This window comes from Pseudochaenichthys georgianus, unplaced genomic scaffold, assembly GCF_902827115.2.
Source record: "Pseudochaenichthys georgianus unplaced genomic scaffold, fPseGeo1.2 scaffold_454_arrow_ctg1, whole genome shotgun sequence".
NCBI lineage: Eukaryota > Metazoa > Chordata > Actinopteri > Perciformes > Channichthyidae > Pseudochaenichthys > Pseudochaenichthys georgianus.
Window position 1 is genome coordinate 1 of NW_027263019.1, and position 135,660 is coordinate 135,660.

General features: G+C 41.6%; 3 protein-coding genes across 10 annotated transcripts; 1 reads left to right on the plus strand and 2 right to left on the minus strand.

The window, feature by feature from the left end:
* The first annotated feature begins 8,047 nt into the window (after positions 1 to 8,047).
* On the plus strand, positions 8,048 to 35,911 carry LOC117442689 (zinc finger protein 879-like). Of its 8 annotated transcripts, none has more exons than XR_011642907.1 (5): positions 8,048 to 8,222; positions 9,519 to 9,568; positions 15,565 to 15,639; positions 17,031 to 17,109; positions 17,644 to 18,580. XR_011642907.1 is itself a non-coding variant. In XM_071202464.1 (3 exons), the coding sequence occupies exons 2-3, from the start codon at positions 9,527 to 9,529 to the stop codon at positions 35,587 to 35,589; spliced, it is 993 nt and encodes a 330-aa protein (XP_071058565.1). In that variant the 5' UTR covers positions 8,048 to 8,222; positions 9,501 to 9,526; the 3' UTR covers positions 35,590 to 35,911. The 8 variants fall into 8 exon arrangements, 3 of the variants coding, with proteins under 3 accessions (XP_071058565.1, XP_071058564.1, XP_071058566.1); XR_011642909.1 differs by having other exon boundaries at positions 9,524 to 9,568; XR_011642908.1 differs by lacking the exon at positions 15,565 to 15,639 and having other exon boundaries at positions 9,501 to 9,568.
* A 28,052-nt stretch (positions 35,912 to 63,963) lies between these two features.
* On the minus strand, positions 63,964 to 101,607 carry LOC139433444 (uncharacterized). The gene is made up of 3 exons (XM_071202468.1): positions 101,261 to 101,607; positions 100,791 to 100,925; positions 63,964 to 64,433 (listed from the first exon to the last, which is right to left on the minus strand). The coding sequence occupies exons 1-3, from the start codon at positions 101,535 to 101,537 to the stop codon at positions 63,967 to 63,969; spliced, it is 879 nt and encodes a 292-aa protein (XP_071058569.1). The 5' UTR covers positions 101,538 to 101,607; the 3' UTR covers positions 63,964 to 63,966.
* Positions 101,608 to 111,984: 10,377 nt separating this feature from the next.
* LOC117442690 (neurofilament medium polypeptide-like) lies at positions 111,985 to 114,829 on the minus strand. Its single transcript, XM_034078643.2, has 5 exons — positions 114,694 to 114,829; positions 114,048 to 114,330; positions 113,526 to 113,660; positions 112,467 to 112,551; positions 111,985 to 112,241 (listed from the first exon to the last, which is right to left on the minus strand). The coding sequence occupies exons 2-5, from the start codon at positions 114,283 to 114,285 to the stop codon at positions 112,142 to 112,144; spliced, it is 558 nt and encodes a 185-aa protein (XP_033934534.1). The 5' UTR covers positions 114,286 to 114,330; positions 114,694 to 114,829; the 3' UTR covers positions 111,985 to 112,141.
* Positions 114,830 to 135,660: the final 20,831 nt, after the last annotated feature.

Genomic DNA, 135,660 nt, shown 5'->3' on the forward strand with positions numbered 1-135,660 from the left:
AATATAGCATGATAGGTCTCCTTTAAGGTAAGATGGCGCCTGCCCATTAGTAGGCGAGAAGAAGAATTTTAAATTCTATCCTGTGTTCTATAGGGAGCCAGTGTAAGGCAGCCAGAACAGGAGTAATGTGGTCCCTTTTCCTAACTCTGGTTAGTACACGAGCCGCAGCATTTTGAATCAGCTGAAGCGACTTGATTGACTTCTTAGTACTCCCTGATAATAGAGAGTTACAATAATCCAGCCTAGAAGTAACAAATGCATGGACTAGTTTCTCTGCATCGTTTTGAGGCAAGATATGCCTGATTTTTGCAATGTTACGTAGATGGAAGTAGGCGGTCCTTGAAATTGATTTTATGTGGGCGTTAAAGGATAAATCCTGATCAAATATAACACCAAGATTCCTTACAGTCTCACTGGAGGCCAAATTAATGCCATCCATAGTTAGTATGTCTTTAGATAATTTGTTTCGTAGATTCTTCGGGCCAAGTACAATAACTTCAGTTTTGGTCGTGTTTAACATCAAAAAGTTTAAGGTCATCCACGTTTTTAAGTCCTTAAGGCAGTCTTGAATTTTATTTAGATGATTAATTTCATCAGGCTTGATTGATAAATATAGTTGAGTATCATCCGCATAACAATGAAAGTTTACAGAATGATTCCTTATAATATTGCCTAACGGAAGCATATATAATGTGAACAAAATAGGTCCGAGCACTGAGCCCTGTGGCACTCCATGGCTAACTTTGGTTTGCGTGGAAGATTCATCGTTAACACGTACAAACTGAGAGCGTTCAGATAGATAGGACCTAAACCAGCCTAAAGCAGTTCCCTGTATGCCAACTAAGTGCTCTAGTCTTTGCAATAGGATATCATGGTCGATAGTATCAAATGCAGCACTAAGATCGAGCAAAACAAGAATAGAGACAAGTCCCTTGTCTGAGGCTATTAGAATATCATTTGTGACTTTAACCAGAGCTGTCTCTGTGCTATGATGTGTTCTAAAGCCAGACTGAAAATCTTCAAATAAATCATTGTTTTTTAAGTAATCACACAACTGTTTTGCGACCGCTTTCTCAAGAATTTTTGAGAGGAACGGAAGATTAGAAATAGGTCTATAGTTGGCTAAAACCTCTGGATCGAGGTTGTGCTTTTTAAGAAGCGGTTGTATCACTGCTACTTTGAATGATTGTGGAACATAGCCTGATAATAAAGACATATTCATAATATTTAATAAAGAAGTGCTAATTAATGGAAAAACTTCCTTCAACAGCTTAGTTGGAATTGGGTCTAACATGCACGTGGATGGTTTAGAAGAGAGAATCATTGAATGTAATTGTTCAAGGTTAATGGCTGAAAAGCATTCTAGTTTACTATCTAGTGTAATATTAGAACTTACGATTCCGGGAGCTGTTGATAACACTATACTGGTCAAAGGCAAGAGGTCATTAATTTTGTTTCTAAGAGTAACAATTTTATCGTTAAAAAAGCACATAAAATCATTACTACTGAGTGCTATGGGAATAGAAGGCTCAATCGAGCTGTGGCTCTCTGTCAGCCTGGCTACAGTGCTGAAAAGAAATCTTGCATTATTCTTATTCTCATCTATTAATGAAGAGTAGTAGGCTGCTCTCGCTTTACGCAGTGCTTTCTTATATTCATTGAGAGTAATATGCCAAATTAAACGAGATTCTTCAAGTTTAGTGGAACGCCATATCCTTTCAAGTTGTCTAGACTTTTGCTTTATTTTGCGGGTTTCGGCATTATGCCATGGAGCTAATCTATGTTGTTTTATTTTCTTCTTTTTCAAAGGAGCAACAGAGTCTAATTTTATTCGCAGCGCATCTATAGCACTATGAACAACATGATCAATTTGGGGTGGTGTACATTTTGTATAAGTTTCCTCCCCTACATGCAGACATGCTATCGAGTTAAGTATTGGTTGAATCTCTTCCTTAAATGTGGCTATAGCACTAACAGATAGGTTTCTGCTGCAAGAGCTTTTGACTAATGCTTTGTAGTCTAGTAACAGTACTTCAAAAGTTACTAAGAAATGGTCGGATAAAGCAGGATTATGCGGTTCGACTAATAGTTGCTCAATTTCAATACCATAAGTCAGAACAAGGTCGAGAGTGTGATTATAACAGATTATAACAGATTCAATGCACTGCCTCGTCTCGATTCTGACAGGTGACAGGTTGAAACAGTTTCAAACTTGAGTGCTTCAAGACTTTATGACCGCTCTAAACAAGGTGCATTGTGTGGGTTGTTGTCGTAGTATGCGTTGTTGCTGTTGGTATTGCATTTGAATTGTAGTATCATTATAGAGCAAGCCAGGAAGAAAGATAGGTCGTTCTGGCTCGGGAAACACTTCGAAATGTGGAGAAGACAATTATCAGTAATATAAAAACAGTTCAATATGTCAAGGAATAGATAGCCCAGTGGATAGAGCCAGCGGCCCGAATGCGGCGATGTCCTCCGCGCAGCTGGTTCAAAGCCCGGAATGGACGTATTTTAATCATTGCTTTTCAACTTTAATAACTGATAAAAGGCCCTCTCCTCCCAAACACATGTCTAGCACTCTCTAGTCTCTTCTTAATAACCCAATACACACAATTATCAATCTTTAATTGCAAATAGAACATGATATTCAGTCTTAGTGTGTGTGCATCGAATATTTTTCAAGGCAAAGATACGTTAAACCCACTGCAGCCTTGCACTTCGCCAGGAGAGGTCGCTGTAACTGAAGCTTCGAGAAATGAACCTATTTCCGACACAATTTTCCAAGTGGTTCGACGCTTCATTCAAAGCTTCATTTTGCCATCACTACCTGATAGCGACAAGTCACGGAATTTTTCTTTCTTGAGTGTCTGGAAAAGGACATTTCTCTGAGTACTATATTTCCTGCAAAGCAGTAAAACATGCTCAACAGTTTCTGGCTGGCTGAAGTGTATACACTTTCCGGTTGGATGCTTTCCTATTATACTTAATGTATGATTGAGACCTGTATGACCTATTCTCATCCGAGAAATTACATTTTCCTCCCTTCTTTTAAACCCTACCTTCCTTCCATCCCCCACATGTAGTATATAGTGCCGCGCACATATACCATCAGGACGTTAGTGATGGGGTGCGGCTGCGGAGTGATACGTGTGTATGCAAGCCCGCATCTAGGTGCGATCTATGTATTATGGCTGTAGACCTGTTAAGCAATAAAGATAAAGGTCTACGGATACCTTGTTACTCTCCATGACCTGCAGCCAACTATATAACATAAAGGACTATTACACCACATACCTTTGAATTTTATAAAGATGTCTTCCTGTATCACTAAGATCCCAATGATCTTGCCATGTTGTTTCTGCATATTTCTGTATGAATGTTTTAACCTCCGCTTTGCCGAGTGGAACTTTTATGTCTATGTTCATAATTCTGAGTGTTTGTTTGGCCAGAATATCCACCTGTTCATTACCCTCCACACCAACATGAGCAGGAACCCAGATGAAACGAGTTGCTATGCCTTTGTTTTGCATTTTATATAAAATTAGAAATATTTCATTTATTATGTCCATTCTAGATGAAGATCTGCCTGATCGTATACTCGATAATGCTGAAAAGCTGTCGGATGCAATTATACTATTATGTATTTCTTTCTCCTCTATCCATTTCAATGACAGTACCAATGCCAACAACTCTGTGGTGTATACTGACACATGGTCTGTTACCCTTTTCTCTATATGTGTATCACTCACTGGGATATACACTGCTGCCCCTGCACGCCCTGTCTCTGGATCTTTGGAACCATCTGTACATATGATTGTTGAGTCTGAGAGTGATATCTTGCAAAATAATTCTGGACTATGCTCCATACTGGTAGTTCTTTCCTTTCCTTTAACTCCTCTCGTATATATTGAGGTCTACACTTGGCAATGGGGACAACCAGGTTGGAATGGATGAGATTGGAGCTGTGGGGCAATACTGTATCTGATTCAAACCTATACTTGCTGCTTTAACATCGCCAATCCATCCTAAACTTGTTAAATGTGACTCGTTGTGCTCCCAGCAATCTTTCAAGATACTTTTCGCAGGATGACCATCACTATGCCCCTGAAGGTTTACCCAGTATGCCAACATTAACTTCACTCTTCTTATCCTTAAAGGCATTTCTCCCATTTCCACCTGCATTGCTGATACTGGAGATGTTTTAAAAGCTCCACTACAAATCCTTAGGGCCTGAGCTTGTAGGACATCCAGCTTTTTAAGGTTTGATTCTGCTGCTGCCATGAACGCTATACACCCATCATCGAATACAGGTCTCATGAGTGCCCAATATATATTCAGAAGTGATGACCTACTCGCTCCCCACTCCTGTCCCGCCAAATACCGAAGTACATTGTTGACCTTTTTACATTTATTTTGAACTTTTCCTATATGACTGCTCCATGTTAGCTTTCCGTCAAACCAAACACCAAGAAATCTTATTGTATTAACCTGTTCAAGAGGTTGCTCATACAATTTTAACGATATAGGACCAATGTTATGCCGTTTTTTAAAACAAATGACCTGCGTCTTAGCTACTGACAGTTTGAATCCCCATTTATTTGTCCATTTCTCCACTTCAACTATTGCAGCTTGTATTTTCTTTCCAACATGTGCTACATTGCGGCCTTTTGCCCACAAAGCCCCATCATCTGCAGACAAAGATTTTCCCATACTTGGATGAACTTGATTAAAGATGTCATGTATCATTATATTGAACAGCAATGGACTAAACACACTACCTTGCGGAGTACCATTTTCCACAGCATAAACACTTGAATATTCTGCACCTACGCTTACTTGTATTTTTCTGTCCAGTGAAAAATTCATAACCCAATTATATGCTTTACCACAAATTCCCAATGATTTGAACTTGATTGGTAGTCCTTCCTCCCAGAGCATGTCATAAGCCTTTTCAATATCAAAGAAGACTGCAATCACTACTTCCTTATTGGTCTGTGCTTTCCTGATGTCTGATTCTAAGCACAATATAGAATTCATTGTATTCCGACCCCTCTGGAACCCACTTTGATATGGGGACAATAGAGCTTTACTTTTTAAGATATATGTTAACCTTTCTGTAACCTTTCTCTCCATGATTTTTGCATAAATGAGATGTCAGGGCAATATGTCTGTAGCTAGATGGATCTGAAGGGTCTTTCCCTGGCTTTAGGATGGGCACTATTATCGCTTGTTTCCACACTGAAGGAAGTTGGCCAGAATCCCACACCCTATTAAACAACCTTAACACAAAGACTAGAGAGTTATCTGTCATGTGTTCCAACATTTTATAACAAACACCCTCTTTCCCAGCAGTGGTTTGGCGAGCTCTAATAATTGCTCTTCTCAACTCAAACATACTAAAATGCAGGTCCAACTGATCCCCTAACACTTCTACTCTATCCAATATTCTAGGGTTTTCCATTAGTGTATTATTTCTGCACTGCCTGGCTTCCTCTGTAAGGTTATCTGAACTATGAACTTTCCTAAATGTTTGAGCTAGAAGTTCCGCCTTTCCTACGTTTGTGACAACCATTTTGTCCCCTCTGCTCAAAACTGGCAACTCATAACTCCTTCGAATCCCCCCCATTCTCCTAATCATGCCCCAAACATCTGCAAGCTGTACTTCTCTTCCAATACTATTACAATATTGCCTCCATAAAGTGCGTTTTTGCATTCTTATTGTTCTCCTCACTAGAGCCTGGGCCCTTTTATCCTGATTCAAAGCTTCCTGAGAATGGAGTTTTTCGAGTTGCCTGAATGCTTTATTCCTGTCTGTAATGGATTTGCTACATTCACCATTCCACCAGGGTCCACTCTTGATGCGCCTAACTCCTGCAATTTCCGGAATTGTTTCTTTAGCTGAATGAATGACAACCTTAACCAGCTCATCATTGAATTTATTTATATCATCATAATTCACTATTGCTCTCATCCGAATGAGTATTTCCTCCCTTTTTATGTTTCTTTCACCTCACTATATCCCATTTTCACAACTCCCGCCTCCTACGTCCACGTCTCCTATCTCGCTTCCTGCCTAGTCGTTACGTCACTTCCCTCTGCCATCTCTCGTCCAGTCACAGTCCAGTGTTGCCACCGCCGCCAGAGAAGCTCCTAATCAAAAAAAAAAGAGCCTATCTCTTAACTCATGGACGTATCTATCTATGATCTAATCAAAAAATAAATAAATCAACAAAAAACATAAAATAAATAAAACAAAACAAAATAAAAATCTATGATCTTTCCTGACCTAATGTTAAATTATTTGTCCCCCAGTTTCACTCAGAAAGGTAAACACTGCCTTTCTGGTAGCTCTTACTCCCTCTCCTTTTGTTCCCACAATACCAACCACTCCATTCCCTCTCTGCCTCTATCACTTTAGCCTTTAGTTTTTCTCTTTCAGCTTTATAGATGTCACAATGTAACAAGATATGTTCTACATTTTCTTTAACTCCACAGTTCCTACACTTGTCACTGTCACTTTTCCCCATGATATACAGCGTACCATTCAATGTGATTTATTCTGAGTCTAGCTATCATGATTTCCTCCCTTCTGTTTCTTTCTTTATAAATATGAATTGTAATTGTCCTTTGCACTTGATGATACTCTTTGCCTTTCTGGTCTTTCTTCCACCTTTTCTGCCAGATCTCCATCCCTTTTTTCTTAATTACTGCTTCTCCTTCTCCTTTTCCAAGTTGAACTGGTAATGTGATTTCCTTTTGTAGTGTACTTTTTGCTAATTTATCAGCACACTCGTCCCCTTTTACCCCCTCATGTGCAGGCACCCAGCAGAACTGAAGATCTATACCGCCTCTGTGAAGTCTTAACAGGCTATGATTAAGTTCTATGAGAGGAAAGGCTTCTCAATTCTCTAATTTCCCCTCCTCGACTCCTATCCTCGTGACTTAGGAGATGCGAGCAGAGGAGGAGTCGAGGAGGGGAACCGAGGAGAGAGGAGGGAAAGCAGCAGGCAGTTAGAGAAATGAGAACTCCTCTCCTCTGAGCAGTCACTTTAAAGAAACGTCCATTAATGATGACAGGAGGCACAGCAGCACTCTGCCTGATGGACAGATGTGTGCATGACGACTTATTTACTTTTAATTCATTCACAGTGCGGTATAATGAGACAATAATAGGCCACAGATGCGGACATATACACACAATATATACAATTTCAGAATCAAACAAGTATGAGAGCACTCTCATAAGCTTCTACTTTTACTCAAGTACAAGACCTGAGTACTTCTACTTTTACTCAAGCACAAGATCTGAGTACTTCTACTTTTACTACAAGATCTAAATACTTCTACTTTTACTCTAGCACAAGATCTGAGTACTTCTACTTTTAATCAAGCACAAGATCTGAGTACTTCTACTTTTACTCAAGCACAAGATCTGAGTAGCCTAGCAGCAACACACGGAGTTAACACAATTATACAAACATGGGTTAATGATTAGAGGAAACTGAGTTACTCTTTATTTTGTTAAAGTTTCAGCTATTCTGTTTACAGTTCTGTCATCAGATTATTTAATACGATGTGTTAAAACATTGTTGTTTCTTTTGATGTGAAATATTATTTATTTAATTTAAATAAAAAGCAATTTTAATTTTGTTCACAATTTGTTTAGTTAATTTAATAATATATGTATTTTTGAATCAAGTATTCATCTTTATTGTCTTCATTGTTAGTTTCCACATGACTAAAACAACCTCAAGTTAAATCTAAAAGTCGATGGCTAAATAAGAGCGCTTGAGAAATTGTGCAAGGCATACAGTAATAGTCCGAATAGTCGATTAATCGTTTCATTAATCGAAAGATTAATCGATTATCAAATGAGTCGTTTGTTGCAGCCCTATTGTAGTTGTCCCATGTATAAATAAAACGTGTTATTCAGCAACCCTTGCAATTTGGGATTTTATTTTTGGTTGGTAGACCTCGGTGATCTGGTCATTTCAAATGTAGCTCACCAGCCACAAAAGTGTGGGCACCCCTGGTGTAGATGATTAGACAGGAAGCAGGGGGCGGGTTTCAGACACTGGACCTTCACACTCATGTGCAGTAGGTGGCGGTATGCACCTTTAAAGTTCTTTGCAATCCGCCAAAACGAGAGAAGAAGAAGATGCACCTTTAAAGTTCTTTGCAATCCGCCATAAACCGAGAGGAGAAGAAGGAGAAAAGAAGAGGTGAGTGGATTAAACACCTGCAAAGGTTTCATTAAGTGTATTTACACCTCTTAGCTTACAGTTAATCACGAATCAGAAGTTATCTTATTTAACACAACAGCTATAATCTTGGAAGAAAGAAACTCACAAAAAAACTTTAAAATGTGCGACAAAAATAGTCTCAATCTATCTTTAAATAAAGGCTAACAGCTACAGTCTAACAGCTACAGTCTAACAGCTAAAGTCTAACAGCTAAAGTCTAACAGCTAAAGTCTAAAAGCTAAAGTCTAACAGCTACATTCTGAAAGCTACAGTCTGAAAGCTAACGGCTATCGGCTAACAGCTACAGTTATTATTCCAGTTCGGCTCTGGGGAGTAACAGTTGATTTGTAATGCTCAGCTGACTTTATGTTAGTTATTTATTACACCAGTTGTCTTTAAGACGGTTTGAGTTGTTGTTTTGGTGCTCTTTACCATAGATATGGTTTTAAATGTATGCTAACTAGCTTATTAGCATCGCCATTCAACGCGACGTAGCATTTTTCCCATTGAAATGAATGGGGTTCTTCAGTTAGCAGCTAACGCTAAGCTAAGCGACGGTTTAGCTTAAATCATTTAAATAATGATTTATCTTAAACTGGGAAATGAATGTGTCACAGCAGAAGTGTTTTCAGGCATTACACGAGTTAAACATTTAAAAGATGCAATACGATATAATAAAAATGAAGCATTAAAGTATCTAAACTTAAGAATACACAATATACAGAAAATACTCTATACATGGAGTACATTAAACAGTCTCACTAGCTAATGTTTGCTTTCCGTTTTAACTTAGTGATAGTTACACACGGATAGTGTTATAACCGTGGTTCAAACAACCATTAATGTCAATTCCTATGTGAATAAAGTCATTTTAATGAAATAAAAGTGAACAAACTGCTGTAAGTTAGAATGTAAGTTGCTACACAGATTATGATGACTTATATCTAAATATTTGTATTATATTAATAATAATTTACACAGAAAACCAACTTTTTATCGTAATGGTTAAAGTCATGTGCATGTAACGTTAATAACTATCTGACCTTTCTATCATGTTCTTCTCTGCTTAGCATCACATCGACTAAATGGATCAATTTGGAACATGTTTACGTCACAGCAGCATAGATAAAACACTACATATAAGCATCTAGAAATAGAACATATCATTGAATAAACTCTTTGAATTCCTCCTCTTCACTCCTGACAGTTTATGATGAATTATATCTAAATATTTGTATTATATTAATAATGAAGCAGCTCTGTGGTCTTCATCAGGACAGCTGATGAGCAGCATGGAGGAGAAGAAAGAGACCCCTGGAGCTCAGGTCAGTGTGCACTTCATCACAATATATTCCTAATTCCAGCGTTTCCGCCAGGCGGGCGTCTTGCCTTCATTTGACGCCCTTATTCAGCTCGGAACGCCATCTACTAGGGGTGTAACGCAGGGCTCAACATTAAGGACTGCCCGATGGCCCGGGCCATCTAGTATTTAGCTCGGTCAAGGAAGCCTCACCTGCTGGTTGCCCGATCGGGCAATCTATTATGCCAGTATCATGCAGCTCGCGGATCTGGTAATGAGTGACCCGACAGGGAAACTAAACATATCTATAACTAGTTTAGGTAGTTTGAGAGGTAATTAAAATAGCTACGTGTGATATTCTAACCTGAAGTGTGTGTTTTGTCCGCTCACCGCTGCATGTGATTATGCAGAGCTGCGTGTCGAGTCTCGACTCGTCAGCAGCAGCTGATCTCTCTCTCCCGTCAGATTAGACTTCACTCGCGTTTATGTCCATATCGATCAGATCCAGCTAATGATAGGACTACCTGCTTATTAAAAGACACCTGAACAATAAGCGTCGCTATGCAACTGGGTGAGGCCACAAAGTATAGCGCAGCATTATGCTTTAGGGCTGCACGATTTTGGGAATAAATCTAATTGCGATTTTTCTGACAAATATTGCGATAAGAATTGCGATTTTTGTTTTTAAGCGACCCAACGGAAGTTTATTGTAAAATTAGGCCATTACTCCGGCTAGGAAGGTCGTATCAATGTACTCCCGTCTCTAGCACCCCGCAGCCCGAGCTACGAGTGAAAGAACTAAACTTACATGAAACTTCCGTTGGGTTGCTTTAAAGTCAAGCTTAAGTTTAAGATTCACCCTGTAATGGATGTAAAACATGTGATGGAGTATCACTAACCTGACTCAGATGGTTTGTTTCACCAAACCATCTAGGAAAGCTCCATAGGAAGCCATTTGGAAAGGGCAGGCACTTTCAAAAGCACTTGGCAGGTGATTGGATCAAGCTGTCTATCACCTTCTATTATGGGCCACTTCTGATTGGTTAACAATGGCTGGTACATGTGGAGCACAGCACTTCTGATTGGTGTGGATGACTGACACACAAGAAAAAAAAAAATTGTTAAAAAAAATCGCAGGCTTTGCGATTTGATAATTGCATCATTTCAAATTTCGATTTAAAATCGATTAATCATTCAGCCCTATTATGCATGTGTTTACATGCCCACCGGAACCCCGAGGCATTACCAACAGATCAACCCACACAGGACATCTCTTTCTCCACATTAAGTGTTAGACATTAGAGTTGACTATTCTTGTCTGTCACATACTCTTCTTGTCTGTCACATAAGTGGCGCAACTGAAGCGGTATTGCGCTAAAGGGAAACTATTTTGACCGAAGAGATTTAGATTTGCCGGCTAACGGGAACTATGAAGGTAGATATGGTGCAAAATGTGAGAGCGTGTAAAACCTGATTTGAGCACTTGCAGAAAAAAAATCTGAGTTTGTGTGCTTACATTTACACTTGTATAAAATATCCACGTAACTGTGAACCAAATGTACACTTGTATAAAATATCCACGTAACTGAATCAAATTTACACTTGTAAAAAATATCCACGTAACTGTGAACCAAATTTGAAGTCACAGAAGAAGAAAAAAAGTTTTGTAGCTTGTAGAAAAAAAAATGAACTTAGTGATGAAATGTTCACATGCAGAAAAATACATATTTTTTAAATATATTTTCCATTACAACTGCAACTTTATTTATTACAACCTCTCAAATCAGTCATTACAACTTGACGAATCTGCTCTGTGGCAGTATAAATCGACGAATCTGCGGTCTTGACTTTTGCTACACTTCTTGCGATAAATGTGTCGCAAAAGTAATTTTCACCTGTAGATGTGGGGGGAGGGAGGGGGGTTGGAGCGAAGGGGCGGAGCTATCAGAACAACGAGGCTTGGGTCAGTCACAGTCAGTCAGGTCGAACCGGATGACAGCGGGGCTAACTGTTCGCTAACGGTTCGTGTTGCTACCAGTCCGCTGACATGGCGCGTCAATCAACGGTAAGTTTTGCCCATTACTTGCCCAGTATTACTTTGAATATTATTATTGTGATTGAGGATTAAATCCGCTTTGAAGACCACCGTTTTATATCGTGCAGTTTAGCGGCGAAATAACGTCAGTCAGCCAGCTAATGCTAGCTTTGTTGAGTTTATGCTAGTGTTTAGAGTATAGGTGAGGTCCTGATAATTTATTCCGGTAAATTACTCTGACCTCACTAATTGACCGAAGTTACTGAGTCTATGTAAGTTTACTGCTTGGCTCAGATCCACCAAACGTCAGCAAGATCTCACCTCTAGTAACTCCCCGAAGAACCAGGTTCAATTAACTGCTGTTTCTATTCAGACAACTCTTTTTAATCTGTTTAAGCGATCCCGAAGGATTTTGGTATCAGTGAATGTGGTGTGTTCCTACCTAAACGTGTGTGTGTGGCAGGGTGCAGTCTTACCTTTGAAGCAGGAGAGGAGAGCACAGATTTTCCCTTTTTATTGTCCCAATCCAAAAGGTGAGATCAGTTTATTTGAAGAAAAAGTAGGTCCAAACCAATACAGAGTCTTTACCTTTTAACACATTATAATCATACAAAACATATCATGCTGGGGTTATATTTTTTATCTAAAACCTTAATTCATATTCATTCAAAAGCCCAAATCATGTATTCTGGTAGTTCTAGCAACGTCTTCCAGCAAAAGTCTAATCATGTATTCTGGTTCGTTCTAATAACATCTTCCAGCAGAAAACCCAAATCATGTATTCTGGTCGTTCTAGCAACGTCTTCCAGCAAACCTAAATCATGTATTCTGGTAGTTCTAATAACATCTTCCAGCAAAAGCCCAAATCATGTATTCTGGTAGTTCTAATAACATCTTCCAGCAAAAGTCTAATCATGTATTCTGGTTCGTTCTAATAACATCTTCCAGCAAAAAACCCAAATCATGTATTCTGGTTGTTCTAGCAACGTCTTCCAGCAGACCACTTACCGAGAGCCATCTAACCCAGCTCTGAGGGTCAGAGCTTACCGGGAGAGAGTATACCAGGGGTTTCCCCCTCTCTCTCCTTCAAATCATTCCACTCAGCAAACAAAGAAATTCACTCAGCATTTCATCCAAGAAATTCACTCAGCATTTCAACCAAGACATTCACTCAGCTTTCAATGAAGAAAATCAAGAGATATTTACCAAGTTTGAGAGAACCTTACCGAGAGCTATTAACCCAGCTCTGAGGGCCAGAGCTTACCAGGCGAGAGCATACCAGGGGTTTCCCCCTCTCTCCCCGACAAAATCCAAAAAAGCCAGTCTTTTTATGCTCAAAAAACCGGATAGAAAACCCACAAACACCTCCTCTATACCCAACCAACATATTCTATGGGCTCTGGCACAAAACACACCTTCCCAAGTTTGTGTAAAACAAAACATGACTAGACATATTCTATGACTATGACATAACCACCTTTTTGAGGCCTCAATGTGTTTCTCCTTAAGTCCGGAGCCCCTCTCCCTGCTGTGAGAGGAGAGGAAAGAAACTGCCTACTCCCTTATCAGTGACACCCATAAATCATTATAAGTCTTACACTCAATTTAACAAACCACTTTGTTTTGTTTATGCTGTAAATATAGAAAAACCCCAAATATGAAGCATTTTCATTGTGGGTTATACAAGAATATAATTGATTATATTTGATTATAACTAACTTTCGTTTTAAGTATTCAACATACTATGAAGCTGTCAACACCCTCTTTTTAAAACGCAAATTTATCAAACAGCAACAACTAAAATTGTAAGCATACATACATATTCAAAAACCATCAAGAAGCATTCTCATTATGGGTTCATACAAGAATATGATTGATCATATATGATTTATAATTAACTGTCGTTTTAAGTATTTACTTCATACTATGAAGCTCTCAACACTAGCTAAACAAGTAGTGGTTTTTTTTTTTCTAACTAATGGACAATTTTCGATTTAAACCTCTTTTTTTTTTTCATTTTTTTTCTAAACAAACCAGACCAAGGCAACATTTCAATACATATTTTCTTTAATAACACAATACAAATAAATGAGATTACCAAGTAGTCTAGGCCTATGTGAACAAATCAGTTGTTCAAGAATAAAAAAAATTAAATAAAAACAGCACCACGGCACTTGGCTGTCGTGCAAAGATTTTTTTTAAATCAAACTGAAAAAAAAGTCTCTTGTAGGCCATCCCTGAAAAAACTTGTAAAATGAAATACAACAAATAATAAATAATGATAATGAAATGAATAATAAAAAAATACCCTCAAACAAAATAACATCCCTTTAACTTTCTAGGAAGTTGTCTTTCTACAGACCTTACACAGAACAGTTGTTTGTTCTATGTATGACCGCTTGTACCCGAACCACTTCCATACAACTGAAGTAGCACCTTTTTTAGGAATGAGTTCTTCATCTGTGTTCGTGGACATCTTTATGGTACGTCTGTCGGTGAAGCGGTGAATGTGATTGTAGTAGGCTATGTGACTACCCGATCTGCAGCTCTGCTCATGCGCACAGTGTTATAAATTAAAATCAATGTTTTTGATGGCATAAAGTACCTTAAACATACCGTCAGTTTAAATGCTGTTTTATACTGAAAAACCAGAAGTTCTCGTGCGCAGTTGTTAAGCTTTTATTCTTAAAATCCTTCATCTCCGGTTAGCATTTAGCATGTGGCTAATATACCATTTACTATAGAGGTGAATTTAGTAGCGATATGACACGGAGTGTTGCACACCGAAACCTACTGATTTCAACACTACAACTACTGTATAGACGTCGAGATATTATTATTGCTGAATATTAAATGAAGGTACAGTTTATTTGAATACGTTTGTTTACAGACGTGGGTAGCATGAGACAACATCCGGAACTACCAGAAATGAAACCAGCCGTGAAGTTTTTCCTGTATTGAGTATTGATTAGTGTTCAAAACCATATTAAATGAAAAGTCATGAAAGAGATAAGGAGGAGAAAAGGCGTGTTTAGTTATATATGTAATGTACAATGTCTGAGTCCTCTGTTATGCTCAACAACGAACAACGAACACAGCATAACAACAGCAGATCGGGCAGAGCTGCAGATCGGGTAGTCACAGGCAATGTGGCTGAGTGTTGTGCGCGTTCTGGAAAGTGAGAGAGTAAGCTACTACGGAGTCCCTTAAAGCAAAACAAATCTGCGGAGTCTAGAAATGTTTTAAAATCGCAATTTTTCGGTTCAGCCATTTCACAAACCGTAGGAAAGTAAAAATGCAAATTAATTGTGAAAACCGAAAAAATCGCCCAGCCCTAGGTTGTAGTCTATACAGCAGTAATTCATATATTATAGCCTACTGCTTTGGCACTAACGGTTGATAACCGTTTATGAAAATAAAACCAATTGAACTGTACTGAAATAATGACAAGTTTTATAATTGTCTTGGGCTCCTGCTGTGTTTTTAAAGCCTTTGTAAATTATCCATGCTATTTTCTATTTAGAACGAAGACTTCAGAATCTTAAAATCCCTTAACGTTTGTATGCAATTGTGCTAAATTCAACTCTGGAATCAAGCAAATATTAATATGTTTGCATGACATTAGTTATTTATATTTTGCCATCACTGAACAATACGTTTAATACATTTAAGTCAAGCTAAGGTACATGTGTTACATGTGTACAGCTAGTTAGTGCTCTTACCTGTGATGCCTCCTCCAAACAGCATAATAACCAGACTGTATCATTAAAACTAAGTACCAGTTCTAGATCCTTGACTTTAGACAAACAATTCAAAAGACAACATGTATTTAAAGACCAATCTTTATTTGAAGGTGCCTCTTAACCTGAGATATTATACAGTAATAGTATTGACAATCTAAACAAATGGAGCAACTCAACAGTCAACTTTATATTTCTTATTGTCTAAAGCATTTATTATTTTCATTTTTCCCCTCTCATATTCAGTGTGGACGGATTGAGACAGCGTGGTGTCCAGAGGGCTGCAGAGACTTCAGGGAGAAACCTCCTTGTCGAAGTAGTGTATGTGAAATCAACCTCACAATTAGGGGTGCAACAACTAATCGACTTAATCGATTAAAATCGATTACCAAATTAGTTGGCAACTAATTCAGTCGTCGATTCGTTGGTGACGTCATCACATGTGTTCTACACCCCGTTAAACTCCAACGTTATCGCTCTTTGTTATCGGTACAGGAGACATTTAAAACATATGTCATATGTATTATTGCTACATAAACATTATATCGCAGTCTTAGTGTCGCCAACTCCGTTTCTAATATGCAATATGACTACAAAATGCGTCTATAATGTATTTTCGATCTTCCCAATTCAGACGAGAGATCTCTCCCCCGCCTGCTTGCGAGGGGGCGGGGCAGTTTACACACAAGCAGCTGCTAGTGCTACATGCATGCAACACACACACACGGAGGAGATGGCGGAGAGAACACGCTCCGAGGTGTGGTTAAACTTTAGCCGTCTCGATGTGGACAATGCTCGTTACCAAAAGTGCAATAACAGTTTATCATGTAAGGGCGGTAACACGAGCAATTTGTCTAAACATTTAGCAAAAGTGCTCCAGATCCAGGCGGAGAAATGCACCGGGTTCCTCTGTCTTTCAAGCAGCTCTGTAGCCCCGTCCACGAGTAACTTTTCCACGTCAGGTGTTATGTATGCTAGCAGCAACACACAGAGTTAACTCAGTTATAAAAACATAGGTTAATGATTAGAGGTAACTGAGTTATTTATTTTGTTAAAGTTTCAGCTATTCTGTTTACAGTTCTGTCATCACATTATTTAATATGATTTGTTAAAACATTGTTGTTTCTTTTGATGTGAAATATTATGCATTTAATTAAAATAAAAAGCAATGTTAGTTTTGTTCACAATTAGTTTAGTTAGTTTACCTTATTTCTTGTCAAAAGAACCGTTAATACTATCGTTAAAAGGACCGGATCGATGAGCAGTATCGATATAAGTAGTAGTACAGTTAAAACCTTAACAATCCGAATAATCGATTAATCGTTTCATTAATCGATAGATTAATCGATTATCAAATTAGTCGTTTGTTGCAGCCCTACTCACAATAAGATGTGTGTATATTACAATTATTAATGTCATATTTCAAGATGATTACTTAGATATTACAATATGGTTGGTTGAGCTGGAGTTCATTATTGAGCTTACAAGTTAACGTCACAGTCATCTGAAGAACGAACCCAAACCTTGTTGTTTTTATTAATTGTATTACAAATTGATATCAAATAAACGGTAAGCATTGGTAACACAATTTCTAAAGTTACAGTAAAATAAAAAAGACCCTGACTCGGACAATACACAATCCAACATGTTCAACATCAGTTATATTGTTTGTAGTCATGGTACTTTACATATATATATCTGTTTGTTTAAAGTGTCCAGGTGATGCAGACAGGCTGGTCCAGAGAGTGAGAGACAGAACTGGACTCCTCATAGCAGTCAACTTCAGCAAAGGTACTAAGACTCTTTTTTCATACTGTACACAGAATCAAGAAAGATATTGGTTTAAATGAAGTATTGACTTTAATACACTGATATACATTCCATTAAACAATACTAAATACTAGATCACCTACACATCAGTTAACTTGAGGGTTTTTTCCATGCAAAAAGTCACATTTAGATGTTAACAAGCAATATGACTTTGTAAGCTTTCTAATTTAATATATTGAAGGCAAAGATATTTAACACATAGTGAGAACTGCTACTATTTATCTCAATATTGTCTGTAAAAAAAACGTGGTAAGTTATTCTTTCAGTGAGACAACAGAGCAAGCTTCTACAGTTGCACTACGTTTTGATAAGTTAAATATTATTTTGATAATAACATATATTTCAATGTTGATGAATTTCATATTGTTCATTCATAATCTGATTACAATTCAAAAATAATTATATCAACAGCCCCATAACACACAAACACACCTCTTTCATAAATAACACACTTGTTCTGCAATAATGTTTTATGTTTCCTGTAATTTTTGTTAGGACATGCCCGAAAGACACGACATCTTCTCCTTCTCTGAGGGTCAAGAAGAACATCCAAGAGGAACATTAAAAGCTGATGTTATGAGATGTTAAGACCAGTACAGGACATTCACTAAGAAACTACTTTTATTGTGAAAACAAAGATCTGCACACCGAATATTTTTGTAGTCTATCAGGACCATCATTTGTTTGTGACGCTGCCTGCACCTCAGAGAAGGGGTGGTTATAGTCAGGCTTATAAAGTGTGGCGAAAAACATAGTCAGCTGATCGAATGCACCTATTTCCACATCTACACTCCATCAGCTGATTATTTCTATTTGCCTCGCTTTATGAGCTTCACATCACTTGTGCCTTGTACCGCAGAGTTTGCAACGTCACAAATAAATGGGGCCAATCTTCAGTCAGATGTGAATGTGTAATCTAACATTTTCAGTAAGAATAATGGACAAAAGGAGTGCAAATACAAATACAATTTCTTGAAATGTGAAGCAAAAGTTAATCAAATGTTTTAAATAAAAAGCACATATGGACAGAAGGTGTAAACCTATTAAATGTATAAGTAAACACATTTAGTCAAATAACGTGACAGACTAGGCCTGTGCAGTTGGTATCAGCTTTGCCCAGCATAGGCTCCTCTATCAGCCCTGGTCCTCCTCGCTGAGGAAAGACCCTCAGTCATCTCCAAACCAACAGACAGGACGTCCATCACACGGAGGTTTCTCCCTGAAGTCTCTGCAGCCCTCTGGACACCACGCTGTCTCAATCCGTCCACACTGAATATGAGAGGGGAAAAATGAAAATAATAAATGCTTTAGACAATAAGAAATATAAAGCTGACTCTTGAGTTGCTCCATTTTTTTTAGATTGTCAATACTATTACTGTATAATATCTCAGGTTAAGAGGCACCTTCAAATAAAGATTGGTCTTTAAATACATGTTGTCTTTTGAATTGTTTGTCTAAAGTCAAGGATCTAGAACTGGTACTTAGTTTTAATGATGCAGTCTGGTTATTATGCTGTTTGGAGGAGGCATCACAGGTAAGAGCACTAACTAGCTACCATCACATGTACCTTAGCTTGACTTAAATGTATTAAACGTATAGTTCAGTGATGGCAAAATATAAATAACTAATGTCATGCAAACATATTAATATTTGCTTGATTCCGGAGTTGAATTTAGCACAATTGCATACAAACGTTAAGGGATTTTAAGATTCTGAAGTCTTCTTTCTAAATAGAAAATAGCATGGATAATTTACAAAGGCTTTAAAAACACAACAGGAGCCCAAGAAAATTATAAAACTTGTCATTATTTCAGTACAGTTCAATTGGTTTTATTTTCATAAACGGTTATCAACCGTTAGTGCAAAAGCAGTAGGCTATAATATATGAATTACTGCTGTATAGACTACAACCACTACTTGTTTAGCTAGCATAAACTCAACAAAGCTATCGTTAGCTGGCTAACTGACGTTATTTTGCCGCTAAACTGCACGATTTAAAACGGTGGTCTTCAAAGCGGATTTAATCCTCAATCACAATAATAATATTCAAAGTAATACTGGGCCAGTAAGGGGCAAAATTTACCGTTGATTGATGCGCCATGTCAGCGGACTGGTAGCGACACGAACCGTTAGCCCCGCAGTCTCCAGTCACCCGAGCCTCGTCCTTCTGATGGCTCCGCCCCTTCGCTCCAACCTCCCTCCCTCCCCCCACATCTACAGGTGAAAATTGCTTTTGCGACACATTTATCGCAAGAAGTGTAGCAAAAGTCAAGACCGCAGATTCGTCGATTTATACTGCCACAGAGCAGATTCGTCAAGTTGTAATGACTGATTTGAGAGGTTGTAATACATAAAGTTGCAGTTGTAATGGAAAATATATTTAAAAAATATGTTTTTCTGCATGTGAACATTTCATCACTAAGTTCATTTTTTTTCTACAAGCTACAACACTTTTTTTCTTCTTCTGTGACTTCAAATTTGGTTCACATTTACGTGGATATTTTTTACAAGTGTAAATGTATGCACACAAGCTCCGATTTTTTTTCTGCAAGTGCTCACATCAGGTTTTCACGCTCTCGCATTTTGCACCATATCTACCTTCATAGGAACTCTGACATCGCCATTTTGTGTGCTTCGCGGATACGCTCGTCTCCTCTCTATGGGCTCAGAACAGTCTCATAATGCACACAGAAGGATCCACACTTGTGGTTTTTCAATGCACACAAATGTGTTCCGTTTCATATTCATGTAACTAAAATCCAAACACAGAAAAAAGTTTTACATATGTATTTTTGATCCTCACATATTAGTTTTCCGGTTAAAACCTCTGAACCTGCAAACAACCCGCTCTCTGTGCACGGATCACTGTGCATTCGTGTGTGGTGTTTTGAGACTCCCCTGATGGTCAGCCGATTCTTACTTGTAATTTTTCTATCTATAGCCAATCAGATGTCTCCTTCATTCTAAGCCAATCACATGAGCGCGCCCCACGAGGGTAGATTTATTGCGTTTATGACACTTCATGTACGCATTGTGCGCTGTCCGGTCAGCTCGCTAAACAGAGGGCGGAGCTTCAGGTGATCATGCAGAGCTGCGTGTCTCCGTCTCACTCAGCAGCTGATCTGATCTCTCTCGCGTCCGGTTACACTTCACTCGCGTTTATGTCCATATCGATCAGATCCACTCACCTGATCGGCCTTTATAGAGAGCACCGATCAAACTATTAAGAGTGAATATCGGCCGATAATGACCGGCGGTCCCCCCGTTGACAGGTCACTGTCTAGCACTGGCTTCGTAGTGCACTGATCGATTAGGCTAAGCTAACCTGTAGCTGCTCCCTCCACACTCACAACAACTTCATACAGACATAAATAAAGCAGCTGTATTCGCCACACAGGAAACACACATTTAAAACTGTTTTGCCTGCAGTTTTTGTGTACACAAGCATTCATCAAGGGTTCGGAAAGTGGCGCTGTACCATAATAATATAAAGGCTTGTATTTGCGTGCATTTCCTGTTCGGAAAGTGGCGCTGTACCTTAATAATATAAAGGCTTGTATTTGTGTGCATTTCCTGTTTGGAAAGTGGCGCTGTACTGAGAGTAGAGGTGTCCTGACATTAGCCTGCAGGCAGGCTCCATAGACCTGTCAGCTCCGGACTGCGCAAAATGCGTACATGAAGCGCTACGTCATGAACGCAAGAAATCTACCCTCGTGGGGGCGCTCATGTGATTGGCTTAGAATGAAGGAGACATCTGATTGGCTATAGATAGAAAAAATTACAAGTACGAATCGGCTGAGCGTCAGGGGAGTCTCAAAAACCCCACACACGAATGCACAGTGATCCGTGCACAGAAAGCGGTTTGTGTTTGCAGGTGCAGAGGTTTTAAACGGAAAACAAATGTGTGGATCAAAAATACATCTGTAAAACTTTTTTCTGTGTTTGGATTTTCGAATAATCGATTATTATTCGCCAGGGCTGCCGAATAATCGATTTTGATCATGGTTAGTTTCTGGCAACCCTATTTCTTATAGCTATGCAGGCATGAAGCGAGCAAACACAAGCAAGAACAAACAAGTGAAATGAAGAATAAAATTGAAATTGTACAATATAATATTGTGGTGGTTCATCTTAGGATAGAATTTGTTACAGCAGAAAGAGCCAAAGACAGCTTAATGTTACCTAGAAGCATGCATACAAACATGTTCAAGATGAAAAAACACGTCCTGTAAGCAGTTTCTGAGGATTTAGCAGCCAGGGTATATATTGCAACGTTATGAGGACATATATATATTGCACATATTCACGTATTTTGACAGCAAGGGGTGTTATATAGTCTGACCGTGCAGGAAGGAAGGACCTGCGCTATCGCTCCATGAGATAACGGTGAATATGTGGAACCCTAACCCTCATCATTCAAACCGACTATCCGAATTAGTCATTCAGGACAAAAACGCCCACTGCCAAAAACATAATATTAATAACAAATTCAATCTTTACAGCAACTTCAGTCCTAATCAAAATACCAAATATTTAACCTTTCTCAGGATTTTAACTCTTTAAATGCCATATTCAAAACATGAAATCATCTGTTGGTTTTCATGAGAAAAACAGAGAAAATTAGATATTTGATATATAATACATATCAGGGGACTGGCTTTTTACATGTTTTGAACACAGTCTTGGATAGGTCATGAAAAACAACAGTCACCACATCCCTCCACCACTCCATTCTGTTTCTCTCTGTTGTCCTTTTCAGTCTCATTTTAGTCACTTTGTGGACTATTTGAGTTTCTTACGGAGCGTTTTGTGTCTCTTTCTGGTCATTGTCAGTCCATTTCAAGTCATTTTGTGTCTCTTCGTAATCATTAAGAGTCTCATTAAAGACACTTTAAAGGTGGGGTAGGTACGAATGGAGAAACCAGCTCCAGTGCGCTAGAATTTGAAAGTAAAGTACACAACCGAAAACAATCTGCCCCTTCCTTCAGACTTCCTCACAGAGACCCTCCTCCAACACACACGAACGCGCACATGACCAATGAGGGCAGAGATCAGTTTGTGCACAGATGGAAGGCTGACAGGCAGGTAGGCCGTCCAGTTACTTTAGCCGGCTCAGATGATTGGTCAAGCTTTTTACAGCGCCACGGCTTCAAAGCACTTCATGTATTCATTGCTATCGGGATGTTCAGAGAAAATTAGATATTTGATATATAATACATATCTGAGGACTGGCTTTTTACATGTTTTGAATACGTGTGTACCGAACGAATATAACGTTAAACGTAAAAAATTGAGAATGTGAAACACTTTTTGGAAGTTATCTCAGGTGCTGCGTGGCAGTGTTCGAGTAGCATGTTCCTGCAACCCATGCTCCGGGCCGGGCTGCAGGAACGCAGCGTTCAGTGCAATTTCAACGCGCCATAGAGCGACTAAGTCATTTCATTGGACGAGAGACATACTATGAGAGCTGGTCACAGAGATGCGTTCAAATTTAACCAGTAATTTGAGGAACTGTCGAAATGGCAAACGCAGATAAAGTTGAGCTCGAAAATCCTCCAGCATCATTGAAGTCTCCGCAGGGCTCAACGCTAACTTTTAAAAGTGGTTGCCAGGCTGGCAACCAGGCATCAGCCTTTGGTTGCCAAAACTGAAAATACGGTTGCCATTTTTAGACACCTTATATTTTAAATAATGACGATACTATACATTACGCGGCTGGCAATACATCAAACTTTCACTCATGTGAAAAGGCATCACCAAACGTGAATATCACCGGTACCAAAAGAAAAAAGACTGAAGTGCAAACCCAACTCCCGCTAGCATGTAAGCCTCCACCACTCGCAGAGAGTTCAGACCAAGCCAAAGCTATTACAAACGCCAAGTATCCTTATGTTGCCATGCTAGCAAAGCGCTACCTGGCTGTGCTACCTCTGTCCCTAGAGAGGGTGCTCTCCACAGACATTGCTAGTGCCAGCAGATCTGCCCTTTCTGCAGCCATGTGGACAAGTTCATCTTTCTTTAGACAACAGGAAAACACAATGACAAGCAAGTCCTAATGTCAAGCTGGCTGCTTAGGAACAGTACAGTTCAGATACAGATTATTTCAGTTCATCGACATGCTGCACCTTAATGTTCATTTTATTATATTTTGTATTTATTTGAGTGAATATTCACAGTTTAATAATAATTAAAAAAGATATATATTTTATGTTTTGTGATAATTGTTTCTGCTACCGAAAACGTACCGGACTGAACCGTGACCTAAAAACCGAGGTACGTACCGAACCAAAATGTTTGTGAACCGTTACACCCCTACCATATACAGAGTAAAGCAGCGACTGTATTCGCCATGACACGGACAGTCTGTGGTTTGTACTTGTTTAACTTCCGCCATATTTGACAACTCCATACGAAAACTCTAATAGGACATTTGACGTCTAGGCGGCTGCCCGATTTGCATCGTGAGTCATAAACGTCTCAAATATCTTTATTAAAATATTTTGTTATTTGAAGTAAAATGAAGGACATTCACAGTTAATGCAATTGGATATAAATTATGAATTTCATACACATTGCATACATTCAGTCAATATTTCTTCAGTATGTATGATGGCTGTCTAACAGAAGTTACATCCATTTCTCACTTATTCTGACAATGTACTTAACCCAATAAAATGACCCAATAAAAGGAGTTGTTCAATAATAGTGAAGTCACGTTGTAATAACAATAACTCGTCTCTCTCGTTCAGATTAATATTGTCGGGTTTTTTGAGTGTTCTTTTTCTTCTTTGCGAAACGCCACTGTGTCAAATGTCCTATTAGAGTTGCCGTATGGAGTTGTCAAATATGGCGGACCATCTCGCACATGCGCACTGCAGATGGGGCAGGGCTGCAGATCGGGTAGTGACACACATTGAAGATGACGTCACGGCTCCGCCTACACTGCATTACTATAGTTACTGCCCCAGTTCCTAAACTGGAAACGCAGCATAAAGTGAGCCTGGCCTACCAAGGCCTAACTATACCGTACTAAGCCGTGCGAGGCCCTGCAGTGGAAATGCGCCATAAGTGGATGTCATTGAAGACCTTTCCAAGAGCAGTCTCAGTGCTGTGGTTTGGACGAAAGCCTGACTGGAACACATCCAAACAGTTATTTACATGCAAGAAATTACTCAACTGTTGAAAAACTACTTTTTCAATGATTTTACCTAGAAATGGGAGGTTTGATATGGGCCTGTAATTGTTCATTACTGAAGCGTCTAGATTATTCCTTTTTTAAGAGCGGTTTAATGGCTGCAGTTTTCAGGGCCTGTGGAAAAACACCTGAGTGAAGAGACTTGTTTACTATGTGAAGTAGATCTGAGGCCATGCAAGGCAAAACATCTTTGAAAAACCCTGTTGGAATAATATCAAGGCAGCAGGAGGAGGATTTCAGAAGTTGAATAATGTCCTCTAGGTTTTTATCATTAATCTGATGGAACTGTGTCATGGTGTTTGAATTGATGGTGGACACAGGGACAACACATCTGCTGTACCTGATGCAGAGGCACTGACTGCTGGTCTAATTTTCTGAATGGGGGGGATACTGACACTGTGGGGTTTGTTAGTCAGTCGACGGTAGCATTGTTTTTGTTTTTGGCAATGATGTCAGAGAAGAAAGACTGTCGTGCAATTTACAATTCCAAATGATAAAAGCCAAGTCTCTCTTTATAGATTTCAAAGTGAACCTGGAGATTTGTTTTTCTCCATCTACGTTCAGCTTTTCGACACTCTTTTTTCTGTTCTCACGGTCAGGGCCTTTCTCTATGGAGATCTTTTCTTCCCAGTCACTTCCTTTACCTTAGTTGGAGAAATGGCATCTATAACATTTAAATTATCTACTAGCTCATTTACTGAGATGTTAGCAGGGGCAAGTGTGGAAGAAACATCCTGAGTAAACATTTCCCGAGTGTTTTCAGTTAAATATCGCTTTGTGGTTACCTCTTTTTGAACATTTGTGTGAACAGAAATAGAGCTCTCAAAGGAATGGTCAGAGAGCGCAACATCAGTCACCACAACCTCAGAGATATTCAGACCCTTTGAGATCATTAAGTCCAGAGTGTGCCCCTTATTGTGCGTGGGCTCCGTCACATGCTGAGTCAGTCCATTGAGTTGATTGATTTAAAACAAGGGACGGTGTACATTAATCAACATATTAAAAACATGTAAAAGTACTCAATTAGCCAAAAGGCTAGTTTTCATCGATAGTCCCTTTGCCAGATGCTGATTGACATCCTAAAAGCAATAATAAAAATACCATGACATTGTTATACCATTGTACATATTTACAATAGATGACATCACTGAATACAGATAAGAGCAAGTCATGATAATAAATACAAACATGTACAATACGCACTCATACACACACCTACACATCAGTGCTGACACTGTTGATTATCAATGAGCCACTTTTTAACACTGTGCTTGAATGTGTAGTAGGATGAGGACTCTCTCATTGGTTGAGGTATTGAATTCCATTGATGGGATGCGTGGAATGAAAGACAGCCTGGCTGAATGCGCTCTTCCTAAATGGGATGGTGCGGCTAGTAGCCCTGGTTGAGGTGGACTTTAGGCTGATGCAGCCAGAGGAGGAGGAGGAGCCAACCCACGAGTGATCTTATAAACTAAGCAGATGTTTTTGTAAATTATGAGATTTTCCCAGCTGAACAGATTATACTTTTTAACAATGTGACAATGATGATACCGGAATGGCTTTTTGTCTCGTGTTCTGAGTGCTTGTTTATCACTAGAACCGCCAACGGGTAAATTTTACCCGCAGCTGTTTTTTTATTGTATGTAACTTTTTTTCAATAAAATATTAACGTCTCCCAGTCCGTGACTTTTCCTGAAAGTGTTATGTAACACCCTGTGTTGTTAAAAATTGTCAATATGAAGTCAGATTGAAAAAATCACCAAAAAATGGATATTTATACCTATTTCCACCAGCGGGTAATATTTACCTCATAGAAATGCAGCGCTCCTCGCGCTATTGATTTCGCGATCAAAATGATCAAAATACTACGGAGGGAAGATATTTTCGTTTGGAGGGGAAGCTCGCGAGTGTGTGTGTATACGTGTGTGTGTTTGTGTATTTTTGCGTTTGTGTGTATTGTGTTTGTTTCCCAGAGAAAACCCTCACGAGAAACACCGGCTGTTGTTATGCCTGCTGTGATGTTAAATTACTCCGTTCTCCGCTTGTAATTATGCCGTTACAAGCTTCAAAGTTATATTTATCATCTGAATTTGCCGAAACAAGTTTAATATTCTGAAAGCCAAGACTTTTTTTAATTTAAATTAGATGAAAACAAACTGTAACGGACCCTGCCGTGTTATCTATGATTACTATACTCTCTTATACGTTCATAATTTCAGCCGGAGGGAGGGGGAGCGGCGCTGCTGGAAGAGCAGATTGCGAGTGAGAGGTGCTTGTCTTCGTCCCTTTACAAGCTTCAAAAATGTATTTATCGTGTGATTTTGGAAATAAAAGTTTCATATTCTGAAAGCCAAGACTTTGTTTGTTTAAAATCAAATAAAACACCCGAACCCTGAAAAAATTGTTTTTTACGTAAATCCACGTTTATTCTGAAATGAGCCGTTGCGACTTCCGACTGATTTCGATAGAGCGGGTCACATATAATATGAAAAACTGAGAGTCCACAGATTATATTGGTATACATGTCATCCCTGGGCGATCAAAACTCACCGTTCTGTATGGTACATTGTACCTTGGAAATCAATAGCGGGTAAACTTTACCCGTTGGCGGATATAGGTATACAGCGACCTCTGGCGGTTCTAGTGTTATACAGTGATTCCAGTGGCCTTAGAGCTGTGGAGTGTGCATTAGACCAGCTGATCAGACAGTAGTTGATGTGGGAGAGGACCATGGAGTGAAGGTATAGCTTGGCTGCTGCAGATGATAGCAAGTTTCTAATGTATCTGTAATTTGACAGATTGAACTTTACTTTATTGCAGACCTTTTTGATATGGGTTTTAAATTGAGGTTTGTGTCAATATGTACTCCTAAGTAGGGATGCCAGCGATTATTCGATTATTCGAATATTCGCTACAGTCTCCATAATCGAATATTATTTTTAAAAATCGATTTTATTTATATATATTTATTTATTTTTTATTTATTTTTTATGGCTTAGTTTCAACCAAAATATATATAAATATATATATGCTAATAATAGTTATAGTATTAATAATTGTAAATGGTCATTGGTCACACCACCAGTTTGTTTTACTGTAAACTTGGAGGAAGCCTGCGTGCAGAGCAGACTGCTGCTGCAGCATGCTACACACCGACCCCGCTCCCACCCCCCCTCTCCCTCACATGTGCGACTAAAGATGAACAAAGCGGCAGGTAAAAAGAGTTCCTCCTTGTGGAACTACTTCGAATTTACAAGTCCAAAGGAAGTTAAATGCAAGCTCTGCAAAAATACGTTGGTCTATCACAGCTCAACCTCAACAATGCGTTGGCATTTGAGTGCGAAGCACGACAAAGAGGTTACAGAGAAAGACGCAGCACAGCCGGCCATTACCAACTTCACTTCAAGGCCACGTCGTTGTGATGAGATGCTTGTGTGTTGTTTGTACTGTTAAACATGTTCCAGTAAAGAAAACAACGGAATTCCGCGGAGGGGGGGGGGTCGGTCGAATAATCGATTATTATTCGCCAGGGCTGCCGAATAATCGATTTTGATCATGGTCAGTTTCTGGCAACCCTACTCCTAAGTACTTGTACTCCGAGACAACCTGAAGTCTCCTTCCAGAAAAGAAAACATCTTGCTCTGTTATAATGCTGTGGCCCTTGGAGAAGAACATACACACTGTCTTTGAGACATTTGGTTGCAAACAATTATTGTTAAGCCAGGATGTAATATTCTCCAACACATCATTGACCTTGGTAGCAGCCTCTTCTGCGGTTTTGCCATGAGTAAAAACAACTGTATCATCAGCATACATTAATACATCACATTCTCCACACACACAAGGCAGATCATTTACGTACATACTTGTTACGTCCCCCTCTAGGGTAGAGGAAATCAACATACACCAGAATGGAATTGGTAATAATTATAAATGGGTTTATTTTAAATAGCAGAGGTAAACAAAATGGCAGGCATGCAGCCTGGAACAAACAAAAGGGCCAAAAGGGCACAGGTTGACAAATAAGCAAACAAAGGGAGGACTCTAACAAAAGGAGTCTACTTGCATACAAGGAAATAAACACTATTGCACTGAATAAGAAACTAAACTAAACCTCACTTTAAAAGTGGTACAACTAACACAAATAATCTATACAAAAACACAGCTAAACTAAAGGCAACAGTCACAAAATCCTAAACTACTCTAACCTCTAACTAAGCTACTCTAGACACTACTAACACACAATATTACACGGAGATGGGCACACAAGCTTAACAGATCTGTCTAAGGACTAAGTAGCGAGAGGCGTCTGTCCCACACAGAGCCTCCAGAGTGATGATTGTCCCCAGGCTTTGAAGTCATCTCCAGCAGGTGCGTGCCGGCTTTCGTGCTCCAATCACAATCCTCAGGGGGCGGACCAGGAGATGGCAGCCAATGACGTCAGGGCAATTGCACTGCTCATTTACAAACAACATAGATGAACACAATAAAGACGACCCGGAAGGCAGCAGCCGTAACAATACTAAACGGGATTGTTAATTATAATGCTGTGGCCCTTGGAGAAGAACATACACTGTCTTTGAGACATTTGGTTGCAAACAATTATTGTTAAGCCAGGATGTAATATTCTCCAACACATCAGTGACCTTGGTAGCAGCCTCTTCTGCGGTTTTGCCATGAGTAAAAACAACTGTATTATCAGCATACATCACATTCTCCACACACAGAAGGCAGATCATTTATGTACATACTAAACAGGATTGGGCCCAATACAGAGCCCTGTGGTACTCCAGTTGACAAACACTAGACTTATGGTTCTCAATTTGAACACAAGGAGCTGTTGTTGAGATGATTGATGATTTGTTTGGAAATCAATTTCTCAAATACCTTGGATACTATGGGTAAGATACTGATGGGCCTATAGTTGGATGTCATGAGAGGGTCCCCACCATAGTTATCAAGAACACAAAACCGTTCTTTAGCCCCTCTGTCCTGGGGGTTGTCAACATGGATGTTAAAATCACCAACAATGACTAGACGGTCAAAGTCAAAACACACTATAGACAGCAGTTCAGTAAAGTCATCAAAAGAAGCTAAAAGAAGCTAAGAGCACAGCTGAACTTCCGCAGCCCTGGGGGGGGGCCCTACATTGGTTGTGATGACAGGGTTTGGTCAAGTTGCTCTCTACTGGTGAGGAAAGCGGCATACCAGTAAATCAGGTATGGATTTACTTCCATTTTGGCTATTTTTGACACCAAGATGTCTGCTTAGAGCTGCGTACCTGGACTCACATTCAGGTTCAGGTCCGGACTCAAGTCCAGAGGTTCAGGTTCAGGTCCAGATTTATAAGTCCGGACCTGAACCCATGGCTTGTGTCAAGTTGTGTGAGTAACTAAAGTGAACTTATTGTGAGCTAATTATCAATTGAAAATTAACTCATCAAATTCAAACTCGTCAGGTTTATTGCGCTCCCTTCCAACTTGTGTCTACATTTCTCTACAAAGTACAAATGTAAAAAAAACACTTTTTGCCACTTAGTCTACAAATGACTTATGACAGCAACTACAGTGAACTACTACAAAGTTCAAACATTTATTTCATTTACCAAACTAAAGTAACCGAAAAGTTCCTGAGCTGACTGAGCCTAAATCCCTAAAACGTTGCTGAAAGGTAGAGTGTAGAGTAGACTATACGCATTACACTGTTACACACCTACTATGTAGAGCAGTGACTACCAACTGGCGGCCCGCGGGCCACATCCGGCCCGCCAGACATTCTCATCCGGCCCGCACGACGGGGGTGACTGTGGCGTTGGCGGAGTGGTTACTGCGTTCGCCCCCCACCCATTTCTTTGTTTACAACGTCTCGTGAGTAAGGTGCAGTACCGGAGTCCAACAGAGGGGCAGCAGCTGCGGGGCAGCAGCTGCGGGACAGTAGACTGCGTACTGCGAAACCTTCCCTCCCCTGAAGAAGAAGTGATCTTTCGTTGTGAAGAGTCTGGTTAATGCGCTCCGCACCACAGCAGTAGCCCCGCTGCGACAGAGTCCAACAGAGAGGCTGGAGCTGCGGGACAGTAGCCTAGAAGCAGGGTTGGGTTGTAACGGAATACATAACGGCGTTACGTAATCAGAATACAAAAATCAAGTAAGCTAACTGTATTCAGCTGGCGTTACATTTGAAAAACGAGTAATCTGATTACAGTTAATTTCGTAAACCTGAAGTGAATACATTTTGGAATACTTATTGGAATTATTGGTGAAAAGGTTTCCTCACAAAATGTAATATTCATTACCGGCAGAACTGTGTGCACACTGCACAGCGCTGCAGCTTGTCTGTGAGCAAGAGAGAGATGCAGCGTGTCTGTGAGGCCCCGCCCCCGCACGCAGATGAGAGAGATCTCTTTTAAAATATATTGAAAGTTAGAAACGGAGATGGTTGGATAAAATGTGCAAGATAACGTTTATGTATCATTTCTTTATTGTCGAAATGATGACATTTCATAACGGGATGAAATCAAAGTGAATGGCCTGCTGCTGCTGAATGCATGGGGCAAGTGACTGGAAAAAGTTTTAAAAGTTATTACATCGTTTCAGATAATAAATAATAATGATAATTCATTCTATTTAGGGGTTTGAGTTCTTGATAAGCCATGAAAACAGTAAAATAAGTGTCTCCTGTGCACCAAAACATACCCATCTGTTATGGAAAAAGAAAGTATTCCAAAAGTAATCTGAATACTATTTATAAAATTCTGGGCTATATAAAAATCGCTGGCCCGCGATAGTGTCTATTGGTTACATTTCGGCCCTTGGACAAATGTAGTTGGTGATCCCTGATGTAGAGTATACACTGTAGTGACTGTACAGTCAGAGTGTACTGTACTGTCTGTACACCATGTCTTTTCTACAACTCTACATGTGTACATTATATAGTACATACTACATACATAGTGATGTACATACTGTTAGAAATTAAAATCAATGTTGATATGGCGTAATTTTGAATTAAATACACTATTTAATTTAAATCAGTTTTATTCTGAAAAAAACAGAAGTTCACACTATTAACTTAATAATTGTATTCTGAAATTGTTTCACTTCCGGTTAGCATTAGCATGTGGGGAAATGCTACGTTTTCAAACCGTGAATCGAAGCACCGAGCATACTGGGATTAGCACTCATTTATTCACACTGAATAACATTTATCAGGGAATGTTTAAATAACCACACACACCAGAATATATGTAAGTGCTAGTTTTTTTGCGAGTCCAAGTACCGGTTCCCGATGTTCCGGTTTTAACCGGACTTGAACCGAAACTTTTTACAAGTCCAGTACCGGTTCGGCGTACCGGTACGCAGCACTATGTCTGCTTGTATTGTGTTGCTGCTGTCTAGGAAGAGGGCTCTTGCATAGGTGTGACGTTTATCTAAATGTTTAGTGATGATGTGAACCAGAGTAGCAGCAGTACCACCCCCTTGCTTATAGGCAAATTGGTATGGATCAAGTAGGTCTTGTCCGTCACAATAGGTTTAGCTGAAGAGGTTATTCCTGTCACGGTTCTCATGGTGGCCGACACTTTTTTGGGGTCTTTGGCTTTAAAAGCATTTCCCAAAAGCTCTCGTGTGTTTTGATTCCCTCCATTTGACTTTCAGATCTTTCTCCGTCTGTTCAAGTGCTTCGTAGTCTTTGTTTTATGTCCTTAGTCACATATGATTTATTACTTTCTTTTCTGGTTGACTTCCTTTGAGTTTGGTCTTATCCACTGGTATCATATTCACAACATTATGGTCCAAGTTCAGTATTGGTGGTCTTTATTTAGACACATAGGCTCCTTTATCGTGAACAAAGCATTTGTCCAGGATATTGTCTTTCCTGCTGTGATCCCTAACATACTGCTGGAACCCAGGTAACACAGTCTCCAGGCGACATTGCTTCATGTCCCGAGCACTATTGCCGGTGCATCGGTGGCTGAGTTGCAGCTCGTGAACACAGTGTCCTCTGCCGCTGGGAGGCACGTAAACAACAAACAGTAAAATACACCCGTATTCTCTAGGCAGATAAAAGGGTCTTGACGTCATGCTGAGAATTTCTACGTTGGGATTGCAGGTTTTACATTTGACTGAGTATGATCGGCACCACAGATCATTAATATACACACAAATACCGCCTCCTCTGGTTTTCCCCAAGTTCGCATCCCTGTCTGCTCGAACAAGGGTGAGTCCGGGTACTTCAAAGAGAGATTCAGGCATCGTAGATTGGAGCCAACTTTCCGTGAAACATAATCAAGAGGCCTCGAGAAATTCATGACAGTACCTTGTGTATGTCCTTAGTGTGTCCACGTTGTTGCTCAATGAGCGCAGGTTTGTGAGAATGATGGATGGAAGTGGTGGCCGGCTGAATCTCCGCCGTATTCTGAACGCCTCCCCTCCTTCCTCGTCTCTTTTTCCTGGTGTTTCGAAGAGCACAGATGGCTTGGTGTATTCGTAGGAGGCCGATATCGCATTGTAGCTCTAGCATAGCCTCGCGTCTGTAGCAGCGTAGAGGCCGGGGCTCCTCGCTATAGCTGTTCGTGCTGTCACTCAGGTGTGTCTTGGAAAGTTCAATGGCCAGACATGGTCTGCAGAAGGCAAATGTAATCCACAGGATCAAAAGCATGGTCTCTCAAAATGACGTTTCATACAGACACAACAAAGTTTAGACAAAAAAACAAAACACAAGAGGAACGGAGCATACTGAGACTCGCAGTGACTGGATGCCGTCTCCCTCTGTCTCCTGTATACCAGAGGTGGGAGTAAGTCATACATGTGAAAGTCTCAAGTTACTGGGGTGAGAGTCAAGCAAGTAAAGTCCTACAAAATCCTGATGAATAACCCCAGTTTAAATCAGTTAAAAGACAGTGGTTATGAAACTAGAGTTTTATTTTCAACATTAACAACAATGGAGAGTGGGGCTCTGAAATCATAAATCAGGTAATAGGAGGAATAATAAAATAATAATAATTCCTTACATTTATTATAGCGCTTTATCAATGACTCAAAGCGCTTTTACATATACACACATTACACATATATCATACATGCAATGGTCAGATACTGTGGACAATACCCACAGGAGCAAGTTCAGGTGAAGTGTCTTGCCCAAGGACACACCGGCTTTACAGACGCAGCAGCGGCGGGTTTCACCCCTTGATCTGATGATCATTGCACAGCGCACTGCGCCACACCGTCCATCTTCACGCCTCGAGGTGCTTTTACAAGTATACATTGATATTATACATGTACTGTGGACAATACCCACAGGAGCAAATCCGGGTGAAGTGTCTTGCCCAAGGACACAACGGCCTGACGCAGTGGCTGCAGGAGCGGGTTTCAAACTGGAGCACCCCCCCAGCACTCCCTTTTGATCTGATGATCGGATGCACAGACCACTGCGCCACCCGTCCCGAATAATTGTAATAATGGAATAATTGTGTGTGGGGGTTAAAACGTAGCAGCCTGCGGTCGCTCGTTAGCTGTTCTAATGAAGGGAAACACAGTGAAGGCACAGCTCTTTGCAGCTGGTGCTGCTCTTCTCAGATTCTGCTGAGTTACACATTACTCCCTCCTGGTGCTGCAGAGATTTCATGAAGTGAAGGAGGTTTTCTTCTATGAAGCAGCTGTGGGCAGCAGATACTGTGAGAGTCAGACATGAATACATAGGTCAAGGCAGACTGGTTCACAGACTCTCCTGTTTTGCCGATCCGGTGCTTGAACAAATAACTCTACACCCCTGGCTGAAATGTCCATAAAATGAAGTCCGAGTTTGAAATATATCTCAAATAATTTATGTATTTCCCCACATAAACATAACAATCTGCAATGAAAGGGCTGTCTCCTGTGCGCTCCACTTTCTACTTTCTCCTGCGAACGAGACTTTCTCTCTTTTTTTTCTTTCATTGCCCTCTTTAAAAAGTAAAGTCCTTTTGAGTCATCTGTCTCAAGCCTAAGTCTCAGGTCATGAATACCAAGTCAAAGTCAAGTCGAGTCTTTTATCAATGTTAGTCAAGCAAGTCTCAAGTCAAAAAATAGGCAAATCAAGTCATGTGAATCAAGTCATGTGACTCGAGTCCCCCACCTCTGGTATATACTTTGGTTAGAATATTGCTGTATTACTGTATCAAATATAATAAAGACAAACAGTTTATAAGTAGTATTTTGTTAACTCAAGGTTTATATTAAGTGAGTTTTTATTGTGTTAACTTGTGTATTTATGCTTTTTAGATTCACTTTCTCTCTTTCTCTGTCCGTCTGTTCTAGAAACCGAAAGGAAGAGAGAGACGTCACAGCTGTCAGCAATGTGACAAATCCTTTACAGCATCTGGAAGTTTAAAGCGCCACCTGCGTATTCACACAGGAGAAAAACCGTACAGCTGTGAAGAGTGTGGGACAACTTTCACTCAATCAGGTGATCTCAAAACACATCAACGTATTCACACAGGAGAAAAACCATACAGCTGTGAAGAGTGTGGGACAACTTTCACTAGATCAGATGCTCTCAAAACACATCAACGTATTCACACGGGAGAAAAACCTTACAGCTGTGAAGAGTGTGGGAAAACTTTCACTCAATCAGGTGCTCTAGAATCACATCACCGTATTCACACTGGAGAAAAACCTTACTGGTGTGAAGAGTGTGGGAAAACTTTCACTCAATCAAGTGCTCTAGAATCACATCACCGTATTCACACTGGAGAAAAACCTTACTGGTGTGAAGAGTGTGGGAAAACTTTCAATAGATCAGATGCTCTCAAAACACATCAACGTATTCACACAGGAGAAAAACCTTACAGCTGTGAAGAGTGTGGGACAACTTTCACTACATCAGGTGATCTCAAAACACATCAACGTATTCACACAGGAGAAAAACCTTACAGCTGTGAAGAGTGTGGGAAAACTTTCACTCAATCAGGTGCTCTAGAATCACATCACCGTATTCACACTGGAGAAAAACCTTACTGGTGTGAAGAGTGTGGGAAAACGTTCACTCAATCGAGTGCTCTAGAATCACATCACCGTATTCACACTGGAGAAAAACCTTACTGGTGTGAAGTGTGTGGGAAAACCTTCACTCAATCAAGTGCTCTAGAATCACATCACCGTATTCACACTGGAGAAAAACCTTACTGGTGTGAAGAGTGTGGGAAAACGTTCACTCAACCAAGTAATCTCAAATCACATCTTCGTGTTCACTCAGGAGAAAAACCATAGTGGGTTTCAGAGTGTAGGAGCCGCAATTAAAGACCCCGTGAAGTGTGCGCCTGTGCATGATCTGTTATGCTAATACGTATTGTAATGGCAATTTCCTGTTCCTATGTCCTATGTATTTTTGCCATTACTTCACAGAAGGGCTGAAGAGTGATCCAGACGCAGACACATACAGATGACTTTCCGGTCCTTTGTTGCAGTTTATAATGAGGTTTATTCAGCGTTTACATACCAGGGTTTAATTGTACAGTTTTAGTTTGTTGTGATGAGCATCTGCCGGGCTGGTAGAATCGGTATGCTCTCTCCTTCTGTGTCCTTCCTCTCCTGTCACCTATGACCCTCTTTATATACACCGGTGCAGCTAAACCCCGCCACCCAGTGTTCATAAATAATATTGCACTATACATATAACTTAAATAAACTGACACACACCAACACACCCATAAAATGGCTCCTACACACCGGCCCCTAATTGGCTTTAGTATAAAACAAAAACAATTACCAAGAAATAATAAAGGAGCTATATAAATGATGTGTATGTGTTGGCATGTATTCTTAAAGAATGTTTAGTTCCTTTCTTCTCCCTTATTTAAGGGTCATCAGTCTTTGCTGTTCTTAGGTTGAAGCAGTCGTGTTGCCATCCCGTCCAGTGCTTAGAGAACCTGTGGGTTTTATTTTCACCCAATTCCAAGCTTCTCCTTATAGGGCTCCTGCATTGATGAGTCAGTCACTTCTTCAGGTCTGTCACTTGGATTCAGCCGGTGCCCTGGTACCATAACTGCAACATCGCAGATGAGCTGCTCGGTAAGGTGTTTGTTGGGCAAGCTTGGATTTTCTTGTCTGAATGGCAAGTCTAGGCAGTAGTGTCCATGGCTGAAAGTGCTCTACTATGAGCGCAGATGGGCATTGCGACAAAGAGGACCTTGATCCTGAAGAAGGGAGCAATTCCAACTGTTTTCCCCAGAGTTGGGACTTCAGCTGTGGGACAAACTTTCAACATCAACATCAAGACCGGCTCGATCTGCATTTGCAATGAGAGAGAGAAAGCGGGTAAAGTTGTTAGGCCTAATTTGTTGATGTTAAATCAGGATTTAATTCCGGTGGCTAGTAGTCTCCTGAATTATTATTGTTGAAATGGTATGAGCAAGGTGTAGGCCTATACTGTTTTGAATAATTTTGTAATCCATTTCATGTTGTGTACATTTGCAGAAAGTAGAAGAACTCCTGGCAGAATCAGTAGTGGAGAGTAGCAGTTTTGCTTCCACAGAGGAAACAATGGAGATGGCCACTGACCGTCATGGCACAGTTTGTGATTGCCCCCAGGTTTTGTTTTAGATGAGCAACATTGGCTGGTTTACCTTGCACGTTATCATGACTGGCACACACAGTGGACACATGAAAAAAAACCTTCTTTGTAATATGCACACCTTAGATCTTACACTTGTTATGTAAAGCAAAAAGTGTAGCATTAGACTTGTTCCAAACACCAAACATGCAACTGGCAAACAAGTCTGCTAAATATAATTAGTGTAGAAAGTTGCTAGTCAGGCATGATATTGACTTACATATGCACTGGCTCTAGCTAAGCATTACTGTAGGGTACATGTGTATCATGATAATATTGTCTAGAACTTCTAACCCCTCGAAAATATTTTACAACATCACACTATGAAATTTATGTTTTCACCTGGCAGGAACGACAGAGTCAAGATCAGGCCTGCCAGACAGACTGGACTCCAACAGCTACTGTCAGCATCAAGACACAGACTGGGAAACAACTCACAAAAACAAAGACACAGTCAAAGGAGGGTAATGCCACTATTGATTGGTTAATAGTACTGCACTATTAAATCGAAGTTTAATCAGTTCCTAAAAAAAAAAAACCACAACAGTTTGACAGGATGAGCGAGTGTGTCATATAATACTGTATTAGAGTACGGGATATTCCTTCTAATGTTGAGTTTGTTAACTCTAAATAGTAAGCAACAGATCAACATAGATTTGTGGTTTTATATAAACACAATATAGTATTCCACTGATCATTTCATTTCCAGCATGCCAGGTGACGCCCGAGAGGCTGACTGCAAGTCTACCAGTACCAGGGAGGCAGAGAAAGCTGAAAGTCCATGGCACCTGTAGTGGAAATTTTTATTATTATCATCCTTATTATTATCCTTATTATATCTTTCATATGTTTAAACCAAATGCTTCTTATTTCCTCTTGTTGTGCTTTTACCATTATTATTCTATTATATTCTCTTATGAGTTTCCCAGTCTCTGCAAGGCCACAGCTGTTTCAGCAGACTGGGAGATTCATACACAGTCCAACAAAGTTCCGTTATGCTATCTGCAAGGCCAGAAGGTGTCCTCATAAACAATCTCCCCGTGTGAACAGGGGAGTTATAATATTCCCACTCTTTCCTTATATAATCTCTGCTTTTTCATTGTCCTGCGCACTCTCGGGCAGACTTTCCATACTCTGTCCGACCTGTGACAATATATTATTATATCGTGTATTTGAAGCTTCAAATAAATAACCAAAAGACAGCTTTGCTTGATTCACCATTTATTTGTTTTGATCATTTGACTTGTACTCTCCAGAGCCGTGTTTGGGAGCCAGATTTCCATAACACACCAGAGACCCAGCTACACCTGACCAGCCACCACAGGCTGCCTCTAGCAGCAGCAGCAGCCAGGCATCAAAGCTGGAGCAACACCAACTGGAAGACGCGCCGTCCAGCAGTCCAGCTGCACCACCATCAGTACCAGGACATACCCAGCAACAACAATGTACTGACTGTCTTATGGTTATAATCCAAAAAGTTACATCTGAGCAACAAACATTAGAATTGATAATCCATAATGTCAAGCACTGCCATTGAAATTTGTTGATGATTGATCTGTTGATTGCAGGTACACTATCAGCCTGGTCAACTGGAGAAACTGGTGACAGACAAGAAGCTGTGCAAGGACATCGGCAAGCTCTCTGCCGTACACCAGAACGTCCAATGTGGAGGCTTTACACAGCCCTCATCATTCAGTTTGCACCAAAGTGTTACGTGTACTCCTACACGGGCATGCTGTGCAGGTTGGTCTTTTCAGCATATCATTTGAAGGCTTGTACTGTACCAGCTAAAGACTTGTTTCAGTTACTTGGGAATGGGCGTCTTTGTACCGTGCTGACCAGGTCCCCGTGCTGTATAAAAGCTTGCAACGTTACGTCACATTCCCATAGTGTGTCAAAATGGAGGAAGGAACTGTTGATGAAGTTGTCAACTCCAAGACAACATTTCCAGGACTAAAATAAAACACTAAATCACTTTCTGAATCAATATCAAGTTTAATAGAGCTGTTCATGTTAAGACGTGGAATAATGACAAAAGGAGATATTTCTTTCACATTTTTAAACTGTTTCTTTGTTTATGTTAACAGAACCCTTCTTGCCGGACTGCATTACAACGAGAATGCCAGCAGACATACTGCAACTACAAAGGCGGGAGAACAGAGGTTCAAAATCCGCTACCCAAAGTACAAGACTGGAGGTCATGTTGTGAAGAAGATCCTAGTAGAGGCAACATTCAGTGAGTTTGAAATTAAATTACTCAAAATAATATTGTCCAGATTGGTAATGTACCAGTACTAATGATTTAGTAACTAATTCAGTTCAAAACCCCAATTGAAAGAATGATCTCGGCTTGATGACAGACACCATTTATTATTATTAACAGAATTTTGTATTCTGTTGCAGGCTATGTGGATGATCTCATGAGAGAGGTGGTCGACCTCTGCAAGAAATCCAGCGCAGACAGGCCTGTACAGCTGGAGGAGCCTCCCACTCTGTCCTCGGCAATGGAGAAGCCTGACAAAGCAGAGGCCATCAAGGCACATGCCAGTCGTTTCAAGACCAAATAGTCTGTCACTGTGCAGCTTCAACTCTGGAAATGTATTAAACATTCACTTCAGAACTGTATTGTCACTGTCCTTCTTCATAACCGTAATAGTCCATGGATGGATTCGTCGACAAATTCGGTTCACTGCACAAGAGGGCAGTGGCACTCTTATGTCGCGTCCTAGGTAACCCCAGCAAAGTCTCACCAGCTGGCGGTAGGCTGTGTATCGGTGGCTTCTGCAAGATAAAACATTATAGCATTGATATGACGACAGCTACTGTCAAGAGACTACTACAAATGAAGGACAATAGATGATAATAGGTCAACTTCAAAGTTACATTTTCTTATACTCAGATCATAAAGTTGCAAAAGTTGTCATGACATCATATAAACTGATACATTTATATACTAGTAATAGACTTTATTGTAAATAGTGTTTGTAAGGCTTACTCATTGCCCTCTTGCTGGAGATGGAATAATGTTGCCTGTATCCATAGTATGCTATACGCAGCACCCAGATGTCTAGACAGCCAGATCGGAAGCCGGGGTGGTCGATTATGCAGCTGTGGACACCATCCTCCTCCATGGTCCTGGTGACAGCGGGGATTTCCCGACAGCACACACTCTCGGCTACAGTGTCCATGTTGTTACAGTTGTCGCACTGACACCTAAAACATATAAAACAGATGTAACATTATGATTAGCAGGAATGCCAGGATGTTTCAGTGTTGTCAGGTTGCGACATTTTTGCAAGGTCACTGGATTTTATCATTTTAACTTGGAACTGTATATTGTTGAATTTTATGCAGAAGATCCAATAAAGTTAGACTATGTGCGCATGAAAATAAATTCTTGTTCTCGCCCCCTGATTATCTGATAGGTGGAATTATTCCCATAAACTGCAGAAAAACAGGGCTGGTCACCCTGGCGTATGTTTTAATTCAATGACCAGAAAGTTCTAATTCTAGTTTAATAATACTCTAGCACATGACATGTACATAAGCTAATTATTTCCCAGAGGCTATTTTTAATAATTACAATTATTTTAGCCATGAACAGGCACAATGATATGTAAACTGCCATTTCATTTTGGCGCAAAAACATGCACTTCACGGGCACTTTAAGAATATTTTGTTTTTTTCACAGTTTACAATAAACAATTCCCATCTATTGGCCTTGTGTTGGGTAATCCTTTTTTCCATTACAGATCCCATCCCAACAGCGCCATCTGTTGACGTAACGTCAGAATTGACAGGCATAATGTTCACTGTTCCTTTGAGTTTCGTTTTCTGTCCGTCTGCCGACAGTGCGCTGTTTTATTGCTTTACATACCAAGGTTTAAGTACAGTGTAGGGTTGCCAACTCACACGTATCTGGCGTGTGACACACGCTTTCACTCTCAATCTCACGCTCTCACGCTGCCCAAACTATTCTCACGTCAAAACAAGAATACCGAAGACTAGAAACGGTTTTGAAAACTGTTGTCACGTAGTGATCGTCTTCCCAATAGAACATCTTTGATATTGTCTTCTGGCCAATCAGAATCAAGATAACGGCGTGGTGTTCAATCAATCAATGTTTATTTATATAGCCCAATATCACAAATGTTACATTTGTCTCAGTGGTCTTCACAGTGTGTACAGAATATCAGTATGACAATACGACACCCTCTGTCCTTAGACCCTCTGTCCTCAGACCCTCTGTCCTTAGACCCTCTGTCCTCAGACCCTCTGTCCTCAGACCCTCTGTCCTTAGACCCTCACATCGTACAAGGAAAAACTTCCGAAGAAAACCCAGTTTAAAGGGAACATGGGAGAAACCTCAGGGAGAGCAACAGAGGAGGGATCCCTCTCCCAGGACGGACAGACGTGCAATAGATGCCGTGTGTAAATTGAAAAGATAATACATTTGCAACATAGGTAGTCCAAATGTTTGGAAATGCATGTGTGTATAATAGGAAGATGAATCCACGAGGATATCCATCCAGGACCGATGATCCAGGACCACAGCCACGACTCAAGATCCAGCGCTCGCGATGCAGGACACAGGACCGCAGGATCATCCATGACTCCGGATCCCAGCGTATATAGACACCATACCTGTTGTTGCAGGAAGTCCCGACGGAGAATACTTTTGCTGTAGTACATCTCTATATACATTGATGCAACATTACGTGTCGATAGAAATCAACACGTAATGAAATAAGACCCCACGGTTTGATGATTGATAGGTGTGTGGGCTGTCTTTCATTTTGACACACAGAACAATGGGGGCTATCCACCCTTATCCACAATGTAAAGTAATTCACAGCCTCTTCCCTCTTCTCTCTGTGAGGAGCAGCAGGTTCAGCTTTCAGAACAAAGTAACACAAAACTAAAATAGCATTCATTTTTTTAAATATGTCGTGGAGTAATAGATTTATTTATTTTTCTTCTCAAGAGAGGACCAGAATGTGTGCAGGGGTTGGGTTTTCAGCATGTAACTCTTTCACCTGTGGGGAAGTTGCAGGATTGGCTCCAGATCGCCCTTTTTATTTACTACAAGACAAATGTGCCTTTTTGTTTCATACAGTTCAATTTGGATTGAGAGAGGGAAATAATCTAAACCTCACGCGTGGCGTTTCACTGTCAAGGGGAGTGAAATAGCGTGTATGTAATTACATTGCAAATACTGACTTGAGCCCCACCACTGTATGGGTTAGCCCAGTGGTTCTCAAACTTTTTCTGTCATTCCCCACTTTGAACAGGTGGGCCTTTTCAAGCCCCACCTGTTCCTCGCCGCTCCAATAAAATGGTTGGCCAAGTTTAAAATGGTCAAATGTATCGTTCTATAACAAGGGTCTCCAGCCTTTTTTAGGATGAGAGCTACTTTTAAAAAATAAAACAAGTCGTGAGCTACTTTCACTCCTCTTTTTCAGTTTTTTTGCAGTGTATATATTTAGCACATTTTAACATTATTATATGCTTTCCTTTAACCTTTGTGTGTTGTTTGGATCTGTGGGACCCGTTTTCAGTGAAAAGAAAATGTATGATTTTTTTTAAATGTTGAAGTTAAATGCATCAATCTGGTGCACTTTGAGCACAAAATGAATGTATGGATACATCTCTCAACACTCAGATGAAAGGGAGCTGTATACTTTTCAATAATCCAGACATCTTTAGAATATGATCACAACCAATAACAAATCATTTAAACTTGTGTTTTCTTATCTTATGTTAGTTAGCATTCTTTCTTTTTATTTATGCATATTTTACTAATCACTCCCCTTTTAAACTGTTTACTGTCCTATAGTACACACTGGAATGATTTCTTACTTTATTTTTGTACAACTAGGCTATATTAAATAGATAAAGGTGTGTTTTCTCTCTCTTTTCGCTCTCTCTCTCTTTCTCTCTCTCTCTGTCTCTGTTGCCCCTTTCACACCAGCGCCTTTTCAGCTCCGGCTCGGAGCTAGAGCCTGAAAAGCGCCGGGTTTTCCTGTTCACACCGCAGCGGCGCCGGCTCTTAGCTCCGGAATCCGCTTCATTTCCAGCTCCAAAAAATTGTCGGTCCAGATGCAAGAACTTTGGAGCTAAGAGGCGACGTCGCTTACGTCTCTCTTACGTCGAGGCGTACAGGAAACTAAACCCACCTCCCATGGGTCGACTGTCAGCCTGCCTACAAGCAGTAGTGCCTATAAACACACTTTATAAAGTCAGGCAGCACTAACCAGGCTTCGTGTGGTTCTGTTTATTTGTGCCTTACTTTGACCATCCGTTCACTGTTATCGATCATTGTGGAGAGAGGCAGACGTGTTGTTTTGTATTATTGCAGCTATCGGATGCAAGTAGTCAGTTTAGCTTCGGTTGCTATGCCAACATCACCCGTTTTATACCAGAGCAACTTTCATAACAGCGTTGTGATACCAAACAGTGTCAATTCAGACTGACACACATTCACTTAGGCTAAGGGGAACTGGGAATATGCATCAGCTGCTTGTGTGAGTCGGACAGTGAATACTTTAGAGCGGCCGCTGCAGTGTGAGCTAACCGGGAGCTAACGGGAGAATAAACTCCTGTGGAAGAGCAGCACTGCAGCGGTCGGTAAATGCTGCAGAAACACATTAATAAACAATGAACCACGGCACTCTGGAGAAAAGTATAAGGTTGGAGAAGTCGTTATTCAATTTATTCTGGCTTCGTGTGAATAACACGATCATCGACCCGACGCAGTTGTTGTTGTTGTTGTGAGCTGCCGTTGGGGAGCAAATCAGCGATGTAAACGGTGACGTCATGACGCAGCATGGGCAGCTCTGGGGCGCCAGTGGGCGGTGTGCACAGAGCGGGAGCTGAAAAGGGAAACCGGAGATGAACCAGAAAAGCTCCCGCTCGGAGCTAGAAACTGAAAAGCGCTGGTGTGAAAGCCGCATTGCAGACATATGTAAAAATCTCTCATACACACATGTGAAACGCTCTCACACACAGACACAACAGCGTTGCAGTCGGGAAGAAAAGCAATGTGGAGCGGCACCTCACCACTTCATAAGGAGTTTAACCGTGACACTTTTCGAAATCCCGTTTGTGTCCCCCCGCTTTACAAATAGGCCTATGTTTATTATTATCTTTTAACGCAAGCCATCATCACCACCGAGGAGCACACAGCCTCTGTGAGCGAGCGAGAGACATGCGGCTTTCACACCAGCGCTTTTCAGTTAGCTAGTGATGACCTTTGGCATAAAGGCTGGGTTAGGACGTAACACAGCCGAACTGCCATCCCCCTGGACCCGGAGGCATGACGGTGCCACAGAGAGAGCGGATAAATCACTCACCCTTTTCGCCGATGTTAGAGCTAAAAGAAGTACTACTTTGGCTGATAACATGTTGAGGGGAACCTCCTCTGAAGGTTCAAATGGGGCTTTGCATAGTGCTCGTAACACCAAAGCCAAATCCCACTGAGGCGCCAGTGCACGTGACACCGGTCTGAGTCTTCGTACCCCTTGCAGAAAACCGTTTCGTCAGGGGGTGACTGAACAACGTCCCTGTTCCGAAACCCACATGACAAGATGATATGGCAGCCGCATACACCTTGATTGTGCTGAACGCCAAATTCCTGTCCAACAACAGCTGGAGGAATGACAGCACGTGAGGCAGGGGGCACGTAATGGGGTCCAGGCTTCTCCCTACACACCAACGCTGGAACGCTGCCCACTTGGCTGTGTAGGACGCTCTGGTAGACGGGGCCCTGGCTCCCCGAATGGTGCGGACAACATCTTGAGAGAGACCCCAGCTCTCCAAGTGTTCCCGCTCAGGGGCCATGCCCATAAGGGCTGGCCTATCACTGGGTGACTGCAGATCGCTCCCTCCACCTGTGAGAGAGCGTTCCCCCGCCACGGAATCTCCCACGGCCTGCCTGACAGCGTCCAGGGATCACCAACTACATTTGTCCAAGGGCCAAAATGTATCCAATAGACACTATCGTGGGCCAGCGATTTTTAAATAGCCCAGAATTTTGAAGTGGGGGGGGGGGGGGGGGGGTGCTAGTGGAGCATTGGACAGTACTGCATTCTTTGTACTGTCTTAAAACCTTTCCTTGGAATCTTGGAATATGTTATGAATTGTAAGGTGTCCTTGGGTGCTTTGAAAGGCGCCCCTAAATAGAATGAATTATCATTATTATTTATTATCTGAAACGATGTAATAACTTTTAAAACTTGTTCCAGTCACTTGCCCCATGCATTCAGCAGCAGCAGGTCATTCACTTTGATTTGATCCCGTTATAAATCATCATCATCTCGACAATAAAGAAATGGTACATAAACGTTATCTTGCACAATTTATCTAACCATCTCCGTTTCTAACTTTCAATATATTTTAAAAGAGATCTCTCTCTCTCATCTGCGTGCGGGGGCGGGGCCTCACAGAAACTCTGCATCTCTCTCTCACAGACATGCTGCAGCGCCGTGCGGTGTGCACACAGTTCTGCCGGTAATGAATATTACATTTTGTGAGGAAACTTTTCCACCAATAATTCCAATAAGTATTCCAAAATGTATTCACTTCAGGTTTACGAAAGTAACTGTAATCAGATTAGGGATGCCAGCGATTATTCGAATATTCGCTACAGTCTCCATAATCGAATATTATTTTTAAAAATCGATTTTATTTATATATATTTTTATTTTGTATGTTTTTTTTTTTTTTTTTTTTCTGGCTAAGTTTCAACCGAAATATATATAAATATATATATGCTAATAATAGTAATAGTATTAATAATTGTAAATGGTCATTGGTCACACCACCAGTTTGTTTTACTGTAAACTTGGAGGAAGCCTGTGCAGAGCAGACTGCTGCTGCAGCACGCTACACCCCACCCCCACCCCCCTCTCCCTCACACGTGCGACTAAAGATGAACAAAGCGGCAGGTAAAAGAGTTCCTCCTCGTGGAACTACTTTGAACTTACAAGTCCAAAGGAAGTTAAATGCAAGCTCTGCGAAAAGACGTTGGTCTATCACAGCTCAACCTCAACAATGCGTTCGCATTTGAGCCAAAGAGGTTACAGAGAAAGACGCAGCACAGCCGGCCATTACCAACTTCACTTCAAGGCCACGTCGTTGTGATGACATTTGTTGTTTGTTGTTTGTACTGTTAAACATGTTCCAGTAAAGAAAACAACGGAATTCCTTCCTTTTTTTTCTCGCGGGGGGGGGGGGGGGGGGGGGGGGGGGGGGGGTCGAATAATCGATTATTATTCGCCAGGGCTGCCGAATAATCGATTTTGATCATGGTCAGTTTCTGGCAACCCTAAATCAGATTACTCGTTTTTCATATGAAACGCCAGCTGAATACAGTTAGCTTACTTGACTTTTGTATTCTGATTACGTAACGCCAGGGGTGAAAGTGGTTTGAATTTCAAACAGGTACTATAATGCTACCCCGACCTTCATTGGTTCATATTGTTCTCCTCCCGCCCGCAGCTTCATGCATCCCTGAACACAAACTGGCTATATAATGAATATAGGCTGTCCATGAATGATCACATCCAGTGCCTGGTCAACAGCACGCTCCAGTCTGTGATTAAGGCAGTGCCATATATGATGCCTGGGAAGTCATCCTGGAGCAACTTCCCAACACCTGACTTCACTCCCAGCATGACACTGGCCCCATCACTGCAAAATCCAATGAGGATTTCTCTCAGCAACTCAACAGTGAAGCCATTTTTAAGCAAGCAACCCATAATCTGTTCCTTGATATGAGCAGCAGACATAGTATCCAGCTCAACCAGGTCCAATGGAAGGCAATGGGCTCCATGTCTCCATCAACACTAGCCTTCAGGAACACAATTAGTGTTGATTTGTGTCCAACACTGGTTGACTCATCAGCCAATACTGTGATTTTGCTCTTGGTCTCTATTATGCTTTTTAGAAGTTCCTTTTTCATCTGTGATGACACATGCTCAATTATGTCAACACAGACAGTTTTTCTATACAAAACACGCCCTAAATCAGCAGAATGTGCATGCTGCAGGTCAATCAGACTCTCAAAGTCTGTGAAAGGCTTGTTGTTCTTGGCCACATAAGGCTAGTGCTGAGTACCTGGACTCACATTCAGGTTCAGGTCCAGAGGTTCAGGTTCAGGTTCAGGTCCGGACTTATAAGTCCGGACCTGAACCCATGGCTTGTGTCAAGTTGTATGAGTAACTAAAGTGAACTTATTGTGAGCTAATTATCAATTGAAAATTAACTCATAATAAACTCAAATTCAAACTCGTCAGGTTTATTGTGCTCCCTTCCAACTTGTGTCTACATTTCTCTACAAAGTACAAATGTAAAAAAACAAAACTTTTTGCCACTTAGTCTACAAATGACTTATGACAGCAACTACAGTGAACTACTACAAAGTTCAAACGTTTATTTCATTTACCAAACTAAAGTAACCAAACAGTCCCTGAGCTGACTGAGCCTAAATCCCTAAAACGTTGCTGAAAGGTAGAGTGTAGAGTAGACTATACGCATTACACTGTTACACACCTACTATACAGTATAGGCTACACTGTAGTGGCTGTACAGTCAGAGTGTACTGTACTGTCTGTACACCATGTATTTTCTACAACTCTACATGTGTACATTATACAGTACATACTACATACATAGTGATGTACAAACATACTGTTAGAAATTAAAATCAATGTTGATATGGTGTAATTTTGAATTAAATACACTATTTAATTTAAATCAGTTTTATTCTGAAAAAACCGGAAGTTCACACTATTAACTTTTATTCTGAAAATGATTCACTTCCGGTTAGCATTAGCATGTGGCGAAATGCTACGTTTTCAAACCGTGAATCAAAGGTGAAATGACATGTGATGTTGTACACTGAGCACACTGGGATTAGCACTCATTTATTGACGCTGAATAATGTTTATCAGGGAATGTTTAAATGACCACAGAAACCAGAATAGACGTAAGTGCTAGTTTTTTTGCGAGTCCAAGTACCGGTTCCCGACGTTCCGGTTTTAACCGGACTTGAACCGAAACTTTTTACAAGTCCAGTACCGGTTCGGCGTACCGGTACGCAGCACTACATAAGGCTGTCATGAATACCTTGGCAGTAGACTCAAACAAAGACTCCTGACTACTCACGTTCATGTTCAGAAGAACATCTTTATTTGCTGTCTGAAGAATCTTGACTACTTCATTATGTGCTGCAGAGTTCTTGTGCTCACGGATTTTTTTGCCCAGTGATGAAAGCTGGACATCCCTTGATTGACCAGCTGGGATTGTCTTTCCATCAGCCCACTGAATAGCAATATTAACACCACGGGGTGCCATGACACCTAGATCCTTCACATCATGGCATGGGGTACAGCCTAGCCTTCCATTGTGAGCATACATCCATTCATTTTTCAGTTTGAACTGTTCATATTGTTCTTCTTTCCATATAGAAGGGTATGCAGTAGGGCTAGCATCACCTGTGGTGGCTTCTGAGGGACCTGCTGCCACTTCTTCTGGCTGAGTCTCCTCTTCCTCCCTCTGGGCCTCAACTGTTATAAATTAGAATACAAATGTATAACTAAATTCAGCAGACAGTCAAAAATGTACAAGTCTCTGTCTTTCTTAGAATTTTCAGAATATTGGTTACATAAATTAAAATACTAATAAAATAAAATGTCTCAAAATGTGTGCAACAATGTGCATATTAAAATAGAAGATATCAAAGCAAAAATATTTAATGTTTATATTTAAGATATACAGTTTGCTAGTTAGCTAACTTATTATACATCATGGCCAGGTTCATTCTCTGGGCTAAATAAGCATCATCACCTGTGTCATCTGTGGGCATTGTTTTTCTAATTTTAAGCACATTCTGAGTTTCTTCATCTCTCTCCTTTCTCTTAAACATCTGAAGAATCGGCGTTTGCATTTTTGCTTTAATTACCACGTACCCTAAGTCAATCAATCAATCAATCAATCAATCAATCAATCAATGTTTATTTATATAGCCCAATATCACAAATGTTACATTTGTCTCAGTGGTCTTCACAGTGTGTACAGAATATCAGTATGACAATACGACACCCTCTGTCCTTAGACCCTCACATCGTACAAGGAAAAACTTCCAAAGAAAACCCAGTTTAAAGGGAAAAATGGGAGAAACCTCAGGGAGAGCAACAGAGGAGGGATCCCTCTCCCAGGACGGACAGACGTGCAATAGATGCCGTGTGTAAAGTCACTCTATTGCTTTCTCCTCCCGCTGTTCTGATCAAGTGTGAAAAAGCAAATACCCGCTCTATCGAAATCAGTCGGAAGTCTCAACGGCTCATTTCAAAATAAACGTGGATTTGCGTAAAAAACTATTTTTTCGGGGTTCGGGTGTTTTATTTGATTTTAAACAAACAAAGTCTTGGCTTTCAGAATATGAAACTTTTATTTCCAAAATCACACGATAAATACATTTTTGAAGCTTGTAAAGGGACGAAGACAGGCACCTCTCACTCGCAATCTGCTCTTCCAGCAGCGCCGCCCCCCCTCCCTCCGGCTGAAATTATGAATGTAAGCGTATAGTAATCATAGATAACACGGCAGGGCCCGTGACTGTTTGTTTTCATCTGATTTCAATTAAACAAAGTCTTGGCTTTCAAAATATTAAACTTGTTTCGGCAAATTCAGGTGATAAATACAACTTTGAAGCTTGTAACGGCATAATTACAAGCGGAGAACGGAGTAATTTAACGTCACTGCAGGCTTAACAACAGCCGGTGTTTCTCCTGAGTGTTTTCCCCGGGAAACAAACACAACACACACACACACACACACACACACACACACACACACACACACACACACACACACACACACACACACACACACACACACACACACCACACACACACACACACACACACACACACACACACACACACACACACACACACACACACACACACACACACTTGCGAGCTTCCCCCAGACCAGTAATCCAAACCAAAATATCTTCCCTTCGTAGTATAAATTCCACGGGTGGAGCTGTCAATTCTTCCTGGTCCTCCGGACCGCCTGGAAATCTCTTACCGGTACTAATGACCGGGTAGGCACACTTTCACCACTGCGTAACGCCGTTACATATATTCCGTTACAACCCAACCCTGCTTTTCGGCTACTCTCCCGCAGCTCCTGCCTCTCTGTTGGACTCTGTCGCAGCGGGGCTACTGCTGTGGTGTGGACCGCATTAACCAGACTCTTCACAACGAAGGATCAATTCTTGTTCAAGGTAGGGAAGGTTTCGCAGTACGCAGCTGCTGCCTCTCTGTTGGACTCCGGTACTGCACCTTACTCACGAGACGTTGTAAAAAAAAAAAAATGGGTGGGAGACGAATGCAGTAACCACTCCGCCAACGCCACAGTCACCCCCGTCGTGCGGGCCAGATGAGAATGTCTGGCGGGCCGGATGTGACCCGCGGGCCGCCAGTTGGTGATCACTGTGACCTATGCGTTTAGCTGTTTTCGTCCTCGTGTGGCCGCAGCCTTAACCTCTGACTGGTTGGCCACCCCTGATATATATAAATGGACGTAGTGTCCGTGACGTCACCCATAGGATTCTGCAGAGTTGCCGTGAAGCCCTTAGTAGGCGGAGTCGGCCACTCACCGCTCGACTGTGACGTCAGAGTCTCGCCTGCTCCAAATAAGGGCAAAGAGGCGGAGCCGAGGCGGGACCTGCTGCCTCCGAACTGGAAGTAAACAGAGCTAGCTCAGGCTAAGAAACGTGAAATACATGCATACCAAGTTACTGCGAACAGTGTCGTTCCCCTATATCAGGGGTGCCCAATCTTTTTTGAACCGAGAGCTACTTTTAAAGTTTAAAAGTATAAATGAGGCTCACTAATAAGACAACTCAGATCTGAAGCTACTCAGGAATCTGCTGCCAACGTGCAATAAAAGAGACAAAATTAATAGAATCAAACCCTTATTTTGTGGGATTTTAGTAGATTATAAAAATAAATGCCTTTTAAAATAGGATGCAAGCAACACTAGTTTCTTAACCTGAATTGATAATAGACTATAATCAATTTAAGTTTGCATTCTTATACCATGTTGTACAATAATTATAATGAATAAGTTCAAACAAATTAAAACTTACAGCTGATTAATAACGGTATCTAACTTGAGTTTTTATTATATCAAAAACCTGTTGAAATGCTTCTGTTATTTTTACTGTCCCCAAAAGCGCGTCGGCAGCCTCCAGGAATGCTTCTTTCACAACTTCGCCATCTTTGAAAGACTTCAAGTGTTTCGCAAGAACGTGACTGACACGATAAGATGCTCTAGTAGCAGCCTTGCTCTTGTTGTTGGGCCTGGTGAAAATGGACTGCTGTGCATTTAGCTGTCCTTTCAGGCCCCTCCCCTTTTGGAGCGTAGGGCAGAATTAGGAGGGAATTCGTCTCGTAGCGTTTGTGCACTGTTTTGAAATGCCGCTCCTAAATTACCCTTTTCGATAAAGCCATGCTCGCATTGCAGACGAGACAGATGGACTTTGAATTGGAATAGATACAAAAATGATGATCCTCCCACTCGGAGTGAAAATTATATATTTTGGGCTTTTTTGCTTCTGCCATAATTGCGGTCTTGTGTGTATGCGGACTGTCACTCCGGTTGACACGAGAGGCTTCTCAATTCTTAAATGTCCCCTCCTCGACTCCCCTCCTCGAGACTTAGTCCCGCCCACAGGAGATGCGAGCGGAGGACCGAGGAGGGGAAGCAGCAGACGTTTAAAGAAATGAGAACTCCTCTCCTCTGAGCGGTCATATTAAAGCGACGTCCATTCATTATTACGTGGCAACAGCTGCATCAGCTGTCGAGTGTTTTGTCATATTTTATAATCTCTGTTAGATCAGCTGAACATTGTTCCCCCACATATTGACTTTGAATTCATTGAGAGTGCGGTATAATGAGACAATAACAGGCTACAGATGCGGACACACACACACATATATTTATATAGATATATGCAATTTAAAGTATGAGAGCACTCTCATAATAACGTAACACAATCAGAGACTGGATATATCCCCCCCCCCTCTCTCTGGTCGCTGAAATGGGGAATTGAAATTATGGGCCAAAAGTTGTATTTGCAAGTATTAAAAGTAAGCAGAGGACACCAAACCAACTGAGACCTGTCTGTCCGCCGCATCTGCGCACTGTACAACACACACCTACACACTGTACAACACGCACAGACACTGTACAACACGCACCTACAGCTCCTAAAGCATAATCAGGCTACAGCCGTTGTGTATTTTATTATGTGAAGCACTAAATGGTCTTAGAAAAATATCGACTCTTTGTAGATATCTACTAAACTAAAGCAAATAAAGAGAGTATGCATGTTATACTGAGTGATATATATTTTACACACTGCTCTGCTTTCTGCACGGGCCTCACAGCTGTTCTCACTGTAAACATCGCGTTGCGATGAGAGCAGTTTCTAAAATAATATCCAGGGGATGCATGCAGAGCTGTCATTGGCTGAGATAAGTCCGGCCGTGCGTCACGCCTCCACCGTTCCCGGAAATGCATCCGCGGAGGAGCCGTGGAGGAACCATCAGTGTATCCTCGGTTATAGCTCCTCCAGAGAGCCTCCTCGACGCTCGATCCTCGGTCCTCGGTGTGCATTTAGAGAAATGAGACGTCCTTCAAAATGGCGCGCTGAAATTCATTTCCGGGTCACTACCGGAGGACCGAGGAGTCGAGGAGTTGAGGAGGGGAAATTTGAGTATTGAGAAGCCTCTACGGACAAAGTCAGCGAAATAGTGCCCACTGCCCACCAGCCACGCCCCGACACATGGGGTCACGCCGGCCAATCACAAAGCTTTGATGCGTTCAAGTGCATTATTCTGGCACGGGAAGATTATGTTATAGGACATTAACGATAAAACAGAATATTGTTGTTCTATTTTTAGACACATCTCGCGATCGACTGGGAATCTCCCCGCGATCGACTGGTTGGGCTGCCCCAGAGCCATTTAATAGAAGAGTTACGACATCTCCGTTCACTCCAATGGACCACTTTTTTACAGCAATGGCGGATCGTGGAGCCTCTCAATCGTTCCCCGGAAGTTAGCGCCAAGGCTAGCAGAGCTGTGGAGTTGCAGCATAATAGACCGTTCGTGACGGACTTTTAAAGGTAAGAAGAAGTTTAAAGATTTATATTGCGGATATTATCAGTACATCTGATTCAAATGAACATGTGTATTAAAGGATGTCAGTGGATTATCCCTAAATTAGTAGATTTAGGGAACGTTTACAGATAACAGATTAAGCTAGCATACCGAAGCAAGTTAGCAACACACGTTGAACAGCCTTTTAATTGTAAATTCCGTTCTCTTAATGTCATTTCGTCCAACATGTTGAATTAGAGAAGAGGGGCTTCTAAACGGGATTGTATGCGGGGGTGGAGGGAGTTAAATATTAAATAAATATAACTTTGGTGCGTGTAAGAGTGAGTGTTTTTAGCAGAGCCATATTGTGTCCTTGTGATTATTACCTGTCTGTATAATGTTGCAGCTCAGCTGATTCTGGATTGATGGCAAAGGGAGAGGGACTTAAAGAGCCTGTGACACGGTTTTCCCCCATCATCCAAACCCATCAATTTGAGTACATATTGTCCCCTTGAAAAGCGTTACTGAACTGATTTTGGATATTTGTACTTTGATAACCATTAATCTGCCTTCAATGTTGACAATTTTCTGGATCTTCTCGCGGATTCTTCAAGTCCCGCCAAATGATGGGTGACGTCATTGCGGGCACAGCGCTCCAGCTGCACCGTCCAGGATCCCAGCATCTGCATGTAAACCTTTATATATATACAGTCAGATGTAAACGCACGACGGCGCACACAGCAGCAAGCGATGACAGCGATGACAGGTTAATGTTGAACGTGTCTGAGAGCTCATATGAGGCTGAAGGATCGGTTTATGTTGTATCTGTTAGAAGTTTATGAATGAGGTGCGTCAATATGGGCGATCATATGGTCATTTAGCCAGTGGTGGAATGGGACTACAAACCATCCCGGGACTCTCGACCGGCCCACTTCGGTACCGCTAGTAAATTGTCAACGGGGGGAGCGGGGGATGTAAAATACAAATATAATGTATAATGTCTGTGTCTTTGACATTAGCTCTGCTAGCCACCTGTGCCCTGTACTACGAAGCCAGTTCAACAGACCCTGGATATGTTTGAGTAACAAACAAACTAACAACAAACTAACAAACGAGATCTCGCTAAGCGGTCCTACGACGCTGGTTATCAACTTGGTAAATCAAGCCAGGGTTTCTCTCTCCAGCTGAGAGCGCGTTCACGTCTAAGACACGAGTGGATCTGACTTTAATTACATTTGTCTCGAGTGTTTCGTCAACATAATGTGTTAAATAATACTTCTGCATCGAGTCTGTGACACTGTGAGTGTTGCACGGCCAGATGAGGCTGGAGAAGCTGACTCAGATCAGGAAATATATGATACATTATGATATTATATGATCGATGATCTGATTGATGATGTAATATGAATGATAAGTGCGACACGTCGGCGTCTTCTCTGCATACGGCAGTTTAAACTGTATTTTCTTTATCCTGTAATATGACTTGAGAGATTTAAACTCCGCACACTGAGTGGATCTCTTTTCTATAGACGCCGGAGGCGGGCAGCGTCAGGTAAAAGAAGTTATTTAGCCTTCTCAAACCTGAGCCTCACGCGCCGCCTATGGGGGATGTGCTAGTTACTTATCCGACCGGCCCACTTCGGTACCGGCCCATCGGGATTCGTCCCGATGGCCAGTCCGCCACAGCACCCAGCCCACGTAAACTGTCAACGGGGGGAGCCTCGCTGCGGGGAAACGGTGGACCTAGTGTCCCGATCGGAGTGGGAATAATAATAATAATCCGTGCATTTTATCCATTAATTTCCCAACATTGTGGTAAAAAACCACACGTTTAATCCACGTTGGTGTACTACAACTACAAAAAGCATCGGTTTGTTTTCTCATCAGTAAATGCAGACCGGCTCAAACAAACGATTTTTAATCATCATCCTCACTCATCATTTAATGTATCATATGTTCGCCGAATTGACATGAAAGCACTAATAAATGTAGTTTCATCCTCTTGAGTTTATAACCACAAAAATAATCGATTTGTTAATTTTGTTTTTATATCACATCCGACGGGAGGATATTCAGCAGCTCTCACTCCCGATTTGTAATCCTAATGTAATCATCATCTTCACCACGATCATTTATGTTTATGTCGCCGAATTGACATGAAAGCACTGACAAATATGAATATACTGTAGTCAACTTCATTAAAACGTTATTAACGTGCCTAAACTCAGTAATTCACCATTTCTACACATGACACAACACACTTTGTCCGTGTTTGGCTCTCGAAGCGTTCCCGCATTGACGTCACTTCCGGCTTCCCCCAAAACTTCAAAATGAGTGAAGGAATTTCCCCGCGATGTTCGAAATTATTGATATTTAACGAAACGGTATCGTTTTTTCTTTTTTAAACTGACGGTTCGAGATTACTAGTAGCCCAATATTTCATTGCACAACAGTTGTTGGGATGGTGTCACAGGCTCTTTAAGTGAGAGTGAAAACACAAGGTACGTTTAATACTACTGTTTTATATAAGTAAACACCTTATCTCCCCAAGGCATTTCCCATCCAACAGGTGTGCTGTGTCTGTGTATAACCCTTTCTCCTGACTGTTACTCCCTCTTTCAGCACAAGAACCAGAGGGGGATTCAATGGAGCCTGACTACCTGCACTGAGACCCTCACCCTGCACCCTGAGTCTCAACTCTGTGTTTTTCAAGCCTTTCCCTGTTTTTTTGTATTAAACAAAACATTAAGCTTTCCCAATGGTGTGGTTTTCGTTTTGTGAAAAAGTGCAAATGCAGTGTTTGTATATAATTACATCACATATTTTGTTGCTGTTGGTCGTGAAATTGCTCCTGCTGACTTGAGCCAGCCATGTTTTCCTCCGCTCTGTGTCAGTGGGGAAGCCGTACATTCGTACTCCTTTCTCTGAGCCATTGGAGCATCCCCAGGCAGCACAGCAAACCATGGTGGCGACTAGGAGGCAGCACAGCAAACCAGGACAACACGGAGGAAAAGGCACAGACAAACTGCATGATATGCTATTCAATGTTTATTGAATTCCACGTATTTGCAATGGATGTTCCTAAAACAACACATTTAACATCATCATCATCATCATCATCATCATCATCATCATATGCTGCTAGTCCTTTGATAGTCACCTGTCGGTCTCCTGTCCTTTCTGAAAGCCATAAAGATGACATTAGTCATTTAGATAACTTGTGTCCTCAGTTACCATGGGGATTACTGAAACTACCATGAATTTAAGAAAATGGTAGAAATGAATCCAATCTGAATTTTAAAGCATTACTTTAGATCCCCTCCCTCTAAATGTATCAAACATTAGAAAGTGATGCTCCTGACTACCATACAAGTTTAAGAAGATAATATTGGTTTGAAAGAATTCAAAGCTATAAATAAACAGCAACAGGCTCTTTAACCAAGGCACTGTTAGTAACATGTACACTAGTTGTTCACACTAATCCTAATATTATCACTTAATATTAGCAAATTCGATTTTATTTTTTAAAACATTGATGTAAATACATACACATATCGATTTGTTGTATAAATATTGCAAATACTTCCGTTATCGTATCCATAAACGGTTATCGTCACGTGGTTCATGTAGACGAGGATCGTTCCCCGGAAGTTCATAGCGGGCAATGTGAATGCATTGATAACAGGAGATAGAACTACGATGTTTGGTAATTATTAGTGAATAAAGGTTTTGATTTGCAATATTTATACAACAAATCGATACAGCTTGGCCCAACAACGGGTCAAGCTGTCACTAGTTCACAAAAGGGTCTCCAAAAGAGAGTAGCCCAGTACTATACCAAAGAAAGAAAATACCTCACTTCTAAAGTGGAAACAACAATAACAAAACGGGACTGTGAGCAAACACAGCTGGTGCGGGTCTACAGGTGCTAATCACCTGGATCTACGCGGTTTCACAAGGTAACTATCCTAAGTGCGGTTCTACAGGAGCTAAGCAACCTGGATCTACGCAACACACACACACACAAACCCTACACTAAACACAGAATACCACAACACACTGCTAACCAGTGCTCGCACAGAACCCTACAGAACACACTGCTAGTCAGTCTACAGAATCACAGAATACACACTGCTAGTCAGTCTACAGAAACACAGAATACACACTGCTAGTCAGTCTACAGAATCACAGGAGGAAGGCTTTGTCACAATGAGAGGGTTGAGGCATCCGTCACACAATACAGAGCCTCCAGAGTGTTGTCCGTGCTCAGCCTTTATACTCCGCCCCAGCAGGTGTGCGCCGGCTGTGCGCTGCGATTGGACGCCGTCAATCCAATCCCCATCTTCAGAGGCGGACCAGGAGATGGGCAGCCAATGATGTTGGCGCAACCACACAGCTCATTTTACATGAACACACACACAGCTGAAAACACTCACAGGCAGATTAAAGAGCAGACAGACAGCATCCGTAACACCCCCCCCCCCCCCCCTTAAAACACAAACCCCACAGGGTTTTTGTGAACCATAACACCTCACAACACCATGACCACAGAACACGTCACTCCAGTCTGGACAGAGCATCTGCGAACACATTTTCTGAATCTTTCTTGTGGCAGATTTGCAGGTTGTAGTCCTGGACGATCAGAGCCCACCGCATGAGACGCTGATTGTGGTTGTACATGCGGGACAAAAAGACAATGGGGTTATGATCGGTAAACACTGCAACCGGCAAAGAACTAGACCCGACATAAACCTCAAAGTGCTGGAGAGCTAACAACAAAGCAAGGGTCTCCTTTTCAATGGGAGAGTAGCGTACCTGGTGTTTGTTGAACTTACGGGAGAAATAGCAGACAGGATGATCGACTCCCGCCGCATCTTCCTGCAGTAAAACAGCACCGGCCCCCACTGCACTAGCATCCACCTCGAGTTTAAAGGGTTTAGCAAGATCGGGAGCAGCGAGCACAGGAGCGTGACTCAAAAGTGTCTTTACACACTCAAATGCATGCTGGCACTCAGGGGTCCAAACATAATCCACCTTGGGACTTATCAACCGAGTTAGGGGTTGGGCTACAGTGGAGAAGTTGCGGCAGAAACTGCGGTAGTAGCCTGCCATGCCGAGGAAACGGCGGAGATCACTCCTGGTGCCGGGCAGCAGTAACCTTAGCCTCCACTGGTCTGACTTGGCCTTGCCCAACCTGCTTTCCTAAATAGGTGACCGTAGCTTTACCAAACTCACATTTGGCCAGATTCAAAGTAAGAGACGCCTGTGCGAGCCGGGTGAATACCTGCCCCAGGATCTTCATGTGCATCTCCCATGTGGGCGTGTACACAATGAGATCATCCAAATATGCGTTACAATTGCTTATTCCGGAGAAGACACCGTAACAGCGTTCACCTTACGGTAGTCCGTAATAAAGCACGGAGAACCATCAGATTTCGCCTCTAACAGACACGGCGAACACCATGGGCTAGAGCTCTGTGTCGCCAGGCCATTTGCTACAAGATAGTCAGCCTCCTGTTTCATAAGTGCGCGTTTGGTCGGGTTGGCACGGTACGGATGCTGTTTAATCGGCCTCGCGCCCTTTACATCGATGTCATGCGTTATCACATTAGTTTGTGTCGGGACATCATGGAAAAGGCTCGGGAATCGATCCACCAACTGGGTTATGTCATGCTGCTGGGCCTCCTGCAGATGACCTAACACAGTGGGCAATGTCTTTACCATCTCCGAGTTGCACAACCGAGCACCCGGCTGGTGATGTGAGCGCATTACCAAACCGTCGTCAGACGGGCCGGAACTATCTACCACTATTAACGCCGAAACAGCTACTCTTTGATTCTCCGAGCCGGCAGGCTGGTTATCAGCGGCGGCGCGGGAATGGTAGCGTTTCAACATATTAATATGACAGACGCGCATTTTGCGCCGTCTCTCCGGAGTACAAATAACATAATCCGTGTCACTAAGACAATCGTGGATTTCATATGGACCGAGGAATTTGGCTGAGAGCGCAGAGCCGGGGATAGGTAATAGGGCGAGGACCTTGTCACCTATTTCAAAGTGCCTAGGGACAGCGGCACGGTCATAATTACGCTTCATGACAGCTTGTGAAGCGGAGAGCGACTCTCTAGCGAGTGAATTTGCTCGGTGCAAACGCTCACGGAACTGACTAACGTAATCTAATACGTTTTTATCAGGAGGACTATCAGCCGAAAGAAACTCATCGTGTAGGATTTTAAGTATGGCCTAAGGATTTTAAGTATGGCCGAAGATGAGCTCCGCGGGACTGAATCCTAATGACTCCTGAACAGCTTCACGGGCTGCGAACAAAACGAAAGGTGGCATCATCCCAATTTTTTTCTGTCTCCATACAGTATTTTCGCAGCATGCTTTTTAAGGTCTGATGCCACCGTTCTAATGCCCCTTGCGACTCGGGATGATACACACTAGATATCACATGTTTAACCTGCAGTGTTTGGAGGACCTGTTTGAACAATTTAGATTTAAAATGTGTCCCTTGGTCACTCTGGATTACTCGCGGAATTCCAAATGTAGAAAAGAACTTCGTCAAGGCCTTAACTACAGATGTTGAAGTAATGCTACGCAGCGGAATCGCTTCCGGAAAACGAGTCGACGTACACATTATCGTGAGTAAATACTGTTGACCTGTTTTCGTACGTAGTAAAGGACCAACATAGTCTATCAACACCCGGTCAAAGGGCTCACCTATAGCAGGTATGGGATGTAACGGAGCCTGCGGAATTTTTTGATTAGGCTTACCGACAACCTGGCACACATGACAGCAGCGGCAGAAGCTAGAGACATCTTTCTTTAAACCTGGCCAAAAGAAATGCTTCAGAATTATTTGGTAGGTTTTTGTCACGCCCAAGTGTTCCGACCATTGACTTTCATGCGCTACAGATAGCACATGTTGACGGTATGGCACCGGCACGACTACTTGATGCACTACACTCCAGTCAGCTTCAGGAGTAGCAGTGAGGGACCATTGGCGCACTAATATCTCCTTATCCAACACATAAGCCACCTTCTCACCCCTTGCTTTGTCATTACTCACCACCTGCTCGAAACACTTCGCAAGCGTCGGATCCGCCCTCTGCGCGGTGAGTAACCGCTCTCAGGTTACCGGGAGTGTGGATCCGTCAACGGCTGGGCTGGCAGGTTGCGCTGGCGCAGCGGTCATAGCAGGGAGAACGGAATTCGCCACTACTGGCTTTTCCTCCAGCATTTTTTCATCTGTAAACAGGGTCCCAAACATAGTATCATTTAGCGACACCTCCTAGTCACTCTTATGCTCCTGCGAGCGGGTGACAGCACAAATGGGGAAAATGTGAGCATTTGTGGCCTCAGACAACACAGTCTGAGGAGAATCCAATATTTCAAGTGCAGGAGTTACCTTACCTCCTGCGATGTCGTTCCCCATTAAAAGGACTATACCCCGTATAGGTAATGCTGGGCACACAGCAACAGGGAAAACTCCAGTAATTAATGTTGACTGTATGTGTACATTGTGTACGGGACGGGGCACATAACCCATTTCAATGCCACATAATAGTGATCCATACCCACACGCTGACTTGTCTGAGAATGGCAGAGCCGAGGCAACAATCACTGACTGTGAGCCTCCAGTGTCTCGTAGGATGCGGACGGGTCTCTGATCGTCTGACTCACCCGTTAGTGATATCAACCCATCGAACACAAAAGGCTTAAAACAGGGATCTATTTCTTCCTCAGTGTCAGGTGTGGTGGAGTGATTTAGTGTTGATTAAGCCGATGCCTTTCGGCCTGGTCACATTTGGTGACTGCTCCTTCCGCTTCAGAATTAGGCAATTATTAATAAGATGCCCAGGCTGATGACAATAGTGACACTCTCTCTCCTCTTTGTTCCTCGTGAATACTCTCGCTGGCTGACCAACAGGTGCACCCGGCATGCGGCGAGAGTTCTCAGCAATAGCCGGAGAAAACACCGTTTTATGCATTAGCACATATTCGTCTGCCAGTACAGCAGCTGCGGAGAGATTGCACTTTCTGATCATTTATATGCCCCACAATACGGTCAGGCAATCCTCTCCTGAATTCCTCCATCAGGATTAATTCTTTAAAGGCAGAATACTCTGCAGGGTCACATGAATCAATCCATTTATGGAGCAACATCCCCTTCTCCCTGGCATACTCGACATGTGTTTGATTAGCCCCCTTTCTGTGATTCCTGAACTTCTGCCGATAAGCCTCGGGAACTAACTCGTACACCCTAAGTATGGCACGCTTCACCAGGTCATAATTTAGGCTGTCCTCCACTGAAAGAGCAGCAACCGCCTCCTGAGCTCTCCCGTGAAGTTTACACTGCACTAACAGAGCCCAGGCGTCAGCCGGCCACTGTAATACCGCTGCCATGCGTTCAAACGCACCGAAATACGCATCCACTTCAGTCTCACGGAAAACCGGTACCAACGCAACATTTTTTCCTACATTGAAGGCAGGTGGATGAGAAGGAAGTGAAAAGCTTTCTCTAGGATTGCCAACAACACCGGATGCGCGCAGTTCGGAGTCTAGCTCCATCTGCCGTATCCGTATCCGGACTTCCTTATCTGCCTCGATTTTCCTTATTTCCAACTGGAACTGCCTGTCTTGCTCCCTGTCTTTAGCCTCTAGCTGAAGCCGGGCGAGACGGATTTTTAGTTTATTCCCTTCCCGGGAATCTGTGCTGCCCACAGGAGAGGATGGACCTCTGCGAGACGGCGTGAGCGATGCCTCACACGACTCGCCCCCCTCGCTGTCATCACTCTTTTCCTCGGTACCTATAAACTTCGCCGCCTGACTCTGACTTAACGGGTCTTCAGCTACCACATCAGACACTGGGAGCTCAACCGGTACAGCCGGTACCAATAACTCTTTTTTCACCATCTCTTCCACCACCAATGCCTTCAACTCTTTCTTTAATATCTGCCGACTTACCACAAGACTGAAGTGCGGCGCTATCTCCATTAGATCGTCCTTTTTACATCGGTCCAGCTGCTTATAGCACGGCCAGACCAAGAACACTTCTATGTCGAACCATGCCATACCTGAGTGTACCGCCCACACGTTTTACCAAGTTTTTAGCCACAACACAACCACCTATAACCCCAGGAATTGATTTAAAGATCCCGGACGAGAGCCCCCACGTGTTACGTTCCCTCTTTCCTAGGGGTAAGAAAGGGAAATGACACGACCAGTTTGTAATTGGTATTGGTTACCGGTGGTTTTATTGGTAACGGCAAACTGAGCAAAACGTTGCACACAAACAGCTTGGCCCAACAACGGGTCAAGCTGTCACTAGTTCACAAAAGGGTCTCCAAAAGAGAGTAGCCCAGTACTATACCAAAGAAAGAAAATACCTCACTTCTAAAGTGGAAACAAACAACAAAACGGGACTGTGAGCAAACACAGCTGGTGCGGGTCTACATGTGCTAATCACCTGGATCTACGCAATATACACACAGGAATGCTGATCTACAGGTGCTAATCACCTGGATCTACGCAATATACACACAGGAATGCTGATCTACAGGTACTAATCACCTGGGTCTAAGCGGTTTCACAAGGTAACTATCCTAAGTGCGGTTCTACAGGAGCTAAGCAACCTGGATCTACGCAACACACACACCCTACACCAAACACAGAATACCACAACACACTGCTAACCAGTGCTCGCACAGAACCCTACAGAACACACTGCTAGTCAGTCTACAGAAGCACAGAACACACACTGCTAGTCAGTCTACAGAATCACAGGAGGAAGGCGTTGTCACAATGAGAGGGTTGAGGCATCTGTCACACAATACAGAGCCTCCAGAGTGTTGTCCGTGCTCAGCCTTTATACTCCTCCCCAGCAGGTGTGCGCCGGCTGTGCGCTGCGATTGGACGCCGTCAATCCAATCCCCATCTTCAGAGGCGGACCAGGAGATGGGCAGCCAATGATGTTGGCGCAACCACACAGCTCATTTACATGAACACACACACAGCTGAAAACACTCACAGGCAGATTAAAAAGCAGACAGACAGCATCCGTAACAATGACAAAAACATTAAACATATTCTCCACTTATGTTGATAAAGATGGAGTTCATTTAAGTCTTATATGAATGTTGTGCAACAATGTTAATCCAGTCAGACAGAATTTTCTCATGTGAACTGTCAAGACTTATTCATTGTCCTCTCCATCAGCTTCTGTTTCCATGTGTGCAGTTGAGCTGCTGATTGGAGGCTTTGCCTCTCTGTTATCTTCAGTTTGAATTTCATTAAGCTGTGAGGACTGACGAGCAACACACTTGTGTCTTTTGAAATCACTATGACATTGAAATCCATTGTCACAAACATTGCAGCTGTATATTCCCTCTCCTGTGTGGACTCTCATGTGTTCCTTTAAATTTCTATTCTGTGAAAAAGCTTTCTTACAGACTGAGCAGCTGTGTGGTTTTTCTCCCGTGTGGACTCTCATGTGTATCTTTAAATTTCTATTCTGTGAAAAAGCTTTCTTACAGACTGAGCAGCTGTGTGGTTTCTCTCCTGTGTGGACTCTCATGTGTGTCTTCAAATTTCTATTCTGTGAAAAAGCTTTCTTACAGACTGAGCAGCTGTGTGGTTTCTCTCCTGTGTGGACTCTCATGTGTGTCTTTAAATTTCTATTCTGTGAAAAAGCTTTCTTACAGACTGAGCATCTGTATGGTTTCTCTCCTGTGTGGATTCTCATGTGTTTTTTTAAAGTTTCACTATCTGCAAAAGATTTTGTACACACAGAGCAGCCAAATGGTTTCTTTACAGCACTATGGCTTGAATCACTGACAGATTCTTGTCTATTTTTCAGTGAGGTTGAGTCTGACGCAGGTTCTCTGGTCTCCTTCCAATCAGCACTGTCTTCAGTGTCAGGTTCAGATGAGTCTCCAGAGTCAGGTTCAGAAGAGTCTCCAGTGTTGTCCTCAGTCTTTGGTTGTAAACTGCTTTCTGGAACTGAGTTCCTGGCAGGTTCTGGTCCTCGACAGTCATCTCCATCAGCTTCTGTTTCCATGTGTTCAGTTTGTCTTTGATGAGGCTGTGAGGACTGAGGTTTCTCTTTATTTCACTCTTCACAGGGTCAGGAGTGAAGGTGGACTTGATGATATCAGCCTCCTCCAGCTCCTGAAGCTGCTCTCCCTCCTGACTGATCCTGAGTTCCTCCTGTTCTTGCTTAATGTATGGGGGGGACTCTGGGTCTTCCTGGTCCAGACTGGTGCTCCACTCCTGCTGGTCAGGGAGAAACTCTTCTTTAACCACCACCAGCAGCTGTACGTCTGCAGGAAACAGGAAACACAGTCAGAAAAAACTGTCACGGTGTGTTGCGACCTGGCTCAAAAGGCCGCAACAAAAAGGAGACACAACATGTCAACGGGTAGGTAAAGGGTGTTTATTTGCACAACACTGTTTATTTGCACAACACTGTTCAAGTCAACTGTGGTTCATACTCATCAGAGCCGGGTGCCTGCAGGAAACAAGCGAGAGAGCAAACAGGAGCAGAGAGGCTTTAAAATAGCTGCAGAGCACCAGACCCAGGTGCCCTGAGTTACTGCAATCAGTGCAATCAATGCAGCCAATGCAGCACAGACAGAACAGCCACACCCTCTCTACTGATGGACCCACAGGGGCATCACAGCCCCCCCCTTAAGACGGGGCCCCAAAGGGGTCCACGACAACCCAACATCCTTCTTCTTAACTCCAGCCTTGCGACTTCGTACTGCTTCTTCGCCTCCACTGCCTTTATGTCCCACTCCTCCTTGGGTTGGCTGGCGTTGAGCCACAGCATGTAAGCGCTCATCGGCCTCGCCAACCTCCTTCGGCCTTCTCTTCTTCGGCCTCCTCTCCTTCGGCCTTCTTTTCTTCGGCCTCCTCTCCTTCACTTTGCAGGGTTTCCTCTCTTTCTTCTCCTTCACCACTTTGACTGTCTTCTCCTTCTTCTTTGTCTCGATCTCAAAGTCAAAGGACCTTGTTGGACCACTTTTTCCAGACTCCGAAACAGGTAGGTCAGTGGACATCCTACGGCTCTGCACACGTGCAATATTATAAACTGGAGACAAACTTGGAAATTGCAAACCACTCTCATCTGACTCCCCAGATGACACCGGCCTGGAAACCACCACAGGCGGTGGCACACCAGCCCACACAGCGAGATCGTTGCCCAAAATCATATGTATCCCATCAAGTGGCAACGCGGGACGCACGCCGATAGACACAACTCCACGTACCAGCTCACAATCCAGCACTACTGTATGACGTCGCACAGGAATCAAGCCCATCTCCATGCCCCTCATCAGCACAAAATCCCCCGTTTCTGTCTCCGACGAAAAAGGCAACACTGACTCAACAATGAATGAGTATCTAGCCGCTGTATCACGCAACACCTTAATTGACACATATTTGTCACTACCGACTACTGATACAACCGCTTCAGTGATGAACGGCTCAAAACCAGAACCCGCATCCGGGTCAGCACAAATCGGCTTCCTATCAGGCACCATGCCCGAGCCTACACCCAACGGGTTTTTTTTCAACACGGCAGAACAACACATGGCTGGAGCATGTGGTGCCAAACGAGGCTTCCACTTAGTTTCCAGCAACGGACACTGCTCCTTCCAATGACCCTCTCCTCTGCAATAATGACATAGGTCCACTTTGGCCCCCTCGGGTCGCCCTGTACCTACAAATCTACGGGAGGAGCCTGGTGAAAACTTTGCACCACCGCGGGCATAGCCATCGTCTTCTCCACGTTTCCAATCACCCCTAGAATACTTCTCAGTAAAACTGCCCTTATGTGTCAACACAAAATCGTCTGCTAATTCAGCAGCTCTAAACGCGGTGGAAGGTTTTTGTTCATTCACATAAGTGGCCACACGCTGAGGGAGAATGTTTTTAAATTGTTCCAAGACAATGAGTTCACAAAGACCGTCAAAACTTGCAACCTTTGCTGCCGCGCACCACCGCTGAAAATGAGAAGTTAACTCACGGATAAACTCCACATGTGTCTGCTTATCGCCCTTGACCCAATTTCTGAACCTTTGACGATACGCTTCAGGAACTAGTTCGTAAGCCTTCAACACCGCTGATTTTACTCTATCATAGTCCAAAGCCTTTTCGCCACAAACAGCTGAATAGGTTTCCTGTGCTCGCCCAGTGAGTACACACTGAAGTAACAGCACTCTGTCCGAATCTGACCAGTTTCTTGCCTCTGCTATGCGTTCAAATAGAGTGAAAACAATTTCCGGGTCACGCTCATTGAACTTTGGCACTAATCGCAAGTAAGAAATGATGTCGCCACTGCCTGATGCCGACCTATCCCCACCAACCTCCCCTGGAGAAAACTTGCCCTCTCCCATCAGCCGTAATCTAGCATGTTCCACCTCACAATTCATCCTTTCCACCTCCAGCGTCTTTTCCACCTCTAAACGCTTCTCTCCCTCCTGCTGCTGACCCCTCAACTCCAACTGTAACTTCTCCTGCTCCAACCTCATCTCCAACTGTAACTTCCCCTGCTCCAACCTCAACCTCTCCTGATCAAACTGCATGGCCAAAAGCTCCTTTTGCTGCTCGAACGTCAAACCAACTGTCTGAACCACTACCGGCACGAACCCTGCCGCACCAGACTTACTCTTCTGCAACACCCCCTGCTCAAACAAAGATGACACAATGACAGTTTTAATGTTTCCGCTTGCTCCCCACCACAGCAATGTCATAGTGCTCTGCTATTTCGATCAACTGCGCCTTCTGGCAATCATCTAATAAAGACACTGAGGGCGCATCCACAAACGCTGACAAAGTCATAATAGCCAATCAGAAAGCAAAGTATTAAACTGCCAACACGCATGGGCATAAGATTGACCCAACAGAGAACTTCCCCCTAACTGCCTAAACAAAATCTTCCTAATCTCCCCTAGTCTTCATGTGGCTTGCGGTGGGTAATTACGCACTGGAACCCGGCGGAGTTATGGAGCGACCTGCACGCAGGTAACACCAATAACTCACGCGGACGTGCCCCCGAGACAGCTGTCCGAAAACAGCTGACACTAACCACGTCGCCACAACACTATGAAAACAAAAAAAAACAGACGCAACCCAAGGGGAAACGCCACTTAAGCCTAGCGGGGAAAATCTCTTTTACAAAAGCGTAACAAACAGCAACATCTTACCCTCTGATTGGCACACAAAACCTGACGACATGTCAAACACCACAGCTTCCTGAAACCCCAAAAGACATGATGTGTCCCCCAAATAGCAGCGACAAGCCAGCACACAGCTGTACCACAACAATGAATCAGCTGCTCAATGACACCATGTGCCCTGAGCACTACACAAACTTTTTAAACAAATAACCCGTCGGACGAGCCCCAATTTGTTGCGACCTGGCTCAAAAGGCCACAACAAAAAGGAGACACAACATGTCAACGGGTAGGTAAAGGGTGTTTATTTGCACAATACTGTTCAAGTCAACTGTGGTTCATACTCATCAGAGCCGGGTGCCTGCAGGAAACAAGCAAGAGAGCAAACAGGAGCAGAGAGGCTTTAAAATAGCTGCAGAGTACCAGACCCAGGTGCCCTGAGTTACTGCAATCAATGCAGCCAATGCAGCACAGACAGAACAGCCACACCCTCTCTACTGATGGACCCACAGGGGCATCACACGGTGAAATTTAAATGATGGGTAGTGACTAGGGGTGTAACGGTATCCGTATTCGTCCCGTACGGTCACGGTTCGGACGTCACGGTTCGGCACATGCAGTCACACGGCGAATACGCCTTTTTTTTACGAGTGGGAAAAAAGTCTGTCCTTCAGGGCAGTATTACACTACACTATTTATAATCCAGGGGGCGGTATTGTGCCTAAAAGCTGTTTGCCAGCCGCCCTTAAACAACAAATGAAGAACAAGAAGAAACACAACAACAAAACGAACAAAATACAAGAAGAAGAAAAGTTAGTATGGTGAGTTCAGATAACACACAGGAGCTAGAACCCACCTGCTTTTTTAAATCAGCTGTGTGGGAACATGTCGGGTTCCCTGTGGACTACAATAACGATGAAGTGTGCGAGTGGTGGATCCGACGAGGACGGTGTGTCGGCGTTGTTCTACAGTGGTGCGGTATGATAATGGTAACAACACACGCCAAACATGCTAAATCATATCAGAAGGCATCACCCTGATTTGCCACTCACCGGAGCCCGGCAAAAGACAGCAGCAGTTCAACAGCTGATCCCCGCTGTTTGTAAGAAGCCAATAGACATAAAGCCTGAGACCAAAATAAATAACGGAAGCTTTTGGCATATGTTTTTCAACGACTTTGCGCTCTTGAAACACTTTCTTATTATTTATGATGTAATATTTTCAAGACATCCTTTTTAGTTTTACAGCTTGATGAAACCTTTTAGTTTGACATCAGCCATTATAGATACTATGGCCATCTGAGTGTGTGTGGTACTGTTTGTGGTTTGTTTTTAACTGTTTAATACAGTTAATTATTCAAAATGTCAGAGTTCCTTATTTTGAAACTGAAACTTGCACTCCTGTTCAAAAATAAATAACAACAAACCTGGAATTACGCATTCGGGACTTTTTTTTTGTTTTTTCCTGTTGTACCGAACCGTACCGAACCGTCACCCCCAAACCGATGTACGAACCGAACCGTGACTTCTGTGAACCGTTACACCCCTAGTAGTGACTGTATCGCCGTTTTAGAGATGGCGCTGCTGAAAAGACCGCAACATAAGTAAAAATAATGAATAAATCCTATTAAAACCTGTGTGGCTTATATGATAAGTCTAATTAGTACAAGCAGCATAACGTTTCACCACGTAACTAAAGATTGTGGTCAGGGAAATCAGTTTGACATATTGAACTAATAACAAATCACCTCTGCCTGGCAGAGAACTCTCTGCTCCATAGCTTCTCTTGGACGTAAAATCACATGTGCATTTTACATTTATATTCAATTTAATATTCCATCCCTAACATACTTTTGTATATATAATAACTTATATTTTGTTTTTATTGTTATGCTGCTGCAACACAAACATTTCCCAAATTGGGATCAATACAGTTATAACTATTATAATTAGTGTAGCAGCTGACCCCTATTTTCAATATGGATTAATCTACCATTTATTTATTTAGTTCAATTTTGATCTATAAAAATGTCAAAATAGTGAAAATGTTCAGGAGACTTATCAAAGTGCAAGGTTATATCTTTAGACGTTTTTGTTTTAGCCTATGTACTGTATGTCTTAATGCTCTTATATGTGACGGTGTGACTTCCATGAAACTAATATTTTATATCTTCCCAACAGACAAGCTGACAGGAAACCTAACACTCTATCAACCACAACATTGCAAAGGCGAGTAAATGTAAATTAAAAACGATTCACAATTTATTCTTCTTTCTTGCAGTGAGGTGAAGCTGACCTTGCACTTGGTGCCAGTAAGGATGTTCCTCACGCAGGCTGAATGTTACTCCTTCCTTACTGACACAGAAGCCCTTGATTTGCAATGCTTCACTAATTGTCATTTCCCTGGCTCCGTAGGGACACTTTACCTCCAGCACAGCGGGAGACCCTTCCAGACTATCTGGAGATGCCCCCGACAATCCTGATTGGGAGAGCCACAAACCTGACTCATGGACCTGCATCTGGGTTGCAGTGGTGAATGCCCTGACGCCCTCACATTCATTCATAGTCCCTCACTGTACAGACAAAACACCATCAAGGGCTTGTTGTTGCCCTAGCACCCTGGCAATAAGGGAAGCAGTCACACGCTTTGACCTCAGGACAGCTCCAAAGTTGCTGGCAGTCAACCTTCCTTTCCTGAACAAATGCCAGTTTGGGTTGGTTCACTGACCAGTGGTAGCCACCTGTTGCTCCTCAGACAACGCCATGCTTGCCACAATTGCCTCAGGTCCCTGATGCCCAACAGATTTGATAATTTCAGGAACAGTAAGTGTTTCCAAGCTGTAGTGTTCCTCTTCTGGCTCGGGGGAGAGAAGCCAAGAAATCCCTGAGAACCTGCCCCTGAGTCTGTCCCTCAAGGCAAAGCAAGGCAAGGCAAGTTTATTTATATAGCACCTTTCAACACAAGGCAATTCAAGGTGCTTTACAAAAATGAAAGACATTCAGACAAAGGCATTTTAAAAACAGTAAAAGATAATAAAAGAAACATTAAAAGAGAAAATACATGAATAAAAAGTACATGAATAAAAAGTTACAGTGCAGTTTAAGATATGAATAGTTCACACAGAAGTTCCACTTTACTGATGAACACAACGGCTCAGTTTCAATTAATTAAAAGCAGCGACAAAAAGATAAGTCTTCAGCCTGGATTTGAAAGTAGTCAGAGTTGCAGCGGACCTGCAGGTTTCTGGGAGTTTGTTCCAGATATTTGGAGCATAATAACTGAACGCTGCTTCTCCATGTTTAGTTCTGACTCTGGGGACCTGAGAGATCTGGATGGTTCATAATTTAGCAGAAGATCAGAAATGTATTTTGGGCCTAAACCATTCAGTGCTTTATAAACCAGCAGCAGTATTTTGAAATCTATTCTTTGACACACAGGAAGCCAGTGTAAAGACTTCAGAACAGGAGTGATCTGATCGACTTTCTTAGTGTTAGTGAGTACTCGAGCAGCGGCGTTCTGATTCAGCTGCAGCTTTCTAAAAGTTTTTTTAGTGAGACCTGTGAAGACACCATTGCAGTAGTCGAGTCTACTGAAGATAAAAACATGGACAAGTTTTTCCAAATCCTGCTGTGACATTAGTCTTTTAATCCTAGATATGTTCTTTAGGTGATAGTAGCCTGATTTAGTAATTGTTTTAATAGTTTTAGTCCATGACTACACCTAGATTTCTGGCTTTATCTGTTGTTTTGAACATTGCAGGCTGAAGCTCAGCGCTCACTTTTATACGTTCTGCCTTAGCTCCAAAAACCATTACCTCAGTTTTGTCTTTGTTTAATTGGAGAAAGTTCTGACACATCCAGTCATTTATTTGTTCAATGCACTTACTCAGTGTTTTAACTGGAGAATAGTCTCCTGGTGAAATGGTTATGTACATTTGTGTGTCATCCGCATAGCTATGGTAACTTATTTTGTTGTTTTTCATTATCTGAGCCAGTGGTAGCATGTAGATGTTAAAGAGAAGAGGACCCAAGATGGAGCCTTGAGGAACCCCACATGTCATATTTGTCAACTCAGCGTTAATAACGCGTTAACGCAAACAAAAATTAACGCCACTAATTATTTTAACGCGATTAACGCATGTGTATTTTTTGTCCTCTGCCGCCCCGTAGTTTCAGAGCGCATCGAGTTTAAAATACCATCTACAAGCTGATGCTGACAGCCCCGCTCCTACTGCCTGCTGGCGGAAGACCACACTTCCACGCTCACCGGCAGGCACCGACTGGCCATCGGGAGGACCGGGAGGGTGTGTGTATGTGTGGCGCGAGGGAGCGAGAGAGAGACCTTACGTGTATTGTTGTTGTTGTCGTTAGCATCTGGTGCTAGCTAGCTGCGCTAACGGATATAAGGAGCCGTTTAAATGAATACAGAGGAGCGACATTTCGCTGACAACTGCGCAGAGCACTTGACTTTATGCAGGTAGCCAGACAGTGGGGCATTGTTCGAAAAGTCAGCACACTCAGCACGGATAGTGCAATATGATTGCAGCTCCCGTTCGAGCATATGCCTTGAGTTGCACATAGCTCCAACGATCCATCACACACACACACTTTATATTGTATGAGAGGTTCCAGGTTGAATTGAGGCAAATATTTTTAATGTCAGAGGTCAGAGGTTGTTGTGTTTAATATTCATGAGAATTTTTGTCATTGTTCAAATGATAATAAACATTTGCATAAAGCATATTTGTCCACTCGTATGTTGACAAGAGTATTACAAACTTGAAAAATATTCCTCTAAGGTACATTTAGAACAGATAAAAAATGTGCGATTAATTTGCGATTAACTATGGACAATCATGCGATTACATATTTCAATCAACTGACAGCCCTAATATATATAACAACTTTACTCTAAGTACTTCCTGCAAACATCCTGCTGAATACACAGACACACAGCTGCGAGAGGGGATTCAGTGCTAGACGACTGTATACACAGACGATAGGTTGGGACCAGGGTTTCAGTTAGCCGGTAATTACCGGTTTTTAGCTGGTCAAATTTATTAAAAAACCGGTAAATTCAAAACCTGCCGGTCAAAATGTGCAGTAATAATTAGGGATGCTCCGATTGATTGGCCGCCGATTATTAACGACCGATATTCACTCTTAATAGTTTGATCGGTGCTCTCTATAAAGGCCGATCAGGAGAGCTGGATCTGATCGATATGGACATAAACGCGAGTGAAGTATAACCGGACGAGAGAGAGGGATCAGAGATCCGATCAGCTGCTGAGTTTGAGGGAGACACACAGCTCTACATCAGTGGTTCTCAAATGGGAGTACGCGGACCCCTAGGGGTACGCTGGAGTACTGCAGGGGGTACGTGAGATTTATTTTATGTTAATGAAAAAAAAACACATAATTAATCATTTACACAAACTACTAATAGTAGATTAACTACTTTATTCAAAAGTTTAAAGTAATTCTGGATAATAAAATGGGAAAGTAAACGGGGTGCTCTCTTTTCCTCTCCCTCTCCTGAAAGCCGGTCAGTCTCGTGCAGCTCGCTGAACCTGTAATAAGTGACCCGACAGTATAGAATACATATATTTATAACTAGTTTAGCTAGTTCCAGAGTAGATAAACTAGCTATGTGTGTTAGGTCTAACTCTTAGTGTGTTTTACTCGGCTCAACGATCCGTTACAGCGGCGGATCTGTGGCGGATCAAAGCTGCGTGTTCTCCGTCAGCAGCAGCTGATCTGATCTCTCTATCTATCAGATCTAGCTAGTTCTAGTTCATTATATGACTGCCTGCTTTTCAAAAGGACCTAAACAATAAGCGTTGCTTGACACTTGGCTGATTTTTTTTTCCAAAGGGGTTACATGATTGAAAAAAGTTTGAGAACCACTGCTCTACACTGCCTCTGACTCCCAAAATCGTGTTGGTGACTACTGCAGTGCTCACATGAACCAAAACATAAAAAAAGTGGCTGGGACTAGTGTTGCACGGTGCACAGATACTAGAAAGGTATCGCTATACCCTGCCGTTAAAAACGTTATGATTCCTCCATTTCATTAGTATCGGTACTTTAACCTGTTAAGAATTACATTGTTTTAATAAGAGCAGTATTTCCTGTGTGTGTTCAGCGCTCTGCCTCCACTCCCTTCAGCCGATGTCAGCTCCTCTAAGCTCCTTGTTTGAGATGATGCTGCCATTTTAGTTCATACGTATTCTTGTGTTAAACGTTCCTGTTGGCTCCCAGACCGTAGACGATGAAAACAAGGGTTGACTCTCTGCAGTCTACCAGGGCCGAAGCAACACACTTCAGGTTCAATAACCCACTTTTCAATAAGGCAGACAGGTGAGCTCTTCTTTGGGAGCCCGTTGCACGTATTAAGGTCTTTGTTACAGATCTAACTTTGAAGACACTCGACAGACCTATTTTGCTGCTGCTTCGTTCACTTCAAAACACTCGCTCGCTCTACCTACCATGCACACACACACGCCACCCCCCTCTCTCTTAAAGGGATAGCGATCTGACTCGACATGACCCTAATATCATAACTCTTGTCATTTTACCTTGAATGTCATTGCTTTAAATGTATTGTTCTCATTGTTCAAAAGTTTGTGTTATGACTAATGCTGTCAAAATTATCGCGTTAACGGCAGCAATTCATTTTTTAAATTAATTGCGTTAAAATATTTAACGCATGCGCAGAATGGCCCGCCCCATACATCCCACCAGTGGCAGCGCCAGGGTATGGCTGGGGTAGGCTACAGCCATACCAAGAAATGGCTTAGCCCCACCATGAAAAATGATGTTAAAGTAAGCTAAATATAGTCCGCCAACTCGCGGAGTAAATTGCACAGACAGCCGTTAGTAAGATTGATTTCAGTAGCCACTTGCCTGGAAATACCGAAGACTAGAAACACTAGACACTGGTACTTGCGTACCATGCTGCAAATGGATCTGGCCCTTCCTACATCCAGGACATGGTTAAACTGTACACCCCAGCGCGTGCTCTACGCTCTGCATCAGCCAAACGACTCGCTGCACCCTCGCTGCGAGGGGGACCCAAGTTCCCATCAGCAAAAACACGTGGGTTTGCTATCCTGGCTCCAAAATGGTGGAATGAGCTCCCCATTGACATCAGGACAGCAGAAAGCTTACACACCTTCCGGCGCAGACTGAAAACTCATCTCTTTCGACTCCACCTCGAGCGATAGAATTACTAACAAAGAACTGCTAACAGAGCACTTATATACTAATAAAGGGCTGGCTTACCTAAAGCCAGTTGAGCAGCACTTGAAATACTTGGCTCTATGAAACCTGATGTACTTATTTGATTCTGTTTTCTTCAAGGTTGTGTCTTCCTGGTCGAATGTACTTATTGTAAGTCGCTTTGGATAAAAGCGTTAGCTAAATGCAATGTAATGTAGAAACGGTTTTGAAATAGAACATCTTTGATAATGTCTTCTGGCCAATCAGAATCACAATAACGGCGTGGTGTTGTTGCAGGAAGTGCCGACGGAGAATACTTTTGCTGTAGTACATCTCTATATACATCGATACAACATTACGTGTTAATAAAATAAGACCCCACGGTTTGATGATTGATAGGTGTGTGGGCTGTCTTTCATGTTGACACACAGAACAATGTTATTACTTACATACATACATACATACATACATACATACATACATACTAGGGCTGTGCAATTTAATCGATCTTGCGATATATATATATATCGATATTTATTTTTCCGAGAAAGTATCGATATTTCAGCCGCGGGTATCGATACATTAAGTCTGATAACTGTATTCGTTATACTCGCGTCCAGGAGAGAAGCTTTAAAAAGGAGACTAATTGAGTCTCTGAGAATGTTCAAATGTATACTTTAATTAATAAAAAGCGCGGTAATGTTACAAGCAGAAGATGGTTCAGTCAGAAAAACAGCTGTGTTCTGGCTCTCGTGAGCGAAGGGAAGAGAGCGAGCTCCAACTTTCCAGCTGTTAAATATCCTCTGCTGAATCCTCCCTGTGGGCCGGTTGGCGCTGCTGGGGATTGGCCCTGCACGTCTCCAATGTTCGTTGTTGCGCATTACAGAGGATTCAGACATTGCACATTAAATATATAACTAAACACGCCTTTTCTCCTCCTTATCTCTTTCATGACTTTTCATTTAATACATTTTAAACGCTGTAATCAATACTCCAAAAATACCTCACGGCTGGTATCATTTCCGGTAGTTCCGAATGTTGTCTCATGCTACCCACGTCTGTAAACAAACATATTCAAATAAATAGTACCTTCATTTAATATTCAGCAATAATAATATCTCGACGTCTATAGTTGTAGTGTTGAAATCAGTAGGTTTCGGTGTGCAACACTCCGTGTCATATCGCTACTAAATTCACCTCTATAGGAAATTGTATATTAGCCACATGCTAAATGCTAACCGGAGATGAAGGATTTTCAGAATAAAAGCTCAACAACTAGTTGTGCACAACAACTTCTGGTTTTTCAGTATAAAACAGCATTTAAACTGACGGTATGTTTATGGTACTTTATGCCAACAAAACATTGATTTTAATTTCTAACACGTCCCATTCAAATCCCCCGTGTTCCGCCACCTACTGCACCTTTTAATTCTCCATTGTGATGCTGCACTTTACAGCTACAGTTTGCACTGTTTCAATAAATGAAACTAATTTTCTCACCACATCTTTTGATTCATTTTGTCTAGCATTTGCAAGCTGGAGACTCTCTGTCAGAGCCATATATTGTATAATTGATGCTTTCAGTTTTCAGTTGAATTAATTCAATCCAGGTCACTGGAACACTCACAAGATGTCACCAAAATCACACTGTCCCTTTAAAATCTTTCAGAAAATGATATAAGTGTATCGAATTATATCGAATCGTATCGTTGGCTGAATATCGTGATATATATCGTATCGTTGGCTGAATATCGTGTATCGTATCGTATCGTGAGATTAGTGTATCGCCACAGCCCTAATACATACATACATACTGTATGTTAAATGGATATATCCACCTTCTTTCATTTATCTTTCCATTCCCACAACAATATACATAAAGAAATGGCATATTTTGGACATAGTTCGGATGGTGATTAATCATGATTAATTCATTTTTAAGCTGTGATTAATCTGATTAAAATTGTTAATCGTTTGACAGCCCTAGTTATGACTGAAACATTTTTCCAGGTTTGAAATAAAGCACAATAATGACATTTAAGACGGTTTCCCCTTTTTTAAGAAAAGTATCGAAAAAGTATGGAAAACTTAATTCTTGACTCGGTATCGGTATCGAAACAAAAATGTTGGTATCGTGACAACACTAGTGGGGACAGAAACATGGAGAAAGGTACTAAACTCTTACATGGATATTTGTAATTAGTCCAGGCAGCAGAGTTGATAGAACCAGAGTTATGTGTAACCACAATAAAGTTGAATTTCCTTATCACTGGACTCGGAGGCTAACTTGTTTTCTATAACAAACTAGATAAAACGTGAATGCCCTGGCAGTGGCAAATAGCTTTGGTTTTATATTTTATTACATTAATGTTTTTTGAGATTTACAAGAAATATTTGAAATGCTACTCTGTAAAGGGAATAGGCTTACTATTGTTAAAAAATAACATTTGTTTAAAATAAAAGTGTGCAATACACTACTTTTGAATTCATTATTGAATTTTGTGCATAACAATGCAATTAATCACAGAAAATTATTGGATTAAAATGTGTAATCGTTGCCCAGCACTAATCAATAGTCTTAAGTGTTACCAAAGAGTTTAAAGCAGGGGTGTCCAAACTTTTTTCACCGAGGGCCACATACAGAAAAATATACGCCACTCATAAAGGTGAGGTATATCGTCTCATCAGTTAAGTTATAAGTTAGCAACATGTAGGTAAATTAGGCTCGATACATGAATATGCTTTAAGAAAAAAAACGCCTACATCACAGCTCTCTATAGGGTTTCATTTATCTTGTTGGCAGCTCATCCCTTAAAAACAGAAGTCTCAGGGTGATTATAAGATGACATAGGGTCTATTTCAAGCTTGTTATGTAAGTAAGTTATTAGGCTTTTTTGTATCAACTAAGATTTGTTAGAAAATGTTATCAACATGAATTGACTGAATTTATTTTAAAAGTGGGCTTATTAACACATGAATACTACTGTGTAATATATTTGTACATTGTAGTATATAGTGCCGCGCACATATACCATCAGGACGTTAGTGATGGGGTGCGGCTGCGGAGTGATACTTGTGTATGCAAGCCCGCATCTACGAGCGATCTATGTGTCATGGCTGTAGACCTGTCAAGCAATAAAGATACCTCATACAAAGGTCTACGGATACCTCATTACTCTCCATGACCTGCGGTCATCTATATAGCATAAAGGACTGTTACATGGTGTCAGAAGTCGGTCCAGTTCGTCACTTTGCCGGAGCTAAACAGATGAGGTGCGGTCCCCAGAGAGCGGGAGTCGCAATTTTTTTGGAAGAAAGAAAAAAAGAGAGATGGATCGATTCGAATTACCATCTCCACTGGTACTCACTGGCAACTTGGGAGAAAACTGGCGACGATGGGAACAACGCTTCCAAATCTACATGACCGCGAGTGGTGCAGACGGTAAGGACAGGAAGATTAAAGTGGCCATACTACTGCATGCACTAGGAGAGGAGGCTCTTGAAGTTTACAACACGCTAGACATCGCACATGGTGAAGATGAAGGTGAAGAAGAAGAAGATGAACAGACTGTATTCTAGCAGCATTCAGAGCCTATTGTCTGCCTAAGAAGAACACAGTGTTTGAGAGACATCAGTTGTGGGCACATCCTATGTCAGGTAACACCACGATTGAGAAATATGTGACAGAGCTCAAGCAAAAGAGCAAGGATTGTGAATTTTATACCACAGAAAATGACATGATCAGAGACAAGATTGTGTTTAGTATGAATGACCAGAGACTGAAAGAGAGACTTTTAAGATAACCTAATCTCACATTAGAAAGGGCCATAGACACCTGTAGAGCTGCTGAGACGGCCAAAGTTCAAATGCTAGCTATGAATGCAGCAGCCCAGGAGATGTCTGTACTTGCAGTGCACAAGAATAGTCGACAAGAACAAAAGACACGCACACTGCCTATACAACGTAAACAAGACATGGGACAAAGACATGAAACATGCAAACAATGTGGTAAATCACACCAGCCAAGACAGTGTCCAGCATACGGAGTATCCTGCCATAATTGTGGAAAACAGAATCACTATGCAAAAATGTGTAGGTCAGCTAAAGCCCAACATCACAAGACAGTACATGATGTTTCTCCGGAAATAGACACCCTATATGTTGGGGCAGTGAACATTGATCAGCTAAAGTCTAAAGCTGACAAGTTGTGGCATTCTAATGTAAATATTGACTGCATGTGTGTGAAGTTTAAGTTGGACACAGGAGCAGAGGCCAACGTCCTGCCACTGAAAGTATTCACAGCGATGACCCGAAAAGCCAGACGTGAAAGAAGAACACACCTCAAACTACAGCCTACAAAGACAGTGCTGGTGGTGTATGGAGGGAGGAGATTGAAGCCGGAAGGGGTGGTAACACTCAAATGCTCCACTCCCAAAACACAGGCAAGTCTGACATTTTATGTTTCCAGACACTCATCCATTCCCATATTAGGAAACGAGGCATGTGAAGAACTGCGCCTGGTGAAAAGAGTGGACATTGACTCGATAGAAGTGAAACATCCCACAACAAAAGAGGAGCTCATAGCTCAGCACCCAACTGTCTTTCAGGGTTTAGGTGAGTTTGCTGGAGAATATCACATCCACACTGACCCCAAGGCCACACCTGTCATACATGGCTGTAGGAAAATACCACTGGCAGTAATGGACAGACTGAGAGACACTCTCGATGACTTGTTACAAGCTGATGTTATTGTACAGGTAACTGAGCCTACACCATGGGTTAATAGCCTGGGGATCACAGAAAAGAAAGACAGAAAAAAGCTACGGGTTTGCTTGGATCCCAGTGACTTAAACAAAGCTATTCTCAGGCAGCACTACTCCATTCCAACGACCGATGAAATTCTGTGCAAACTAGCTGGTAAGAAACTTTTCACAGTGCTGGATGAAAAAGATGGATATTGGCAAATAAAGCTAGATAAAGAGTACTCCCTACTGTGCACATTTAACACACCATGGGGGAGATACCGCTTTAAACGTCTTCCATTTGGGATCAAGTCAGCAAGTGAGGTTTTCCAGCAACGCAACTGTGAGACATTTGGAGATATCCAAGGGATCCACATCATTGCAGATGACATGATAATTGCTGCATCGTCAGAGAAAGAACACGATGAGATATTACAGAAAGTGATAGCCAGAGCAAAGGAGGCTAATGTGAAGTTCAACAAAGACAAGATACAGTACAAGGTGAGCAGTGTCAACTACACGGGCCATACTGTCACTCCAGAGGGTGTTAAAGCAGACAACGCTAAGATCAAGGCCATCACAGGCATGCCAACACCAACTGACAAAACAGGACTACAGCGATTGCTGGGCATGGTGAAATACCTAGCTCAGTACATCCCAGGTGAAGCCACCATATCAGCACCACTGAGACAGTTGTTGAGAAAAGAAAGTGTGTGGCTGTGGCAGCACGAACACGATGAAGCAGTCAAAAAACTGAAAGATGCTCTCATTACAGCTCCTGTACTCAGTTACTTTGACCCAAAGAAACAGCTCATCATACAGGCAGATGCATCCAAAGATGGTTTGGGAGCATGTGTAATGCACGAGGGCCACCCAATTGCCTATGCATCAAGAGCACTAACACAAACAGAAAATAACTATGCTCAAATAGAAAAGGAACTGTTAGCAATTGTCTTCTCTGTTAAGAGGTTCCATCAGTACGTGTACGGATTGAAAGTGGATGTGCAGTCAGACCACAAACCTCTGGAAAGCATTCTGAGAAAGCCACTTGGAGCAGCTCCTTCCAGACTCCAACGGATGCTCCTCCAGCTGCAGCGATATGACTTGAATGTCATCTACACACCAGGTAAAGACCTACTGATTGCAGACACACTCTCACGAGCTGTCACACAAGATGAACACTCAACAGTTGATGACATCACAAATGAGAAAGTTGTCTATGCTCTGGAGCCAACAGATGCTTTGAGCACTGAGATGCTGCAAAAGCTCAAAAGTGGAACAGCTAATGATGAAATACTACAGCTGCTGCAGGAAACACACAGACAGGGCTGGCCACGACACAGAAAACAAGTACACACTAAACTGGTTCAATACTGGCCTATCAGACATACTCTGTCAGTAATAGATGAGATAATGTTTGCAGGTGACAGGATAATCCTCCCGAGCTCGATGAGAAGTGACATGCTGCAAACATTACATGTGGCTCATCAAGGAATGCAGCGGACAAAAGCACTTGCCAGAAGGCACTGGTACTGGCCAGGTATGTCAAGAGAGATAGAACAAATGGTCGAGAATTGTGGGACATGTCAGCAGTTCCAGCCCAGAAACCAGAGGGAGCCTCTGATCTCACACGACATTCCTGAGCTTCCTTGGCTCAAAATAGGGGCTAACATCTTTGAAATAAAAGGACAATCATTCCTATTGATGGTCGACTACCTGTCAAACTATCCTGAGGTGCTTAACATTAATGACAAGACATCACATACTGTCATTAAGAAAATGAAATCAGTCTTCTCCAGGATAGGAATACCAAAAGAGATAGTGTGTGACCATGTCCCATTCGCGAGTCAAGAAATGAGGAACTTTGCAGAATCATGGGGCATAAAACTCACTCATTCCAGCCCAGGCTATGCACAGTCCAATGGTCTGGCTGAAAGGACCGTACAAACTGTTAAACATGTTCTTAAAAAAGCACAACTAACGAACTCTTGCCCTGCTCATCCTGAGAAACACACCTGTAACAGGCATGCAATACTCACCCGCACAAATGCTCATGGGGGTGCTCCACTGTGGTGCTTCAGCCTGCTATGCCTAAGGATGTTCACTCGACTCTCGAGAATCTACAGAGGAGGCAGCAGCAGTATTATGACAGAGGAACGAGGCCGCTTCCTGAGCTGCAACCAGGAAGTACTGTTCACATGGAAACTGAACAGGGTTGGCGTCCAGCTTTGGTCACTGCACAGAGAGGTGAGCCACGTTCCTATGATGTTGTCACATCTTCAGGTCAGCACTGCAGGCGCAACAGGAGATATCTGAAGAAAACACCACACGACTATGCACGCCAGATGCAGACACGTCAGAGACTGTTGAATGTGAAATGTCATCACCGCAGAGCACAAGAAGAACCAGATGTGGCCGAGTTATTCGACCACCTGAGAGATACAAAGATTTCCTAATTAGCTCAGGCTAAAGGTTGTGCTAAGACAGAGTTTATATGTTAAAATCCTTACTCTATTTGCTAAAAAAAAAAGAAGAAAAAATAAAAAAAGAGAAGAGTAAGGTGTGTTGTTTATATGAGGATATACACTGATTCTAAGTTGACATGTTAATGTTCATACAAAATATAATTTCATATATTCGCATGTTAACAAGTGAACAATGTTAATATTGAGACCGTTATAGAATGTTTACTACAGCAAATGTTATATGCAACTTTCATTGTAAGAAAGGAGGATGTATTATATAGTGCAGCGCACATATACCATCAGGACGTTAGTGATGGGGTGCGGCTGCGGAGTGATACTTGTGTATGCAAGCCCGCATCTACGAGCGATCTGTGTCATGGCTGTAGACCTGTCAAGCAATAAAGATACCTCATACAAAGGTCGACGGATACCTCATTACTCTCCATGACCTGCGGTCATCTATATAGCATAAAGGACTATTACATACATATATATTTAAGAAGTATAATATAAGAAAAGCACAATTTTCATTTTTGGGCCATATTTCATCATACTTTTTGAATTAGCTGAGGGCCGATTCAAAATGGCCAGCGAGCCGCATTTGGCCAGCGAGCCGTAGTTGGGATACCCCTGGTTTAAAGTGTTAATTAGAGTAAAGGGAACAGACCTGCTCTGTGTACCCGAAGCTGAGGCTGTAAAACAGCGTCCAGTAGTGTATGGAGTCTCTCGTTCTCCTCTTTTGAACGAGACAGCTCCTCCTCGAGCTCTGCTATCGTTTTTTCAAACAGAGCAAATATCTCTTCAACGACAGCAGCATTTGGACTCTACTCATGTTTACTTGATCACCTTTTCCTGCAAACTCCGTTAAACACACCGTTTCTCTCTCCATCAAACTCTCAATCTGACTAGTGTTGCTAACGTGTTTCGAGCTAGCATGCTAAGCTAGCTCCTATAGTCCGAGGTAAACGCTCCAGAAAAAAGAGCACATTCGGAGGTTTATCCAGACACACAGATGATGGATCAGTACAGCTGGAGCTCACACACATAGTGATGTTACGTATTGCGCCGAGGCTTCGGAGCGTGTGTCGAGTAATCCCCGAAGCTTTTTGTGAAGCATGTATCGAGGCTTGTATCGTTTTGGGCCAGTGACGTCATCGATGACAAACTATGGCCCAATCCCAAACCACTCCCTCGACCCTACCCCTCCGTGACGGAGTGAACTCCGTCTGTAGCCACACTCGCAGCTCAACGAGGGTCCCTCCTGTCAGATGGAGGGAGTAAATACAGCAGCAAGCTTCAGGACGGCCTCCCCTCTCTCCGGCAGAAACAGGATATGCCGTAACGGCAGTGGCGTTTCTATATGTACAAAAGTGGTGGGGCACAAAAAACTCAGATGTCTATATATAAGCTTCTGCAGAGAGGTTCATGGCTGGTGAGGCACTGGCATTGACTCTTCAGGTTTACAAATATATTAAATCAAAATATAATATTATTTTCAAAAGCTTTTTTTGTCTGATGCTTCAATTAAACAGACAGTTCAACAGAAGGATATCCAATTTTTTTTAATTTTATCATTTAAATATTGAATTGTTCTCTCTTAGTAAGATCCCATTTTCAATAAAATTGCAGTCTTACCTTGACTTGAAGATTAAGTCCATTTGCCTATCCTTCTGGACAAAAATCTCTTTTTTGTAAAAGTCCTCCTTATCTTCTTGTAGTTTCAAAAGTCTATCATAAATCTAATCTAATCAATAGATTTTTGATTCGAAAATGATAAAAGTAGGGTAGACATGTGGATATTATCTGGCTGAACAAAACAGCAACAACATTTATCTAACAGCTACGTTTCGCACAGATCTTATTTTGAGCTATTTTCTAAAATCCTATGGAGAAATCTCGTTGCTTTTTTGTGGAGGGAAGCCATGCGCAGCTGACTTCCTGGTTTTAGGACGCCTCACTGCAGCTCTCTCGTCTCCTCTTCACACACCACACTTTTCGCGGCACACGTACTTACAGCCAATTAGCTCTGAATTATGTGAGATGACGTATGGTGGGGATGGCAGCACTTTGCCCCTATGGTCATTATTTTTTGCCACACACATTAAATAGGAAAATACTCTGAGCATGCGCAGTGTAGTTTTTGCAGTCACCGTTCACTTAGACCAGAGGTGCCCAGTACGTCGACCGCGGGCGACCCAATGCTGGTAGACCGCGAGTCATTCATTAAAATAAAAAAAAATCAAGCTCTGTTAAAATAGACAAAACAGGTTTTGATCCCTCCTCCCTTGTCCTCCCTGCCACTTAATTCAGGAGTTTACTTGATTGACAGAAAAAGCGACCTATCGCTTTCCAGTCTGTTAACCCAGAATGCAAAGCGATATAACATCAGTCAAGTGCCGGGTAGTGATGGGAATTCCGGCTCTTCTTGGTGAGCCGGATCATTTGGCTCGGCTCACCAAGAAGAGCCGGCTCTTTCGGCTCTTCAGTTTACCACATATTATACCTTTTATAATGAAATCAAATGCCATGCCTCATTTCGCTCCATTTGCTCTTTCCAGCGCTGTTTTTGCAGGGGGCTGATTCTGTGAGCTGCAGCTGACCACGCCCCCCTGCAGGAGAGGGGAGCGTGCTCTGAGATCAGCTGCTAGGCTGCAGCGGGGAGAAGAGGGGGACAAAAAGAGATCTCCGTCCTCCGTGTTTTATTCTTATAGAAGTAAGAAGAGAAGTAATGGGGCAGAAATCCTCCTTTTTACGCAGCGGTCCAGACATAGACATCATAGCTACGGCGACACATATTCAGTTGCCAGTTACTTTGGCATTAGGGCAGGGATATCTATATACTTTCCAAGGTTTGACATAATGAATTGTGCTACTTTGTGCACATTGTGCAAGCAACGATGTTTTCAAATCTGTAATCAAAAAGCTCCTCAAAAACACTATCGAAGCAGTTCCTGCCTTTGTTACGTTAGTTCCAACAGTAACAACGGACTACTTTTCTTAGCGGATGCATGTCAATTTAAATCAATACATAAAACTATTTTTTAAATCAATAAAATCATTTTCTAAATCCATAAAAGCATTTCAATTAATATTGTGAGTCATGTGGTTACTTTGTTGAGAATGTGGCCATGTGTAATAAGCGGGATAATGTCCACATTGCACATTGCATAATGTGCCTTCACAAAAAAAACGGCTCGTTCGCGGGCGAGAGCCGGCTCTTTGAGCGAGAGAGAGAGAGAGAGAGAGAGAGAGAGAGAGAGAGAGAGAGAGAGAGAGAGAGAGAGAGAGAGAGAGAGAGAGAGAGAGAGAGAGAGAGAGAGAACATGCCATTTTAGTTTTATGTATTCATGTATTTGTTTCTGTTCAAGAACCCAAATAGAGTTGTTGTAGTTATCCCATGTATACATAAAACGTGTTATTCAGCTCCTTGCAATTTTGGATTTTATTTTTGGTTGGTAGACCTCGGTGAGCTGGTCATTTCAAAAGTAGCCCACCGGCCCAAAAAGTGTGGGCACCCCTGACTTAGACAGTCAGAGGGAGGGGCAGGATCAGGTTTTGTCCCACATGGCTCTAAACAGCTCAATAGGCACCAGTGTTGGGCAAGTTACTTCCAAAATGTAATATATTACATATTACTTATTACTCTCTTTTGAAAGTAATAAGTTACATTACAAAATTACTGTCTCTGAAATGTAATGAGTTACACTACTTTAGTTACTTTTCTAGTTACTTTCACCAAAATAACCGCAAAAGAATGGCTAGGTATTTTAAATGCTAAAATGTAGTTTAGTGCAGCTCATTATACATCCAATGAAGGGCAATGTGGTGTAGCATAACCACTGTGTAGGCCCTTAAGGCTACTAACAACTTGTATTACACGGGTTAGTTGAATACTCGATTCTGATTGTAAATTCTTAACATGTGACACGTTGTTAATACAGCAGTACAGACCACTGTCAAGGACTATAATGAAGGTTGCTAAGGAGGATCAAGAAAGAGAAAGGAAAAGAGGTTAAAAGACGGAGCGCTGGACGTCAGATAAATCACCAGAAGAAGGCAGACAGGAAGTAAACAATAACAGGACCCGGAATGGGCTCTGTAGTGTGTTTAGCATATGGCCATACAGGCCCGGTTCCAGAACAAAATGACTCGGGGTGAATCTGAGATTACAGCAGTAGTAGGTTTACATGAGCAATAGTGGCCGGCAACAGCAATGAAAAATAGCATTGATGGTCCCAATGAACAGATTACGGCATTTGTTATGTTTTGAAACCAAGCAAGTGAGAACATTTCAAGTGAGTTAAAAGTGCAATCCTGAAATATGTCATATAGTCCAAAATGGACTGTGACAAAGAAAATCACAAAAGCTTCAAAACTGTACTGATAAAACAAATGAGAACATATTGTAAATCAAGGCAAATATTATTTGAACCAGCTCAATGTTTGAAATGGCAAACATTGAAAAGCAAAAGTATTATTAAAACCATGTAGCCTATTAAATCATCACCTTGGTCCCATCATATACTCTGGGAAGAGAATATTTACTGTCCTTGAAAACTGGTATCACATCATCATCATGTGAGGTTGACTTTGTGACCTGGAGATCATTTCAGCTGCAACATTAGCTTGTTGATAAGCTTGGGATATGAGATCTTTTGGTAGCCATTCGTGGTGAAGGCATCTGTGCTATTGTATGCATTATGTTTGACCCAACATTTCTACAGGCATGGCAGAATATGGCACTATTTTCACATATTCTAGCCCTTGTCTATTTGTATACCACGAGCTGCAAAATGACCACCTAACCCCACTGTACAGGCGGGTACTTGTTTAGATCTACCTGGGCTGGCTCTGTTTTGCCGTGGTATCCTGGCTGGCACCTGCGGGCCGCAGAGGGGCGGCGTAGTTTCGGGCAACGAAGACTGCTGCTCCGGGGGCGAGGGCGGCGAGTCAGGCGGGAGTAAGCTAGTGTCCACAGCGGAGGGTAACGTGATGTCCCCATCTGACCCGTTGCTACGGTCTGCAGTAGATGCAGTGTTTCTGGCGTTTAGTGATGGTTGCTTTAACCATTTTCGTATAAATGATTATCCACAGATGTGTGTCACTGCTGTGGAAGCACTTTGGAAATAATGCACGCGCAGCGGAGCAGGTCACGCGCACCTGACACAATTTGTTGTTAGTATTTTTCACTGCCCGAAGATCCCGACGTGAAGCCTGAAGAGTAAACACCAGGTTTACTAATCTACTCGCACAATTTGTCTGGTGTCGGAATGTCTCGCAATGTTAGTACATTGTTAAAAAACAAAACACCATTTAATTTCGGGTTAAAATGTGTTGTAACTGCGTTACTGAGCATTGTAACGGGTAATATATTACCCACATTGCATTAGTAATGCGTTACATTACTTCGTTACAGCAAAAAGTAATATATTACTGTAACTCCGTTACTTTTGTAACGCGTTACACCCAACACTGATAGGCACACACTGTAGACACTAATTAGAAGAACACAGACTAAAACAGCAATGTACAGACGAATCAGATGATTAAACATGATCTTAAAATATATTTTATATATTTTTTTATTTATTTTTTGCATTTTGTTGTAATCATTATTTGAATACTTTCTGCTGACACTAGGTGGGGCTGTGCTCCACCTGCCCCTAATGACCAGTCGCCACTGCGTAACTGTATGTAACAACGGTTTCAAATCAGCATCTCTTTGACAAAAAGTTTAAATTAATAACTCAAATAAAACTCCAAACATCTCTTTTAGTTTTAAACCTGAATTTAGTTTTTGCAACAGTCTGTAAATATACACAACTTTATAATAAAATGCACACATTTACCTTTTTCTAGACTAAACACAGGTACGATCCTAAGTTAAAAACATATGAGGTTATCATGAGGTTGTTATCATCGCAGTTTATCAGTGGATGTTTGCTGGAACTACTTGCCAACAGCTTGTTTCCTGACGGACACACACAGCGTTGAGACCGGTCAGGTAGAGTATGAGCGTTCCTGGGTAGCAGTTCTCTTCCCTCCCTTCAATCTAACCCTTCCCTTCCCCCCATCCTAACCCTAACCACTCCCTACCTTTTTACCTAATCCTAATCTTCCTTCCTCCCTCCTAAACCCCAAAACCTGTCCTACTGTAAGAAATTAAAATCAATGTTTATACTACATGGGCTGTATGATGTAAATCTCGTCAATTCGCTTTTAACGGTGGTGCCTCTCAGCCACCGTAGTGTCGTGTCAGGTGGGCGTGTCGTGTACCATCGTGTACCGCCGTGTACTGGCCGCGGCCGCAGCTAGACCATCGTTAATATCAAATCCATCATAACAACAACTCATTACCATGCTGTCATGAACGTGCGGTGCTGTTACGTGTACGCAAATTGACGTGCTTGATGTGAACGTGCATTTTGGCTAAAGTTGCACATGCGCTATGAGCGCACATACGTGTACTTCTCAGGCATGCCGGGTAATCTGTGACGTTTCGCTCTCTCAAAAGTAGGGCCATTTTATCCTCATGCGCCAATGAGCAACTCTCATAGGAATGAATGAGGCCCCGCCTCCCACGCTGTATCCAGTTCTTATTATACATCCATGGCGTGAACGTGCAAACGGAGGGGTAGGGTGTAGGGGGTGGTTTGGGAATGGGCCGAAGCCTCGCTGCCTGTCGATACCAAGTGACTGCGAAGGAAGCGATTCAGAAACGATTCAGATCGGTTGAACCCGGTTGAACCACGACGCTCATATTACCCATGGTTGTATAATAAGAACGATATTACCCCTCTTGTACCCGGGCCCGGTGACACGATGGAGTTAAGAGAGCTCAGACCCTCACTTATAGAGGTCAGAACATGTCATAAGTATAAATGAATAAAAACATGAATAAATGTAGGAATAAAAACATGAATAAATAAATGAATAAATACAGGAATAAAAATGGTCCAGTGTTTTCAGTCGGATTCAGTGTGTGTGCTGTGGCTTAGCTGGAAAGCAGTTGACTCACGTCCGCAGGGTCCCTGGTTCAACGACTGAACAATACTTGTTTGTTGTTGTTTATAAAAGCTACAGCTAAATGAGATAATGTAGTTAATAAATGTATTCTTTGATATGGTTTAGCCTTTCTCAGGCTACAACATGGTTAAGTTTATGAATATTATTAAGGAATACAAATCCCTCTTTGCAATGTTTACCAGCCTCTTTAGGCTTTTCAATAACAATCATTAAACTGGAATAAATACAATATTGTCAACATGAAAATATGATTTAATGTTCGTTGTTTAGAGTTATTCTAAGGCTTTACTCATTGGGAACTCGGTATGAGAGAGAGCACACTGTTGAGATGTCCAATCTGCCTGTTTTACACACTTTGACCAGCAGGGGGGTTTGTGTTCAAATGAAGCCCATGATGAAGCCTCATGAGATGAACCCTTTTGCGAACCAATTGGCTGGAAAGCTTCAAAGCTTCATAAGGCTTCATCTTGCCATCACTACACACACACTTTCTCAGGAACACAGAGAGAGAGAGAACCGTAGGGACGAGACGCCACATGGATCCAGGTTAGAAAGAGCTTCTTCTTTTTCTTCTCTCGGTTTTTGGCGGATTGCAAACAACTTTTAAGGTGCATACCTACGGCGGCCGGCAGGTGCAAACGCGGAACAACGGTCAAAAACGCATAATTTTTTTCACACACGCATATGGGTATTGGGCCGAGCGCGACACCGTACTTCCGGTATCCGCCGTTTTATGCGAGGTGCAAGCAGCCGTACACCGTCTACTATAGGTGTTGCTAAGCTTCCTGTACTGAATATCATAGTCTATTGCCTTAATCAATATCTAGTCAACTCTAAAATACCACATATATGCAATGGCATGATAATATTATTGTGACAAGTGGGGTGTTCACCTGGTGTTTCCAGAAATTACATTACATTACATTGCATTTAGCTGACGCTTTTATCCAAAGCGACTTACAATAAGTACATTCGACCAGGAAGACACAACCTTGAGGAAAACAGAATCATAAAGTACATCAGGTTTCATAGAGCCAATAATTTCAAGTGCTACTCAACTGGCTTTAGATAAGCCAGTCCTTTATTAGTATATAAAATTAGACGTAGATGCAGCCAAAATCGACGAAGGCCACTTTCGTTTTTCCATACATCTGAAGGCAGTCTGTAAGGGCAATCCGACAACCCACACAGCTCTAGTTTACGCTGGTAACGACCTAAAGCACACCCTCAAGTCCAGAGATGTAATCCGAAGACATGCAGCGATTTCTTCGGTCGTTAATTCAGAAAAAAAACCTAGTGCGCTCTGCCTGGCTACGTTAGCTAGCTGTTTATATTTGCACTTCTAGGATATTTGCACCTCCAGGAAAATGGCGTATTTATATATATATATGGCGCGTGTTGCATTGTGGGTAGCTCGTGACGTCACTGTGTGTGAAAGAATAAGCAGGAAACAGCTGCAAATAATGAAATGAAAAACAAACAAATCCTGAAAACAAATACAACCAAAAAACGCTGCATTTAGAGAAATGATGCAAACTAAATACAACACACAAACTCCGAAAACAAACGCAACAGAAACACGCTGCAAAGTCAAAAACACATACAACCTCAAAACACACAATGATCCAGGCCTCTAGGGGGCGCGCTACGTGGAAAAGATTGATGTCTGACCAGACATAGAGGGAACGAACGAGAGTGATGCGAATTGAAGCCGGAGGAAACTAGGGCCCTTTCTCATTTCATCAAATCCCCCTCCTCGACTCCTAGGTCTTCCGGTAGTGACCCGGAAATGAATTTCAGCGCGCCATGTTGAAGGACATCTCATTTCTCTAAATGCACTTCGAGGACCGAGGATTGAGCGTCGAGGAGGCTCTCTGGAGGAGCTATAACCGAGGATACACTGGTGTGTGTGGTGTAGGTGTGTGTGGTACAGTGTGTGCGTAGATGCAGCGGACAGACAGGTCTCAGTTGGTTTGGTGTCCTCTGCTTACTTTTAATAATTGTTAATAAAACTTTTGGCCCGTAATTTATTGTCCTCATTGTAGCGACCAGAGGGGGGGGGGGATATATGAAGTCTCTGATAGTGTTGTTATTATGAGAGTGCTCTGTTTGATTCTGAAATTGTGTCCGCATCTGTAGCCTGTTATTGTCTCATTATACCGCACTGTGAATGAATCAAAGTAAATATATAAGTCATCATGAACACATCTGTCCATCAGACAGAGGCTGCTGCCTTCTGTCATCATTAATGGACGTCTCTTTAAAATGACCGCTCAGAGGAGAGGAGTTCTCATTTCTCTAACCGCCTGCTGCTTCCCCTCCTCTCTCCTCGGTTCCCCTCCTCGGCTCCTCCGCTCGCATCTCCTGTGGGCGGGCCTCATCCCAATATCCCTCCTCGACTCCTCTCTTCCCCTCCACCGGGACTTGACCCGGAAATCGATCAAGACATGCCATTTTGAAGGACGTCCCAATAGCTGAAATGCACACGGAGGAGTCGAGGAGGGGTGAGGGAGCAGTGGCGCCTCCAGAAATGTTTCATAGGGGTGGCCAAATGGGGCCACTGAAAATCTTGGGGTGGCCCACCAAAACCAATAATTTAATTGTTGTAAAAGTATAGACTAGATGAAAACAATGGCAAAGAGAATCACCTACTGATATACTTTGGTTTCTTATTTTACATTTTCTGATACTATTCATCTGAAGTGAATATAATACGGATAGTTAACATTTGACTTCAAACAACATTTAAAAGAACCGTGTTATGTATACATGTGTTGATGATTTATTGTTTTGTTTTTTATATATGCTAGTTGTTCTTTCCTTTTAAAAAGACAAATACAGCTTAATTTAAATAAGTTCCTTTATTGTAAGGCACAAAATGATTACAAAGGTCACAATCACATTAATAAAACTGTACTTTACAAAACAGAGTTCCACATGTACTTTTTAACATGGCCATCTCCTAACACCCAAAATGAATGAATGTTTCTTAAATGATATACCATTTCAGGTAACATATTTTTTATTAAATAGTCGATTAATTATTTTGTCTGCTTGAGAAAAACTATGAAAAATGGCCATCAATTATCTCGAGCCTAAGATGAAGTCATACATATTCCTATCAATAGTCTCAAACCAAGATACATGTTATGTACCTAAATGTAAGAACAAGAGCAACAATCAGTCAGTTGTAGCTCAATACAGTTTTATTCGCCTGTTGCTGTGTTTTTTGGCAAATGCATCCATAAAATCATCAAGATTTATGGCCCTAGCCCTTCTTGATTCTACACTTAACACCCCCAAATTGCTCAATCGCCCATCAGTCATAGTATTTCTCAAGGCAGCCTTGATTAACTTAAGCACAGAAAAAACTGCGCTCACGTAATGCAGTGCTCACGGGTAATGCTAGTGCAATTTTGCACAGTTTAAACATTTCATGGAACACCTCCTTATATGGCTCAAGGAAGACTGTGAGCTTTGAATTATTGGAGTGGATATGTAATGCCCTTCAAGCCTTGAGCTTGGTGTGACAGTTCTATCACCATGTCTCTCCTCAGAGATTTCTTTCAGCAGACTTATGATGGCTGGCAGTCTGTCCTTCACAGTCTTGCAAGCATTGTACCTACATGCCCACCGTGTCTCTATCAGCCTTTGTAACTCTTTTGGGGGCCCCTGCAACATCTCCCTCTGTACCTCAATCCATCTTTGGTGCACATATGAACCTGACACAAATACATACAGTCTCTGCAAAAGAGAGAAGAAGCAATATGCTTCAGGGATGCATTTTACACTGTCAACTAAAACTAAGTTCAAGCAATGTGCATTGCAGTGAACATAAAATGCTAATGGAGCCTCTGATTTAATACGTGCTTGCACACCTGTGTTCTTGCCACTCATCACTGAGGCTCCATCATAAGCTTGCCCTATTAGGTGGTTTCTGTAGTCAAGACCATGCTTCTGCAATATTTGTACAATTTTCTGTGAAAGTGCTGCAGCATCCAGGCGCTGTGCTGCTTCAAATGCGAGAAAGCTTTCACATACTGACCCATTGTAATAATACCGAATTACAAAGGACATCTGTTCCTTCTTGCTTATGTCTTTGCTCTCATCAACCAAAATGCTGAAAGCTTCACTTTGTGTAACTTCATTTATAATTGAGCTGCGGACCATTTCAGCCAGGCAATCAATTATTTCGTTTTGTGTGGAATGCCCAAGGTATGTCGCATTTCTTTGACTTGTCATTTTTTTTCTGACTATGGGATTGTGTTTGGCTAGTAGTTCCATAATAGCAGTGTGAGAAAAAGTTTTTAGAGAGTACTTGTCCATGGACAAGTGAGTTTGGCAATTTACTTGTCCGAATAAATGTTTCACTTTTCCAGAATGGACAAAAATTGGGGCCACTGGAATCTTCTTCTTCGCCATCGTATTTGACATTTTCCCACGGTTTTTACGACACCGCTAACGTAAGTGAGCGGTAAGATCTTACTGCATCACACATAGGGTTGGGTATCGTTTGGATTTTAACGATTCCGGTTCTGCTTTTTGATTCCGGTTATTTTCGGTTCTCGATTCCGGTTCTTTGAGATGGTAAAGTCCCACGACAAACATTAAGTCAAATCTGTATTCCTATTTACAAATCACTTCATACTGTTGAATTTCTTACGGTTATTGAATACAATTATATAAAAATAATCTCTGCATTGTTTAGTTAGTTCTCAGTGGTACAGTTTGAGAATGTACAAAAAAAAGGTCACTTGTCCACCGGACAAGTCAATTGAAAGATCTACTTGTCCGATATTGTAAATAACACGTCCCGGACGGTGGGACGTGTACTTTTTCGCACACTGAATAGAGAGGAAGTTTCCTTTATTCTCACCTTCTGATTGTTTATGTCCTCTTTGCGCAATGTTCTGGGTAGCTGTGAGAAGCAGGGCTTCTCCAACTGTTTTAATATACTCTCTATTTTCCTTGACTAATTTACTATACCAGGGCATGACATTAAGGATTTTGGGAGATGGCCCTGTGGGCCATCTAAGCTAATTTACAGATGGCCCTGAGTCCAATAGAGATGGCCCTGAAAATGCGCGCGGACGAAATGACTCACGGAAGGTTTGGGGGACCTGCAGGTCTTAGATGCTGTCTGGTGCATTCTCTAGAATTATAAGATGAACCACCACAATATTATATTGTACAATTTCAATGTTATTCTTAATTTCACTTCTTCTTGTTTGTGTTTGCTGATTCAACGACTCAATGGCCCTCTGTCTGTCAGAGGGCCACTGACTGGGGTTGAAGATGGAACATTTTGAAGGGACACTCCCTTTCTGGAGATCTTGGAATCTTTTCTCCAGGTGCTTGATGAGCACATCTGCAAACACATACAAAATGTCAATTTATAATCCCTGTCTCTGGACCACCATAAAAAATCATTTATATCATAACAAATGTGAAATTATATTCCTGTCTCTGGACCACCATAAAAAAATTATTAAAACATGTTATGCCCATATTTACTTATGAAGAAAATATTTACTTTTGAAGAAAAAATATTGAATATTTACTTTGAAGAAAATATTATTGGGCACATACCTATGACTTTGATTCTCTTTTTTCGGGGGGGGGCTGCAGCTCAGTCTTTCTCTTCTTCCAGGTTGTTCACCTTGCTTTGGTGGACTAAGAAACATTGTAATACACTCTGACTTTAAATTATTTGATCATTATGTATTCAGCATCAGAATCCGTAACAAACTGAAATTCCCGTGAAAATGTGATTGCATTCGATTCATTGTCCGGGTAGTATTCAGTTGCGCCACTTATGTGACAGACAAGAATAGTCAACTCTAATGTCTAACACTTAATGTGGAGAAAGAGATGTCCTGTATGGTGTTGATTGTGCGGTGATCTGTTGGTAATGCCTCGGGGTTCCGGTGGGCATGTAAACAAATGCATAATGCTGCGCTATACTTTGTGGCCTCACCCAGTTGCATAGCGACACTTATTGTTTAGGTGTCTTTTAATAAGCAGGTAGTCATATCATTAGCTAGAACTAGCTGGATCTGATCGATATGGACATAAACGCGAGTGAAGTCTAATCTGACGGGAGAGAGAGATCACCTGCTGCTGCTGCTGCTGACGAGTCGACACGCAGCTCTGCATAATCACATGCAGCGGTGAGCGGACAAAACACAAACTTCAGGTTAGAATATCACACGTAGCTATTTTAATTACCTCTCAAACTACCTAAACTAGTTATTGATATGTTTAGTTTTACTGTCGGGTCACTCATTACTGGATCCGCGAGCTGCATGATACTGGCATAATAGATTGCCCGATCGGGCAACCAGCAGGTGAGGCTTCATTGCCCGAGCTAAATGCTAGATGGCCCCGGGCCATCCTTAATGTCGAGCCCTGTATACTCCGCATTTAAGGAGGCTGAGAGAGAGAATGTGCTTGCATTTAACTTTTCATATTCTGCCCATGCTAACATTGCATTTGTATGTGCCTCAGATTTGGCATGGCCTACAAGTCCCCCCCGTCTTTGTAGGTTGCCTTTTTCCAATTTTTGAACCACTCTGTCGATGTGAATGCCGAATCACCTGAGGAAGGGAGACTGAAGTGCGGGCAGGCATAACAGTAGGCAGAGTCTTTACCTTGAGAGTATTCAGCCATTTATGAGAATTGAACCAGTCTTTAGAGAAGCACCGTCTTCGATCCCCCTGAAGTGTTCGTGGGAAGAACTTCAGGTGTGGCTGCTTGGGCTGCTCTGCTCTTGACTGGGAGATGTCTGTGAAGAAATAAGAGGCAAAATCAATTATTCTGATATTATAATAATGATTATAAAACGAGTAGCTAACTCCTCTCCATAGTAATTAGTTACAGATATTATCTGTTATATATGACAATTCTATTCAAACTCAACTACAATAACCATGAATCAGAATGCTTTGGTTATGTCATGACTTGTTAATGTAGAAAACACTATAACCACACCAATGATCCAGATGACTTACTCTCGCAGTGTTTGGGCAGTAATACATTACTAACACAGTACTATAATATCTACCTTTGGGAAAGAGCAATGAGTAATATAGTACTTTTTTAGAATGATGAGCCCAACATACTTTCTAGCCTAGGCATCCATCTCATTATCAGGGTCACAGTCATCACATCACATGGTGGTCCAGGAACAGCTGCTTTTGATTTGTCCTGTCCTTCTTTGACTGATGCTGCTGCCAGTTCCTGGCCTGCTGCTGTCTGGTGTTGTGCACCCTTATCATGCTCTTCCTCCTCCTCTCCCTCCTCCTCCTCCCTCGCCCTATGCTGCTGCTCCCCTGCCAGCTCTGTCCTCTCCTTTAGTCATCTTCTTCTTAAAATAAGAGATGTCTGACTTTCTCTTCATTTTCTGCAAATTGAACATTACACACACAGCAGTGATTAATAGTAGCCTATGCATTACACCAGCCCAGCATACCGACATCAGCTAACGCTAGCTTGCTAAGCTAACTAAGCTAACGTTAGCTTAGTAAGCTAATGCTAAATAGCCACCAAAGTGTGTTTACAGACGAATTATACCTGAAGTCAAGCCAGCCTTTACTGAGCCCCGAGCCTGTTTTCCAAGTCTTCCTGCGTTTTAACACCATTGAACACAATTTTTGATCAGAATAATAGCTACAGGTAAGCATATCTCCGTTTTTTTCTACCTAGAGTTAACACACTAAAGCCTAAAGTCTTGTGGGCCTTAATAGGCAACGAACATATACGACTTACCTTCTAGAAGTCTGGTGGATTTTTGTCAAGTCAGGAGAAGAAACGTTTTGCTGCCGGTGCAACCTGCTGCTGTCTGTGTGAATCTCAGAGTGGTGCGCGCAGTATCAGCGTGTTACCATGGTAGCAGCCAGTGGGAGAGGGAGGAGGCAGTGGCGCCTCCAGAAATTGTTCATAGGGGTGGCCAAATGGGGCCACTGAAAATCTTGGGGTGGCCCACCAAAACCAATAATTTAATTGTTGTAAAAGTATAGACTAGATGAAAACAATGGCAAAGAGAATCACCTACTGATATACTTTGGTTTCTTATTTTACATTTTCTGATACTATTCATCTGAAGTGAATATAATATGGATAGTTAACATTTGACTTCAAACAACATTTAAAAGAACCTTGTTTTGTGTTATGTATACATGTGTTGATGATTTATTGTTTTGTTTTTTATATATGCTAGTTGTTCTTTCCTTTTAAAAAGACAAATACAGCTTAATTTAAATAAGTTCCTTTATTGTAAGGCACAAAATGATTACAAAGGTCACAATCACATTAATAAAACTGTACTTTACAAAACAGAGTTCCACATGTACTTTTTAACATGGCCATCTCCTAACACCCAAAATGAATGAATGTTTCTTAAATGATATACCATTTCAGGTAACATATTTTTTATTAAATAGTCGATTAATGATTTTGTCTGCTTGAGAAAAACTATGAAAAATGGCCATCAATTATCTCAAGCCTAAGATGAAGTCATACATATTCCTATCAATAGTCTCAAACCAAGATACATGTTATGTACCTAAATGTAAGAACAAGAGCAACAATCAGTCAGTTGTAGCTCAATACAGTTTTATTCGCCTGTTGCTGTGTTTTTTGGCAAATGCATCCACAAAATCATCAAGATTTATGGCCCTAGCCCTTCTTGATTCTACACTTAACACCCCCAAATTGCTCAATCGCTCATCAGTCATAGTATTTCTCAAGGCAGTCTTGATTAACTTAAGCACAGAAAAACTGCGCTCACGTAATGCAGTGCTCACGGGTAATGCTAGTGCAATTTTGCACAGTTTAAACATTTCATGGAACACCTCCTTATATGGCTCAAGGAAGACTGTGAGCTTTGAATTATTGGAGTGGATATGTAATGCCCTTCAAGCCTTGAGCTTGGTGTGACAGTTCTATCACCATGTCTCTCCTCAGAGATTTCTTTCAGCAGACTTATGATGGCTGGCAGTCTGTCCTTCACAGTCTTGCAAGCATTGTACCTACATGCCCCACCGTGTCTCTATCAGCTTTGTAACTCTTTTGGGGGCCCCTGCAACATCTCCCTCTGTACCTCAATCCATCTTTGGTGCACATATGAACCTGACACAAACATACAGTCTCTGCAAAAGAGAGAAGAAGCAATATGCTTCAGGATGCATTTTACACTGTCAACTAAAACTAAGTTCAAGCAATGTGCATTGCAGTGAACATAAAATGCTAATGGAGCCTCTGATTTAATACGTGCTTGCACACCTGTGTTTCTTGCCACTCATCACTGAGGCTCCATCATAAGCTTGCCCTATTAGGTGGTTTCTGTAGTCAAGACCATGCTTCTGCAATATTTGTACAATTTTCTGTGAAAGTGCTGCAGCATCCAGGCGCTGTGCTGCTTCAAATGCGAGAAAGCTTTCACATACTGACCCATTGTAATAATACCGAATTACAAAGGACATCTGTTCCTTCTTGCTTATGTCTTTGCTCTCATCAACCAAAATGCTGAAAGCTTCACTTTGTGTAACTTCATTTATAATTGAGCTGCGGACCATTTCAGCCAGGCAATCAATTATTTCGTTTTGTGTGGAATGCCCAAGGTATGTCGCATTTCTTTGACTTGTCATTTTTTTTCTGACTATGGGATTGTGTTTGGCTAGTAGTTCCATAATAGCAGTGTGAGAAAAAGTTTTTAGAGAGTACTTGTCCATGGACAAGTGAGTTTGGCAATTTACTTGTCCGAATAAATGTTTCACTTTTCCAGAATGGACAAAAATTGGGGCCACTGGAATCTTCTTCTTCGCCATCGTATTTGACATTTTCCCACGGTTTTTACGACACCGCTAACGTAAGTGAGCGGTAAGATCTTACTGCATCACACATAGGGTTGGGTATCGTTTGGATTTTAACGATTCCGGTTCTGCTTTTTGATTCCGGTTATTTTCGGTTCTCGATTCCGGTTCTTTGAGATGGTAAAAGTCCCACGACAAACATTAAGTCAAATCTGTATTCCTATTTACAAATCACTTCATATGTTGAATTTCTTACGGTTATTGAATACAATTATATAAAAATAATCTCTGCATTGTTTAGTTAGTTCTCAGTGGTACAGTTTGAGAATGTACAAAAAAAAGGTCACTTGTCCACCGGACAAGTCAATTGAAAGATCTACTTGTCCGATATTGTAAATAACACGTCCCGGACGGTGGGACGTGTACTTTTTCGCACACTGAATAGAGAGGAAGTTTCCTTTATTCTCACCTTCTGATTGTTTATGTCCTCTTTGCGCAATGTTCTGGGTAGCTGTGAGAAGCAGGGCTTCTCCAACTGTTTTAATATACTCTCTATTTTCCTTGACTAATTTACTATACCAGGGCATGACATTAAGGATTTTGGGAGATGGCCCTGTGGGCCATCTAAGCTAATTTACAGATGGCCCTGAGTCCAATAGAGATGGCCCTGAAAAATGCGCGCGGACGAAATGACTCACGAAGGTTTGGGGGACCTGCAGGTCTTAGATGCTGTCTGGTGCATTCTCTAGAATTATAAGATGAACCACCACAATATTATATTGTACAATTTCAATGTTTTCTTAATTTCACTTCTTCTTGTTTGTGTTTGCTGATTCAACGACTCAATGGCCCTCTGTCTGTCAGAGGGCCACTGACTGGGGTTGAAGATGGAACATTTTGAAGGGACACTCCCTTTCTGGAGATCTTGGAATCTTTTCTCCAGGTGCTTGATGAGCACATCTGCAAACACATACAAAATGTCAATTTATAATCCCTGTCTCTGGACCACCATAAAAAACATTTATATCATAACAAATGTGAAATTATATTCCTGTCTCTGGACCACCATAAAAAAATTATTAAACATGTTATGCCCATATTTACTTATGAAGAAATATTACTTTTGAAGAAAAATATTGAATATTTACTTTGAAGAAAATATTATTGGGCACATACCTATGACTTTGATTCTCTTTTTTCGGGGGGGCAGCTCAGCTCTCTTTCTCTTCTTTCCAGGTTGTTCACCTTGCTTTGGTGGACTAAGAAACATTGTAATACACTCTGACTTTAAATTATTTGATCATTATGTATTCAGCATCAGAATCCGTAACAAACTGAAATTCCCGTGAAAATGTGATTGCATTCGATTCATTGTCCGGGTAGTATTCAGTTGCGCCACTTATGTGACAGACAAGAATAGTCAACTCTAATGTCTAACACTTAATGTGGAGAAAGAGATGTCCTGTATGGGTTGATTGTGCGTTGATCTGTTGGTAATGCCTCGGGGTTCCGGTGGGCATGTAAACAAATGCATAATGCTGCGCTATACTTTGTGGCCTCACCCAGTTGCATAGCGACACTTATTGTTTAGGTGTCTTTTAATAAGCAGGTAGTCATATCATTAGCTAGAACTAGCTGGATCTGATCGATATGGACATAAACGCGAGTGACGTCTAATCTGACGGGAGAGAGAGATCACCTGCTGCTGCTGCTGCTGACGAGTCGACACGCAGCTCTGCATAATCACATGCAGCGGTGAGCGGACAAAACACAAACATTCAGGTTAGAATATCACACGTAGCTATTTTAATTACCTCTCAAACTACCTAAACTAGTTATTGATATGTTTAGTTTTACTGTCGGGTCACTCATTACTGGATCCGCGAGCTGCATGATACTGGCATAATAGATTGCCCCGATCGGGCAACCAGCAGGTGAGGCTTCATTGCCCGAGCTAAATGCTAGATGGCCCCGGGCCATCCTTAATGTCGAGCCCTGTATACTCCGCATTTAAGGAGGCTGAGAGAGAGAATGTGCTTGCATTTAACTTTTCATATTCTGCCCATGCTAACATTGCATTTGTATGTGCCTCAGATTTGGCATGGCCTACAAGTCCCCCGTCTTTGTAGGTTGCCTTTTTTCCAATTTTTGAACCACTCTGTCGATGTGAATGCCGAATCACCTGAGGAAGGGAGACTGAAGTGCGGGCAGGCATAACAGTAGGCAGAGTCTTTACCTTGAGAGTATTCAAGCCATTTATGAGAATTGAACCAGTCTTTAGAGAAGCACCGTCTTCGATCCCCCTGAAGTGTTCGTGGGAAGAACTTCAGGTGTGGCTGCTTGGGCTGCTCTGCTCTTGACTGGGAGATGTCTGTGAAGAAATAAGAGGCAAAATCAATTATTCTGATATTATAATAATGATTATAAAACGAGTAGCTAACTCCTCTCCATAGTAATTAGTTACAGATATTATCTGTTATATATGACAATTCTATTCAAACTCAACTACCAATAACCATGAATCAGAATGCTTTGGTTATGTCATGACTTGTTAATGTAGAAACACTATAACCACACAATGATCCAGATGACTTTACTCTCGCAGTGTTTGGGCAGTATACATTACTAACACAGTACTATAATATCACCTTTGGAAAGAGCAATGAGTAATATAGTACTTTTTTAGAATGATGAGCCCAACATTACTTTCTAGCCTAGGCATCCATCTCATTATCAGGGTCACAGTCATCACATCACATGGTGGTCCAGGAACAGCTGCTTTTGATTTGTCCTGTCCTTCTTTGACTGATGCTGCTGCCAGTTCCTGGCCTGCTGCTGTCTGGTGTTGTGCACCCTTATCATGCTCTTCCTCCTCCTCTCCCTCCTCCTCCTCCCTCGCCCTATGCTGCTGCTCCCCTGCCAGCTCTGTCTCTCCTTTAGTCATCTTCTTCTTAAAATAAGAGATGTCTGACTTTCTCTTCATTTTCTGCAAATTGACATTACACACACAGCAGTGATTAATAGTAGCCTATGCATTACACCAGCCCAGCATACCGACATCAGCTAACGCTAGCTTGCTAAGCTAACTAAGCTAACGTTAGCTTAGTAAGCTAATGCTAATAGCCACCAAAGTGTGTTTACAGACGAATTATACCTGAAGTCAAGCCAGCCTTTACTGAGCCCCGAGCCTGTTTTCCAAGTCTTCCTGCGTTTTAACACCATTGAACACAATTTTTGATCAGAATAATAGCTACAGGTAAGCATATCTCCGTTTTTTTCTACCTAGAGTTAACACACTAAAGCCTAAAGTCTTGTGGGCCTTAATAGGCAACGAACATATACGACTTACCTTCTAGAAGTCTGGTGGATTTTGTCAAGTCAGGAGAAGAAACGTTTTGCTGCCGGTGCAACCTGCTGCTGTCTGTGTGAATCTCAGAGTGGTGCGCGCAGTATCAGCGTGTTACCATGGTAGCAGCCAGTGGGAGAGGGAGGAGGCAGTGGCGCCTCCAGAAATTGTTCATAGGGGTGGCCAAATGGGGCCACTGAAAATCTTGGGGTGGCCCACCAAAACCAATAATTTAATTGTTGTAAAAGTATAGACTAGATGAAAACAATGGCAAAGAGAATCACCTACTGATATACTTTGGTTTCTTATTTTACATTTTCTGATACTATTCATCTGAAGTGAATATAATATGGATAGTTAACATTTGACTTCAAACAACATTTAAAAGAACCTTGTTTTGTGTTATGTATACATGTGTTGATGATTTATTGTTTTGTTTTTTATATATGCTAGTTGTTCTTTCCTTTTAAAAAGACAAATACAGCTTAATTTAAATAAGTTCCTTTATTGTAAGGCACAAAATGATTACAAAGGTCACAATCACATTAATAAAACTGTACTTTACAAAACAGAGTTCCACATGTACTTTTTAACATGGCCATCTCCTAACACCCAAAATGAATGAATGTTTCTTAAATGATATACCATTTCAGGTAACATATTTTTTATTAAATAGTCGATTAATTATTTTGTCTGCTTGAGAAAAACTATGAAAAATGGCCATCAATTATCTCAAGGCTAAGATGAAGTCATACATATTCCTATCAATAGTCTCAAACCAAGATACATGTTATGTACCTAAATGTAAGAACAAGAGCAACAATCAGTCAGTTGTAGCTCAATACAGTTTTATTCGCCTGTTGCTGTGTTTTTTGGCAAATGCATCCATAAAATCATCAAGATTTATGGCCCTAGCCCTTCTTGATTCTACACTTAACACCCCCAAATTGCTCAATCGCCCATCAGTCATAGTATTTCTCAAGGCAGCCTTGATTAACTTAAGCACAGAAAAACTGCGCTCACGTAATGCAGTGCTCACGGGTAATGCTAGTGCAATTTTGCACAGTTTAAACATTTCATGGAACACCTCCTTATATGGCTCAAGGAAGACTGTGAGCTTTGAATTATTGGAGTGGATATGTAATGCCCTTCAAGCCTTGAGCTTGGTGGTGACAGTTCTATCACCATGTCTCTCCTCAGAGATTTCTTTCAGCAGACTTATGATGGCTGGCAGTCTGTCCTTCACAGTCTTGCAAGCATTGTACCTACATGCCCACCGTGTCTCTATCAGCCTTTGTAACTCTTTTGGGGGCCCCTGCAACATCTCCCTCTGTACCTCAATCCATCTTTGGTGCACATATGAACCTGACACAAATACATACAGTCTCTGCAAAAGAGAGAAGAAGCAATATGCTTCAGGGATGCATTTTACACTGTCAACTAAAACTAAGTTCAAGCAATGTGCATTGCAGTGAACATAAAATGCTAATGGAGCCTCTGATTTAATACGTGCTTGCACACCTGTGTTCTTGCCACTCATCACTGAGGCTCCATCATAAGCTTGCCCTATTAGGTGGTTTCTGTAGTCAAGACCATGCTTCTGCAATATTTGTACAATTTTCTGTGAAAGTGCTGCAGCATCCAGGCGCTGTGCTGCTTCAAATGCGAGAAAGCTTTCACATACTGACCCATTGTAATAATACCGAATTACAAAGGACATCTGTTCCTTCTTGCTTATGTCTTTGCTCTCATCAACCAAAATGCTGAAAGCTTCACTTTGTGTAACTTCATTTATAATTGAGCTGCGGACCATTTCAGCCAGGCAATCAATTATTTCGTTTTGTGTGGAATGCCCAAGGTATGTCGCATTTCTTTGACTTGTCATTTTTTTTCTGACTATGGGATTGTGTTTGGCTAGTAGTTCCATAATAGCAGTGTGAGAAAAAGTTTTTAGAGAGTACTTGTCCATGGACAAGTGAGTTTGGCAATTTACTTGTCCGAATAAATGTTTCACTTTTCCAGAATGGACAAAAATTGGGGCCACTGGAATCTTCTTCTTCGCCATCGTATTTGACATTTTCCCACGGTTTTTACGACACCGCTAACGTAAGTGAGCGGTAAGATCTTACTGCATCACACATAGGGTTGGGTATCGTTTGGATTTTAACGATTCCGGTTCTGCTTTTTGATTCCGGTTATTTTCGGTTCTCGATTCCGGTTCTTTGAGATGGTAAAAGTCCCACGACAAACATTAAGTCAAATCTGTATTCCTATTTACAAATCACTTCATACGGTTGAATTTCTTACGGTTATTGAATACAATTATATAAAAATAATCTCTGCATTGTTTAGTTAGTTCTCAGTGGTACAGTTTGAGAATGTACAAAAAAAAGGTCACTTGTCCACCGGACAAGTCAATTGAAAGATCTACTTGTCCGATATTGTAAATAACACGTCCCGGACGGTGGGACGTGTACTTTTTCGCACACTGAATAGAGAGGAAGTTTCCTTTATTCTCACCTTCTGATTGTTTATGTCCTCTTTGCGCAATGTTCTGGGTAGCTGTGAGAAGCAGGGCTTCTCCAACTGTTTTAATATACTCTCTATTTTCCTTGACTAATTTACTATACCAGGGCATGACATTAAGGATTTTGGGAGATGGCCCTGTGGGCCATCTAAGCTAATTTACAGATGGCCCTGAGTCCAATAGAGATGGCCCTGAAAAATGCGCGCGGACGAAATGACTCACGGAAGGTTTGGGGGACCTGCAGGTCTTAGATGCTGTCTGGTGCATTCTCTAGAATTATAAGATGAACCACCACAATATTATATTGTACAATTTCAATGTTATTCTTAATTTCACTTCTTCTTGTTTGTGTTTTCTGATTCAACGACTCAATGGCCCTCTGTCTGTCAGAGGGCCACTGACTGGGGTTGAAGATGGAACATTTTGAAGGGACACTCCCTTTCTGGAGATCTTGGAATCTTTTCTCCAGGTGCTTGATGAGCACATCTGCAAACACATACAAAATGTCAATTTATAATCCCTGTCTCTGGACCACCATAAAAAATCATTTATATCATAACAAATGTGAAATTATATTCCTGTCTCTGGACCACCATAAAAAAAATTATTAAAACATGTTATGCCCATATTTACTTATGAAGAAAATATTTACTTTTGAAGAAAAAATATTGAATATTTACTTTGAAGAAAATATTATTGGGCACATACCTATGACTTTGATTCTCTTTTTTCGGGGGGGGGCTGCAGCTCAGTCTTTCTCTTCTTTCCAGGTTGTTCACCTTGCTTTGGTGGACTAAGAAACATTGTAATACACTCTGACTTTAAATTATTTGATCATTATGTATTCAGCATCAGAATCCGTAACAAACTGAAATTCCCGTGAAAATGTGGTTGCATTCGATTCATTGTCCGGGTAGTATTCAGTTGCGCCACTTATGTGACAGACAAGAATAGTCAACTCTAATGTCTAACACTTAATGTGGAGAAAGAGATGTCCTGTATGGGTTGATTGTGCGTTGATCTGTTGGTAATGCCTCGGGGTTCCGGTGGGCATGTAAACAAATGCATAATGCTGCGCTATACTTTGTGGCCTCACCCAGTTGCATAGCGACACTTATTGTTTAGGTGTCTTTTAATAAGCAGGTAGTCATATCATTAGCTAGAACTAGCTGGATCTGATCGATATGGACATAAACGCGAGTGAAGTCTAATCTGACGGGAGAGAGAGATCACCTGCTGCTGCTGCTCCTGACGAGTCGACACGCAGCTCTGCATAATCACATGCAGCGGTGAGCGGACAAAACACAAACTTCAGGTTAGAATATCACACGTAGCTATTTTAATTACCTCTCAAACTACCTAAACTAGTTATTGATATGTTTAGTTTTACTGTCGGGTCACTCATTACTGGATCCGCGAGCTGCATGATACTGGCATAATAGATTGCCCGATCGGGCAACCAGCAGGTGAGGCTTCATTGCCCGAGCTAAATGCTAGATGGCCCCGGGCCATCCTTAATGTCGAGCCCTGTATACTCCGCATTTAAGGAGGCTGAGAGAGAGAATGTGCTTGCATTTAACTTTTCATATTCTGCCCATGCTAACATTGCATTTGTATGTGCCTCAGATTTGGCATGGCCTACAAGTCCCCCGTCTTTGTAGGTTGCCTTTTTCCAATTTTTGAACCACTCTGTCGATGTGAATGCCGAATCACCTGAGGAAGGGAGACTGAAGTGCGGGCAGGCATAACAGTAGGCAGAGTCTTTACCTTGAGAGTATTCAAGCCATTTATGAGAATTGAACCAGTCTTTAGAGAAGCACCGTCTTCGATCCCCCTGAAGTGTTCGTGGGAAGAACTTCAGGTGTGGCTGCTTGGGCTGCTCTGCTCTTGACTGGGAGATGTCTGTGAAGAAATAAGAGGCAAAATCAATTATTCTGATATTATAATAATGATTATAAAACGAGTAGCTAACTCCTCTCCATAGTAATTAGTTACAGATATTATCTGTTATATATGACAATTCTATTCAAACTCAACTACCAATAACCATGAATCAGAATGCTTTGGTTATGTCATGACTTGTTAATGTAGAAACACTATAACCACACAATGATCCAGATGACTTTACTCTCGCAGTGTTTGGGCAGTAATACATTACTAACACAGTACTATAATATCACCTTTGGAAAGAGCAATGAGTAATATAGTACTTTTTTAGAATGATGAGCCCAACATTACTTTCTAGCCTAGGCATCCATCTCATTATCAGGGTCACAGTCATCACATCACATGGTGGTCCAGGAACAGCTGCTTTTGATTTGTCCTGTCCTTCTTTGACTGATGCTGCTGCCAGTTCCTGGCCTGCTGCTGTCTGGTGTTGTGCACCCTTATCATGCTCTTCCTCCTCCTCTCCCTCCTCCTCCTCCCTCGCCCTATGCTGCTGCTCCCCTGCCAGCTCTGTCTCTCCTTTAGTCATCTTCTTCTTAAAATAAGAGATGTCTGACTTTCTCTTCATTTTCTGCAAATTGACATTACACACACAGCAGTGATTAATAGTAGCCTATGCATTACACCAGCCCAGCATACCGACATCAGCTAACGCTAGCTTGCTAAGCTAACGTTAGCTAACTAAGCTAACGTTAGCTTAGTAAGCTAATGCTAAATAGCCACCAAAGTGTGTTTACAGACGAATTATACCTGAAGTCAAGCCAGCCTTTACTGAGCCCCGAGCCTGTTTTCCAAGTCTTCCTGCGTTTTAACACCATTGAACACAATTTTTGATCAGAATAATAGCTACAGGTAAGCATATCTCCGTTTTTTTCTACCTAAAGTTAACACACTAAAGCCTAAAGTCTTGTGGGCCTTAATAGGCAACGAACATATACGACTTACCTTCTAGAAGTCTGGTGGATTTTTGTCAAGTCAGGAGAAGAAACGTTTTGCTGCCGGTGCAACCTGCTGCTGTCTGTGTGAATCTCAGAGTGGTGCGCGCAGTATCAGCGTGTTACCATGGTAGCAGCCAGTGGGAGAGGGAGGAGGCAGTGGCGCCTCCAGAAATTGTTCATAGGGGTGGCCAAATGGGGCCACTGAAAATCTTGGGGTGGCCCACCAAAACCAATAATTTAATTGTTGTAAAAGTATAGACTAGATGAAAACAATGGCAAAGAGAATCACCTACTGATATACTTTGGTTTCTTATTTTACATTTTCTGATACTATTCATCTGAAGTGAATATAATATGGATAGTTAACATTTGACTTCAAACAACATTTAAAAGAACCTTGTTTTGTGTTATGTATACATGTGTTGATGATTTATTGTTTTGTTTTTTATATATGCTAGTTGTTCTTTCCTTTTAAAAAGACAAATACAGCTTAATTTAAATAAGTTCCTTTATTGTAAGGCACAAAATGATTACAAAGGTCACAATCACATTAATAAAACTGTACTTTACAAAACAGAGTTCCACATGTACTTTTTAACATGGCCATCTCCTAACACCCAAAATGAATGAATGTTTCTTAAATGATATACCATTTCAGGTAACATATTTTTTATTAAATAGTCGATTAACTATTTTGTCTGCTTGAGAAAAACTATGAAAAATGGCCATCAATTATCTCAAGCCTAAGATGAAGTCATACATATTCCTATCAATAGTCTCAAACCAAGATACATGTTATGTACCTAAATGTAAGAACAAGAGCAACAATCAGTCAGTTGTAGCTCAATACAGTTTTATTCGCCTGTTGCTGTGTTTTTTGGCAAATGCATCCACAAAATCATCAAGATTTATGGCCCTAGCCCTTCTTGATTCTACACTTAACACCCCCAAATTGCTCAATCGCTCATCAGTCATAGTATTTCTCAAGGCAGTCTTGATTAACTTAAGCACAGAAAAACTGCGCTCACGTAATGCAGTGCTCACGGGTAATGCTAGTGCAATTTTGCACAGTTTAAACATTTCATGGAACACCTCCTTATATGGCTCAAGGAAGACTGTGAGCTCTGTCAAACAGTTTGGTGTTTCCAACCCACTAGTTCGCTTCCTTTGAAGAATGCGCGTGAGCTGGGGAATCTCATATTCAGGTCAGGGGTCTCCAACACGTCGATCGCGAGCTACCGGTAGCTCGCGGGCAGCTTTTCAGTAGCTCGCCGCTCGATTATCGATTATAGCGTAGTAAGGTTGATTCTTGATTTTTCGGCCGCGGCCGGACAATAAAGTGTTTTTATTTTAGAATTGTTTCTGTCACACAAATATAAAATTGGTCGGTGACGCAGAGATCAAGACGTGACAGCGGCACAGCGACACCACACACGGAGCAGTCTGCTTTATCCAGCAGCACCAGTCCAGAACCAACAGCAGAATGACCCGCTCTGAATCAGTCCGCGTCGCTGCGGCTCAGAGACACACAGGGAGGGATTTGAGTTTTTGAAAAACACTCGTCATCGTCATGTCAGGTTTTTGGTGGATTTAATCAAGTCGTGGATTGCAGAGTATGAATGTCCTCTTGCTATTTTCAGTTGATAAAAACGTGTTTGTTTGTTTGTGAAGGCAGGAGGAAAGCTTCCGCGATCACCGTTTCCTCAAAACCCCGCCCCCTCCTGAAAATAATGGCTGATAGTGACCCAATATAAACTTTATTATTCACTTAATCACTGATTGATATAATGAAGCTAACTTAATCTCATACATTCATGGGATTCATGTAACAGTAAGACAGAGAATGTAAGTGTGCACCCACATGCAATATTTTTGTTTTTATAATGCTGTTGTAAATACTCCTGTTGTCTGCTGTGTTCAGACTTCATGTGTGTGAGCTTCATTCAAGACATTCACTGTCCTTTTTTTAACAGAAGACCGTTGCTAGAAGCAGAAGTATTAGTTTTTTGTTTTTGAGGATGGAACAATTTCACACACAGATATATGGAGGCTAGACCTATAATTGATTAATTATGGTTTATAATTTCATGTCAACACAAAGAAGAAGAAAAGATGGCTGCACTGTTCAGTGTCAATCCTGTGGCAATGGAGGTTATAAATCTCCAAAATCATGTTCAGCTTAAGTCTCAGCAAAACTCACAAAATGTCTGGAGCCTTGAAGACTCAAGACAACAATAAGAACATTCACCAAGCAGCACTGAACCTGTCTGCTTTATGTGGTTCTGTATACATCCCTTTGTGAAGCAGCTTTTTCTGGCATGAATGAAATCTAAATACAGAACAAGACCGACTGATGAACATGTAAATGACTCCATTAGAGTGAACCTAAGTGGGTCCAGCATACACCTGTATGGTGGACTCCATGCAGCGCCAGTCATCTCGCTAACTGTAAAAAATAGTGAATGTACTTATTTTACACACATGCCATAAGATGCTTGCAAGGTGGTGATTAAGGCGATGTATTTACTATGTGGGCCATACTAAGACGTGAAAACATTGTAATTTGCTCTTGGACATGTATGTGAATCTTCAGTGAAGTACTTACTATGTTGTCCATATTAATATGTTAGAAATTGTCATTTTCTTGGACCTTGATGTGAAGTTAAGATTTTAGATAAGCTTTAGGTATTGATTTCACACAAAAGTAGCTTAATTCAACTGATGAGTGCTATGTGAATAAATGTAAGCAATGCAAGTAGCTCTTGGCCACTTTCATTTTTTCAAAGTAGCTCTCAGGTGGAGAAAGGTTGGAGACCCCTGTTCTAGATCCTCAGTGCTGCAGTTGTATTGTGAGGCAAATTGAAAAACCAAATCTTTCTCACAAAATGTGGGACTGCTAGGATTCAAGGCTTGTATCCCTTGCATTATGACACAGTTTTCTTTAGAAAATCTTCTCTTCACCTCAGAGAGAAGCACATCAATGATGGGAAGGAATTAACTTATCCGAAATGACTCTTTATCTGTGTTGACCTGTCTTTGAATTATTGGAGTGGATATGTAATGCCCTTCAAGCCTTGAGCTTGGTGTGACAGTTCTATCACCATGTCTCTCCTCAGAGATTTCTTTCAGCAGACGTATGATGGCTGGCAGTCTGTCCTTCACAGTCTTGCAAGCATTGTACCTACATGCCCACCGTGTCTCTATCAGCCTTTGTAACTCTTTTGGGGGCCCCTGCAACATCTCCCTCTGTACCTCAATCCATCTTTGGTGCACATATGAACCTGACACAAATACATACAGTTTCTGCAAAAGAGAGAAGAAGCAATATGCTTCAGGGATGCATTTTACACTGTCAACTAAAACTAAGTTCAAGCAATGTGCATTGCAGTGAACATAAAATGCTAATGGAGCCTCTGATTTAATACGTGCTTGCACACCTGTGTTCTTGCCACTCATCACTGAGGCTCCATCATAAGCTTGCCCCATTAGGTGGTTTCTGTAGTCAAGACCATGCTTCTGCAATATTTGTACAATTTTCTGTGAAAGTGCTGCAGCATCCAGGCGCTGTGCTGCTTCAAATGCGAGAAAGCTTTCACATACTGACCCATTGTAATAATACCGAATTACAAAGGACATCTGTTCCTTCTTGCTTATGTCTTTGCTCTCATCAACCAAAATGCTGAAAGCTTCACTTTGTGTAACTTCATTTATAATTGAGCTGCGGACCATTTCAGCCAGGCAATCAATTATTTCGTTTTGTGTGGAATGCCCAAGGTATGTCGCATTTCTTTGACTTGTCATTTTTTTTCTGACTATGGGATTGTGTTTGGCTAGTAGTTCCATAATAGCAGTGTGAGAAAAAGTTTTTAGAGAGTACTTGTCCATGGACAAGTGAGTTTGGCAATTTACTTGTCCGAATAAATGTTTCACTTTTCCAGAATGGACAAAAAATTGGGGCCACTGGAATCTTCTTCTTCGCCATCGTATTTGACATTTTCCCACGGTTTTTACGACACCGCTAACGTAAGTGAGCGGTAAGATCTTACTGCATCACACATAGGGTTGGGTATCTTTGGATTTTAACGATTCCGGTTCTGCTTTTTGATTCCGGTTATTTTCGGTTCTCGATTCCGGTTCTTTGAGATGGTAAAAGTCCCACGACAAACATTAAGTCAAATCTGTATTCCTATTTACAAATCACTTCATACTGTTGAATTTCTTACGGTTATTGAATACAATTATATAAAAATAATCTCTGCATTGTTTAGTTAGTTCTCAGTGGTACAGTTTGAGAATGTACAAAAAAAAGGTCACTTGTCCACCGGACAAGTCAATTGAAAGATCTACTTGTCCGATATTGTAAATAACACGTCCCGGACGGTGGGACGTGTACTTTTTCGCACACTGAATAGAGAGGAAGTTTCCTTTATTCTCACCTTCTGATTGTTTATGTCCTCTTTGCGCAATGTTCTGGGTAGCTGTGAGAAGCAGGGCTTCTCCAACTGTTTTAATATACTCTCTATTTTCCTTGACTAATTTACTATACCAGGGCATGACATTAAGGATTTTGGGAGATGGCCCTGTGGGCCATCTAAGCTAATTTACAGATGGCCCTGAATCCAATAGAGATGGCCCTGAAAAATGCGCGCGGATGAAATGACTCACGGAAGGTTTGGGGGACCTGCAGGTCTTAGATGCTGTCTGGTGCATTCTCTAGAATTATAAGATGAACCACCACAATATTATATTGTACAATTTCAATGTTATTCTTAATTTCACTTCTTCTTGTTTGTGTTTGCTGATTCAACGACTCAATGGCCCTCTGTCTGTCAGAGGGCCACTGACTGGGGTTGAAGATGGAACATTTTGAAGGGACACTCCCTTTCTGGAGATCTTGGAATCTTTTGTCCAGGTGCTTGATGAGCACATCTGCAAACACATACAAAATGTCAATTTATAATCCCTGTCTCTGGACCACCATAAAAAATCATTTATATCATAACAAATGTGAAATGATATTCCTGTCTCTGGACCACCATAAAAAAATTATCTATTAAAACATGTTATGCCCATATTTACTTATGAAGAAAATATTTACTTTTGAAGAAAAAATATTGAATATTTACTTTGAAGAAAATATTATTGGGCACATACCTATGACTTTGATTCTCTTTTTTCGGGGGGGGGCTGCAGCTCAGTCTTTCTCTTCTTTCCAGGTTGTTCACCTTGCTTTGGTGGACTAAGAAACATTGTAATACACTCTGACTTTAAATTATTTGATCATTATGTATTCAGCATCAGAATCCGTAACAAACTGAAATTCCCGCGAAAATGTGGTTGCATTCGATTCATTGTCCGGGTAGTATTCAGTTGCGCCATTTATGTGACAGACAAGAATAGTCAACTCTAATGTCTAACACTTAATGTGGAGAAAGAGATGTCCTGTATGGGTTGATTGTGCGTTGATCTGTTGGTAATGCCTCGGGGTTCCGGTGGGCATGTAAACAAATGCATAATGCTGCGCTATACTTTGTGGCCTCACCCAGTTGCATAGCGACACTTATTGTTTAGGTGTCTTTTAATAAGCAGGTAGTCATATCATTAGCTAGAACTAGCTGGATCTGATCGATATGGACATAAACGCGAGTGAAGTCTAATCTGACGGGAGAGAGAGATCACCTGCTGCTGCTGCTGCTGACGAGTCGACACGCAGCTCTGCATAATCACATGCAGCGGTGAGCGGACAAAACACACACTTCAGGTTAGAATATCACACGTAGCTATTTTAATTACCTCTCAAACTACCTAAACTAGTTATAGATGTGTTTAGTTTTAATGTCGGGTCACTCATTACTGGATCCGCGAGCTGCATGATACTGGCATAATAGATTGCCCGATCGGGCAACCAGCAGGTGAGGCTTCATTGCCCGAGCGAAATGCTAGATGGCCCCGGGCCATCCTTAATGTCGAGCCCTGTATACTCCGCATTTAAGGAGGCTGAGAGAGAGAATGTGCTTGCATTTAACTTTTCATATTCTGCCCATGCTAACATTGCATTTGTATGTGCCTCAGATTTGGCATGGCCTACAAGTCCCCCGTCTTTGTAGGTTGCCTTTTTGCAATTTTTGAACCCCTCTGTCGATGTGAATGCCGAATCACCTGAGGAAGGGAGACTGAAGTGCGGGCAGGCATAACAGTAGGCAGAGTCTTTACCTTGAGAGTATTCAAGCCATTTATGAGAATTGAACCAGTCTTTAGAGAAGCACCGTCTTCGATCCCCCTGAAGTGTTCGTGGGAAGAACTTCAGGTGTGGCTGCTTGGGCTGCTCTGCTTTTGACTGGGAGATGTCTGTGAAGAAATAAGAGGCAAAATCAATTATTCTGATATTATAATAATGATTATAAAACGAGTAGCTAACCCCTCTCCATAGTAATTAGTTACAGATATTATCTGTTATATATGACAATTCTATTCAAACTCAACTACCAATAACCATGAATCAGAATGCGTTGGTTATGTCATGACTTGTTAATGTAGAAACACTATAACCACACAATGATCCAGATGACTTTACTCTCGCAGTGTTTGGGCAGTAATACATTACTAACACAGTACTATAATATCACCTTTGGAAAGAGCAATGAGTAATATAGTACTTTTTTAGAATGATGAGCCCAACATTACTTTCTAGCCTACGCATCCATCTCATTATCAGGGTCACAGTCATCACATCACCTGGTGGTCCAGGAACAGCTGCTTTTGATTTGTCCTGTCCTTCTTTGACTGATGCTGCTGCCAGTTCCTGGCCTGCTGCTGTCTGGTGTTGTGCACCCTTATCATGCTCTCCCTCCTCCTCTCCCTCCTCTTTCTCCTCTTCTTCCTTTTCTTCCTTCTCTTCCTCTTCTTCTTCTTCCTCCTCCTCACTAGCCCTATGCTGCTGCTCCCCTGCCAGCTCTGTCTCTCCTTTAGTCATCTTCTTCTTAAAATAAGAAGAGATGTCTGACTTTCTCTTAATTTTCTGCAAATTGACATTACACACACAGCAGTGATTAATAGTAGCCTATGCATTACACCAGCCCAGCATACCGACATCAGCTAACGTTAGCTTAGCAAGCTAACGTTAGCTTAGCAAGCTAACGTTAGCTTAGCAAGCTAAACTAATGCTAAATAGCCGCCAAAGTGTGTTTACAGACGAATTATACCTGAAGTCAAGCCAGCCTTTACTGAGCCCCGAGCCTGTTTTCCAAGTCTTCCCGCGTTTTTCTCGTTTTTAACACCATTGAACACAATTTTTGATCAGAATAACAGCTACAGGTAAGCATATCTCCGTCTAGCCTAAAGTGTTGTGGGCCTTAATAGGCAACGAACGTATACGACTTACCTTCTAGAAGTCTGGTGGATTTTTGTCAAGTCAGTAGAAAAGTCAGGAGAAGAAACGTGTTGCTGCCGGTGCCCGGTGCAACCTGCTGCTGTCTGTGTGAATCTCAGAGTGGTGCGCGCAGTATCAGCGTGTTACCATGGTAGCAGCCAGTGGGAGAGGGAGGAGGCAGTGGCGCCTCCAGAAATGTTTCATAGGGGTGGCCAAATGGGGCCACTGAAAATCTTGGGGTGGCCCACCAAAACCAATAATTTAATTGTTGTAAAAGTATAGACTAGATGAAAACAATGGCAAAGAGAATCACCTACTGATATACTTTGGTTTCTTATTTTACATTTTCTGATACTATTCATCTGAAGTGAATATAATATGGATAGTTAACATTTGACTTCAAACAACATTTAAAAGAACCTTGTTTTGTGTTATGTATACATGTGTTGATGATTTATTGTTTTGTTTTTTATATATGCTAGTTGTTCTTTCCTTTTAAAAAGACAAATACAGCTTAATTTAAATAAGTTCCTTTATTGTAAGGCTATATATAAAAGCCCCGCCCCCACCTTCACAGCTGGTCGATTTCAACAGAGGAAAACCGACAACTGGAAGATGAGTGGAAAAGCGTCACATAAATGCATAAGTGCTCACAGCTCCGTGGGAATTATTATGTGCAATGCATTTCTAAAAGACTTCACATTACTATAATTATATTTTTATTTAAATGTTGGCTACATTTTACACCAAAACGGAACACAAAAGCAGGACCAAGCATCATACATTGAATTCCTTGACTAACAAGAGAAAGATTCAGTCATTTAAATAAATATTTAACCAGAAATGGGCCGGTTCTAAGGGGTTATTCAGTTAAGCCCGATGAGAGGGGATACAGCTGTGCGCATTAACAGACGTCGTTTAAGAGTGACGTTTGAGTGAACGAGGACATCCCAATTAATACCTGAGGACTCCTCTGTCCTCGCGTCACCTCCTCGTGTCTGTCGCTCGCATCTTGCGGAGGCGGAGCTAAGATGCAAGGAAGGGACGCGAGTGAGGGAAAGGAGGAGTCGAGGAGGGGTATTGGGATGAGGCTTAAGTATCGAGGATAGGAGTCGAGGAGGGGAGTTAGAGAAATGAGAAAGGGCCAAAGTTGATCGAAGTGGAGAAAGTCGATATATAAGAAGGTACGTTTTGTTTTGATACAATGAGCGTCATATTTACCCAGCTAGCGTTAGGTTGTTTTGTAAAAGAGCTTGCAAGTCAAGAGACAGCATTGTGCACCTAACTCTTGACATCATATAATAGATATATTATAGGTGCAGAGTGGAGTTGGTTTATTGTGCCACAATGTAAATCCTAATGTGAGAGTTAAAGGACGATCAACAATATAATGTACCTTGGTCAGTTTGGATTTATCGTGGCATTTATTCTTAATTAAAGTGAATTTATTTTATTTCAGTCCGTCATTTGTGTGTATGCAGGTGTGGGATATTCCAAATGTTCACAACGTGAGCACTCCAAGAATGGACAACAGTTTGCCTGGGTAAAATAAAACATTGTCTACATATTATTTTGTGCCACAAGAAGCAGAATGTTGTAACAGTACAGTAGTTTGAATATATTTGTTGTTTACCTTTATCAGACCTCTCAGGCACCCACAACCAGCGTCTGATTGGGTAAGACTAATTAAAAATGTAATTATATGTAGGTTTGAATTTGTGAACATGAAATCAATAAATACCTTTGTGTGCTAATGACACTGTCATTAGATCAACTGCACTTATGGGTAAAAATAGGATGGAGCACCAACCCCATTCCAGGAAGAGGTCCAATCTGCCCCGGGTCAGAACAACTTCTAAATGATGTTGACAGTTGCATCGTGACACAGTTGTTTGGTGTGTATCTTTATTTGTACATTTGGTTGTTTGCATAGTCTCCAATCACAGTGGGTAGCATTGCCAGGAAGCAGAACATTTATATTTTTATACATTTCCAAATGACACCCACAAATATTTTTCTAAGGTCAGATATTGTTTCTTGCATCCATTTCAAATGTTTACAAGGATTGTGCAGGAGTATGACAAAAGTACTGTTGTCAGTTTAGAAGCCAATGTATTGAAAAAAAAACAGGAAGAGGATCAATATCCTTTTGTAAATATGACTGTCATGCATATCTTATGTATTTGAAAATAATTATTCAACTGTCTTCTCACTGCAGCAACGACACAAATGTGTATGCACTTATCATTATTGATAGCCAGTCTGAGCCAGAAGACAAAATGGGGCAAAGGTATTAATTGTTACTATGACTTAATACTTAATTTTTCTATTCTATACTGTAAATCTTATTACTAGCTTCATCATTTAATATTACAATACATCACTTTGTCTTTCCCAGCACAGAATACCTGACTGCGGCACACATTGTTGCAGAACTCTCTGCAAAAATAACAAATACATCTTGCAGCAGGTTCAATATTAATAGAGCCAATGTGTGGGATGGAGCAATCCGCGGCTTCAAAGGTGCCTCATTCGACCCCTCTCATGAGATGTCAGTTAAGTTCACTGATGATGAGACACACACTGAGGATGGAGTGGACACTGGTGGTCCCAAGCGTGAGTTCCTGACCCTCCTTATGGAATGCCTGAGAATGCAAAGAAAACATCATGTCTATAGCAACTGTTTGTGCCCCATGGCGATGTGACTTTCCCAGCCGCTCACTGTCTCAAAATCTGATTCTAAATGTATAATGTTCTCTATAAAGATAGAACTAATACACAATTATGAATGTATAACATAAGCTGTTTTCTGTATTTAATCATGCATTGGTCTACAATTGAATGATGGCTTCTACATATTTCACATAAACAGACAATGAAAAAATGTGTCCTTCATGCTGATAACTAGTGTATGCATCTGCCAATTAGTATTCTAAACAGAGCAGTGTGTTGAATCCTTATTTCTTGAATTTGAAACAGATAGAATAAAAAAAAGTGAACTTACTGTTGTGTTCAACTTCTGCCACAAACTGTACATGTTTGCCACAGGAGACACAGAACACTTGAACTGTCCCCAGATGTTGGCCACAGAAAGTGATGTGGTAAATCCATTTATTCAAGTCAATCAAAAACACATAGTCTAAATAGTGGTTAGCTAAATAAATAGAAAGATACATCATGTTTACTGTTGAATCTGTGTTCTGTCTCCCTCTCCTTGAATGTCTTCTCTATATTTGTTCTTGAGCATGTCTAATGCACACTACTCTCCTGTCATTACTTTGTCCCTCTTCACATTTTGTCTCTCTCTCTCTTTCTCTCTCTCTCTCTCTCTCTCTCTCTCTCTCTCTCTCTCTCTCTCTCTATTCAATTCAATAGCTTTATTAGCATGACCATAGTTACAGGCAATTGCTAAAGCTCTGTATAGTTGCAACATCTATACACAAATACATACACAGTGGCGGCCGGCCCATAGGGGCGCTAGGGGCGACGCCCCACCTCTTCCCACATACAAAAGAAAATATTTAAAAAAATATATATATATATTTTATATTTTTATTTTTAATGAACAAGGCAAATATCATACAATTGGTATCAGTAAAATGTATAATCTACAATAAAATCTCGTTTAAAATTGTGTTACGATGTCTAAAGTTACTGATAAGTCACATGTTTCCTGCCTGGCTGTCACGATTCTCACATTATGTCACGTTTGTAGTTTTGTCTGTGTTGGTGTTTTTCTTGTCTTTGGGTTTTATTGTGTAAAGTGTTCACCCCCGTTTCCTGCCTGTCTGCTTTCTGTCTGTTTCCCTCCCTGATTACCCGATTGTGTTCACCTGTTGTCCTTGTGTTTCTCCTCCCCTGCCCAGCTGTGTCTTATTCTGTGATTACCCTTCTGTGTATTTAGTCTAGTCTTCCCCTGTGTTCCATGTCGGTTCATTGTTTCCCCTCCATGTCATTCCACGGTCTGTGTTCCTTGTGCTGCTCGTTGGTGTTGGATATTTTGGATTCTGCCTTGTTTTGCCACAGCTTTATATATTTTAATAAAGCTCGCTTTTCGTTATTCTGCATTTGAGTCCTACCTGCTTCACCCATTCGTAACAGAATGAACCGACCAAATTTGGACTCAGCAGATTTTGATGTTTTGGCCCCACAGGCGGAATGTCTTGGGTATTCTCTGGAGTACATTTTTTACACCTGGAAGAACGCCTCATCTAGACGGGGTAAAGAGGCTGCTTTGAAGGAGGCACGCCGGGAGGTTGCTCGCAAGCCCTGGCTCAGGAGCTTGTTGCCTGAGTGGCTACAAACCTTTTCAAGTAGCCCTGAGGAATTGGCACAAGCTTCTAACCCTTTCCTGGGATCCAACTACTGTCCTGTTGAAGGTCCACAGAGTCTCCAAAAAGCCTCTAGGAGACGCAGGGCCAGGATTCCAGCCCGTGCTCCAACAGCCATGATCCCGGCTTCAGTTCCGGTTTCCACAGCCATGGATCCATGCACCAGTACCGGCCCGCAGAGCTATGTTTCCTTGCTCGATTACCTGGCCCACACAGCCATGGTCCAGGCCTCTGTTCCGGTTCCAGCGGCTCCAGTTCCAACCTCAGACCTCTTCTCAGGAACCCGTCTGGCGTTTGGAGGTCCACGGAGCCTCCAAAAGGTCTCTGGAAGATGCAAGGCCAGGATTCCAGCCCGTACTCCAGCGGCTCCGGCTCCAGTGCCGGTCCCAGCAGCCATGGTTCCGGCCCCAGCAGCCATGGTTCCGGCCCCAGTCCTGGTCCCAGCTGCCATAGTCCTTTCTCAAGTCCTTTCTCAAGTCCCTCCTCTAGTCACTTCCCTAGTCCCTTCTCCAGTCCCCCTTTTAGTCACCCCTCTAGTCCCTTCCCAAGTCCCTTCTCTAGTCCCTTCTCTAGTCCCTTCTCCAGTTCCCTCTCGAGTCCCCTCTCCAGTCACCTCTCGAGTTCCATCTCTAGTTCCTACTCAAGTCCCGCCTCTAGTTAATTCCCTAGTCCCATCTCTAGTCCCTCCTCTAGTCACTTCTCCAGTCCCCTCTCGAGTTCCCTCTCGAGGTCCCTCCTCTAGTCCCTCCTTTAGTCCCTGCTCTAGTCCCTCCTTTAGTCCCTCCTCTAGTCCCCTCTCGAGTCCCCTCTCTAGTTCCCCTCTCAAGTCCCCTCTCGAGTTCCCTCCTCTAGTCCCTCTTGTTCCTCCTCTAGTCTCTCCTCTAGTCCCCTCTGGAGTTCCGTCTCTAGTTCCCCTCTCGAGTCACGTCTCAAGTCCCTACCCAATGTCCTGGTCCGTTGGAGGTTCCGCTGGGGGTCCTGCCAACTCCATGTCCTTTCCCGTTGGAGGCCCCGTCGACTACTCCTCTGCCGGAGGTCCTACCAATCGTATGTCTGTCCCGTTGGAGGCCCCGCCGACTACTCTCCTGCCGGGGGTCCTGCCAACTCTTTGTCCCGTCCCGTTGGAGGTCCCACCGTCTGCTCTCCTGCCGGGGGTCCTGCCAGCTCCTTGTCCTGTCCCGTTGGAGGTCCCGCCGACTACTCTCCTGCCGGGGGTCCTGCCAACTACTCTTCTGCCGGGGGTCCTGCCAACCCTATGTCCTGTTCCGTTGGAGGCCCCACCATCACCTGTCTCACCGGGGGTCCTGCCAACTACTGGTCCTCTTCCGTGGGGGATCCTGCCGAAGCCTGTCCCACTGGCTCCGGTTCCTGTTCGGCCGACACCGGGTCCTGCCCGGCCTCCGGAGCTGTCTGGTCTTCGCCCTCGAGCCCGGCCCCCTGAGAGCCGCGGTCTTCTCCCTCGAGCCCGGCCCCCTGAGAGCCGCGGTCTTCGTCCTCGGGCCCGGCCCCCTGACTCTTCCTGCCGCTGCTTTTGCCCTAATGCATGTCCCCCTGAGTTTGCCCGCTGTGGCCTTCGCTCCTTTTTGAACTTTGCCTTGCCCCCAGGCCGTCCACCCGAGACCGCCTCCTTGGTCTCTGCCTTGCCCCCGGGCCTTCCGCCCGAGACCCCGTCCTTGGTCTCTGCCTTGCTCCCGGGACTTCCGCCCGAGACCCCCTCCTTGGTCTCTGCCTTTCCCCCGGGCCGTCCGCCCGAGACCCGTCCTCCAGACCCCCTCCACCCACCCTTTCTTGGCCCTAGTTATGTGTCCTCCCTCCGGTCCCCCTCCACCCACCCTGCTGGACCTTTTTTTTGGGACGTCTGGGATCCGTCCCTTGAGGGGGGAGTTCTGTCACGATTCTCACATTATGTCACGTTTGTAGTTTTGTCTGTGTTGGTGTTTTTCTTGTCTTTGGGTCTTATTGTGTTAAGTGTTCACCCCCGTTTCCTGCCTGTCTGCTTTCTGTCTGTTTCCCTCCCTGATTACCCGATTGTGTTCACCTGTTGTCCTTGTGTTTCTCCTCCCCTGCCCAGCTGTGTCTTATTCTGTGATTACCCTTCTGTGTATTTAGTCTAGTCTTCCCCTGTGTTCCATGTCGGTTCATTGTTTCCCCTCCATGTCATTCCACGGTCTGTGTTCCTTGTGCTGCTCGTTGGTGTTGGATATTTTGGATTCTGCCTTGTTTTGCCACAGCTTTATATATTTTAATAAAGCTCGCTTTTCGTTATTCTGCATTTGAGTCCTACCTGCTTCACCCATTCGTAACACTGGCCTTGCCCGTGGCATTAGTTTATCATTACCGGGCGCCATGCAAGGAGCCCCCGAGCCAAACAGCAGCAACCAGCACATTGCAAAAGTCTCAATATTAAACTGTGCCGCCGAAACATAATTTCAGCCAATCAGCGCCGTCAAATATTTTGGTCACGAGGGCGCTCACGTCGGCGCCCACATTGCTTACGTGCGTTGACGTGAGTTGTTTTTTAGACTCGTGTGTGTGTGACCAAGGCAGTACTTGGATGAGAATGGGTTCGTGTGCAGGTGGAGTCGCCGGACCTCGGTCCGCATCCAATTCCGTGCAAGAGCTACTCTCCAATCCTTTCGAAAGGAGAAGTTTGGGAGATAAACTGTTGCTTAAAGACCTTGGACCGGACCAACACGATTTGTGTATATATCGCAGCAAGCTCGTGAAAAAGACAAAACGTATCAACGAGGCTTCTCACGTAGCTGGTACACCAGAAAGGCATGGCTAGCTGGATGCAAACAGGTAAATGCTGTCTTTTGTTTCCCATGCTTGCTCTTCAAACAGCCGGGGACAGATACGATGTGCCCGTGGACTGTGGTGGGGGTAAACGATATGAAGCATTTGTCCGAAAAAATTCAAAAGCAAGAGTACACGAAGTAACATATGACAAGTACCTTCAAGCTAGCCATGCTAGGCAAAGCTAACATAGCATAACAACACAGCCGTTAGCTCTTAGCACTCAGAGCTCACAGCTCTTCATATCTGTTCAGAAACTAGACAAAAGTTAAACAAGTACAAACCACAGACTGCCTGTGTCATGGTGAATACAGTCACTGGTTTATTTATGTCTGTATAGGCCGTTGTTGTGAGTGTGGACGGTCGGAGCATATATAACGTTAGCTTAGCCAATCTCCATTTAGAAAACACGCATTTTAAAGGGTTTTTCGCCTGCCGTCTGTCTGCAGACTTGTCAAAGCATTAATTCATGGTTTTTACTAACCGATATCAGTATGTTGTTACTTCGGCATCATTTTGAAATGTGTATTACAATTAAATCACGGTCAAATATGTTCATCTTGTTGTAGTTGTAGCCCCGTTGCCAGCAATTCTCTCTCTAGTTTAGCATACTCAGCCCGACTCAGCCTGGTTGTTCCTGGCCCTAGAACCACGGTTTTATGGGGCCAGAAAAACTGTGAATGAGGACCCGCTAGTCAGTACTAGGCCAAGTGGAAACGCAATCAAAAACGGGCCCCGCACGGCTCGGCACGCTTAAAGCGAGCTCCGCGCTGCAGTGGAAACGTGCCATTACATCACCAGAAGTCCTAATTTAAGGGATAATTTCTCCCAAAAAATATGTTTTTACTCACTCAACAGCCCCAACAAATATATTTTCCACCAGCCGCCACTGCATACATATAAACAAACTGCTAATAATTCAAATGTCCTTTTTCCGCAGTACTCACTATGGCCCGTGTTATTTGCCTGCACTTGATTTGTCATCTCTTTTAACAATGTTATTCCCTCACTTTATCTTCTCTTCAAGTGAAGCTCTCCTCTCCTCAGCTGGTGTAGTGGTTAGGCACGCTAACGCTAGCTATATAAATATGACGCTCTATGTATAAAAACAAAACTTACCTTCTTATATCTTTCTCCACTTAAATGAACTTTCTTTCCTCCGATTTCCATCACTCTTGTTCGTTCTCTCTATGTCTGGTCATACACCAATCTGTTCCACGTAGCGCACCCCCTAGAGGCCTGGAGCACTTCCGGAATGTTTTTTTATGTATGTGTTTTGGGATGTGTACGTGCTTTGGACTTTGCATATCGTTTTGGTATTTGCAGCGTTTTTTTGTTGCGTTTGTTTTTGGGGTTTGTGTGTTGTATTTAGTTTGCATAATTTCTGTAAATGCAGCGTTTTTCTGTTGTATTTGTTTTCAGGATTTGTTTGTTTTTCATTTAATTATTTGCAGGTGTTTCCTGCTTATGTATGCATTTTGGGCCGTTGTGCAGCGTTTGCACCTGCCGGCCACCGTACATATGAACCATTTTTACTGAAACAAAACACAACTCTAACGCCAAGCGTCTGAATTAGCGCTAAGCTAAAGAGTGCTATGATAAATGCACCCAAATGACCCCAGAAGTGGGTTTTTTGTGCTAAATCTCTCTAAAAAGATCCAATGTCACTTGTTTTGCATCAATCTTGATACAGGGTACTTATTATATGTTATAGTTTGGATTCCTAAAGCTTTAAGTCTACTATCCCATCATTCAAGGGTGGTTTTCCACTATAAGTAATGGTTTTTTTTGGAGGGAAACTATCATTTTCATTTTTTTATTATGTTCAATCTGAATTTACTTTAAAATAAAAAAACATCTATATTGATTCTGACTTTTCTACATCCACCTCACAGGTTCAACATTGCTTCGACAACACAATTTATTAATTTGTGTGTATGCGTAATGCATTTTTTTGGCACTAATTTATTTGAATAGCATCACAGGTTACTTATGCTAATTTACTTAAGTATTAATGTGTAGGTCCACAGCTTAGACCTGCGTAGAGCTAACTTTGCATTATTTAACTTGAAGTGTTAATGTATTGTGTTCTTTATTTATTGTTTAATGTGTTGTGTTTTTTCAGGCATTAAAATGGATTCACCCTCCAAAATTCCTCAAATCCAGGACAGCGAGGCGGAGACACTCCGGGGTCGGGAGAGGGCCAACTGTTCATTGAAACTAAAACATGTGAATGACAAAAGTATGTATTGAGCTTTAAAAATATGTGATAATGACTCTCTAATATAAGAATAATAAAGGGAGCCTCTGTTTCCCTCTCCTGACAGACTGTCAGTATCACTCATGTAGCTGGCTGTGCTTTCTGGCTGTACTTCAGTTGTGATTTTGCGCTTTATATATTTAAAAAAAACATCTTCAATTTCAGGGGTGGCACGGGGGGGGCAGCCCCATGTCTCAAGAATCACTGGTCTAAATGCTGCAGGCAACTACCTCATTTGCAACTGATGGTAAATGTTTGTCCTTCAAGTTTCAAAAGTATGACTGTGATTGTACACTTCTGCTATACTACTGTAGTGTTACATTGACTGTTTCTTTTTAGGCTCGACTGATGGGGTATCCCCATTGTGTTTTAGTCTTCAAAAATGAACATGTAATTGAATGAAATCTGTCCTCTATGAGTAGAAGGTATCTTAACCATGTCATATGATTTGCTACTTTAGCAGAGAAAAAGAAATGTGTAAGCAGTACAGACAAAGAAAGAGTCATTTGAATTAGGAATTGACATTATAGATTAGAGTCAGACGGAAAAGGAGGAGGACAACTGACTGTCCTTTTATTTATTTATATAAATGTTCTTGTGTATAAATAAATGTGTTAAGTTAATTTGCTTCATGTGGTTGTTGGTTTACAGTTGACAGTTCACTTTCAGGGTATGAGTTATAATGTTAAGAGGGGGGTGGGGGTGTTATTCAGGGGGTTGTGTATTAACTGTTGTTAATAACACAATATTATTAGAAATAATGACATTACCAGCATCATGCTATAGATAGCATGATGTTGTTTTTCCAGAAATCCTCATCCACACAATTTAATTTCCCTAAATCAGGAAGAGCATTATTTATGATACAATGCAACTGTATTGTCACCTTACAGTTTATTCACATCGTTCGGCAGTTGTATGTAAAATGGGTATTATATGTGCTATTGTGGGTTAGTCAGCAGGTGGCAGTAATGAGCAGTGATTCATTAGGAGATTAGATGTAGATGGAAATTATACTTTATTCAAACCAAAGTGGGAATTATTTTTGTCATAGTAGCATGTAAACAGGTATAAGTCAAAGTTTAAATATAGTACATTAAACTACAGTATAAGCATTAACAGTTAAGGCGAGACACTACAGGTGAATAGGGTAATTTGTTTAGCTTAAAGATATCAGCTTGTAATTTCTCCAGTTAATTACTTACATTAAGACAATAGTTTTTTGTATTACAAGTTTTATGAAATAGCATGTTTAAATATGCAAATTATCCATTATCTCATGAAATATGCGCACATTTTAACACATTTCAGGAACACAAATCTGAATATTGGATAAAGCCAGGTTCATTTAGTCTCAGATCACTTCCACATGTTCTCCATCAGCTTCGTATGGCATATTGGACATAACACAAGAAGAACCTTTTGTTTTTGAAAGACAAACCTTTATTAAGGATCCAAACATTTAATTTGATCACACATCCCATCAGTAAAGTCTGTCCAATTATTTGAATTACATGAATGTGTTTAATCTCAGCTATTTCAAACAGAATGATACATGATTTCCTTATTGATTATTATCATGATAAGTTATCTTCTATAAAACACCAGAGTACCCAATTTCTATTTGGATAACAACAACAACAACAACAATTAGTCTTCAAAACAATAACTGTAATATTATACAATGTATTTCCCGAGCAAAGACTCTAAGCTATTTACAGGAGAATAATAAATAATGTCCTTATTGATTATGATCATGACAGTGAGTAATATCAGTTTAAACTAGAGAATGCAATTCCTGAAGAAATTGCTAGTGGGAATGCTTTATGCTGAAAAGCTGATGCTCAACTGCTATGCTGAAATGTAATGTGGAAGAAAAAAGTGAAGAATTTAGATTGAAATGTTACATGAACACTGGGGGCTTGAATGTGTGATGAGAGAAGAAAATAAAGTAAAAAGGCTTGGAAAAGCAGCAGAATATTTGAAATGCAAACTTTTGAACTAACTTGATGGCGAATGATCTGTCGCCATGGCAACGGCATTTGATGACACCCCATAATACGCTTAGATGCGTTGATGGCTGCATCGTTACCAAACCTGGGAAGTTTTGGGCTGTTTGGAGTAGTTTCACTGAAGTTATAAGAAAACCGTGTTTCATGGCGAGCATCGTGTTGCCATGGTAACGGCATTTGAAGAAACCTCAAAACTGTCCCGTAGATGTCTTCACGGCCGGACTGTTAGCACACAGATGAAGTTTGAGCACTTTTTGAACATTTGCATAGGAGTTATAGCGACATCATGTTTTATGGCGAGTGGTCTGTCGCCATGGCAACGACATTTGATGACACCCCATACTACGCTTAGATTCGTTGATGGCTGCATCGTTACCAAACCTGTGAAGTTCTAGGCTGTTTGGAGTATTTTCAATGAAGTTATGAGAAAGCCGTGTTTCAAGGTGAGCATTGTGTTGCCATGGCAACGGCATTTGAAGAAATCTCAAAACTGTCCCGCAGATGTCTTCACGGCTGGACTTTTAGCACACTGCTATCTGAAGTCTGCTGCTCTGAGCATGTCAGTTGGAGTGATGACATCATCGTGTTCCATTACACAGGTGTTTATATTTGAGCTAACGAGGTGTGCAGAGATCACAGGTTTCCATTGTTCTGAATGAGAGATAACAAACCAATGCCGTGCTTCCATGAGCATCAAATCCCACCACAGATGGGAATACATTGCAATCAGTTGAAAGCTATTTGCGTCCGTTTATGAAGCTGAAGGAGCCTCGGCACGTCCCAACTGCACGCCATGGGACCCTGACCAAGCGTCGCTCCTGGACGTTTAGGGAATGAGAGTGCAACACACTCTCACTCCATAAACGTCCAGGAGCGACGCTTGGTCAGGTCACAGGCTCCCCCATTAGTGCAACACAATAAAACAGAAAAGATAGTGCAAGTAAATTCAAAAAGAAAAATAGTAAAATAGTAAAAAGTGAAATAGTGCAATAGTGCAATAAGAGTCTATATACAAGTGATTGGAATATGATATATTAGACAAATAATTTCTAAGTAGCAGCCAGATGATTGTTATGGATGTTGTTTCAAAGTTCAGGTGTTTAATAGTCTTCTGGCCTGTGGGATGAAGCTGTCCCTGAGTCTGGTGGTTTTAGTCCGGATGCTGCGGTACCGCCTGCCAGACGCCAGCAGACAGAACAGTTTGTGGATGGGGTGATGGGGGTCTTTTATAATCCTGAGGGCTTTCTTTAAGGTTAACCTGGTATTTTTACTACATTTATTTTAGTTACTTTACAGATTTGGATTAATTATGTGAAATATAAGCAACGCTTAAATCAGACTTTAGTTACACCTGAGTAAAATTCAGTGAAGGTGATTGTCAATTGCCATCAATCAGGCGAGATATTTGGTAGTGGGTGCATGAGAAGACAAAAAATGTATCTGCAGATCCCTATAAAGCATATATTCATTACTCGTTGTACTCTAATTGTTCATCAAAAACGATATATAATGGCTATTTTGCACATCCCTTTCAAGATTTCAAGATTTTCAAAGGTTTATTGAAATGTCATATACACAACTAACTGTACAGTAGTTATGCAATGATGACAAACGTGGGTCTAGGTTCCTCAACAAGACATCTATCAATATGTGTTTACCTCCACCATTAAACTGTCATATTCTGCACATTTCTTATTCTATCTACATACATCTTATAAGAGTATAATAAATATGTATAATATCGGTTAAAATAAGTGCTTCAACATAGTTAACTTTGCAGGAAAGTTGATTGTCAAGTCCCAAAACAAACCATGCAATATATAAGTACTTTGTCAAGCTTAATATAGATACCCCCAAAGCTTTTTGCTTACATGTATTTAAAAGAAGACCTTAACCTAAAGTATTATTTAACGTTTAAATAAAGCCTAATTAGTTTGTCTGTTTTGCACATCCATATCTTTGTACATCCGGCACTAAACTGTTTTATTCAGTTCTAAACAGAGCCTTCTCCATTGCTGCACCCACCCTCTGGAACTCACTACCCCAATCCATCAGAGATTCTTCCTCCCTCACAGCATTCAAAACAGCACTCAAAACCCACCTGTTCAACACTGCATTCAACCACTGACCACCCCGCCCCCCTATTTTTTGTTTTGTTTATTTATTTTTGTATTTCTTTGTTTTTGTTTTTTTGTTTGTTTTTTTATTCTCTGTCAAAGCGTCTTTGAGTTTCTTGAAAAGCGCTATACAAGTCCCATGTATTATTATTATTATTATTATTATTATTATTATTATTATTATTATTATTATTATTATTCTAGATGCCATTTACAGTATCTTCTTGATATTTTCTATTCTATATTTCTATCATTGACCTTCTACTTTCCTCCTATTTTGTATATACTCTTAATATTTAAATGTTTTCATAAAATATAACGCATTCAAAAGTGCTTTACAAAAATGAAATACATTAAGAAAAAGGCATTTTAAACAGTCATTAGAAAGCAACACAATCTACCTGCATTGCAATTACTCTAAACGTGTAATAACGTGCTTTAACCAGTAGGTGGTTTGGGTTAAAAAGCTGTCAAGTTTACAGTGTTAACAAAATAAAATATACTGCTGTTTCCGGTTTAGTTTACGACTGATATATTTAGTTATTGTTTTGATATTTGTAACACAAAAGCGATGAAAAAACCCCACAGCAACACAGAAAAGATGGTCTTAACATGACCCAGCTGTCTAGTAGTTAATAAAAAACAATAATATCACAACAAAATATTACTGCTAACTTTATTGTGAAATTAAAACTGAACGGTAAAAGAATAGTTTCCGGTCTATTCTGAGCCCGATATCTGTAGATAAATAAAAATAAAGAACTACTACGACAGATGTGTAATATTTAATGCAGCCGAACCATTTATTACAATGCATTCATGTGATGACTTTCAAAGAGTAAATCAAGCACTGCTGAATAAAGAATGATTTTATCTTTTACGAAACGTTTTTTTTTCATATGGAATGCAATTGGAGGTCAAGCAATCACAGAGCTTGAGAACTAATCACGGGGTTTGTCAAACAGAGCACATGGTGTAGTCCTAAACGATAGCTGGGGATTCTGGGTAGTGTAGTGTCTTCTGCCATCCTTTACTCCGAAAAAATATTTGTTTCTCTGAATCGAAGGGGAAAAATACAAAATCATTGCACACAATTTAAACCAATCAATGTTGTGTAATTAACAAGGATAATCTGGTGTTTTTTAGTCGATGAGTAGTGCAGATAATACTGTCAAATCAATCGACAGTAAGGGGAATACTTACTTCCGGGTGTACAATACTCCATTATCCAATGGGAATGGACGCTCACATTGCCTTTAAGGGCAGCCGACACAAACGAATGCCGTGCTTCCATGAGCGTCAAATCCCGCTGCAGATGGGAATACATTGCAATCAGTTGAAAGCTATTTGCGTCCCTTTATGAAGCTGAAGGAGACTAGGAGCGTCACAACTGCACACCTCGGGGACCCTGACCAAGCGTCGCTCCTGGACGTTTATGGAGTGAGAGTGTGTTGGATATGCAGGATCTATAGTTTGATAGATATTCCAAAGATGATTTGAGGTATGTGGCAGCCTCCATGTAAAGTTACTGGTTGAAAACAGTATTTCCGGTCTCGACGTTTTCATAATAAAACCAATGATCAAATGATTTAACAGTGATATCTGCAGTATTCATCAACAAAAAAATATCAGTTTATCCTTGTTAATTATACGACATTGATTGGTTTAAATTGTGCACAATGCTTTTTTGTTTTTCCCACAGGTTTTTCTCTTTCGATTCTGAGAGACACCTTTCTTTTTTCAGAGGTTTTGATAAAAAAACACCGATTGTTTTAGCCGCAATGCATGCCGGGATATGGTGTTTATGCGATATGAAATCGGAAAAACGTTTTTTTTAAATAATATTTTATTCCGAGTGTTCTTGCTTTTCTCTTTGGAAGTCATCACATAACAGCATTGTAATACACGGTTCGGCTGCATTAAAGGTGGGGTAGGTAATTTTGGAGAAACCAGCTGGAGTATGCTAGAATTTGAAAATACACAGCCGGAACAAATCTGCCACTTCCTTACAGAGCCCCTCCTCCAACACACACAAACGCGCACATGACCAATGAGGGCACGAGATAAGTTTGTGCACAGATGGAAGGCTGACAGGCAGGTAGGCCATCCAGTTATTTTAGCCGGGCCGGCTAAAATGATTGGTCGTGCTTTTTACAGTACCACGGCTTCCACAGATGACATTTTTGTATGGATTTTTTGTCAAAGCACTTAAGATATTCATTGCTATTGGGATGTTAAGAGCATTCCATGGAATATAACAAAAAGTGTATTTCGAGCCGGTTTCTCAGACTTACCTACCCCACCTTTAAATATTACATATCTGCCGTAGATATTTATTTATAGAGCCCTGATCAGAAGACCTTTTGACAAACTGTAAGAAATGCCGTGAAAACTGAATATGTGACGTGAATCATAAATATATTAGCAATTAAACAACATCTTCCATTTCTTTTCACACAATACGTCTCCTTGCAGTATCAACACTAATTAGGGTGACTTTTATATTTGATACAATTGGTAGATAGGTTATATTTACACCATAACGGTGCACAGCTCCTCATGCAGTTGACTGTTACAGGTCTATACAGGTTCATGGCACAATGCATAAGCTTCAAATCAAGAGACCGAAACTGTATTTTCCTTAACCGTTCTGTTTTAATTTCACAATACAGTTAATAGTCATATTATGTTCGATATTATGTTTTATTAACTACACCACTGGTTTTTTAAACCCGCGCCGCCTAGTGGTTAAAGCACGTTATTGCATTTTGTTGTTGATATTATGTTTTATTTGATGAAAACATTTAAATATTAAGAGTAGCCTACATACAAAATTGGGGGAAAGTAGAAGGCATGATAGAAATATAGAATAGAAAATATCAAGAAGATACTGTAATAAAACAATTTAGTGCAGGACGTCCAAAGATATTAACAGGAGGTTGTGCAAAACAGACCAACTAATAAGGCTTTATTTAAACATTAAAGAATGCTTTAAGTTGAGGTCTTCTTTTGAATAAGAAAAAAAACGTTGGGGTTATCCACAGATAAATATGAAGTCTGACAAAGTACTTAACATCCAATATATTGCATATATTTTGGCACTGGAAAATCACCTTCCCTGAATTTGACTCAGGTGTAACTAAAGTCTGATTTAAGGGTTGTTTATATTTCACATCATTAATCAGAATCTGCAAAGTAACTAAAATAAATGTAGTGGAGTAAAAATGCCAGATTAACCTCTGAATTGTAGTGGAGTAGAACAAGTATGCTGCTGTAACAAAAACATTTCCCAACTTGGGATCAATAAATTATCTTATCTTAAGATGATTGATGGCTACTGCCATATTTGCTAAATGTGCCTCTGAACCTTGACAAGTGCATGTTTCAGGCTTATCAATGAACAACAGGAGGGGTCACAGACATAAGACCAGCTGTTAAATAAAGCTCTTCTGACCTTAGGTGTCATGTGGGTATATTAATTCACCCATTTATTAATTATATGTTTTACATTTGATAACACCACTGTCTTTCATATCCCCTAAACCTCCAGGGTGTACACAGTTTAATACTGGCAACTTCTAATTGTGGGAAATACAAAAACGTCTTATAAAGAGACGTGCCATATAACATGTTGCGAAACACACAATAGCCAGCATGTGTAGTTCTGGGGTGGCTGTCCCGTCCAATTCCAGTTTTGGAAAGTCTGCCGTGGTTCCATTCCATTTCATAGAGCTGTTGACGCTCAGCATAACCTTGTCGCACTGCCACTCCAACATCCAATCACAGGGCTTGATGGCTAATCACGGGGTTTGTAAAGCAAGTCGGATGCTGTAGTCCCAAACGATAGCTGGGGATTCTGGGTAGAGTAGTGACTTCGGAAACTGTAGTGTCTAAACTCGTAAAAAACTATTTGTTTCTCTGAATCGGAGGTTAAAAACACAAAAGCATTGTACACAATTTAAACCAATCAATATTGTGTAATCAACAAGGATAAACTGATGTTTTTTAGTGGATGAGTAATGCAGATATCACTGTGCAATCATTTGACAGTGAGGGGAATATATCCGGTTTTATTATGAAAAAATCGAGACCGGAAAAACAGTTTTCACCCATGCTAACTTTACATGGAAGCTGCATACACGTTATCCTGGCGAGACCTCAAATCATCTTCGTAATATCTATCAAACTATAGATTCTACACACTGAAGGAACAGTGTTAACAAGAAATGTCAACCTCTGACTTCGTTGTGGTTCTGCCCTCGGTAAGGCATACATTGAAGATTTCCCCTCACAAGACAGGAAACAGACCCTCGTTGGCATGACTGGATATACAGTTTTGAACTGAACCTGAGCTTCCAACAGTATATATGTTCGGCTGGCAGAGGGTGCGGCCATAGCTCTGGGCGTGGCTACTGGGTATCCCTACGTCATGATACCCAGGAAGTAAACGATGGAAAATGAGAAATCTCCAACGAGGCGTTCTGGGGCAGCATAGACAGGTATTTTCTGTGTTAGAGTTTTACTCCCTACTTTGAGGTTTTTTGACTCTGCAGACCGTTTACATGCATAAAAACCTTCATAACACACAAGGGGACGGGTAACAACCGGAAAAGCATGACATGGGACCTTTAAATGCAATGAGGCCCAGTGTGAGTATAATATGAAAATGTGAACAATTTTCAAGTTTATTGAAATGGTAAAACACAGTGGAATATTTTCTTTTTAAAGACAGAATCATAAGAAATTATTAAGGTGAAGCTTTATCTATGTGAAGATGATAAAGGACTGTTTATTTACCAGATCATCCCCTCAAACAGGTTGTGAGTTCCCTGACACACCGGGGACACATATTCATTAAAAGACGTACAAAAGTGCATTTTGCATCATAGGTCCCCTTTAAAATAAATAAAGTTGGGTTTTTTGCATTCTAATATTGCAATGCAAACCCATGATGTGATGACAGTAATTAAGAATAATTTAGTCATTGAATGCTCATTTCAGTAGATTTAATCACACAAAACATAAACATATTGGACATGGCCTCAAGACTGTAACCTCTTCACATTCTGTTGAAATAGTCAATTACTAGCCATATCTTACACATTGCTGTTTTGAATCATTAATATGTGGATGACAGTTGAACTGGATAATTTAATGTATGTATGCCATCTGCTGGAAAGAAGAAGAATTGCTCTGTTGGTGTCGTTTGGACAACAAAAACAGAGTGAAACTCATTTCATAAATAATGTTTGAGTACAGACAACGTCCTGCAGAGAGCATATGAACCAACAGCACGTTTTTGGTCTAGCATCACTCTAACATCACAAAACGTTTGCATTAAGACCCTAATGGCGCATTTCCACTGCAGCGGGTAGCCCCGTTTAAGCGTCCTGAACCGTCCTCAAGCGGCCAGGCCAGTTTTTGGTGGCATTTCCATATAGCCTAGTACCGGCTAGCGGGTACTTTTTCCGGCCCCATAAAATCGTGGTTCTATCAGACCAGGCCAGGGCTGTGACGTCAACACTCGACTGCTGATCGGTCAGAGAGAATCGTCACAAGATCGCGCGCAAGATCGCGCGCAAGATCATCCCTCGCGTCACATATATATCAAGAAGCAAGCTTGCAGCATTTTGTAAACGGAGGAGCTACAAAAATGGCAACGTCGAAGAAAAGCACACCGTGGTCGACCGAGGAGGTGACGACGTTCCTACATCTCATTGGGGATGATAAAATCCAGCGGGAGCTCGACGGAACAACGCGAAATGTGAAAGTGTTCCAGGATGTCTCTGCACAGATGTCTGAACGCGGATTTTCGAGGACTTTCCTGCGATGTAGGGAAAACGGCAACGGCTTTACTGGAGTCCCTGCAAGGTACGCTCACTTCTAACAAAGAAGTCTATTTTATCCTTACATTAATGTTCGACAACCCGTGCTTTTATGGAGCCCCGAAGAGCTACATAGCTAGCTAAGGCAGATAGCCTAGGCAGATAGCCTTAGCTAGAGCTATTGTTTGCTAACACCATATGTGCCATTGTTTACGTTCAGTTTTTCTTTTCTATAGTTGTTGTTGCTATTTAGTATTGTGCTGCAGTAGTTTGTGGAATTAACAAGTCATTTTGCTGTTCTAGATGATTACATTGGGACTCGTGAGGAGGAACATTCCCGAACAACGGGTGATGGCAGTGTTCCGTCCACATCGTCATCGAATCCAGAACGGACCCCAGCCGAAGAATCGACATCAACTCAACCACCAACACCGAGTGCCATCACGACACCGCAGCGTGTGGTTCTAGGTAAGAAATAGAAATGGCAAAGCGACTGGAATTGTGTTTTGTTTTTTTAAACCTTGGATCATCCATCGACAGTAATTAAAATAAGCTATACCACTGTGTGGAAATGCTCTGTTTCAAGCAAAGTCTTAGCTAGTAAGCAGCTAGTACAGTTGTGTGTGACATCCTATCATATACATATATTTATATTCATTATCAACAGGCTGGACATAATGTAATTCACTTTCACAATCATTGTAAACATCTAGGGCCAGAACTTTCTTTAGTTCACCTTACTGTTGTTCTGTTTATACATGTTATTCTTATATCCTTGTGTGACCTGTACCTGTCCTGTGTTTTTTCCTTATTGCTAATTATTATCTTATTGTCACCCAGGCAAGAGGAAACGAGGAGGAGAGGATTGGGCCCAGCAGGAACGGCACCATGACTGGGCAGCCGACGTGGCCCGTCTCCTCCCTGATACTTCAAAAAACCTTAATAGTTATTGTACATATTATATATTTTTTATCTAGTTAATTTTAAATGCAACATTTGTACTTCCTTGTTTATTTATTTTCTTTAAAATGTTCATTTTATATTTACAATTCCATGTATATTTATGCTGGCTGCAATACAGTTTTACATTTTTTTTTGTATTGTTTAATGGCATGCCTTTTTGATACAACATTTGTATTTTTATACTGCCATCAATAAAGTACTTCTTTGACTTATCTTATCTCTTGTTGATAATGAATGGCACCCAACAGAAAAAAATCATAAACATACATGAATTTATAAAGCAATAACAAACACCATCAGTTAGGAAAAAGCCCCTTACTTTTAAGAGATTTAAAGCAAGAAATTGAGTTTGCTAGCTTGAGGTCCTCCTCTAAAACATTATTACATGTTTATTTTGTAATGGTATTAAGAATACATGATAAATACATAATACATGTAGAAATTGCTCAATTGTAATACCCTCGTTCTACTAGACTCAAACAACACATTCCTTATATATTTCAAAGACGAGAGAACAAAATAAACCTATAACCCATTCAAGCAAGCTTTTAACATGTCTAGAAGAAAGATTGAGGTTATATTTAATATATTATTTTATGTTGTGGATACTTTAGTCTCCATCCATGTTTAAAATTGTCCACACTATTTTACACTTGCATTTATGAATATAGTTTT

What these genes read in the sequence shown, in the direction of transcription:
- LOC117442689 (XM_071202464.1), top strand. Translation starts at nt 9,527, where the DNA reads ATGAGCAGCATGGAGGAGAAGAAAGAGACCCCTGGAGCTCAG. An exon ending in AAGAGACCCCTGGAGCTCAG is followed by an intron (nt 9,569 to 34,638) that starts GTCAGTGTGCAC and finishes CGTCTGTTCTAG; the next exon opens with AAACCGAAAGGAAGAGAGAG.
- LOC139433444 (XM_071202468.1), bottom strand. Translation starts at nt 101,537, where the DNA reads ATGAAGAGAAAGTCAGACATCTCTTATTTTAAGAAGAAGATGACTAAA. An exon ending in ATGGATGCCTAGGCTAGAAA is followed by an intron (nt 100,926 to 101,260) that starts GTAATGTTGGGC and finishes ATTTCTTCACAG; the next exon opens with ACATCTCCCAGTCAAGAGCA. An exon ending in ATGGCTTGAATACTCTCAAG is followed by an intron (nt 64,434 to 100,790) that starts GTAAAGACTCTG and finishes TGTTTCCTGCAG; the next exon opens with ACGTACAGCTGCTGGTGGTG.
- LOC117442690 (XM_034078643.2), bottom strand. Translation starts at nt 114,285, where the DNA reads ATGACTAAAGGAGAGACAGAGCTGGCAGGGGAGCAGCAGCATAGGGCT. An exon ending in AGCTGTTCCTGGACCACCAG is followed by an intron (nt 113,661 to 114,047) that starts GTGATGTGATGA and finishes ATTTCTTCACAG; the next exon opens with ACATCTCCCAGTCAAAAGCA. An exon ending in ATGGCTTGAATACTCTCAAG is followed by an intron (nt 112,552 to 113,525) that starts GTAAAGACTCTG and finishes AATGTTTCTTAG; the next exon opens with TCCACCAAAGCAAGGTGAAC.